The 142,872-nt window shown below is 44.8% G+C and overlaps 5 protein-coding genes, 2 long non-coding RNA genes and 1 pseudogene across 21 annotated transcripts; 1 reads left to right on the top strand and 7 right to left on the bottom strand.

Moving 5' to 3' along the window:
• Positions 1 to 6,414: 6,414 nt before the first annotated feature.
• LOC112580335 (cationic amino acid transporter 3) lies at positions 6,415 to 11,319 on the bottom strand. 2 transcript variants are annotated; one of them, XM_045163529.1, is made up of 4 exons: positions 8,232 to 8,430; positions 7,845 to 8,044; positions 7,486 to 7,681; positions 6,415 to 6,937 (listed from the first exon to the last, which is right to left on the bottom strand). In XM_045163529.1, the coding sequence occupies exons 2-4, from the start codon at positions 7,859 to 7,861 to the stop codon at positions 6,818 to 6,820; spliced, it is 333 nt and encodes a 110-aa protein (XP_045019464.1). In that variant the 5' UTR covers positions 7,862 to 8,044; positions 8,232 to 8,430; the 3' UTR covers positions 6,415 to 6,817. The 2 variants fall into 2 exon arrangements, 1 of the variants encoding a protein (XP_045019464.1); XR_006640277.1 differs by lacking the exon at positions 8,232 to 8,430 and adding exons at positions 8,438 to 8,577; positions 10,570 to 11,319 and having other exon boundaries at positions 6,415 to 7,652.
• A 1,216-nt stretch (positions 11,320 to 12,535) lies between these two features.
• Positions 12,536 to 46,443, bottom strand: LOC102416495 (cationic amino acid transporter 3). 8 transcript variants are annotated; one of them, XM_044931658.2, is made up of 13 exons: positions 46,245 to 46,443; positions 39,381 to 39,488; positions 34,450 to 34,848; positions 33,282 to 33,440; positions 32,038 to 32,110; positions 31,721 to 31,833; positions 31,332 to 31,554; positions 31,022 to 31,161; positions 30,817 to 30,919; positions 13,863 to 14,062; positions 13,499 to 13,665; positions 13,119 to 13,227; positions 12,536 to 12,958 (listed from the first exon to the last, which is right to left on the bottom strand). In XM_044931658.2, exons 3-13 carry the CDS (start codon positions 34,817 to 34,819, stop codon positions 12,861 to 12,863), a joined length of 1,755 nt encoding a protein of 584 aa, XP_044787593.2. In that variant the 5' UTR covers positions 34,820 to 34,848; positions 39,381 to 39,488; positions 46,245 to 46,443; the 3' UTR covers positions 12,536 to 12,860. The 8 variants fall into 8 exon arrangements, with proteins under 8 accessions (XP_044787593.2, XP_025125337.2, XP_025125338.2 ...); XM_025269552.3 differs by having other exon boundaries at positions 32,038 to 32,215; positions 46,245 to 46,388; XM_025269553.3 differs by having other exon boundaries at positions 32,038 to 32,215; positions 34,450 to 34,845; positions 46,245 to 46,388.
• Positions 46,444 to 51,492: 5,049 nt separating this feature from the next.
• Positions 51,493 to 57,212, bottom strand: LOC102416169 (cationic amino acid transporter 3). The gene is given in 11 exon segments (XM_045163231.1): positions 51,493 to 51,629; positions 51,795 to 51,903; positions 52,174 to 52,340; positions 52,538 to 52,734; positions 52,919 to 53,021; positions 53,679 to 53,818; positions 53,997 to 54,219; positions 54,584 to 54,696; positions 54,897 to 55,074; positions 56,127 to 56,285; positions 56,843 to 57,212. Coding segments are annotated over 11 exon segments (1,896 nt in total).
• A 7,987-nt stretch (positions 57,213 to 65,199) lies between these two features.
• Positions 65,200 to 70,797, bottom strand: LOC102415845 (annotated as a pseudogene).
• Positions 70,798 to 80,150: 9,353 nt separating this feature from the next.
• LOC102407934 (cationic amino acid transporter 3) lies at positions 80,151 to 87,631 on the bottom strand. 4 transcript variants are annotated; one of them, XM_045163527.1, is made up of 8 exons: positions 84,133 to 85,649; positions 83,383 to 83,545; positions 82,473 to 82,612; positions 82,277 to 82,379; positions 81,888 to 82,087; positions 81,523 to 81,689; positions 81,141 to 81,249; positions 80,151 to 80,979 (listed from the first exon to the last, which is right to left on the bottom strand). In XM_045163527.1, exons 4-8 carry the CDS (start codon positions 82,333 to 82,335, stop codon positions 80,891 to 80,893), a joined length of 624 nt encoding a protein of 207 aa, XP_045019462.1. In that variant the 5' UTR covers positions 82,336 to 82,379; positions 82,473 to 82,612; positions 83,383 to 83,545; positions 84,133 to 85,649; the 3' UTR covers positions 80,151 to 80,890. The 4 variants fall into 4 exon arrangements, 2 of the variants coding, with proteins under 2 accessions (XP_045019462.1, XP_045019463.1); XM_045163528.1 differs by lacking the exons at positions 80,151 to 80,979; positions 81,141 to 81,249 and adding an exon at positions 81,286 to 81,436 and having other exon boundaries at positions 84,133 to 85,936; XR_006640276.1 differs by lacking the exons at positions 80,151 to 80,979; positions 81,141 to 81,249; positions 81,523 to 81,689 and adding an exon at positions 86,508 to 87,631 and having other exon boundaries at positions 81,980 to 82,087; positions 84,133 to 84,532.
• Positions 87,632 to 104,537: 16,906 nt separating this feature from the next.
• On the top strand, positions 104,538 to 124,255 carry NLRP12 (NLR family pyrin domain containing 12). 4 transcript variants are annotated; one of them, XM_006068505.4, is made up of 10 exons: positions 104,538 to 105,297; positions 106,163 to 106,243; positions 107,600 to 109,283; positions 112,931 to 113,101; positions 114,345 to 114,515; positions 117,001 to 117,171; positions 118,679 to 118,849; positions 120,002 to 120,172; positions 123,131 to 123,301; positions 123,783 to 124,255. In XM_006068505.4, the coding sequence occupies exons 1-10, from the start codon at positions 105,009 to 105,011 to the stop codon at positions 123,868 to 123,870; spliced, it is 3,168 nt and encodes a 1,055-aa protein (XP_006068567.3). In that variant the 5' UTR covers positions 104,538 to 105,008; the 3' UTR covers positions 123,871 to 124,255. The 4 variants fall into 4 exon arrangements, with proteins under 4 accessions (XP_006068567.3, XP_044787589.2, XP_044787591.2 ...); XM_044931654.2 differs by lacking the exon at positions 106,163 to 106,243; XM_044931656.2 differs by lacking the exon at positions 112,931 to 113,101.
• Positions 124,256 to 126,348: 2,093 nt separating this feature from the next.
• LOC123330312 lies at positions 126,349 to 130,735 on the bottom strand. Its single transcript, XR_006546145.2, has 2 exons — positions 127,793 to 130,735; positions 126,349 to 127,589 (listed from the first exon to the last, which is right to left on the bottom strand). It is a non-coding gene; the product is annotated as an uncharacterized LOC123330312 (long non-coding RNA).
• Positions 130,736 to 137,253: 6,518 nt separating this feature from the next.
• On the bottom strand, positions 137,254 to 140,224 carry LOC123330311. The gene is made up of 2 exons (XR_006546143.2): positions 139,624 to 140,224; positions 137,254 to 139,522 (listed from the first exon to the last, which is right to left on the bottom strand). It is a non-coding gene; the product is annotated as an uncharacterized LOC123330311 (long non-coding RNA).
• Positions 140,225 to 142,872: the final 2,648 nt, after the last annotated feature.

The raw sequence follows: 142,872 nt of genomic DNA, 5'->3' as shown, positions 1-142,872 counted from the left end.
GAGTAAAACTAGGAGAATAATCGTGGACACAGTGGGGGAAGGAGAGGGTGGGACGCATTGAGAGAGGAGCATGGAGACATACACGTGACCATATGTAAAGCAGATGGCCGGTGGAAATTTGTATGATGCAGGGAGCTCAGACCTGATGCTCTGTGACACCTAGAGGGGTGCGATAGGGTGGGAAGTGGGAGGGAGGCTCAAGAGGGAAGGGACACATGTCTGCCCATGGCTGATTCATGTAGATGTATGGCAGAAACCAATACAAAGTTGTAAGGCAATTATCCTCCAATTAAAAACAGAGACATTTACTTTTTTTTTTTTTTTTTTAAATTTTGCTCTCTGGGAGTTTTCTAGCCCGAAGAAGCTGGAAAGACCACTCATACCTGCAGACACAAATATTATTACAAGGTGTCTCATCTCTGATTTCTTAATTTATTTGTCTTTCCCAAAGAAATCGATTTATTCTTCCCATAAAAGCTTTTTCTTCCTACACTCCTCTACTAAGTTAGGTACAGAAGCCTGCAGCTTTAATCATTTAGCAAGTTATACTTTGGTTGTCTCCTGTATATAATCCTTCCTCCTGGTAATTTGTCTTTTCTGTGTCTTTTTTGCAGACTTCGATCAAAAAACCTAAGAAGATAAAGGGGGGAAGTGTTTCTGTTCCAAGAGCAGCAAAGTTTAACTGTTCCCACAATATGATGTTGCTACTGAATAAAATGTGTGGCCAGGTAAAGGAAGTAGTGGACAGAATTCAGGCATTTAACGTTGCCATAGAGACGACTATGTGCCAGGAACTAAAATAGGCATCAGAGACTAAGAAGGAAAGAGCACTGCCCACTTTACAACAGGGGGCATTGGAGACAGTTTATCTGTAATCCATTTCACACATCATTTTTTTTAAATTTTTAATTGGAGGATAATTGCTTTACAATGGCTTATTGATTTCCACCATACATCGTCATGAATCAGCCATAGGTACATGTATGTCCCCTCCCTCTTGGGCCTCCTCTCCCACCTCCCACCCCATCCACCCCTCTAGGTTGTCACAGAGCACTGGGTCTGAGCTCCCTGGGTCATAGAGCAACTTCCCATTAGCGATCTGTTTTACACCTGGTAATGGAAATGTTTCTCTTTTTTTAAATTATATTTATTTATTTTAATTAGAGACTAATTACTTTACAATATTGTATTGGTTTTGCCATACATCAACATGAATCCGCCAAGGTGTACACGTGTTCCCAATCCTGAACCCCCCTCCTACCTCCCTCCCTATACTATACCTCTGGGTCATCCCAGTGTAGCAGCCCCAAGCTTCCTGTAATCCTGCATCAAACCTGGACTGGCGATTCATTTCTTATATGATATTATACATGTTTTAATACCATTCTCCCAAATCATCCCCCCCCCCCACAGAGTCCAAAAGACTGTTCTATACATCTGTGTCTCTTTTGCTGTCTCACATACAGGGTTATCATTACCATCTTTCTAAATTCCATATATGTGCGTTAGTATACTTTATTGGTGTTTTTCTTTCTGGCTTACTTCACTCAGTATAATAGCCTCCAGTTTCACCCACCTCATTAGAACTGATTCAAATGTATTCTTTTTAATGGCTGAGTAATATTCCATTGTGTATATGTACCACAGCTTTCTTATCCATTCATCTGCTGATGGACATCTAGGTTGTTTCCATGTCCTGGCTATTATAAACAGTGCTGCAATGAACATTGGGGTACACGTGTCTCTTTCCCTTCTGGTTTCCTCAGTGTGTATGTCCAGCAGTGGGATTGCTAGGTCGTATGGCAGTTCTATTTCCAGTGTTTTAAGGAATCTCCACACTGTTCTCCATAGTGGCTGTACTAGTTTGCATTCCTACCAACAGTGTAAGAGGGTGCCCTTTTTCTCCACACACTCTCCAGCATTTATTGCTTGTAGACTTTTTTTTTAATTTTATTTTATTTTTAAACTTTACATAATTGTATTAGTTTTGCCAAATATCAAAATGAATCTGCCACAGGTATACATGTGTTCCCCATCCTGAAACCTCCTCCCTCCTCCCTCCCCATACCATCCCTCTGGGTCGTCCCAGTGCACCAGCCCCAAGCATCCAGTATCGTGCATCGAACCTGGACTGGCATCCTAGCCATTCTGACTGGCGTGAAATGGTACCTCATTGTGGTTTTGATTTGCATTTCTCTGATAATAAGTGATGTTGAGCATCTTTTCATGTGTTTGTTAGCCATCTGTATGTCTTCTCTGGAGAAATGTCTATTTAGTTCTTTGGCCCATTTTTTGATTGGTTCGTTTATTTTTCTGGAATTGAGCTGCAGGTGTTGCTTGTATATTTTTGAGATTAGCTGTTTGTCAGTTGCTTCATTTGCTATTATTTTCTCACATTCTGAAGGCTGTCTTTTCACCTTGCTTATAGTTTCTTTTGTTGTGCAGAAGTTTTTAATTTTAATTAGATCCCATTTGTTTATTTTGGCTTTTATTTCCAATATTCTGGGAGGTGGGTCATAGAGGATCTTGCTGTGATGTATGTCGGAGAGTGTTTTGCCTATGTTCTCCTCTAAGAGTTTTATAGTTTCTGGTCTTATGTTTAGATCTTTAATCCATTTTGAGTTTATTTTTGTGTATGGTGTTAGAAAGTGTTCTAATTTCATTCTTTTACAAGTTTTCCCAGCACCACTTGTTAAAAAGATTGTCTTTTCTCCACTGTATATTCTTGCCTCCTTTGTCAAAGATAAGGTGTCCATAGGTGCATGGGTTTATCTCTGGGCTTTCTAGTTTGTTCCATTGATCTATATTTCTGTCTTTGTGCCAGGACCATACTGTCCTGATGACTATGGCTTTGTAGTATAGCCTGAAGTCAGGCAGGTTGATTCCTCCAGTTCCATTCTTCTTTCTCAAGATTGCTTTGGCTATTCGAGCTTTTTTGTATTTCCATACAAATTGTGAAATTATTTGTTCTAGCTCTGTGAAAAATACCGTTGGTAGCTTCATAGGAATTGCATTGAATCTATAGATTGCTTTGGGTAATATACTCATTTTCACTATATTGATTCTTCCGGTCCATGAACATGGTATATTTCTCTATCTGTTAGTGTCCTCTTTGATTTCTTTCACCAGTGTTTTATAGTTTTCTATCCTTTTCCAGGATAGATCACATCCTGGGCCACAAATCTAGCCTTGGTAAATTCAAAAATATTGAAATCATTCCAAGCATCCTTTCTGACCACAATGCAGTAAGATTAGATCTCAATTACAGGAGCAAAACTATTAAAAATTCCAACATATGGAGGCTGAACAACACGGTGCTGAAGAACCAACAAATCACAGAAGAAATCAAAAAAGAAATCAAAATATGCATAGAAATGAATGAAAATGAAAACACAACAACCCAAAATCTATGGGACACTGTAAAAGCAGTGCTAAGGGGAAAGTTCATAGCAATACAGGCATACCTCAAGAAACAAGAAAAAAGTCAAATAAATAACCTAACTGTACACCTAAAGCAACTAGAAAAGAAAGAAATGAAGAACCCCAGGGTGAGTAAGGAAAGAAATCTTAAAAATTAGGACAGAAATAATTGCAAAAGAAACAAAGGTGATCATAGCAAAAATCAACAAAGCCAAAAGCCGGTTCTTTGAAAGGATACATAAAATTGACAAACCATTAGCCAGACTCATCAAGAAACAAAGGGAGAAAAATCAAATCAATAAAATTAGAAATGAAAATGGAGAGATCACAACAGACAACACAGAAATACAAAGGATCATAAGAGACTACTATCAGCAATTATATGCCAATAAAATGGACAACGTGGAAGAAATGGACAAATTCTTAGAAAAGTACAACTTTCCAAAACTGAACCAGGAAGAAATAGAAAATCTTAACAGACCCATCCAAGCACGGAAATTGAAACCGTAATCAGAAATCTTGCAGCAAACAAAAGCCCAGGTCCAAACAGCTTCACAGCTGAATTCTACCAAAAATTTAGAGAAGAGCTAACACTTATCCTTGGAGAAGGAAATGGCAACCCACTCCAGTACTACTGCCTGGAAAATCCCATGGACAGAGGAACCTGGTAGGCTACAGTCTATTGGTTTGCAAAGAGTCAGACACGACTGAGCGACTTCACGTTCATGTAACACCTATCCTACCCAAACTCTTCCAGAAAATTGCAGAGGAAGGCAAACTTCTAAACTCATTCTATGAGGCCACCATCACCCTTATACCAAAACCTGACAAAGATGCTACAAAAAAAGAAAACTACAGGCCAATATCACTATGAACATAGATGTAAAAATCCTTAACAAAATTCTAGCAATCAGAATCCATCAACACATTAAAAAGATTATACAGCATGACCAAGTGGGCTTTATCCCAGGGATTCAAGGATTCTTCAATATCCAAAAATGGAAATGTTTCAATGCTCCTCTCTCAATTCGTCCCACCCTCTCCTTCCCCCACTGTGCCCACAAGTCTGTTCTCTATGTCTGTGTCTCTGTTGCTGCCCTACAGATAGGTTCATCAATACCACCATCTTTCTAGTTCTATATATATGCGTTAATGTAGAATATTTGTTCTTCTCTTTCCGACTTACTTCACTCTGTATTAAAGGCTCTACGTCCATCCACCTCATTAGTATTGAGTCAAATGAGTTCCTGTTTATGGCTGTGGATCATACCATTTAATTGGTATAAATACTGGACCATTCTTCTGCCCTGGGGAATTGTCAACATTCTGGTTTTGGCTGATTGTGTTTCAGTGGAAATGTGAATCTATCCCTTATGTTCACAATGAGCTGTAGTTGATCTAGAGGCTTGATGACTTTCTGATTCAGCTTTTCACCAGGACTGTGTTCCGGGCGGTGTTCTGTGTTGCCTGTTACAGCACACTGGGTAACACGGGATATCTGGTTGTCCCCCAGCGGTAAGGGAAGAACAGCAATCAGGTGATGTCAGCCTCTTCCATCAAAGTTTCATCCAACAGGTTCAGTCTCCATTGTTTCCCAAGTCTGTATTTCAGTAGACCTTGCAAGACAGTGACCATGCAGAATTTTCCTGTTCATTGTCTTCTATTTTGAAATTTATTTAGCAATTTTGCTGCTCAGTTTCTTGACCTCCATCTCCCCTTCTCTCTACTGCAGCTGCTCATTCCCACAAACAGTCCTCTACTTCATGATTACCAAGGTCTTCCATGTCCATAATCTCAGTTTCAAGCATTATTTTCTTCAGTAACATCTTTTTATTTTTACTTCTCTAGTTTCACTTCCTATCTGTTAGTTCCACCCAGCCATAACCATTCATCAACCAACCATTACTTCCCAATCCTCTTTCCTCACTTCTGGCAATGCAGGGTTTTTATTTTTCCAATTAAAGAACTTTTCCTCATCAACTCTACTATGTAATTCTAAGAGTCTGTGACAGAAAAGTAAAGTGCTTATTACACAGTGTGATATATGTCTCACTAAAGCTGGCGGGGGGAGAAGGCAATGGCACCCCATTCCTGTACTCTTGCCTGGAAAATTCCATGGATGGAGGAGCCTGGTAGGCTGCAATCCATGGGGTCGCGAAGAGTCAGACACGACTGAGTGACTTCCCTTTCACTTTTCACTTTCATGCATTGGAGAAGGAAATGGCAGCCCACTCCAGTGTTCTTGCCTGGAGAATCCCAGGGACGGGGGAGCCTGGTGGGCTGCCGTCTATGGGGTCGCACAGAGTCGGACACAACTGACGCGACTTAGCAGCAGCAGCAGCAAAACTGACGGGAAAGATGAAAATGACCATTTCTCTTCCTCAGTAAAATAATTCATTTTATGTATTATTATTCTCTTTTTCTTAAATTCTCCTTCACCTGATATTAATATGGCTATACATCTTTCTTGTGTTATTGTTTGCACAATGTATCTCTTCCTTTCCTTCTGCTTCCAACCCATCTGCTTTCTCATGTTTAAAATGCAACTCTTTTTTAAAAATTACATTTATGTTTTTTCTTAATTTTTGGCCACATTGCACAGTTTACAGGATCTTAATTCCCCAACCAGGGAATGAACCCTGGCCAACCATGGCCGTGAAAATGCTGTGTCCTAAATCCTGGACCTCCAGGGAATTCCCTAAAGTGCAAGTCTTTTTTTTAATAAGATTTTAAAAATATTTTTAAAGTCTTTATTGCTTCTGCTTTATGTTTTGGTTTTTTGGCTGTGAGGCATATGGGATCCTAGTCCAATGACCAGGGATTGAACCCGCACCCCCTGCTTTAAAAGGAAAGTCTTAATCTCTGGACTGCCAGGGAAACCCCCTGAAGTACAGATCTTGTCACCATATATGGTCACCTGTGTTTCCTTTCCATGTTACAATCTATGTGTTTTCACTGTTAACAGGCACAAGAAGGAACTGCTTATGTTCAAGTTAATATTTTATTTCTTCCTCTGGTTTCTGGTTACATTTTTGTACATTTTTCATGAAAATCCTTTTTTTTGGATGTGTATTATGCTTTTAAATGTTTCCTTCAGCATTTGCAGCATTAAAGTCACTTTGTCCACTAGCAATAAATACACGACTGTAAATGCATTCCACCTTCACGCCCATAGAGGCTCACAGTGCCCCTCGAACCAGCAGATCCTCCAGGGCGTGGAGGGATTCCACACAGCATCTCTCTCCTGTGGTTAAGATGACTCAGCACCAGGGATGTTTTTGTCCAGTAATTGGGAGGTGGAGGCTGGTGTGTTGCTCAGTGTTCTCCTCCAAGTTGTGTCGAACCAGCAGATCCTCCAGGGCGTGGAGGGATTCCACACAGCATCTCTCTCCTGTGGTTAAGATGACTCAGCACCAGGGATGTTTTTGTCCAGTAATTGGGAGGTGGAGGCTGGTGTGTTGCTCAGTGTTCTCCTCCAAGTTGTGTCGGATCCCATATCCAAAGTATATGGTAAATCCTAGTAGGGAAATAAGATGATGAGAAGTAAAAGCAGGTGCTCTCCTCACTTATAAATGCCCAATAGGCCTCCTCTTATGGCACCTGACACAGTTTAGGGGAGAGGTGGTAGGAAGAGGATTGGGTTCAGTCACCCAAGAGGCCTCTTTACTCCAAAAAATCACTTACCAATCCCCATCCAGATGCCAAATAGGACGCCAGTCCAAGTGGTCATGTGCACCATCAGGTAAACTTTCACAAAGATGCTTACCAGTGGCAGAAAAGGCAAAGCATGGACCTGTGGGCAGCGTCAGTTCATCCCTGAACACACCCTAGTCATCTGAAAGGGAGATTCTGTCCCATGTGGGAGGGACAAGTTCAATGCCATTCAGGCTGTGTGTTCAGTGCCTACTTAGATAGTGAATGTAAAGCACTGAGTGTGGATCAGGGAAGGGTCCATAGGTTTCAGCAACTCCCCTTCTTTCCTGGTCCAACAAAGGAAGCTTAGACCTAAAGCACACAGACGTCCTTCACTCAAGAGGGAAACTTTGGGCACATGAGGTCACCTACGCTGAAGTGAAGGGTAGTGGGGTCCTGGGGCTGCCTCCAGATGACGGCCGTGACCCCAGTAATGAGCAGCAGCAGCAGCACAGCCACTGTTGTGAGCACGGGGTCTCCAGAGAACACCTGGCTGGGCCACTGGCCCAGGATCAGGCTCAGGATGGTCAGCAGGAGAACTGCAAGGGTCAAGGTGGAGGACAACAGGCTGGACCCGGAAGACAAAGACGTCAGGACCTCGGGTCACACCGTTCCCCAGGCTGCCCACATCAGGAACGGACATCGTATTTCCAAGACTCAATAGACAAATATACATTCCTATCCATCCTGGCAATTTCACTATACCCCCAAAGAGAAGTCCCACTGCTCACCAAGCAGGAAGGCACATCCATAGACAATCTGGCCAGATTTTCAGGTGGGGATGGTGCTGGGATGGAACCACAGACTCTTTAGAATCCTTGAGGTGTTGGCTTCAAGTACAGAGTCCAAAGACCTTTCTTTGACTACAAGCTCCATCTCAGTTTCTTCCTCTGTTTTTTGGTTCTTGCTTGAATCCTGGTCTGAGTGATACCTTAATTAGAGGTATGATGGCAACATGAACAGCAGTCCCTACTTACCCAACATCACACAGCCGAATCCATCTCTTTTCCCACAAAAGCAGAGCAGGACATTTAGAAGGCACCATGAAGCAGAGAGGATTAGCCCTCATCAATCCCCACAAGCCAAAGACCCCCAGTCAGGGTGGAGTGGAGTCTCACCTGAGCACAAGGGCAGAAAAAGCGACCACCAAGTTAGCAAGCAGGGGCCAAAGTGACATGATATCCATCAGATCACTGAAATGGAAGAGTAATGCCAAGACCCCTAGAAGGAGGGCATAAACAAGGTGGAGGGATGGAGTGAGAAACAGCTGGAAATACGCAAGCCAAGGAAGATAATCCAAAGGGAGTGGGTTTTGTTTATCTACCTTCAAGGTTTCCAGAAATCATGATGATCCTGATGTGGGTACGTGCACGGGTGTTGATCTGGGCAAGGACTCAGAAAAGGAGCCCGTCCTCTGCCATTATGTAGATCAACCAAGACATGGTAAACATGGTGTTCTAGAGGCTGGAAAAGAAAACAGAGAGGAGTGAGAACGTGCAGAAGCAGGAGAGACCAGGGCATCCGCTCCCTCATCTGCATGGGGTAAGTTGTCTTTCTCTCTTGTCTCTCAATCCCAAGGGCTGGGATACCCGAGCATCTGACAGTCAACGAGGAGAAAGCCATGACACTGACCTGGATGAAAGAGCACAGAGGATGCCAACAGCCACGGCATATGTGGCAGGGCCCCACCCAACATGGAGAAAAGCCTGTAGAAAGGGGCTGTCAGGGTGAATTTGGTAGTAGGGCACCATGAGGGTGAGCGCTGCTGAGACACCAAAGTATGCCACAAAGCAGATCAAGACTGAGACCATGATGCTGATGGGATGGACCGCTGGGGATCTGGGGCTTTTTCCCCTGCAGGACTGGAGGAAATACTGGGTCAGGAAACACACAAGAGTGAAAGCACAAAATCCCCTTTCCTGTTAAACCTCCAAAAGAAACCCCTATGCCCAAGGGCAGCCCAATCCATGCCCACACCCTGGATGGGACACAGGGTGACCATGTTACCGGTAGTAACAATGGAATCAAAACCAATAGACATTTGGAAACATAAAGCTGCTCCTCGGAGAATCCCATCAAGGCCAAAAGGCACAAACCCTCCAGAACCCAGAGGGTTGAAGTTATCATGAGAGAAGAAGCAAGAAAGAACGTGGGTGAGGTGTCTTCGGCCATGTGTACTGGACTCCTCCCTTAATATGACAAGTCCTGGGCCCCAGAACCCCCTCAACCTGCATCCATTAGGCCAGGTTTCTTTAGGTTAGTTTCTCAGTTGTGTCTGACTTCGAACTCATGGACTGTAGCCCAACAGGCTCCTCTGTGCATGGGATATTCCAGGCAAGAATACTAGAGTGGGGTGCCATTCCCTTCTCCAGGGGATCATGAAGACCCATGAATTGAACCCTGGTCTCCTGCATTGCTGAAGAAGGCAATGGCACCCCACTCCAGTACTCTTGCCTGGAAAATCCTATGCACAGACGAGCCTGGTGGCCTGGAGTCCATGGGGTCGCTAAGAGTCGGACACGACTGAGCGACTTCACTTTCACTTTTCACTTTCATGCATTGGAGAAGGAAATGGCAACCCACTCCAGTGTTCTTGCCTGGAGAATCCCAGGGACGGGGGCATCCTGGTGGGCTGCCGTCTTTGGGGTCGCACAGAGTCAGACACGACTGAAGCGACTTAACAGCAGCAGCAGCTCCTGCATTGCAGGCGCATTCTTTACTGTCTGAGCCACCAGGGAAGCCAGAGATCTCTTCAAGCCCCACATTCCCAGCTTCAACATCTGGAAGTTCTCATTTCACGTACTGTTGAAGCCTAGCTTGGAGAATTTTGAGCGTTACTTTGCTAGGGTGTGAGATGAGTGCAATTGTGTGGTAGTTTGAACATTCCTTGGAAATACCTTTCTTTGTTTTTTTTGTTTTTTGGTTTTTTTTTTTCTTTCTTTGATATTGGAATGAAAACTGATCTTTTCCAGTCCTGTGGTCACTGCTGAGTTTTCCAAATTTGCTGGCATACTAAGTGCAGCACTTTCACAGCCGTGATTAAGACTATCCCCAAGAAAAGAAAATGCAAAAAGGTTGTCTGAGGAGGGCTTAGAAATAACTTAGAAAAGAAGAGAAAGGCAAAGGAGAAAAGGAAAGATAATATCCATCTGAATGCAGAGTTCCAAAGAATAGCAAGGAGAGATTAGAAAGCCTTCCTAAGTGATCAATTAAAAAAAAAAAAAAAAAAAAAAAAGAGGAAAACAATAGAATGGGAAAGACTAGAGATCTCTCCAAGAAAACTAGAGATACCAAGGGAACATTTCATGCAAACATGGGTGGGCACAATAAAGGACAGACACAGTATGAAACTAACAGAAGCAGAAGATATTACAAAGAGGTGACAAGAATACACAGAAGAACTGCACAAAAAAAGATCGTAATGACCCAGATAACCACGATGGTGTGATCACTCACCTAGAGCCAGACATCCTGGAGTGTGAAGTAAAGTGGGCCTTAGGAAGCAGCACTATGAACAAAGCTGGTGGAGGTGATGGAATTCCAGCTGAGCTTTTCTCCTCCACCAGTTCCTGGAAATTACCCTTCTCCTCTCTGTCTTGATGAATGTGACCACTCCAGATACTCCATTTAAGTGGAATCACAGAATATTTGTCCTTTCCTGTCAGGTTTATTTCACTTAGAAGAATGAGTTCCTGAGGTTCCTTCATGTTGTAGTATGTGTCAGAATTCCCTTCCTTTTTAATGATAAATAATACTCTAATATTTGTGCTTGCCACATCGGTTCATCTATTTCTCAGTCAGTGGGCACTTGGATTGCTCTCATGCTTTAGTTATTGTGAATAACGCTGCTATGAACATGAGTGTACAAATATCTCTTCCAGAGTGTGCTTTCAATTCTTCTGGGTTTATCATCAGAGGTAGAATTGCTGGACCATGGGTTTCTAAGGTTTTTATCTGTTGGTGATTGATGAATGGAGAAAATGTTCAAATGTTGAGAGGTCAATTTGGCTTATACATGGATCAGCCTGAACTTTATGTGAACCAAGGTGCATTGTCCAACCCCTACAGCTCATCTACTTTAACCCCTGGGGTAAAGAAGATCTATTTTGAGGATAAGGATGAGTAACTCCCTTCTCATGGGCTTCCCAGGTGGCTCAGTGGTAAAGAATCCGCCTGCCAAGCAGAAGACACCAGTTTCATCCTTGGGTCAGGAAGATCCCCTGGAGGAGGATATGGCAACCCACTCCAGTATTCTTGCCTGGAGAATCCCATGGACAGGGGAGCCTGGCAGGCTACAGTCCATGGGGTCGCAAAGGGTGAGACTTGACTTTGTAAACACACACACCACTAACACAGGCTTACTGATTGATTCTGAAAGAATTGAGAGAATTCTGGCTTTTTCAATTCTAAGAATAAAGAAATCTCTCAGGGGGTTTCCGACTAAGTGGACATGAATTTGAACAAACTCCAGGAGATAGTGAAGGACAGGGAAGCCTGACGTGCTGCAGTCCATGAGGTCGCAAAGAGTCTGACATGACTTGGCAGTCGAACAACAACAACACGATTTTACAGAAATTCGGTACCTAGTTTTTTCCACATTGTCCAATCTCTCTGTGTCTTAATAACCTCTACCCAATCAGACCCATTGAACAAATGACAAAAGCCGTAAAGGTATAAATGCTTTAAAATATGCGATAGACCAGGCTCCAGCACTAGGCCATCCTAACTATAAATTACCATTTTCACTCTTTGCTCTTGAAGATAGAAGATTCCCCCTGAGCATATTAACTCAGAGACATGGTGACCCATATGGACCCATTGGCTATTCTGCACCCGGAGTTAGATTTGTAACCAAATGCAGGTTCAGCCACTTGCTGCTCAACTGCCAATAAATCATGGGGCAAGCTTTCATTGAGAAAGATGCTTTATTCCGAAAAGCCAGTGATCTGAGGAAAAGGTGGACTTGCATCCATGAGAGTTCTGCTCAGCCATGACCATCTTTAAAGGGAAACAATCTCAGTTAATCATTAAAGGAGGAAGTCATGGTCATTTTTCCATTGCTGCAAGCCTGCTGACTTCCTATTTTCTCCAGTACACTGTCTTGCTCGAGTGACCCACCTGCAATCAGAGATTCTCTTGCCTGTGTGGTCCACTTGCATTTTAATAAGGGGAAGCTAGGGGAGGAAGTCAGTCATTCTTAAACCAATTTTTTTTTTGGCTACACCATTGGGCATGCAGGGTATTGTTCCCCAACCAGGGGTTGAACCCATGCCCTCTGCACTGGGAGCGTGGAGTCTTAGCCACTGGACTGCCAGGGAAGTCCGTGGAGTATAACTCTTCATATAATTCATCCTCACCTGAGTTTCCTTCCAATGGGGCAGTCTCTGTGTTCTTGTTAGAAATAAGTACAAGAAGGTGCTTCTAATGTGCCCATAATAATTTATTTCTTCCTCTAGTTGCTGCTTACACTGTGGTACTTTGTTTGTGAAAATTCATCTTGCTGCACACTTATGAAGCATGCACTTACAAGTATGTATAGTATGCTTTGAAAAGTTTACTGAAAATTGCACAATGATCCAGTCACTTTCTCCACAAGCAACAAATACAGGGCTTTAGATGCTTCCACCTTCACACTCCACCGAGGCTCACAGTGTCCCTTGCACCAGCAGATCCTCCAGGGCATGGAGGGATTCCACGCAGCATCTACCTCCTGTGGTTAAGATGGCTCAGCACCAGGGATGTTTTTGTCAAGAGTCTGGGAGGTGGATGCTGGAGGCTGGTGGCTGTTGATGATTGTTCCCTGCCAGGCTGTGTCGGATCCCGTATCCAAAGTATATGAGAAATCCTAGTAGGGAAATGAGACGATAAGAAGTATATGTAGGCGCCCTCCTCGCTTAAAAATGCCCAGTAGACCTTCTATGGCATCTGATACAGTGGGGAGAAATCGTAGGAAGATGCTGGGTTCAGTCATTCACGAAATCTCTTTATTCTAGAAAGCAACTTACCAATTGCATTCCAGATGCCAAACAGGGCCCAGGTCCCAGAGGTCGTCTGCATCATCAGGTAAACATTCACGAAGATGCTGACCAGTGGGAGGACAGGCAGAGCAGGGACCTGTGGGCAGAGTCAGTTCATCGCTGAACACAGCCCAGATGTCTGAAAGGGAGACCCTACCCCACGTGGGTGGGAGACTCCTGTCCTCCTCAGGCTGTGCATTCAGTGCCTACTGAGATTGTGTATGCAAAGCCCTGAGTGTGGATCAGGGAAGAGTCCATTGGTTTCAGTAACTCTCCTCATTCCCTGTCCAGGAAAGGATATTTTGCCGTCAAAGGACACAGACTTCATTCACCCAAGGTGGACACTTTGGACACATAAGCTCACTTACCCTGAATGGAAGAGGAGAGGGGTCCTGGGGCTGCCTCCAGATGATGACCGTGACCCCAGTGGTGAGCAGCAGCAGCAGCACAGCCACTGTTGTGAGCACGGGGTCTCCAGAGAACACCTGGCTGGGCCACTGGGCCAGGATCAGGCTCAGGATGGTCAGCAGAAGAACTGCAAGGATCAAGGAGGAGAATAACAGGCTGGACCCAGAAACAATGATGTCAGGACCTCGGGTCACATCCTTCCCTGAAACCACCAATATCAGGAAGGGCCATCATATCTTTAAGACTCCTCCACTGACAAAATACACACACTCAGTCCATCCTGTCAATTTCAAAATATGACCAAAGAGACTTCCCAGTGCTCACCAAGCAGGAAGGCACATCCATAGACAATCTGGGCAGATTTCTGGGTGGGGGTGGTGCTGACAGGCAACCACAGACTCTTTAGAGTCTTTGAGCTCCCTGCTTCAGGTTCAGAGTCCAAAGGATTTTCCTTGACTAGAGGCTTCATCTGAATTTTGTCTTCTATTTTCTCATTCTTGCTTAAATTCCAGTCTGGCTGGTACCTGAATTAGAGATATTATAGGAATATTAACAGCAGTCCCTACTCATTTAAAAACAGGCATCCTAATGCATCACTTTCCTGCCTTAAGCAGAGCAGGAGTTTAGAAGGCCGAAGGAGGTGGCCGGTAGGTCTGGGGGGCTGAGGCCAAGAGGGCAGAGGAATAGGATGGGGAGACCACTTTCTCCACCACAAATTCATTGAAAGAACATTTGAACGCCGAGCAAACTCCACAAAACAAGTTCAGAACGCTGGCAGAGGACATCAGCCACCCAGAAAAGCAGCCCATTGTCTTCTAAAGGATATAGGACCAAATATAAAAGATAAAAAGAGAGACAAGATAGTTAAGGACAGAGATCCGTCCCAGGAAGGGATTCTTAAAAGAGAAGTTTCCAAACACCAGGAAACCCTCTCACCGGAGGGTCTGTGGAGAGTTTTGGAATCTCAGAGGGCAACAAAACCTGGAGGAAAAATAAATAAAACCCACATGTTACATCCCTAATGGCAACTCCCAACGGAGAAGTACCCCAGATGCTTTCCTCCGCCACCAGCAAGGGGGGGTGGTGAATGGGGAGGAATGGGCTGCATTGTTGAGGGTAAGGACCGGGCCTGAATGCCTTGAGGGCAATCTGAGGGAGCTAACGTGAGATAGTAACCTAAACTGCGGGATAGCCAGAGAGAGAGGGGAGAAAAGAGAGAGAGAGAGAACTATCCGCGAAAAGCCCGAACCTAAGGCACTGCCGGCCTGCTCACAGAATAAAGGACTGAGCGAATACCAGAGGAGAGCTAGCTGGCTGTGGACCTGGCCATCCCCAGCTGGAGGCAGGTGGGGGGCAGCCAGAGCCAGAAAGAGGCACTCTCAGCCCCAGAGAAGGCATCTCCTACCAAACTGCGAAAAGGCTTCCAGTTTCAAACCAAGACTTCCTGAGATTCTTGGAGGTTAACATCCACCGGGAGGGTCGCAGCCAGAGATCAGCTCCCCAGAAAAGACACACCACACACCAGAGACGGGCATGCCCCAGAAACCAAGCGGCTAGGACCTGGGAGGTGATAAGATGCACCACACCTTAGGAGAGTGCGCTCGCCAAGCACCTGGTCGCCTGAGCTGCTCGGATAACAGAAGGGCACAAAACGCAGGCCCAACCGAGTCTGTGCCTTTGTGGAGTACCTGAGAACCTGAACCCGAGCAGCTTAGACCTGGGAAGTGCATGCAACCCAGGGCCCGCTCCCTGCACAGCAACCTGAAGCCTGAGCAGTGTAGACTGGGAAAGCTCACACACCGTGAGCAGGGGCAAGCGCAGTGTTGCTGGGACACTGTGAGCACTCCCCACACACGCCAGTGATATTTGTTTGCAGTGTTCCTCCCTCCCCATAGCACGACTGAACAAGTCAGCCTAAACAAGAGACCACCTCGTCCCCTTGTGTCAGGTCGGAAATTAGACACTGAAGAGACCTGCAAACACAAGAAGCCAAATAAACACAGGGAACCGCTTTGGAAATGACAGGTGCAACAGATTAAAATCCCTGTAGTTAACACCGACTACACTGGAAGGGGCCTATACATTTTGAGAACTATAAGCTGGAACAAGGAACTATCTGGAACTGAACTGACCCCACACTGCCCGCAACAGCTCCAGAGAAACTCCTAGATATGTTTTTACTATTACTATTATCTTTTTTTAATTAAAATTTTTTTCCTTTTTTTAAATTCCTCTATTACACCTTTAATTTTTATATTTATAACCAACTATTACATTGCAAAAAAAAGACCCTATTTTTAAAGCAAACTTCATATATATTTCTCATACATTTTGTGATTTTTTAAAAATAATATTGTATTTTTGAAAGTCTAACCTCTACTCTAGATTTTTAATCTTTGCTTTATGGTATTTGTTACCAATTTTGTACATTTAAGAATCCAATCTTTGTAATCATTTTTACTTAGCAGTGTGATTACTGGCTTGATTACTCTCTTCCCCTTTTGACTCTCCTTTTTCTCGCCCAAGTCACCTCTATCTCCTCTCTCCCGTTTCTCTCCTCAACCCAACTCTGTAAATCTCTGTGTGTGTTCCAGGCTGTTGAGAACACTTAGGGAACAGAATACGGCCATGATCTATCTCTCTCCTTTTGATTCCCCCCTTTCTCCTCCTGCTCACCTCTATTTCCTTCCTCCCTCTCCTCTTCTATATGTAACTCCATGACCCTCTCTGAGGGTTCCAGACTGTGGTTAGCACATAGGGAATTGATTACTGGCTAGATTACTCTCTCCCCTTCTGATTTCCCCTCTTCTTCTTGTTATCTCTATCTCCTTCCTCTCTCTTCTCTTCTCTGTGTAACTCTGTGAGCCTCTCTGAGGGTTCCAGACTGTGGAGAGCACATAGGGAATTGTTTACTGGCTAGCTTGCTCTCTCCCCTTTTGATTCCCCCTCTTCTCCTCCTGGTCAGCTCTATCTCCATCCTCCCTCTTCTCTTCTCCATGTAACTCTGTGAACCTCTCTAGGTGTCCCTCACTGTGGAGAATGTTTTCACCATTAACCTAGAAGTTTTATAATCAGTGCTGTATGGATGGAGAAGTCTTGAGGCTACTGTAAGAATAAGACTGAAAACCAGAGGCAGGAGACTTAAGCCCCAAACCTGAGAACACCAGAGAACTCCTGACTCCAGGGAACATTCATTGGTAAGAGATAATCCAAAAGCCTCCATACCTACACTGAAACCAAGCACCACCCAAGAGCCAATAAGTTCCAGAGCAAGCCATACCACTCATATTCTCCAGCAATGCAGGAACATAGCCCTGAGCATCAGTATACAGGCTGCCCAAAGTCACACCAAACCCACAGACATCTCAAAACTCACTACTGGACACTTCATTACACTCCAAACAGAAGAAATCCAGCTCCACCCACCAGAACACAAACACAAGCTTCCCTAACCAGGAAACATTGACAAGCTGCCCGTCCAACCCTACCCACAGAGAGGCACCTCCACAATAAAGAGGAACAACAAACTGCCAGAATACAGAAAGGCCACTGCAAACACAGCAATCTAAATAAGGTGAAAAGGCAGAGAAATACTCAGCAGGTAAAGGAACATGATAAAAGCCCACCAAACCAAACCAAAGAGGAAATAGTGAGTCTACCTGAAAAAGAATTTAGAAAAGTGATAGTAAAAATGAACCAAAATCTTGAAAACAAAATGGAGTTACAGATAAGTAGCCTGGAGACAGGATTGAGAAGATGCAAGAAATGTTGAACAAGGACCTAAAACAAACAAACAAACAAACAAAAAAAACAAAAAAGAGTCAACCAATAATTAATAATGCAATAAATGAGATCAAAACCAACTCTGGAGGGAACCAACAGTAGTTTAACAGAAGCAGAAGATAGGATAAGTGAGGTAGTAGATAGAATGGTAGAAATAAATGAAACACAGAGGAAATGAGAATTAAAAGAAATGAGGACAACCTCAGGGACCTCTGGGACAATGTGAAAGTCCCCAAAATTCAAATGATGGGAGTCCCAGAAGAAGAAGGAAAAAAGAAAGGCTGTGAGAAAATACTTAAAGAGATAATAGTTGAAAACTTCCCTAAAATGGAGAAAGACATAGTCATCCAAGTCCAAGAAACCCAGAGGGTCTCAAACAGGATAAACCCAAGGTGAAACACCCCAAGACACATATTAATCAAATTAACAAAGATCAAACACAAAAAATAAATATTAAAAGCAACAAGGGAAAAACAACAAATAGCACACAAGGGGACTCCCATAAGAATAACAGCTGATCTTTCAATAGAGACTCTTCAGGCCAGAAGGGAATGGCAGGACATATTTAAACTGATGAAAGAGAAAAACCTACAACCCAGATGACTGTACCTAGTAAGGATCTCATTCAAATATGAAGGAGAAATCAAAAGCTTTACAGACAAGCAAAAGCTGAGAAATTCAGCACCACCAAACCAGCTCTTCAACAAATTCTAAAGGATCTTCTCTAGACAGGAAACACAGAAACAGTTTATAAACTCAAACCCAAAACAACAAAGTAAATGGCAATGGGATAATACTTATCAATAATTACCTTAAATGTAAATGGGTTGAATGTCCCAACCAAAAGACAAAGACTGGCTGAATGGATACAAAAAGAAGACCCCTATATATTCTGTCTACAATAGACCCACCTAAAAACAAGGGACACATACAGACTGAAAGTGAAGGGCTGGAAAAAGATATTTCACGCAAATGGAAACCAAAAAAAAAAAAAAAGCAGGAGTAGTGATATTCATATCACATAAAAAAGACTTTAAAACAAAGCCTATGAAAAGAGACAAAGTACACTGCATAATGATCAAAGGATTAATCAAAGAAGAAGATATAACAATTATATATATATGCATCCAACACAGGAGCACCACAATATGTAAGGCAAAAGCTAACAAATATGAAAGGATAAATTAACAGTAACACAATAATAGTGGGAGACCCTCATACCCCACTCACACCTATGGATAGATAAACTAAACAGAAAATTAACAAGGAAACACAGACTTTAAATGACACAATGGACTAGTTAGGCCTAATTGATATCTATAGGACACTTCACCCCAAAACAATGAATTTCACCCTTTTCTCAAGTGCACATGGAATCTTCTAAAGGATAGATCAGAGGGGGAGGAGCCAAGATGGTGGAGGAGTAGGATGGGGAGAACACTTTCTCCCCCACAAATTCATCAAAAGAGCATTTAAACGTTGAGTAAATTCCACAAAACAACTTCTGAATACCGGCAGAGGACATCAGGCACCCAGAAAAGCAACCCAACTCTTCGAAAGGAGGTAGGAAAAAATATAAAAGACAAAAAAAGAGACAAAAGAGGGAGGGACGGAGTTCCGTCCTGGGAAGGGAGTCCTAAAAAGAGAGAAGTTTCCAAACACCAGGAAACCTTCTCACTGCCGAATCTGTGCCGAGCTTTGGAAGCACAGCAGGCAACATAACAGGGAGAAAAAAATAAATAAACAATTAAAAATCACTGATTGCGAGCCCTACGGTAACTCCCCCAGCGGAGAAGCAGCGCAGATGCCTGCACACGCCATTAGCAAGCGGGGGCTGGGCAGGGAAGAGCGGCGTGGGCTGCGTCGCTTAGAGTAAGAATCGGGCCCAAATGTCCTGAGCGCTATCTGAGTGAAATAATTTGGGCTAGCAAGCCAGACTGTGGGATATCTACCACGTGAAAAGCCAGCCCTAACCTAAGACACCGCCAGGCCCGCGCACGGAACAAAGGACTGAACAGAGATAGCCGGCTACAGACCTTCCCCCTCCGGTGACAGGCAGCCAGAGCCGGAAGGGGGCAATCGCAGCCCCAGAGAGACATTATCTATAAAACTGTAAGCAGGCTTCTTTGCTAACTAAAACTTCTTGGGGGTCTGGACGGTCAACATCTGCCTGAGAAGGTGCGCCGGTTTTACACCCAGATAACCGAGTGGCGGGGAGGCGATAGGTCGCAGCATTGGCGCCCGCCAAACACATCACCTGAGCTGCTCAGATCTGGGAAGAACACAAAACGCAGGCCCAACTGAGTCTGCGCCTCTGAGGACTACCCGAGTGCCCGAACCTGAGCGGCTTGGACCTGGGAGCTCAGCCCAGGGCCCGCCTCTGATTGTTCCTGGCGGAACAACCTAGAGCCCGAGCAGTGTGGGCAGGGAGGCTACACGCGCCGTGAGCGGGGTCAGACCCAGTGTGGCTGAGGTACTGCGAGCGCACGCCAGTGTTATTTGTTTGCAGCACCCTTCCCTCCCTCCCCACAGCGCGACTGAACAAATGAGCCTAAAAAAAAAAAAAAAGTGTCCTCCACCGTCCCCTTTGTGTCAGGGCGTAAACCAAACACTGAAGAGACCAGCAAACAGAAGAAACTATAACAGAGGGAAACGCCTTGGAAGCTACAGGCCATAGATTAAAACCCTGTGGTTACTACGGACTACATAGGAAGGGACCTATAGATCTTGAGAAATATAAGTCGGACCAAGGAACTAGCCAAAAATGAACTGAACCCACAATACTCACAAGAAAACCAGAGAAAGACCTAGATATATTTTTACTATTTTTACGATCAAATCTTTCTTTCTTTTTTTTTAAAATTTTTTTTAAAAAAATTTAAGTCCTCTATTGTCCTTTAATTTTCACTTTTATAACCTATTACTTTGCAAAAAAAAAAAAAAAGACCCTATTTTTTTTTCTTCTTCAGCAAACTTCATATATATATTTTATAATTTTTTGACCGTGTTTTTTTTTTTTTTCTTTTTCTTATTTTCTTTAACATTGTATTTTTGAAATTCCAAACTCTACTCTAGATTTTTAATGTTAGCCTTTTGGTATATGTTATCAATTTTGTACCTATAGTTTTTTTTTATAATTTCTGTGACTTTTTTTTCCCCTCGGTTTCTTTCTCTTCTTCTTTTATATAACATCGTATATCTGCAATTCCAAACTCTACTCAAGATTTTTAATTTATGCTTTTTGGTATTTGATATCAATTTTGTACCTGTATTTTCTTTATAATTTTTGTGACATTGTTTTTGTTGGTTGGTTTGTTTTCTCTCTTTATTTTTCTTCTTCTTTTTTTTAATATTGTATTTTTGAAATTCCAAACTCTACTCTAGATTTTTAATTTTTGCTTTTATGTATTTGTTACCAATTTTGTACCTTTAAGAACCCAATCTTCAGGACCCATTTTTCACTAGGGTACGAGATTACTGGCTTGACTGCTCTCTCTCCCTTTGGACTCTCTGTTTTCTCCACCAAGTCACCTATATCTCCTCCCTAACCCCTCTCTACTCTACCCAACTCTGTGAATGTCTGTGTGTTCCAGACGGTGGAGAACACTTAGGGAACTGATTACTGGCTGGATCTGTCTCCCTCCTTTTCATTTCCCCCTTTTATCCTTATGGCCACCTCTGTCTCCTGCCTCCTTCTTCTCTTCTCTGTATAACTCCGTGAACATCTCTGAGCGGTCCAGTTGTGGAGTGCACATAAGGAAGTGACTACTGGCTAGCCCACTCTCTCCACTATTGATTCCACCTCATCTCATTTGGGTCACCTCTAACTCCCTCCTCCCTCTTCTCTTCTCCATGTAATGCTGTGAACCTCTCTGAGTGACCCTCACAGTAGAGAAACTTTTCATCTTTAACGTAGATGTTTTATCAATGGTGCTGTATAGAAGGAGAAGTTTTGAAACTACTGTAAAAATAAGACCAATAACTGGAAGTAGGAGGCTTAAGTCCAAACCCTGACTCCAGGGAACATTAATTGACAGGAGCTCATCAAAGGCCTCCATACCGACATTGAAACCAAGCATCACACAAGGGCCAACAAGTTCCAGGGAAAGACATACCAAGCAAATTCTCCAGCAACAAAGGAACACAGCCCTGAGCTTCAAGATACAGGCTGCCCAAAGTCACCCCAAAACCATAGACATCTCATAACTCATTACTGGACAGTTCATTACACTCCAGAGAGAAGAAATACAGCTCCATCCACCAGAACATCGACACAAGCTTCCCTAACCAGGAAACCTTGACAAGCCACCTGTACAAACCCACACACAGTGAGGAAACGCCACAATAAAGAGAACTCCACAAACTGCCAGAATACAGAAAGGACACCCCAAACTCAGCAATTTAAACAAGATGAAGAGACAGAGGAATACCCAGCAGATAAAGGAACAGGATAAATGCCCACCAAACCAAACAAAAGAGGAAGACATAGGGAATCTACCTGATAAAGAATTCTGAATAATGATAGTGAAATTGATCCAAAATCTTGAAATTAAAATGGAATCACAGATAAATAGCCTGGAGGCAAGGATTGAGAAGATGCAAGAAAGGTTTAACAAGGACTTAGAAGAAATTAAAAAAAGAGTCAATATATAATGAATAATGCAATAAGTGAAATTAAAAACACTCTGGAGGCAACAAATAGTAGAATAACAGAGGCAGAAGATAGGATTAGTGAATTAGAAGATAGAATGGTAGAAATAAATGAATCAGAGAGGATAAAAGAAAATCAAATTAATAGAAATGAGGACAATCTCAGAGACCTCCAGGACAATATTAAACACTACAACATTCGAATCATAGGGGTCCCAGAAGAAGAAGACAAAAAGAAAGACCATGAGAAAATACTTGAGGAGATAATAGTTGGAAACATCCCTAAAATGGGGAAGGAAATAATCACCCAAGTCCAAGAAACCCAGAGAGTCCCAAACAGGATAAACCCAAGGCGAAACACCCCAAGACACATAGTAATCAAATTAACAAAGATCAAACACAAAGAACAAATATTAAAAGCAGCAAGGGAAAAACAACAAATAACACACAAGGGAATTCCCATAAGGATAACAGCTGATCTTTCAATAGAAACTCTTCAAGCCAGGAGGGAATGGCAAGACATACTTAAAATGATGAAAGAAAATAACCTACAGCCCAGATTATTGTACCCAGCAAGGATCTCATTCAAGTATGAAGGAGAAATCAAAAGCTTTTCAGACAAGCAAAAGCTGAGAGAATTCTGCACCACCAAACCAGCTCTCCAACAAATACTAAAGGATATTCTCTAGACAGGAAACACAAAAATGGTGTATAAATTCGAACCCAAATCAATAAAGTAAATGGCAACGGGATCATACTTATCAGTAATTACCTTAAACGTAAATGGGTTGAATGCCCCAACCAAAAGACAAAGACTGGCTGAATGGATACAAAAACAAGACCCCTACTTATGTTGTCTACAAGAGACCCACCTCAAAACAGGGGACACATACAGACTGAAAGTGAAGGGCTGGAAAAAGATTTTCCATGCAAATAGGGACCAAAAGAAAGCAGGAGTAGCAATACTCATATCAGATAAAATAGACTTTAAAACAAAGACTGTGAAAAGAGACAAAGATGGTCACTACATAATGATCAAAGGATCAATCCAAGAAGAAGATATAACAATTATAAATATATATGCACCCAACATGGGAGCACCACAGTATGTAAGACAAATGCTAACAAGTATGAAAGGAGAAATTAACAATAGCACAATAATAGTGGGAGACTTTAATACCCCACTCACACATATGGATAGATCAACTAAACAGAAAATTAACAAGGAAACACAAACTTTAAACAATACAATAGACCAGTTAGACCTAATTGATATCTATAGGACATTTCATCCCCAAACAAAGAATTTCACCTTTTTCTCAAACGCACATGGAACCTTCTCCAGGATAGATGACATCCTGGGCCATAAAGCTAGCCTTGGTAAATTCAAAAAAATAGAAATTATTCCAAGCATCTTTTCTGACCACAATGCAGTAAGATTAGATCTCAATTACAGAAGAAAAACTATTAAAAATTCCAACATATGGAGGCTGAAAACATGCTGCTGAATAACCAACAAATCACAGAAGAAATCAAAAAAGAAATCAAAATTTGCATAGAAACGAATGAAAATGAAAACACAACAACCCAAAACCTGTGGGACATGGTAAAAGCAGTCCTAAGGGGAAAGTTCATAGCAATACAGGCACACCTCAAGAAACAAGAAAAAAGTCAAATAAATAACCTAACTCTACACCTAAAGCAACTAGAAAAGGAAGAAATGAAGAACCCCAGGGTTAGTAGAAGGAAAGAAATCTTAAAACTTAGAGCAGAAATAAATACAAAAGAAACAAAAGAGATCATAGCAAAAGTCAACAAAACCAAAAGCTGGTTTTTTGAAAGGATAAATAAAATTGACAAACCATTAGCCAGACTCATCAAGAAACAAAGGGAGAAAAATCAAATCAATAAAATTAGAAATGAAAATGGAGAGATCACAACAGACAACACAGAAATACAAAGGATCATAAGAGACTACTATCAACAATTATATGCCAATAAAATGGACAACGTGGAAGAAATGGACAAATTCTTAGAAAAGTACAACTTTCCAAAACTGGACCAGGAAGAAATAGAAAATCTTAACAGACCCATCACAAGCATGGAAATTGAAACTGTAATCAAAAATCTTCCAGCAAACAAAAGCCCAGGTCCAGACGGCTTCACAGCTGAATTCTACCAAAAATTTAGAGAAGAGCTAACACCTATCCTGCTCAAACTCTTCCAGAAAATTGCAGAGGATGGTAAACTTCCAAACTCATTCTATGAGGCCACCATCAACCTAATACCAAAACCTGACAAAGATCCCACAAAAAAAGAAAACTACAGGCCAATATCACTGATGAACAAAAATGCAAAAATCCTTAATAAAATTCTAGCAATCAGAATTCAACAACACATTAAAAAGATCATACACCATGACCAAGTGGGCTTTATCGCAGGTATGCAAGGATTCTTCAATATCTGCAAATCAATCAATGTAATACACCACATTAACAAATTGAAAAATAAAAACCATATGATTATCTCAATAGATGCAGAGAAAGCCTTTGACAAAATTCAACATCCATTTATGATCAAAACTCTCCAGAAAGCAGGAATAGAAGGAACATACCTCAACATAATAAAAGCTATATATGACAAACCCACAGCAAACATTATCCTCAATGGTGAAAAATTGAAAGCATTTCCTCTAAAGTCAGGAACAAGACAAGGGTGCCCACTTTCACCATTACTATTCAACATAGTTTTGGAAGTTTTGGCCACAGCAATCAGAGCAGAAAAAGAAAAAAAAGGAATCCAGATTGGAAAAGAAGAAGTAAAGCTCTCACCGTTTGCAGATGACATGATCCTCTACATAGAAAACCCTAAAGACTCCACCAGAAAATTACTAGAACTAATCAATGACTATAGTAAAGTTGCAGGATATAAAATCAACACACAGAAATCCCTTGCATTCCTATACACTAATAATGAGAAAACAGAAAGAGAAATTAAGGAAACAATTCCATTCACCATTGCAATGGAAAGAATAAAATACTTTGGAATATATCTACCTAAAGAAACTAAAGACCTATATATAGAAAACTATAAAACACTGGTGAAAGAAATCAAAGAGGACACTAACAGATGGAGAAATATACCATGTTCATGGATTGGAAGAATCAATATAGTGAAAATGAGTATACTACCCAAAGCAATTTATAGATTCAATGCAATCCCTATCAAGCTACCAACAGTATTCTTCACAGAGCTAGAACAAATAATTTCACAATTTGTATGGAAATACAAAAAACCTCGAATAGCCAAAGCGATCTTGAGAAAGAAGAATGGAACTGGAGGAATCAACCTACCTGACTTCAGGCTCTACTACAAAGCCACAGTCATCAAGACAGTATGGTACTGGCACAAAGACAGAAATATAGATCAATGGAACAAAATAGAAAGCCCAGAGATAAATCCACGCACATATGGACACCTTATCTTTGACAAAGGAGGCAAGAATACACAATGGATTAAAGACAATCTCTTTAACAAGTGGTGCTGGGAAATCTGGCCAACTACTTGTAAAAGAATGAAACTAGAACACTTTCTAACACCATACACAAAAATAAACTCAAAATGGATTAAAGATCTAAATGTAAGACCAGAAACTATAAAACTCTTAGAGGAGAACATAGGCAAAACACTCTCTGACATACATCACAGCAGGATCCTCTATGACCCACCTCCCAGAATATTGGAAATAAAAGCAAAAATAAACAAATGGGACCTAACTAACCTTAAAAGCTTCTGCACATCAAAGGAAACTATTAGCAAGGTGAAAAGACAGCCTTCAGAATGGGAGAAGATAATAGCAAATGAAGCAACTGACAAACAACTAATCTCGAGAATATACAAGCAACTCCTACAGCTCAACTCCAGAAAAATAAATGACCCAATCAAAAAATGGGCCAAAGAACTAAATAGACATTTCTCCAAAGAAGACATACAGATGGCTAACAAACACATGAAAAGATGCTCATTATCAGAGAAATGCATTATCAGAGAAATGCAAATCAAAACCATTATGAGGTATCATTTCACACCAGTCAGAATGGCTGCGATCCAAAAGTCTACAAGCAATAAATGCTGGAGAGGATGTGGAGAAAAGGGAACCCTCTTACACTGTTGGTGGGAATGCAAACTAGTACAGCCACTATGGAGAACAGTGTGGAGATTCCTTAAAAAATTGGAAATAGAACTGCCTTATGATCCAGCAATCCCACTGCTGGGCAGACACACTGAGGAAACCAGAAGGGAAAGAGACACGTGTACCCCAGTGTTCATCACAGCACTGTTTATAATAGCCAGGACATGGAAGCAACCTAGATGCCCATCAGCAGATGAATGGATAAGAAAGCTGTGGTACATATACACAATGGAGTATTACTCAGCCATTAAAAAGAATACATTTGAATCAGTTCTAATGAGGTGGATGAAACTGGAGCCTATTATACAGAGTGAAGTAAGCCAGAAAGAAAAACACGAATACAGTATACTAACGCATATATATGGAATTTAGAAAGATGGTAACAATAACCCTGTGTACGAGACAGCAAAAGAGACACTGATGTATAGAACAGTCTTATGGACTCTGTGCAAGAGGGAGATGGTGGGAAGATTTGGGAGAATGGCATTGAAACATGTAAAATATCATGTATGAAACGAGTTGCCTGTCCAGATTAGATGCACGATACTGGATGCTTGGGGCTGGTGCACTGGGATGACCCAGAGGGATGGTATGGGGAGGGAGGAGGGAGGAGGGTTCAGGATGGGGAACACATGTATACCTGTGGCAGATTCATTTTGATATTTGTCAAAACTAATACAATTATGTAAAGTTTAAAAATAAAATAAAATTTAAAAAACAAACACACACACACACAAAAAACAAAAGCAAGAAATCCTACAAAGGGGGAAGGTGAGGGGAGGGATAAATTAGGAGGTTGGGCTTAACATGCACACTACTCTATATAAAATCGATGATCGACAAGGACTTACTGTTTAGCATGGGGAACTATACTAAATATTCTATAATAATCTATACGGGAAAAAAATCTGAAAATGAATGAATGCGTGTATAACTGATCCACTTTGTTGTACGCCTGAAACTAACACAACATTGTTAAGCAACCATATCCTAATATGAAATAAAAATAATAATAAAAAAAGGATAGATCACATCCTGGGCCATAAATCTAGCCTTGGTAAATTCAAAAAAAATTTAAATCATTCTAAGCATCTTTTCTGACCACAATGCCATAAGATTAGATGTCAAATACAGGGAAAAAAAAATTTTTTTTAATTCCAACATATGGAGGCTAAACAATACGCTTCTAAATAACCAACAAATCATAGAAAAAATAAAAAATAAATCACAATATGCACAGAAATGAAAGAAAATGAAAACACAACAACCCAAAACCTATGGGACACTGTAAAAGCAGTGCTAAGGGGAAGGTTCATAGCAATACAGGCTCACCTCAAGACACAAGAAAAAAGTCAAATAAATAACCTAACTCTACACTTAAAGCAACTAGAAAAGGAAGAAATGAAGAACTCTAAGGTTAGTAGAAGGAAAGAAATCTTAAAAATTAGGGCAGGAATAAATGGAAAATAAACAAAAGAGACCATAGCAAAAATCAACAAAGCTAAAAGCTGCTTTTATGAGAAGATAAATAACATTGACAAAACATTAGCCAGACTCATCAAGAAACAAAGGGAGAAGAATCAAATCAACACAATTAGAAATGAAAATGGATAAATCACAGCAGACAACTCAGAAAAACAAAGGATCATAAGAGACTACTATCAGCAACTATATGCCAATAAAATGGACAGCTTGGAAGAAATGGGCAAATTCTTAGAAAAATATAACTTTCCAAAAGTGAACCAGGAAGAAATAGAAAATCTTAACAGACCCATCACAAGCACAGAAATCAAAACTGTAATCAGAAATCTTCCAGCAAACAAAAGCCCAGGTCCAGACGGCTTCACAGCTGAATTCAACCAATAATTTAAAGAGCTAACACATATCCTACTCAAACTCTTCAAGAAAAGTGCATAGGAATGTAAACTGCCAAAGTAATTCTATGAGGCCACCATCACCCTAATACCAAAACCTGACAAATATGCCACAAAAAAAAGAAAACTACAGGTCAACATCACTGATGAACATAGATGCAAAAATCCTTAACAAAATGCTAGCAAACAGAATCCAACAACATATTAAAAAGATCACACATCATGACCAAGTGGGATTTATCCCAGGGATGCTTGGATTCTTTAATATCCACAAATAAATCAACATAATAGACTACATTAAAAAAAATTGAAAGATAAAAATCATATGATTCTCTCAATAGATGCAGAGAAAGCCTTTGACAAAATTCAACATCCATTTATGATAAAAAAAACTCTCCAGAAAACAGGCATAGAAGGAACATACCTCAACATAATAAAAGCTATATATGACAAACCTACAGCAAACATTATCCTCAATGGGGAAAAATTGAAAGCATTTCCTCTAAAGTCAGGAACAAGGCAAGGGTGCCCATTCTCACCACTACTATTCAACATAGTTTTGGAAGTTTTGGCCACAGCAATCAGAGGAGAAAAAGAAATAAAAGGAATCCAGATTGGAAAAGAAGAAATAAAATGCTCATTGTTTGCAGATGCCTCTACATAGAAAACCCTAAAGACTCTACCAGAAAATTACTAGAGCTAATCAATGAATATAGTAAAGTTGCAGGATATAAAATCAACACACAGAAATCCCTTGCATTCCTATGCACTAACAATGAGAAAACAGAAAGAGAAATTAAGGAAACATTTCCATTCACCATTGCAACGAAAAGAATAAAATACTTTGGAATATATCTACCTAAAGAAACTAAAGGCCTATATATAGAAAACTATAAAGCACTGATGAAAGAAATCAAAGAGGACACAAATAGATGGAGAAATATACCACGTTCATGGATTGGAAGAATCAATATAGTGAAAATGAGTATACGACCCAAAGCAATCTATAGATTCAATGCAATCCCTATCAAGCTACCAACAGTATTTTTCACAGAACTAGAACAAATAATTTCACAATTTGTATGGAAATACAAAAACCTTGAATAGCCAAAGCAATCCTCAAAAAGAAGAATGAAACTGGAGGAATCAACCTGCCTGACTTCAGACTATACTACAAATCTACACTCATCAAGACAGTATGGTACTGGCACAAGACAGAAATATAGATCAATGGAACAAAATGGAAAGCCTGGAGATAAATCCATGCACCTATGGACACCTTATTTTTGACAAAGGAGGCAAGAACATACAATGGAGAAAAGACAATCTCTTTAACAAGTGGTGCTGGGAAAACTGGTCAACCACTAGTAAAAGAATGAAATTATAACACTTTCTAACACCATACACAAAAATAAACTCAAAATGGATTAAAGATCTAAATGTAAGACCAGAAGCTATAAAACTTCTAGAGGAAAACATAGGCAAAACACTCTGACATAAATCAGCAGGATCCTCTATGACCCACCTCCCAAAGTAATGGAAATAAAAGCAAAAATAAACAAATGGGACCTAATTAAACTGAAAAGTTTTTGCACAACAAAGGAAACCATAAACAAGGTGAAAATACAGCCTTCAGAATGGGAGAAAAGAATAGCAAACAAAGCAACTGACAAAGACAAAGAATTAGTCTCAAAAATATACAAGCAGCTCCTGCAGCTCAATTCCAGAAAAATAAATGACCCAATCAAAAAGTGGGCCAAAGAATTAAGCAGACATTACTCCAAAGAAGACATAGAGGTGGCTAACACAAGAAAAGATGCTCAAGATCACTCATTATCAGAGAAATTCAAATCAAAACCACAATGAGGTACCATCTCACACCGGTCTGAATGGCTGCTATCCAAAAATCTACAAACAATAAATGCTGGAGAGGGTGTGGAGAAAAGGGAACCCTCTTACACTGTTGGTAGGAATGCAAACTAATGAAGCCATTATGGAGAACGGTGTGGAGATTCCTTAAAACACTGGAAATAGAACTGCCATATGACCCAGAAATCCCACTGCTGGACATACATGCCAAGGAAACCAGAATTGAAAGAGACATGTGTACCCCAATTTCATAGCAGCACTGTTTATAATAGCCAAGACATGGAAGCAACCTAGATGTCCATCAGCAGATGAATGGATAAGAAAGCTGTGGTACATATACACAATGGCATATTACTCAGCCATTAAAAAGAATACATTTGAGTCAGTTCTAATGAGGTGGATGAAGCTGGAACCTATTATACAGAGTGAAGTAACCCAGAAAGAAAAACATCAATACAGTAGACTAACGCATAAATATGCAATTTAGAAAGATGGTAATGATAACCCTATATGCAAGACGGCAAAAGAGACGCAGATGTATAGAACAGTCTTTTGGAGTCTGTGGGAGAATGTGAGGGTGGGATGATCTGAGAGAATAGCACTGAAACATGTATATTATAATATGTGAAACAGATCACCAGTCCAGGTTCGATGCATGAGACAGGGTGCTCAGGGTTGGTGCACTGGGATGACCCAGAGGGATGGGATGGGGAGGGAGGTGGGAGGGGGGTTCAGGATGGGGAACACGTGGAAACCTATGGCTGATGTATGGCAATGTATGGCAAAAACCACTACAATATTGTAAAGTAATTAGCCTCCAATTAAAAAAAAAAAAAAAGCCTGAAGAGGATGAATGCCGTTGAGTCTTTAGGAACATAAGAGCCCCAGTCAGGGCACAGTGGAATCTCACCTGAGGACAAGGACAAAAAATGCCACCAAGGAGTAAACCAGCAGGTGTCCAATCGACATGAGGTCCACCAGATTACTGAACTCAAAGAGCAATGCAATGATCCCTAGAATGAGGGCACAAACGAGGTGGGAGACAGCAGTGAGAAACCACTGGACATATCCAGATAAGGAAAGGGATCAAAGGAGGAGTATACTCTGAGGCTCACCTGAAAGAATTCCAGAGGACAAAGTGGCCATGATGGGGGTCTTCTTGCGGGCACGGGTCCGGGCAAGTCCTCGGAAAAGGAGCCCGTCCTCTGCCATTTCCTGGATCACCTGAGGCACGGGGAACAAGGAGCTCTGCAGTCTGGAAGGGACGGTGGGAACACGGGTGGGGATGTTGAGAAGAAGGAGAGACCAGGGCTCTGGCTCCCTAGTCTACCTTGGGTAAAGGATTTTTCCCTCTCGTCCCTCAATGCCAAGGGCTGAAACACCTGAGCATCTGACAGTTCATGGAAAGAAAGCCTTGACACTGACCTGTATAAAAGAAAACAGAGGATGCCAACAGCCACAACATATCCGGCAGGGCCCCACCCAACATGGAGGAAAGCCTGCGGAAAGGGGCTGTCAGGCTCAATCTGGTAGTAGGGCACCATGAGGGTGAGAGTCGCCGAGACACCAAAATACGCCACAAAGCAAATGAAGACCGTGGTCATGATGCTGATGGGGATGGAGCGATGAGGATTTGGGGCTTTTTCCCCTGCAGGGTTGGTAAACACCTCAGATTAGGAAAACACTAAAGCACAGCACAGAAACCACTTCCTCTTGAACTTTGAAAAGCTTTTAAAAGCTTTCAAAAATCTTCTATAAACCCCTATGCCCAAGGGCAGCCCAATCCCCTGATGGGACACACAAAACCCTGTTACCTTTAGTGACAATGTCATCAAAACCCACAAATGAGTAGAAACATAGAGCTGCTCCATGGAGAATTCCATCATAGTCGAAGGGCACAAACCCTCCAGAACCCAGCGGGCCCAAGCTACAGTGAGAGAAGAAGCAAGAAAGGCCATGAAGGAGGTGCGTTCAGTCATCTCTACAGGACTTCACAGTTAATATCACAAGCCCTGGGCTCCAGGACCTCATTATCCAGATCCACCAGCCCAGATCTCTTTAGTCCCTGCCAGATTCCCAGCTCTGCACCAGCCCCAACAAGCATGACAAGGACCAGGAGCACCTTCCTGACCTATAGATGTCACCGGTTTCAGACGTGTTCAATGTGTAGTCCTGTTCTGTGAGCTTCCAATTGTGCCTGTCTCCTTTAATGAAGCCAGAGAGGATGATGAAGCTGAGAACCAAAAGGTTGATGCCTGTGGATATTTTTCCTACTAGAACTGACTCTCGAGCCCCCAGAACCAGTACTCCTGTGGGAAAGATGGAAGTGAGACATTCCGAGATAGCCACATCAAATCCACAGACACAGAAAGCAGACTAGTGGTGACCAGGGGTTAGGGGACTGGGAGATTAAGATGAATAGTCTGTCTTTGCTCAGTGGATAGTGGGTTTCCTTTTGCTGTGATGAAAATGTTTGAAGCTAGATGAAGGTGATGGTTATATGTCTTGAATGCCCTGCTGCTGCTGCTGCTGCATCACTTCAGTCGTGTCCGACTCTCTGCGACATCATAGACGGCAGCCCACAAGGTTCCCCCGTCCCTGGGATTCTCCAGGCAAGAACACTTGAATACCGTAAGTACCACTGAATTGCATTCTTTAACATGGTTAGTTTCTTACTGTGGCCATTATCATATAATATGGGCTCGATTGCTCTGACCCTTTGAAACCCCATCGACTGTAGCCTACCAGGCTCCTTCGTCCATGGAGTTTTCCAGACAAGATTACTGGAGTGGGTTGCCATTTCCTACTCCAGTCACATAATATACACATCTATCAAAGCATCATGATGTTCACCTTCAGCTTACATAATGTTGTATGTCAATTATATATCAATAAGGCTAAGAAAAATAATAAAATGGCTAATTTTATGCTATGTTAATTTCCTCCCAATTGAAAAAAGTCTCAGTACAGAGAAGAAATTTGTCACTCTAAGTAAATGATTCTCAGCTGGGGGTGATTTGGGTCCCCAAGGGACATTTGGCAATGTCTGGAGACATCCCGATTGTCACAATTTGAGAAATATGAATCACAGGTGTTTAGTGAATGAAGTCCAAAGGTGCTAGACACCTGACAGTGGTTGATTAAGAAAATCCTGCAGTACCTGCATCAGCTGCCAACACCAAAGGCTGTTTCAGACTGGAAGGTCAGTAATGCCAAGGGTGGGAAACAACAGTCTACGTCTTGACTTCCTATCTTTTGTATCCCAGACCCTAATTTCTAATTCCCACAGTTCTGCCACCTCACGCCTTTCCCACCCTAGTTCCCCCACCGCCCCACATCCCAGTCTTCCCATCCTAACTTGGATCCCTGTCTCACCTGTGAGCAACAGCACCAGGGACAGGGCGACAAAGTCTGGGTACTTGGCCAGATAGTAGGGCATATATGGAGAGAAAGTTCCCTCTAAGGCCTGAAAGATGTGGTTCCCAATCAGGCTGCCGAAGGCGATGCTCCAGGCCCTAGCCACGCTACCCGTGCCTGAAGCAGAATAAGAAGGAACATTCATTGACAAATATAAATTGGACCTCCCTACACACCAAGACCCCTTCGAGGATCACAGCCTTGTTGGGGTGAAGGGCTAGCATAGCTCAATAAAACTATGAGCCATGTCATGCAGGACCACTCAAGATGGACGGGTCACAGTGAAGAGTTCTGACAAAACATGGGCCACTGGAGAAGGAAGTGGCAACCCACTCCACTATTCTTGCCAGGAGGACCCCATGGACAGCATGAAAAGGCAGAAAGTTATGATGCCCGAAGAGAAGCCCCCCAGGTCAGAAGGTGTCCAACATGGGAAAGATGGAAGGTAAAAGGAGAAGGGAGCGGGAGACAATGAGATGGTTGGACAGCATCACTGACTCAGTGAACATGAGTTTGAGCAAACTCCAGGAGAGAGTGGAGGACAGAGGAGCCTGGCGTGCTGTAGCCCATGGGGTTGCGAAGAGTTGGACACAATTTAGTGACAGAAAAACAACAACAAATACACAAAGTCATGTATGTTGGGGAAAAAATACAAAATACCAAATCTCAAAGATCTTCTTCTCATAGGGTGGGGAAAATAGACCCAGATAATTCTAAAATAGGTTAACTATTTAATGTCAGTGAGAGATCAAAGTTATGCAAGAAACGAGGGAAGTGAGAGCAATTTGGGCAATGAGGATTAAAATTTTAGTTCAAATGCTAATGGAAACTCTTTGAGGACAACCGCTAAGCAAAAACTTCAGTATGGTGAGGGGATAAGCCTGAGGGCCATCCCTCCCTCTCACCCACTCCCTACAGTGCCCTTTCCTCTGGGTTCTTGGTCCATCATTTAAGGAAAGCAGGGGAGAGCTGACAAGAATGAAGTTGTGGACTTTTCCTGACGTTATTTCCCTCCTCCCCTCACAGAATGGATGACACAGTTCTCATGCACGACCAAAGACCCAAACACCCACTCCTGGTCTTCCAAACTTCAGCCCCACAGTTACCCCCCCACCCATCCCCTCACCAATGACATAGGACAGTATGAGGTTCCAGGCAGTGACGAAAGCCCACAGTTCTCCCATGCTGATGTAGCTGTAGAGATACGCAGAACTGGTCCACGAGACCCGTGTCCCAAACTCAGCATAGCAGAGCCCAGACAACACAGAAGACACAGCAGCCACCAAGAAGGAGATGACAATCGCTGGTCCAGCGATGAACATGGCCACTTCTCCAACCAGGATGTACACGCCAGCCCCCAGGGTGCTGGCCACACCGAAGGCTACCAGTTTCAGGATGTTCAGAGGAGCCGTGGGACTCTTAGAATCATCAGTGGGCTCCAGGAGCCGCCTGCGGACCAGCTTCTGACCAAACTGGTGGAGTTCCTGACACCACATCCTGGATGGAGTTGAGGAACTGTGATCTGCTGAGGAAACAAGACACGAAGCCATCAGCGAGGTCCACCCGCCCTTGGCCCTGGGAGTCCAATTCCATGGAGCAGTGGAGCGATGAGGGGCAGGTGGTAAAAGGACAGTTGGGACAAGGTCTCCATCTCTGAGCTTTGGTTTCTTCAAACACAAAGAAAGCTTCTCACATGTTTCAAAGTTACTGGAAAGGCTTTTTAAAGAGAAGTGAGGTGGAGAGGATTAGGTCTCCCCCAAAATGTGCCACTTGGAATATGGATTGTTTGGTGTGTGTATATGCTCACTCCTGTCTGACTCTGAGACCCTGTGGACTGCAGCCCGCCAGGCTCCCCTGTTGTGGGATTCTCCAGGCAAGAATGCTGGAGTGGGTTGCCATGATCTCTTCCCAACCCAGGGATCAAACCCGAGTCTCCTGTGTCTCCTGCATTGGCAGGTGGACTCTTTACCACTGAGACCCCTGAGAAATCCCTGGATTGTCTTGAGCTGTGGTCAATTAAGACCCGCAGACTCAAGAAAAGCTTTCTGTCTCTCCTTTAACTGCTCAAATATACATGTACAAGCACAAACATACATCCATTTATTGTGCCTCAGTATGCAACCTTTAAAAAAAAAAAATTGAACATTTGTGGCAACTGTATGTTGGCAGATGATGGTTAGCAATTTTTCTTTTTACAAATACAGTGTCCTAAAATTAAAGACTCTGAAGGAGTAAGGAAACCTGGAGCCTGGCAGGCCATAGTCAAAGGGATTGCAAAGAGTCAGACAAGACTGAGTGACTAAACAACAACAACAGGATTGACGAAGCTTGGGTTCCCCCGAGAGTTGGGAGAAGTTAGAAGGGGGTCATTTAGAATGTCAGGAGAGTTAACCTCAGTCCATTTTCCCATTTGGGGGCAACAAAGATCTAATTGTAAGATAGCATTGTAATCTAGAGACCCAAGTTTTAGGCCACTTTCCAACCTCCAACTTAAATAAAGGCCAGACATTGTTAAAGCAAACCTGAGTTTTACCTTTCTTGGCCCATCATGCTTTCAAAGGGAATCCTCCAGGGTTTAGCTTCCCTGGGTGCTCAGAGAGTAAAGAATCTGCCTGCAGTACAGGAGACCCAGGTCGATTCCTGCATGGGGAAGATGCCCTGGAGAAGGGAATGGAAACCCACTCCAGTATCCTTGCCTGAAGAATCCCATGGACAGAGGAGCCTGGCGGGCCACTCTCAATGGGGTCACAAAGACTCGGACATGACTTCATGACTAAACAACAGCTATAACAAAGTGGGAATGATTTGCTAGTGGTGGTGGTAGGCGCTGAGCCTTGACTCCAGGCATGGTTCTCTCAAAGTTGATGAGGAAGCTCTGCTTGGGTGGGGGACAGGCTGGGGGTTGTTGTTTAGGCAGAATGAGAGAAACGGGGAGAGGGGCAAGAAAAAGATAACTGGGGCTCCTTCATTGAGCAGACCTAGATCAAGGCCTGGAGGTCTTGGAAACAGAACAAAGCAGAGAGTGAGAGCAAGTTCTCCTGGGAGAGGGAGAGTCAGAAGTCTCCAGCCAGCAGTTTGGTGGAGACCTGCAGTTTACCTTGAAATCCTGGGTTTCAGCCCCAAATGATCTTGGAGAGAGAGAGAGAGACAACCGTGAGCACTGGCTTAGTTCTCTGCACAAGAATTGGGCTGCCATCTATGGGGTCGCACAGAATCAGACGTGACTGAAGCGACTTAGCAGCAGCAGCCACAGCCTGGATGAAAACCAGGAACCCTAGTCACCAGTCCATCAGGGGCTAGAAACTAGAAACAAGGTTCTTCTGGCTCTAGTCCCCAGTAAAAAACAAAACAAAACAAAACAAAAGCATTTCTCCAGGAGGCAAAAACTAAAACTATGGTAAAAGTATATTGCTGGTATTAACTGGAGACACAGCTCAGTCATGAAGGAGGACACAGAGGAACAGTTTGTTTAGTTAAGACAGAAGCCAGGCAGAGTTCACACACATAAGAAAAGCTGTGGGTGTCCTCCCAAAGGAGGAGGAGCCCCATAAAGAGATTGTTAAATCGTCTATGTAGGGCAGTTCTTCCCGTCTTTGTTTACCTTGGCCAATTACCTGATTTCTTTCTCCACACCTGACCTGCCCTAGGACCCTCCCTGACAGGTGTGAGCAGCTTTTTTTTCTATATGGATTCCAGCAGACAGGCCTGTGGGGCCTGGAGATCACCTATTAAGAGATGGCATCCCCTCCTTTTTGACCCCCCAAAGAGACTTTCTGCACATGTGTGGTGCCCCAAAAGATAGAAAATATGTGACCTCTTGTTCTTTTACACACACAGAGTTTAGCCCCTTTCTGTCCCTGCCATGATTGTTATAGTAACATGTCCATAGCAGGCAAAGTCCAGCTATTTACCCTGTTCCTGCTGTCTGAGGAGGCCTTACAAATAGCTGTGAAAAGAAGAGAAGTGGAAAGCAAAGGAGAAAAGGAAAGATATAAGCATCTGAATGCAGAGTTCCAAAGAACAGCAAGGAGAGATAAGAAAGCTTTTCTCGGCGATCAATGCAAAGAAATAGAGGAAAACAACAGAATGGAAAAGTCTAGAGATCTCGTCAAGAAAATTAGAGATACCAAGGGAACATTTCATGCAAAGATGGACTCGATAAAGGACAGAAATGGTGGACCTAACAGAGGCAGAAGATATTAAGAAGAGGTGGCAAGAGTACACAGAAGAACTGTACAAAAATGATCTTCATGACCCAGATAATCACGATGGTGTGATCACTGACCTAGAGCCAGACATCCTGGAATGTGAAGTCCAGTGGGCCTTAGAAAGCATCACTATGAACAAAGCTAGTGGAGGTGATGGAATTCCAGTTGAGCTATTTCAAATCCTAAAAGATGGTGCTGTGAAAGTGTTGCACTCAATATGTTAGCAAATTTGGAAGGCTCAGCAATGGCCACAGGACTGGAAAAAGTCAGTTTTCATGCCAATCACAAAGAAAGGCAATGCCAAAAGATGCTCAAACTACCACACAATTGCACTCATCTCACATGCTAGTAAAGTAATGCTCAAAATACTCCAAGCCAGGCTTCAGCAATATGTGAGCCATGGACTTCCAGATGTTCAAGCTGGTTTTAGAAAAGGCAGAGGAACCAGAGATCAAATTGCCAACATCCGCTGGATCATGGAAAAAGCAAGAGAGTCCCAGAAAAACATTTATTTCTGCTTTATTGACTATGCCAAAGCCTTTGACTGTGTGGATCACAATAAACTGTGGGAAATTCTTCAAGAGATGGGAATACCAGACAACCTGACCTGCCTCTTGAGAAACCTATATGCAGGCCAGGAAGCAACAGTTAGAACTGGACATGGAACAACAGACTGGTTCCAAATAGGAAAAGGAGTACGTCAAGGCTGTATATTGTCACCCTGTTTATTTAACTTCTATGCAGAGTACATCATGAGAAATGCTGGGCTGGAGGAAGCACAAGCTAGAATCAAGATTGCCTGGAGAAATATCAATAACCTCAGATATTCAGATGACCCCACCCTTATGGCAGAAAGTGCTGCTGCTGCTGCTAAGTCGCTTCAGTCATGTTCAACTCTGTGCAACGCTGTAGATGGCAGCCCACCAGGATTCCCCGTCCCTGGGATTCTCCAGGCAAGAACACTGGAGTGGTTTGCCATTTCCTTCTCCAATGCAGAAAAGTGAAGAGTGAAAGTGAAGTCGCTCAGTCGTGCCCGACCCTCAGCAACCCCATGGACTGCAGCCTACCAGGCTCCTCTGCCCATGGGATTTTCCAGGCAAGAGTACTGGAGTGGGGTGCCATTGCCTGAGTGCAGAATAATTGATGCTTTTGAACTGTGGTGTTGGAGAAGACTCTTGAGAGTCCCCGGAGAACGCAATGGCACCCCACTCCAGTACTCTTGCCTGGAAAATCCCATGGATGGAGGAGCCTGGAAGGCTGCAGTCTATGGGGTCGGTGAGGGTTGGACACGACTGAGCGACTTCACTTTTTTCACTTTCATGCATTGGAGAAAGAAATGGCAACCCACTCCAGTGTTCTTGCCAGGAGAATCCCAGGGATGGGGAAGCCTGGTGGGCTGCTGTCTATGGGGTTGCACAGAGTCGGACACGACTGAAGTGACCTAGCAGCAGCACCAGCTTGAGAGTCCCTTGGACTGCAAGGAGATCCAACCAGTCCATCCAAAAGGAGATAAGTCCTGGATGTTCATTGGAAGGACTGATGCTGAAACTGAAACTCCAATACTTTGGCCACCTCATATGAGGAGTTGACTCACTGGAAAAGACCCTGATGCAGGGAGGGATTGGGGGCTGGAGGAGAAGGGGACAACAGAGGATCAGATGGCTGGATGGCATCACCAACTAGATGGACATGAGTTTGGGTGAACTCTGGGAGTTGGTGATGGACAGAGAGACCTGGAATACTGTGATTCGTGGGGTCACAGAGTCGGACACGACTGAGCAACTGAACTGTCACTTCCATCTCCAAGCACAAACTGAAGTCTAGTGTAAATATCTAGCCTAGACCTCACCTGCCTCGTTCCTCAGGAAATGTAAACAGAAGGCTAGTTGTAGATGGAATTCTTTTTCCTGTTCATCTACCTTTCGTGTGTCTTCTTTGCATGCTCCAGACAGAGAACCTAGGAGGATAGAGGACAAGAGCAATGAAGTTTAAATGCTTCAACAATATGATGAGGGCTTCCCTGGTGGCTCAGACGTAAAGAATCTGCCTGCAATGCAGGAGTTCCCAAATTGATCTCTGGGTCAGGAAGATCTCTTGGGGAGGGAATGGCAACCCACTCCAGTATTCTCACCTGGGTAATCCCATGGACAGAGGAGCCTTGAAGGCTATAGTCGATGGGGTCACAAAAGAGCCAGACACAACTGAGTGACTAAACAACAACAAATATATGTGTGTGTGTATATACACACACACACACACACACACACACACACACACACACACACATCTGTATTCACACATGCATACAAAGGAATACTACTTAGCCATTAAAAATGAAACAATGATACTTGCAGCAGTATGGACCTAAAGATTATCATAGTTAGTGAGTCAGAGAGAAAAAGACAAATACCATATGATATCACTTATATGTGGAATCTAAAATACAACTCAAATGAACCTATCTATGAAACAGAAAGAGACTCACAGATGTAGAGACCAGACATATAATGGCAAAGGGAGAGGGAGAAGGAAGGATTGGGAGTTTGGGATTAGCACATGCAAACTATTCTATATAGATAAACAACAAGGCCCTACTGTATAGCACAGGGAACTATAATCAATATCTTTTGATAAACAGTCATTGAAAAGAATATATCAATATATATGTATATCTGAGTCACTTTGCTGTACAGAAGAAATAATCTCAACACTGTAAATCAACTATACTTTAATAAAATGAAAAGAAAATAGTTCAAATTGAAGCAGCCAATAACTGAGAGACTAAATTTAAAAAAATAAGACATCTAAAATAGGCATTAGGGATTTAGTAGTAAGAAGCACTCCCTTCTTCACAACAGCAGGACATTTGGAATCCAACCCACATATATTATATTGAAAAAAATTCCACATTGGTTTTTAAAAATCTTGACTTTTTAAACAACTGTAATATAAAAGGAGAAAACATACAGAGTTTAAAATAATATAAGGACAGAGACTTAAGCCATGAGAATGGCATGTCTGATATCACATGATATAGAATTTTCTTGTTTAGTCACTCAGTCATGTCTGACTCTTTTGTGGCCCTGTGGACTGTAACATGCCAGGTTCCTGTGTCCATGGGTTTCCCAGGCAAGAATACTGGAGAGGGTTGCCATTTCCTCCTTTAGGGGATCTTCCTGTCTCAGGGGTCAAACCCACATCTCCTGCTTTGGCAGGAAGGTTCTTTACCACTGATGCACCAGGGAAGCCCAGTAGACAACCCCAACTGACAGGCAGTCTCTTCCTGATTCATGAGAGAGTCACTCAGGTCCACCTCTGCTGCTTTCTCCCCAACCTCTCATCTTTTCAACATAATTTCCCATGTTTTTAATTAATCTCACGGTGACTGCGGTAACTGTCAGAGGTATGCTCACATTCCTGTTTTTTTTCCTTTTTCATTCAACAGTCACCCTGTGTTTCCAAGTGAGTGTCCTGATCATTATCCCTTCTCTAACTTCCCTGACCTCTGACCTCTATCTCTCAAATACTAACACCTTTTCATTTTTATGTACTTCCTAAAGTGTCTGAAATTATTACTCAATTCTATAACCATCACTGAGTTTGGGTGCTTTGTATTTACATTATATGTGAATATTTTACATTGATGTTGAGTTCACTGTGACCTGTGACTCACAGTTGATAACCTGCCCTTTCCCCGCCCCTACCCCCTCTCCCCCCAGGCTTCAGCATGTTAGTCCTCCCATCTGTGCGTCCTCTTTCTGCCTCTTTTCTGTCTCAGATGGAAACATTTCTTCATCTCACTCTCTCTCTCTCTTGCCTTCTGCCTTCTCCACCATGCATCCTGCTTTTGACATGAATTCATCACTGTGCCTTGGGCCAGTGGCTTTCATGTCTTGGTTGCATTTGGAAACCAATCCAAATCCCAAAGCCAGGCTAGCCCTGACAGAATGGAAACTAAATCACAGGGGAGTCGAGAGAAAATCATGTGACCTGGGAAGAAGATGAAAAAATTCCCAATCACGGTATCGTCAAAGATTCTTCCATTAAGAGGGGACCCTCTCAGGAACATGTACACACCACAAGTTTTCTCCATTATCCTGTAAACAGAAGGAGTCTAGAAATAAATGTGGTTTTTTCGTGTTTGTTGATGTTCTTACTTTTTGGACTTCCCTGGTGGCACAGTGGATGAGAATCCACTAACTAATGCAGGGCACATAGATTCGATTCCTGGTCTGGGAAGATCCCACGTGCCATGGAGCAACTAAGCCTGTGCTCCACAACTACTGAGCCTGTGCTCCACAATAAGAGAAGCCACCGCAAGAAGCATGCACACCAAAGCAAAGAGTAGCCCCCTCACCACAACCAGAGAGAAAGCCCACACGCAGCAACTCAAACCTAGCGAGGCCAACATTTTAACAGTTTTTAAAAAATCAAATGTTTTGTAAAATTTGCCAGTGAAACTATCTTTTCTGTGTTGAGAGGTTTCTGATCACTGATTTAACGTCCTTACTTGTTTGTTATTTGTATTGTTTATTTTATCCTGATTTTGTCTTGATATGTTGGATGTTTCTAAAAATTTGGTCTGTTTCTTCTAGGTTATCCAATTTGTTGGCATATAGTTTTTCATAGTAGTTTCTTATAAGACTGTGCATACTTAAAGTATGATTTATAATATCTCCTCCTTTATGATTTTATTTGAGTGTTCTCTTTTTTAATTAAAAAAAAAAATATTTATTGCCGGGGTCCAGCCCCGGTGGATTAAGGGAATTCGAAGCGGGGATGGCGTCGGCAAGGATCAGGAAACAACTGCTTAATTAAATGTTAATTAAGGATATAAAGAGTAATAGAATAAGGATAGCTCAGTGAGGAAATTCAGTGGAGAAAAGAGGCTGAATAATTCAGCCAGAAGGTGAGAGAAAGAACGACATGGGGAGACCAAGTTTCGCTGAACAAGGCCCGCACTTTATTTTCCAAAATAGTTTTTTTATACCTTAAGTTATGCATAGAGGATAATGGGGGAAGGGGTAGAGTCATGCAGTAAGCCAGGTTTTCTTCCTGCAAACTTATCATATGCAAAAGTTTAGGCGATTTGCATCATCTTCTGGCCCAGAGGCCTGTTAACATTTTAAGAAACTTATTTTTCTCTTAAGGTGATTATTCTAAAGTCAGGCGCCACCCTCCAAAAGCATTAGATAAAGTTGCATTCCTATAGGGCAAAGGTGTGGTGGGCTATAATAAGAAAAAGAATTAACGCAAGGGTCCAAGATTAAAAAAAATTAAAGCTACTACTTACACCAATTATATTAATCAATACACTGCCAGGGACACAGCAGGTAAGGGATATGGAGACTTAGCAGCAAACATTGGCCCAACAAGTGAAAAACCCTTCACCAATACAATTTCTAATCAATCTTTTAACTGCTCAAAGGAATCTGTATTTAGACAGTTTAGAACATCTCATGCCTCTCACAGTTGGGAGGCTCTGAGCAGTCACATGTGGCCGGAAAAACCTATTCAGGCAGGCTAGAGGACTTCCAAAGGAGTTTGTAGGTTGAAACACTGTCACACCCAGGAATTATTAACTGGAGCTGTAAGTTAATTCTTTTTTCAGAGAGAGGTAGTGAGGGACAGCCCCCTGTAAAGTCAGAGGTGTAGGTGAGAGCACAAAGCAGAAAGTAGGCAGACTCTGGTTTTGGGGGGTAGATGCTCGAGAATTTCCAGGGGACTCCTGAGGCTCGATCCCGCCTTTTTGTATGCCAAGCCTCCTTCCTCACGACCTTTGCCACGGGCGGAGCTCCTGCTCCCGGCAATTTATCTTAATTGGAGGCTAATTACTTTACAATATTGTAGTGGTTTTTGCCATACATTGACATGAGTCAGCCATGGGTGTATTGCTTTACAATGTTGTGATAGTTTCTGCTATATAAAGAAGTGAATCGGCTTTGTTGTTGTCCAGTCTCTCAGTCGTGTCTGACTCTGTGCCACCCCATGAACTGTAGCCCACCAGGCTCTTCTGTCCATGGGATTCTCCAGGCAAGAATACTGGACTGAGTTATTTCCTTCTCCAAGGAATCTTCCCAACCCAGGGATCAAACCGGCATCTCCTGCATTGGCAGGTGGATCCTTTACTGCTGAGCCACAAGGGAAGGAAGCCCAGTGAATAGCTATATGTATACATATATCCCCTCCCTGCTGGGCCTCCCTCCCACCCCATCCCCCATCCCAACCCTCTAGGGCATCACAGAGCTGCAAGCTGAGGTGCCTGTGCTCTCTGCAGGTTCCTATTAGCTTTCTGTTTTGCACATGTAGTGTATACATGTCAATCCTAACCCCCCAGTTTGTTCAACCCTCTCCTTCCCCCACTGGGTCCACATGCCAGTGAGCTGTCACCTCGCAGATGTCAGAATGGTCACCATTGGAAAATCTACAAACAATAAATGCTGGAGAGGATGCGGAGAGAAGGGAACTCTACTGCACTGTTGGTGGGAAAGTAAGCTGACACAGCCACTATGGAGAACAGGATGGACGTTCCTGAACAGACTAGGAATAAAACTACCGTATGACCCGGCAACGCACTACTGGGCATAAACCCTGAGAAAACCAAAGTCAAATCAAACCAAATCACAAAGGTACATGTACGTGAATGTTCTTTGCAGCCCTGTTTACAACAGGCAGGACATGGAAGCAACCTGGATGTCTATAGATAGATGAATGGATAAAGAAGATGTGGTACATATAGGCAATGAGGTATTACTCAGCCATAGAAAGGGAAGAATTTCAGTCACTTGTAGTGAGGTAAATAAACCTAGAGTCTGTTATACAGAGTGAAGAAACTCAGAAAGAGAAAAACACATATTGTATATCATGCATATGTATGGCATAAAAAAAAAAAAAAGGAAAGATCAACCTATTTGTACAGAAGGAATGGCGGCGCAGATGTAAGAACAGATTTGTGGTCACAGTTGAGGGAGGAGAGGGTGGGACAAACTGAGAAAGTAGCGCTGACATTTATACACGATTATGTGTGAAACAGATAGCTCGTGGAAGCCACTGTAGAACACAAGGAGCTCAGTCTGGAGCTCCATGGTGACCTAGGGGGATGGGGACATATACATATAATTATGACTCAGCCTCCTTCTGTAAGGCAGAAACCAGCACAACATTGTAAAGGGATTATCCTCCAAATAAAAAAGTGTAAAAATTAAAAAAATAAAGTATTATTAAATTTGGGGGGGGGGGGAGAAAAAAGGAGAAACAGATGACCTCCCAACTGCCTGGAGGGAGAGAGGACTAATCTTCATTCTGAATCAGAAACAAGAGACTGTGTTTTCAATTCTTTGGGACATAAAATGTCTCCCCATTACACTGCTCTGCAGGGCTAAGCTGATCCAGTGAACACGAGTTAAGGTCAGGGGGGTTCTGTCCATTTTACTCTAAGGTCCGAGTTTTTCATTATGGTTGAGGGTAAGCATTCAGAGAGTCAGGAAGCTATGATTAGCATCTTGGCCCCACGAACACCTCTCTGCCCTTGAACAAGTCATATACATCTCTGGACCTGTGTTTCCTTCTTGTTCAAATGCTGCTGATGAACCTTTGAACCCCGTCGTTAGGAACATAAAATGGTGCAGTTCCTATGAATAAAGTATGGTGGTTCCTCCAAAAAAAAAAAAAAAAAAAACAAACTGAAACTACCATCATGATTGGCCAATCCCACTTCTGAATGTACACCCAAAAGAACTGAAAGTGAGGTCACAGGAGATGTTTGTATACCTATGTTTGTGGCAGCATTGTTCACAATAGCTGAAAGATGAAAGGACCATCCACGAAAAATGGATGAATAGAAAGTGATGTTGCGTACAGAGGAATATTATTCAGGAATAAAAAGACAGGAAATTCGGACCCATGCTACAACAGGGACAATACCCTTGTGGACAAGAGACTTGAGGACAATATGCTAAATGATAAAAAGCCAGTCTCCAAAAGACAAATACTGTATGGTTCACTTCTATGAAGTACCTGACATAGTCAAATTTACAGAGACAGAAATAGATCGGTGGTTTACTAGGGACTGGGTGAGAGGAAAAATAGGAAGTCATTGGTAAATGAGAATCTGGTTTCAGTTTTACAAGATGGAAAGAGTTCTGCAAATTGGTGTCACATCTGTGTAAATTTACCCAATATTGCTGAACAGTTCGTTTAAAAATGTTGAAGATGACAAATGTATGTGTATTTTACCACAATTAAAAAAAAAAATGATGCCAGTGATAAACAGGAGAGCCAGCTTCACAGAGTTGCTGAGCGTACAAAATTCCAAGGTAACTTAACATGAAACACCAGTGAGTCGTCCTCAGCACAATGCTCAGCTCCTAGATGAGGCATCAGCAGACATGGAGGGCAGAAAGGAGACAGGAGACTGAAGGCAGTGGTACCCAAATCACAAACTCTATGTAAGGGTCATCTGAATGTTGAGTGAGCACCAGTCTAAAACCAGTCGAAGAGCCTTTGGACATAGATCCAATCTCTCCCAGCCCCTTCTCTTCTCACACAAACACAACAGTTCCCAGCTCCTTCTACTTTCATCTGGAAAACGGGTCTCTCCACCCTCAGGCTGGAGCCGGGCTGACCCCCTGCACTCTGGGGTTGCAGAGGTCTCTTTGGGAGGATGTGAACTCAGCACCCAGTCACCTACAGAAGAGGGTGACCCGAGACTTACTGGATCCTTGGAGCAGAGTATGGAGCACTGGGTCAGTCAGGGAGGCTGAGGTTAAGTCGCGCAGGGTAGGAGCTGATGTTTGTCCAAAAACCAAAGAGGGAAGTGCCTGAGCACAGATGACAACCCTTAACCTCTGGGTAGTTCGGGTGGGGAGGAGGCTGGGAGGACCGGAAGCTTCTGCAAAGTTCCTGTTAGCCGTTAACACTTCTGTGGTTACTGTCAGGGGATTTTCAAAGATGTTTTTTAACTGGGGTAATGTACAATGGACATAGACATCACCAGATGGTCAACATCGAAATCAGATTGATTATATTCTTTGCAGCCAAAGATGGAGAAGCTCTATACAGTCAACAAAAAAAAAGACCAGGAGCTGACTGTGGCTCAGATCATGAACTCCTTATTACCAAATTCAGACTGAAATTGAAGAAAGTAGGGAAAACCACTAGATCATTCAGGTATGACCTAAATCAAATCCCTTATGATTATACAGTGGAAGTGAGAAATAGACTTATGGACCTAGATCGGATAGATAGAGTGCCTGATGAACTATGGAATGAGCTTCGTGACACTGTACAGGAGACAGGTATCAAGACCATCCCCATGGAAAAGAAATGCAAAAAAGCAAAATGGCTGTCTGGGGAGGCCCTACAAGTAGCTGTGAAAAGAAGAGAAGTGAAAAGCAAAGGAGAAAAGGAAAGATATAAGCATCTGAATGCAGAGTTCCAAAGAATAGCAAGAAGAGATAAGAAAGCCTTCCTCAGCGATCAATACAGAGAAATAGAAGAAAACAACAGAATGGGAAAGACTAGAGATCTGTTCAAGAAAATTAGAGATACCAAGGGAACATTTCATGCAAAGATGGGCTTGATAAAGGACAGAAATGGTATGGACCTAACAGAAGCAGAAGATATCAAGAAGAGGTGGCAAGAATACACAGAAGAACTGTACAAAAAAGATCTTCACAACCCAGATAATCACGATGGTGTGATCACTGACCTAGAGCCAGACATCCTGGAATGTGAAGTCCAGTGGGCCTTAGAAAGCATCACTATGAACAAAGCTAGTGGAGTTGATGGAATTCCAGTTGAGCTATTTCAAATCCTGAAAGATGATGCTGTGAAAGTGCTGCACTCAATATGCCAGCAAATTTGGAAAACTCAGCAGTGGCCACAGGACTGGAAAAGGTCAGTTTTCATTCCAATCCCCAAAAAAGGCAATGTCAAAGAACGCTCAAACTACCACACAATTGCACTCATCTCACATGCTAGTAAAGTAATGCTCAAAATTCTCCAAGCCAGGCTTCAGCAATACATGAACCGCGAACTTCCAGATGTTCAAGCTGGTTTTAGAAAAGGCAGAGGAACCAGAGATCAAATTGGCAACATCCACTGGATCATGGAAAAAGCAAGAGAGTTCCAGAAAAATATATACTTCTGCTTTATTGACTATGCTAAAGCCTTTGACTGTGTGGATCACAATAAACTGTAGAAAATTCTTCAAGAGATGGGAATACCAGACCACCTGACCTGCCTCTTGAGAAACCTATATGCAGGTCAGGAAGCAACAGTTAGAACTGGACATGGAACAACAGACTGGTTCCAAGTAGGAAAAGGGGTACATCAAGGCTGTATATTGTCACCCTACTTATTTAACTTATATGCAGAGTACATCATGAGAAACGCTGGACTGGAAGAAGCACAAGCTGGAATCAAGATTGCCGGGAGAAATCTCAATAACCTCAGATATGCAGATGACACCACCCTTATGGCAGAAAGTGAAGAGGAACTCAAAAGCCTCTTGATGAAAGAGGAGAGTGAAAAAGTTGGCTTAAAGCTCAACATTCAGAAAACGAAGATCATGGCATCTGGTCCCATCACTTCATGGGAAATAGATGGGGAAACAGTGGAAGCACTGGCTAACTTTATTTTGGGGGGGCTCCAAAATCACTGCAGATGGTGATTGCAGCCATGAAATTAAAAGACGTTTACTCCTTGGAAGGAAAGTTATGACCAACCTAGATAGCATATTCAAAAGCAGAGACATTGTGCCGGGGTGCAGCCCCGGTGGATCCAAGGAATTCAAAGTGGGCACGGCGACGGTGAGGATCAGGAAACAATTGCTTAATTAAGCGTTAATTAAGGATCTAAAGAGTGGTTAAATAAGGATAGCTCAATGAGGAAATTCAGTAGAGAAAAGAGGCTGAATAATTCAGCCAGAAGGTGAGAGAAAGAACGACATGGGGAGACCAAGTTTCGCTGAACAAGGCCCGCACTTTATTTTCCAAAGTAGTTTTTATACCTTAAGTTATGCATAGAGGATAATGGGGGAAGGGGTAGAGTCATGCAGTAAGCCAGGCTTTCTTCCTGCAAACTTATCATATGCAAAAGTTTAGGTGATTTGCATCATCTTCTGGCCCAGAGGCCTGTTAACATTTTAAGAAACTTATTTTTCTCTTAAGGTGATTATTCTAAAGTCAGGCGCCACCCTCCAAAAGCATTAGATAAAGTTGCATTCCTATAGGGCAAAGGTGTGGTGGGGTATAACAAGAAAAAGAATTGACTCAAGGGTCCAAGGTTACAAACATTAAAGCTACTACTTACATCAATTATATTAATCAATACACTGCCAGGGACACAGCAGGTAAGGGATATGGAGACTTAGCAGTAAACATTGGCCCAACAAGTGAAAAACCCTTCACCAATACAATTTCTAATCAATCTTTTAACTGCTCAAAGGAATCTGTATTTAGACAGTTTAGAACATCTCAAGCCTCTCACAGTTGGGAGGCTCTGAGCAATCACATGTGGCCGGAAAAACCTATTCAAGCAGGCTAGAGGACTTCCAAAGGAGTTTGTAGGTTGAAACACTATTACACCCAGGAATTTTATTAACTGGAGCTGTAAGTTAACTCTTTTTTTCAGAGAGAGGTAGTGGGGGACAGCCCCCCGTAAAGTCAGAGGTGTAGGTGAGAGCACAAACAGAAAGTAGGCAGACTCTGGTTTTAGGGGTAGATGCTCGAGAATTTCCAGGGGACTCCTGAGGCTCGATCCCGCCTTTTTGTATGCCGAGCCTCCTTCCTCATGACCTTTGCCACGGGCGGAGCTCCTGCTCCCGGCAACATTACTTTGCCAACAAAGGTCCATCTAGTCAAAGCTATGGTTTTTCCAGTGGTCATGTATGGATGAGAGAGTTGGACTGTGAAGAAGGCTGAGTGCCGAAGAATTGATGCTTTTGAAGTGTGGTGTTGGAGAAGACTCTTGAGAGTCCCTTGGACTGCAAGGAGATCCAACCAGTCCATCCTAAAGGAGATCAGTCCTGGGTGTTCTTTGGGAGGACTGATGCTGAAGTTGAAACTCCGATACTTCGGCCACCTCGTGTGAAGAGTTGACTCACTGGAAAAGACTCTGATGTGGGGAGGAATTGGGGGCAGGAGGAAAAGGGGACAACAGAGGATGAGATGGATGGATGGCATCACCGACTCGATAGATGTGAGTTTGGGTGAACTCCGGGAGTTGGTGATGGACAGGGAGGCCTGGCGTGCTGCAATTCATGGGGTTGCAAAGAGTCGGACATGACTGAGCGACTGAACTGAACTGAACTTCCTTTGGCATGTGGGTTACCCGACCAGGGATGGAACCTGTCTGCTCATCATCCCCTCTCCCTACCATCCCTACCCACAGTCTCCAGAGAAGTCCCTGGCTGATGAAGTTTTCAGTTGAAATGTGAATCTATCCCTATGTCTGCTATGAGCTCGTAGTTGATCTAAAGACGTGATTAATTCTGATTCAAATTTTCTTCAGGACTACTTTATGGGCAGTGTTGTGTATTGCCTCTTACAGCACATTGGGTATAATGTGAGATCTGGTTATTCCACGTCAATAAGGAAGAATGATAACCAGGTGGTGTCAACCTGTTCTATCAAAGTTTTACCCAAAAGGTTCAGTCTCCATTAATTGCATCTTAAGCCTGTAATTTCATTGAGGCTTTCGCTTGAAAGGTAGTGATTTTCCAAATTCTATTCATCCTCCTCCATTTATTCTTGGATTCATCTAATAACTTGTATTTGGTTTCTTGACATCCATCCTCCCTTCACTCTACTTCAGTTATTCATTCCCACAAACAATCCTCTATTTCATTCTTACCAGCTTCTTGAATGTCCATAATCTCGATTTTGAGTATTTTGTTCTGTAGCAACATCTTTTTGTCTTGTCTCTCCAAGATAACTTCTTACCTTTTAGTTACACTTTGGTTGCACTCTTTTTTTCCATTACACTAAAAGTTACTAACTTTTTCTTACACTAAACATTATCTTTTAGTTATACTTTTAACTTCTTACCTTTTAGTTACACCAATTAGTAACCATTTATCAACCAGCAATTATCTATGACCCCATTTCCCCACTCCCCAATGCAGGAGTTTTGGTTTGGTTGTTTTTTTTAATTAAGAAGTTTTCTTCATCAGCTCAACTGTGTTACTCTGAGTCTGAGATAGAAAGCTAACGGGTCGCTAAGAGTCGGACACGACTGAGCGACTTCACTTTCACTTTTCACTTTCATACATTGGAGAAGGAAATGGCAACCCACTCCAGTGTTCTTGCCTGGAGAATCCCAGGGACGGGAGAGCCTGGTGGGCTGTCGTCTATGGGGGCGCACAGAGTCGGACACGACTGAAGTGACTTAGCAGCAGCAGCAGCACACTGCCTCAGTAAAGCTTGGAGAAAAGAAAAATATAATCATTTCTCATTTTATGGTGAAATAATCCACTTTATCTGTATTATTTCTCTTTTTCTCAGAGTCTACTTGGATAGTAATACAGCTACCCTGACTTCCTTGTGTGACTATTTGCACGTTTACTTCCAGTCTGTTTGTGTCCTAATGTTTAAAGTGTAAATCTTGACAAAATACTTAGTTACCTGTGTTTCCTTCCTAAATGGCAGTCTCTGTGTTCCTGCTGGAAAGAGGCAAAAGAAGTTGTTTCTCACATGTCTGGTTAATATTTCATTTCTGCCTCTGGTTACTGGCTACACTGTGGTAATTTTGTTGTGAAAATTCATTTTGCTGCACACTTAGGAAGCATGCACTTTTAAGTACGTCTTTTATGCTTTTAAAAGTTTGCTTTAAAAATATACAACATCCACTGGCAATAAATACAGACCTGTAAATGCATCCCATGTTCACACTCCACAGAGGCTCAAAGTGCCCCGTAAACCAGAAGATACCTCCAGAGTTTGGAGGGATTCCACACAGCATCAATTTCCTTGGGTTAGGCAGATTTCAGCACTGGGGATGTTTTAATCCAGAGTCTGGGGGGTGGAGGCTGGTGGCTGTTGATGTTTGTTCCCTGCCAGGCTGTGTCGGATCTCATATCCTAAGTATATGACAGATCCTAGTAGGAAAATGAGACAATGAATAGGAAAAGTAAGCGCTCTCTTCACCAACAAATGCCCAGTAGGCTTCCTGTTATGGCATCTGACGGTTTTGGGGAGGGCTTCTAGGAAGAGGATTGGATTCGGTCACTCAAGAAGACTCTTCACCCTAAAAAGCCTCTTACCAATCGCCATCCAGATGCCAAATAAGATCCAGGTCCCAGAAGTTATCTGCATCATCAAGTAAATGTTCACAAAGATGCTCACCAGTGGGAGGACAGGCAGAGCAGGGATCTGTGGGCAGAGTCAGTTCATTCCTAAACACAGCCCAGACGTCTGAAAGGGAGACCCTGCCCCATGGTGTGGGAAGACTCCAGGCTTATTCAGGCTGTGTGTTCAGTGCCTGCCTAGATTGGGTCTGTAAAGCAGCGAGTGTGGATCCAGGAAGGGTTCATTGGTTTTAGCAACTCTCTTTACTTCCAGGTCCAACAAAGAAGTTTAAAGCTCAATCACCCAGGCTTCATTCACTCAAGGTGGACACTTTGGACACATAAGGTCACCTACCCTGAATATAAGAGGACTGGGGTCCTGGGGCTGCCTCCAGATGATAACCGTCACCCCAGTGATGAGCAGCAGCAGCAGCACAGCCACTGTTGTGAGCACGGGGTCTCCAGAGAACACACGTCTGGGCCACTGGGCCAGGACCAGGCTCAGGATGCTCAGCAGGAGAACTGCAAGGGTCGAGGAGGAGAACAGGCTGGACCCAGAAACAAAGATGTCAGGACCTTGGGTCACACCCCTCCCCAGGCTGCCCACCTCAGGAAGGGCCATTGTATCTCCAAGACCCCTCCTCAACTGCCAAAGACACAGAATCCCAACCTATCTTGTCAATTTCAGAATATGACCAAAGAGAAATCCCACTGCTCACCAAGCAGAGAGACACATCCATAGACAATCTGCCCAGATATCTGGGTGGGGGTGGTGCTGGTAGGGAACCATAGACTCTTTAGAATCATTAAGGGTCCTGCTTCAGGTACAGGTTCTGAAAGACTTGCTTCATGATCAGAGATCTCATTTCCCTCCTCTGCTTTCTCCCTCTTGCTTAAAATCTGGTCTGGTTGGTACCTGAAGGAGAGATATCAGGGCAGTATTCACAGCAGCCCCTATCCTAACATCAGACAGTATAATCTACCTCTTTCTTGCCTTAAGCCTAGTGAGACATATAGAAGGCAGCAAGAAGGCAGAAGAGGATCACCTTCCCATAAACCCCAAGAGTCCAAGGCTCTCAGCCAAGCTTAGTGGGTCTCACCTGAGGACAAGTATGGAAACAGCCACAAGAGTGTAAGCAGGCAGGATCCCGGCTGACATGAGTTTCACCAGATTGAGGATCCTGAGGAGCGATGCCGTGAGCCCTAAAATGAGGGTTGGGGGAGGGAGTGAAAAGTCCCTGGAAACATTCATGTTAAAGAAATTGGTCAAAGAAAGAATGGTCCATTGATGGATGAATGGATAAAGAAGCTGTGGAATATATATATAGACAATGGAATACTGTTCAGTCATAAAAAGGAACACATTTGAGTCAGTTCTAATGAGGAGGATGAACCTAGAGCCTATTATTCAGAGCGAAGTAAGTTATAAAGAGAAGAACAAACATCATATATTAATGCATATATATTGAATCTAGAATAATGGTACTGATGAACCTATTCACAGGGCAGCCATGGAGATGCAGACATGGAAAACAGACTGACAGTCAAGGGCAGGAGAGAAGGAGAGGGTGAAATGAATGGAGGGTAGCATGGAAGCATATACACTAACGTATGCAAATTTGACAGCCAATGGAAATTTTCTGTATGACTCAGGGAACTCAAAACGGGGCTCTGTAATAACCTAGAGGGGTGAGAGGTGGGAGGGAGACTCAGGAGGGAAGGTTCATAGGTATATTTATGGCTGGTTCATGTTGATGTATGACAGATATCAAACCAATTTTGTAAAGCAATCATCAATCATTAAAAATAAATACATAGAATTTTTTTTTTTAAAGTAAAGAAAAGGTTTCCTTTATTCACCTGTAAGAGTTCCAGAAACCAAGATGGCTATGATGGGGGTGCCAGTACGGGTGTGGATCTGGGCAAGAGCTCGGAAAAGGAGCCCGTCAGCTGCCATTGCGCAGGTCAACTGAAACATGGAGAACATGGCACATAGGAAGCTGGAAGAGAAGATGGAAAATGTGAGAGGGTGTGCAGAAGCAGGAGAGACCAGGGCACCCTTGGTTCCTAGTCTACATGGCTCCTGTCTACATGGTATCCTTCATCTTATCTCTCAATCCCAGGGGCTGGGGTACCTGAGCATCTGACAGTAGATGGGGAGAAAACCAGGATGCTGACCTGTATAAAACAGTACACAGTAAGACAACAGCCATGACATATCCAGCCGGGTCCCATCCGACCTGGAGAAAAGCCTGCGGCAAGAGGCTGTAAGGGTAAATCAGGTAGTAGGGCACCATGAGGGTGAGCGCCGCGGAGACTCCAGAGTATGCCAGAAAGCCGATGAAGATGGAGACCACCAAGCTCAAGGAGATGGAACGCTGAGGATTTGGGGCTTCCTTCCCTGCAGGACAGGAGCAAGTACGGGGTCAGGAAAGATACTGGAATGAAAGCAGAAAATCCCCTTTCCTCTCGCAAGTCCGAAAGCAGGCTTTTGTTGTTTAGTTACTCAGTCATGTATGACTCTTTGCAGCCTCATGGACTGCAGCGTGCCAGGCTTCCCTGTCCTTCACTAGCTCCCTGAGTTTCCTCAAACTCATGTCCATTGAGTCAGTGAAGTCATCCAACCATCTCATCTTCTGCGGTCCCCTTCTGCTATGCCCTTAATCTTTCTCAGCGTCAGGGTCTTACCTTCTACCAACCCCTGTGCCCAGGGACAGCCCGATCAGTGCCCACACCCCTGATGGGACACAAAATGACCGTGTTACCTGCAGTGACCATGCCATGAGCACCAAAATAGGAGGTGAAAAGTATAGCTGCTCCTTGGACAATCCCTTCAAAGCCAAAGGGCACAAACCCTCCAGAACCCAGAGGGCCCAACCTATGGTGAAAGAAGGAAAGAGGAAGAACGTGGGTGAAGTGTGTTCAGCCATCTCTACTGGGCTCCTCCCTTCATATCACAAGTCCTGGGCTCCAGGACCCCCATCACCTGGATCCACCAGCCCAGATATCTTTAGTCCCCACCATGTTCCCAGCTCTGCACCATCACCACCCATGTATTACCAAGAGGACCCTCCTGACCTAAAGGTGTTGCTGGATCCAGATGTGTTCGATCTGTAGTCCTGTTCTGTGAGCTGCCAGTTGTGCGGGTCTCCCTTAATGAAGCCGGAGAGGATCATGAAGATTGGAACAAAAAGGTTCAAGCCTGTGGACACTTTGATAATCAGGGTTGTCACACGAGCTCCCAGAACCAGTAGTCCTGTGGGAAAGATGGAATATGAGACATCCAAGGTAATTAAACCCATAGACACAGAAAGCAGGCCAGTGGTTGCCAGGGCTTGAGGGTGGTGGAGGTGCAGTGGATGGGTGGATAGTGACCGTTTGGTGGGTACAGGGCTTCCTTTTGGGGAGATGAACATGTTTGGAACTAGATGGAGATGATGGTCGTCACACTGTGAAGGGACTAAGTCCCTCTGGACTCTACACTTTAAGGGCCTTCCCTGGTGACTCAGCAGTAAAAAGCCTGCCCGCAATATAGGAGAAGATGCAGGTTCAATCCCTGGATCAGGAAGATCCCCTGGAGGAGGACATGACAACCCACTCCAGTATTCTTGCCTGGAGAAGCCCATGGACAGAGGAACCTGATGGGCTACAGTCCATGGGGTCGTCAGGAGTTGCACATAACTGAAATGACTGAGCACCCACGCAGACACAAGCACTTTAAGATGGCTAATTTCTTACTGTACCAGTCACCTCACAGCACACATCTGTCAAATCATCACTCTGTACACCTTAAACATAGACAATGTTGTAGGTCAATTATATCTCAGTAAAACTGGGAAAGACAATAAATCAGTTTTATGCTATGAGAATAGCCTCTCAATTTAAAAAAAAAATCTGGTCTCAACACAGAGGAAGAGATTTGTCATTCTAAGTAAATGATTCTGAGCTGGTGTGATCTTGTCACTCAAGAGATGTTTGACAATGTCTGGAGACATTCTGATGATCACAATTTAGCACCAGTATCTAGTGAGTAAGGCTGGGGATGCAACTCTACATTCGACTATGATTTATAAAACAAAAACAAAACCCTACAGTGTGAAGTTCAGGACAGCCCTCAACATCAAAAGATGAAGCATCACCAAGTGTCAAGTGTGCCAGGGTGGGAAAGCAATGGTCTGTGTGCCTTGCTGCCCTTACTCATAACTCTGATCCTTCTTTCCAGTCCTAATTCTACCACCCCACAACTTTCCAACACCAGTTCCCCCTCCAAACCCCACTCTTCCCATCCTATGTCTGACCCCTTCTCACCAGTCATCAGCAACACCAGGCCCAGGGCAATGAAATCTGGGTACGGGGCCAGGAAAGAGGGCATGTGTGGAGAGAAAGTTCTCTATAATGCCTTAGAGATGTGGTTCCCAATGAGGCTGTCAAAGGCATAACTCCAAGCCCTGGTCACACAGGAAGCAGCTGCAGTGGCAGAAGAAGAGAGATTAATGGACAATAATTAAACCCCTACAATGCACCCTGGGATGTATTTAGGGTGGAAACAGACAAAATACTCACTCTCAAATAGTTTCTTTTCATGGGATTGGGGAGAGAAGAACAGATGATTCAAAAAATAGGTCAACTATTTAATGTTAGGAAGAGATCAAAGTTATGCAAGAAAAGAACACTTTTCTTGGAAGTGGGACCAGGAGGGCTAAGACATGAGGACTGACATTTTAAATCAAGTGGTAAAGGAAAATCCCATGAAGGCAACACTGAGCGGAGACTTCCATACGGTGAGGGGAGGAGACTGTGGGAACTGCCTCCCTCTCACCCACCCCCGACAGTGCCCTTTCCTCTGGGTTCTCTGCCCATGTTTAAAGAAAACAGGCTAGCTCAGTACAGTGAAGCTGTGAGGCTTTCTGGAGCTTCCTTCTACAAGCTCCATAACAAAGTGTTTATGAATGAGTGAAGATCCCAGTTACCCTCCTAGTTTCCTGATCTTAAGCCCCACATCATCCCCCTCCCCATCATCTCACCAGCCACTAAATACAGTAAGATGTTCCAGTCAATGATGAAGGCGCACAGTTTTCCCATGGCGATGACACTGTAAAGATACACAGAACCGGAGTGTGGTACACAGGACCAAAATTGGGCATAGCAGAGTTCAGACAACACAGAAGACAGGGCAACCACCAAAAAGCAGATGACGATCACTGGTCCAGCGATGAGCAGGATTATGACACCAATCAGGACGTACACGCCAGCCCCCAGAGTTCTGCACACACCCAAGATCACCAGGTCGAGAGTGCTCAGAGGAGCTCTGCGACTCTCAGACTCCTCCCGGGGCTCCATTGGCCACTTGTAGACCAGCCCCTGACGAAACTGGCGAACATACTGACGCAGCATTCTAGACGGAGTTGAGGAGGTTAAGATATGCTGAGAAAAACAACATACAAAGCCGTCAAGAATGTCCATCCATCCTTGGCCCTGGGAGTCCAGTTCCATGGAGCAATGGAGTGATGAGGGGCAGGTGGTATAAGGACAGAACGGGCAAGTTCTCATCTCTGTGCTTTGGTTTTCCAAACATAAATCAGGCATTTAATATGTTTCAAAATTACTGGAAGGGTTGCTTGAATAGAACTGAGGGGGAGTGGTTTTATCTCCCCTAAATGTGTTCTTTTGACATGTGGACTGTATTAAAGCTAAAGATGATTGAGACCCAGCAGACTCAGGAGAAGCTCCTTGCCTCTCCCTTAACTGCTCAAAATAATGTAGATTATACTGCCTATGCCAGGAAGAGAGCTATCACCGGAGAGAACTTCTAATTTCAGGAAAACATACCCGCCTGGAGGAGCAAACATTTGTTCATCAGGCACTTGCTCTTCCCATCCTCCTGTGGGTTGTCTTCCTCCTCCTTGAAGCCCCAGATCCCTACCCGTTTCTCCTTAGCCCAGGGGAGAGTATAAGCCTTAAACGCCTGAGTCTCAAGAGTTTTTTGAGGGGCTCCTGTAAATGTATTCATCTGTCTTATGTCAATTTAGTTATTTACACCAGCCAAGAAACCTAGAAAGAAAAGTTTTCCACCCCTACAGAAGCAAAAGCCTCTAACACAGTGCCAGGTACTCAGTAGATGCTTAATTGGTATAAGTTTAATGGACAGAGTGGGCTCCTCTGGTGGCTCAGATGGTCAAGAACCTGCCTGGAATGCAGGAGACCTGGGCTCAACCCGTGGGTTGGGAAGATCCCCTGGAGGAGGGAATGGAAACCCACTCCAGTATTCCTACCTGGAGAATCCCATTGACAGAGGAGCCTGGAGAGGCACTGTCCATGGGGTCACAAAGAGTTGGACACGACTGAGTGATTAACACACATGCACACACAGAGAATTGGACAGGGGAGACTGGAGGGCTACAGTCCATGGGGTTGCAGAGTCGGACATGACTGAAGTGACTTAGCATGCACAATGTACACTCGCACAAGTGGATAAGAATGCTTGTTTCTGAATTGAAATCAACCAGATCAGCTGGTTCAAATCCAGCTTTGCTCTGTATTAGCTTGTCTGACTTTGCACAAACTTTTCACCACTCATTATCCTCTTTTCTTCTACAGAACTGGGGAAAATTTGTTGTTATTATTATTATAATTTTCCCCTCCCTTCCTTTATAAGTGTGCCATGACTCTCTGAGTAATCAGAGATCTCAGACTCCATACATTGCTTTGTCAAGAATGCTGAAACCTGGTAGCTTTATACCTCACTGCCTGCAGTGTGAAAAGAAATTAGAACTCTGAGTCTGGGCAGAAGGAGATGGAATTTGTAGGAGGTGTAGCCCAGCTCAGTTAAAGCATCAAACCACACTGGCCTCCTGTCTTGCTGAACCTGCTCACAGCATCAGTTGTCTCACTGTATCTCACTCTTTGCTGAACCCAGAGTAAGCAAGGCAGGAGCAGGAAAGCTGGAAGAAGACTCAAGGAGCCGGTGGAACTGCAGACATGTTTATTCTCTCCTGGCTGATGCAGCAGCCATAACATCATGTAATGTAGCCCTAATGTGGACATAACACAGCCATAACACAACCCCACCTCCAGGGCTTTCCAGGGGGAGCTTATCTATATACGTACAGAACAAAAGCCACTGGTGGCCAATCGAGTACCTTGTGACAGGCACGTGCAGTGCTATAAGTAATCTCTGCTGTTACATAATCATTATTTACAAAACATGGGGCAAGAGCGAGCGGGCTTGGGGTGAGAGAGACTGACTGTGCCATCTTGGCTAATTTGCTCTTTCCCTACAACTCCCAAGTGCCTAGAGAGAAGGGGGGACTAACCTTCATTCTGAATCAGAAATGACAGAACTCTGTTTTGCTGCTCCTTTGGGGCTTGAAATGTCTCCTCACTACACTGCTCTGCAGGACTAGGCTGACCCAGTGACCACCAGTTATTGTGAGGGGGGGGGGGGGGGGGGGGTTTCTGCCTAACGATATTCATAAGTCCAATGTAACATTTTGGTTGAGAGCAAGTATTCAAAAATCCAGGAAACTATGATTAGAATCTTGGCTTCTCCACTACCACTGTACCTCTGAACAAGTCGTTTACTTCTCTGGACCTCTGTTTTCTTCTTTGTCAAATGCTACTGGTGAACCCTTGGGAAATGTTAGTAGGAATGCAAAATGGTGCAGTTGCTATGGATAAAGTACGATAGTTCCTCAAAACACTAACGTTGGATTTACCATGTGATCCAGAAATTCCATATCTGGGTGTACATCTGCAAAAAATGGAAAATGGAGTCTCAAAAAGATATTTGCACACTCAAGTTTATAGCAGCATTATTCACAGTAGATAAAAGTTGGAAGCAACCCAAATGTTCATCCATGAAGGAATGGATAAACACAATTGTGGTCTATGCATACAGTGGAATATTACTCAGCCTTTAAAAGGCAGGAATTTCTGACTCATGCAACAACATGGAGGACCCTTGAGAACATTATGCTAAGCAACATAAGCCATTCACCAATATACAAATAATGTGTGATTTCATTTCTGTGAAATCAAAGGAGGAGTTAAAGCCATAGAGACAAATGCAGAATAGTGGTTGGCCAGGGCCTGGGGTGAAGGTGAATTAGGAAGTTATTGTTAAATGAAGGCACAGTTTTAAAATGTTTTAGAGATTGGCTACATAAAAATGTAGATATCAGATCAGATCAGTCGCTCAGTCATGTCCGACTCTTTGCGACCCCATGAATCGCAGCACGCCAGGCCTCCCTGTCCATCACCAACTCCTGGAGTTCACTGAGACTCACATCCATCGAGTCAGTGATGCCATCCAGCCATCTCATCCTCTGTCATCCCCTTCTCCTCCTGCCCCCAATCCCTCTCAGCATCAGAGTCTTTTCCAATGAGTCAACTCTTCACATGAGGTGGCCAAAGTACTGGAGTTTCAGCTTGAGCATCATTCCTTCCAAAGAAATCCCAGGGCTGATCTCCTTCAGAATGGACAGGTTGGATCTCCTTGCAGTCCACGGGACTCTCAAGAGTCTTCTCCAACACCACAGTTCAAAAGCATCAATTCTTCGGTGCTCAGCCTTCTTCACAGTCCAACTCTCACATCCATACATGACCACAGGGAAAACCATAGCCTTAACTAGATGGACCTTTGTTGGCAAAGTAATGTGTCTGCTTTTGAATATGCTATCTAGGTTGGTCATAACTTTCCTTCCAAGGAGTAAGCGTCTTTTCATTTCATGGCTGTAATCACCATCTGCAGTGATTTTGGAGCCCAGAAAAATAAAGTCTGACACTGTTTCCACTGTTTCCCCATCTATTTCCCATGAAGTGGTGGGACCGGATGCCATGATCTTCGTTTTCTGTATGTTGAGCTTTAAGCCAACTTTTTCACTCTCCTCTTTCACTTTCATCAAGAAGCTTTTTAGTTCCTCTTCACTTTCTGCCATAAGGGTGGTGTCATCTGCATATCTGAGATTATTGATATTTCTCCCGGCAATCTTGATTCCAGGTTGTGTTTCCTCCAGTCCAGCGTTTCTCATGATGTACTCTGCATATAAGTTAAATAAACAGGTTGACAATATAAAGCCTTGACATACTCCTTTTCCTATTTGGAACCAGTCAACATTATTCAACTCCATACGTATTAAGTTGGCCAAATTTACATTATATGTATTTTACCATCATTTAAAAAAATTGCTGCCCATGATAAATAACAACCAGCTTCACACAGTTACTGGGTGCAGCAAACCCCAAAATGACTGAATATGTCACCATGCCTTCATCTCCACATTTACCAAAATCTGTGGATGTTCAAGTTCCTTACAGTTGCCCCAAAGTCAACAGAACAAAAACCCACAGATTCAAAGGGCCAGCAGTATGCAGGAGACTGAAATCAGTGGTCCACATCATAACCCTATACAAGGGTTGTGGTTGTGTAGTGTGCCTAGTCGCTCAGTCATATCCGACTCTTTGCATAATTAATCTCTAATATTATTTGAACATGAGTAAATGAATTAAATGTAGTGATTGACTCTTAAAAAAACTTTTAAAAAATTGAGTTATAGTTGACTTACAATACTGTAAATTTTCTTAAAGCCAACAACACAAGGTGGAATGAAGTAGCTTAAGCTGTTGTGGAGAGTTTAGACATTATCCATTACAACAATTAACCTCTAAGAGACATAATGCCTCCACAGACAAACTGCAGTTCTGCTCATGAGTTGTGAAGTATTTAGGTCATTTCATATCTAAGGAAAAATGTTGATTGATTCTGAAAGAATTAAGGGAACCCTGGCTTTCTCAGTTCCCAATCACTCGGGGGATTTCTAAGTCTAACCAGATACTGAGAAAATGAGTACCCAGATGTCCCTGTGTTGCCCAACCTCTCTGCTGCTGCTGCTAAGTCGCTTCAGTCGTGTCCAACTCTGTGCAACCCCATAGACGTCAGCCCACCAGGCTTCCCCGTCCCTGGGATTCTCCAGGCAAGAACACTGGAGTGGGTTGCCACTTCCTTCTCCAATGCATGAAAGTGAAAAGTGAAAGTGAAGTCACTCAGTTGTGTCCGACTCTTAGCGACCACATGGACTGCAGCCTACCAGGCTCCTCCGTCCATGGGATTTCCCAGGCAGGAGTACTGGAGGGGGTTGCCATTGCCTTCTCCACCAGCCTCTCTATGAGCTACTAAATTCTACCCAACCAGACCCAACTGAATGAATGACAGAAGGAGAAAATGCTATCAATGTTTTAACATCTGCAGTAGCCCAGGCTCCAGCAATAGGCCATCCTAACTATAAATTGCCATGTTTAATCATTGTACATGAAGATAGAATACTTGCCTTAGGTGTATTAACTCAGAAACATGGTGACCAGCATTGACTCATTGGCTATTCCAGCCCAGCAGTTAGATTTGTAACCAATCGCTGGTTCACCTGCTTGTCACTCAACAGACAATAAAGCAAGGAACAAGCTTCCGCAGAGAGGAATGATGCTTTATTCAGAAAAGCCAGCTATCTCAGGAGGTGGACTTTTGTCCATGCCAGTTCTGCTCAGCCATGACAATCTTTAAAGTGAAAGTCGCTTAGTCATGTCTGACTCTTTGCGACCCCATGGACTGTATAGTCCATGGAATTCTCCAGGCCAGAATACTTTCCCTTCTCCAGGGGATCTTCCCAACCCAGGGATCAAACCCAGGTCTCCCACATTGCAGGTGGATTCTTTACCAGCTGAACCACAAGGGAATCTTTAAAGGGAAGATGATAATGCCTCAGTTAATCCTTTAGGCAGGAAGTCAGATTATCTGTTGTTTCTCCGTTGCTGCAAGCCTGCTGACTTCTCCCTGTCTTCCCTGGGACACTGTCTTACTCGGGAGATCCACCTGCAACTGGAGGTTCTCTTGCCCTTGTGGTCCACCTGCAAATTTACTAAGGGGACCTAGGGGTAGAGAGTCAGTCATTCTTTAACTACTTAATTCTTCATTCTTACTCCTTATAATCCAGGAATCAGCAGGTTAGGTGAGGCTTTGTGCATAATTAGAAAAGCGGAAAGTTAAATGTTGCCTAATGATCTCATCCTTATGATTAAGGTCTAAGGAAAATAGAGATGAGCAAACAGAAATGGGCAAAGGAGTGGCTTACAGTAGGTATATTGGGGTTTTTTAGACAGGATTCTAAGCACACTGACTAGACTGCAGTGTAGTATAAGCATAACCTTTATGTGCACTGGGAAACCGAAAAAAAAAAAAAAATGTGACTTTCTTATATGTCAACTCTGTAGAACCAAATCAGTAATATCTCCAAGGCTTCCCTGGTAGCTCAGATGGTAAAGAATCCACTTGCAATGCAGGAGACCAGGTTCGATCCCTGGGTCAAGAAGATCCCCTGGAGGAGGGCATGGCAACCCACTCAAGTATTCTTGCCTGCAGAGTCAGACACAACTGAGAGACTAACACTTTCACATACCTGTTTGAACTCACCACTTTGGGTCATATCATTTAATTGTTACAGAAAGTGCATCATTTTGTTTCCTGGAGAATTAGCCACATTCTTGTTTGGCTGATTTTAGGGGTGGGAGGGTGGGGGGGCGGCATGTGGGTTCCCCAACCAGGGATTCAACCTGTGCTCCCTTGCAACGAGGAAGTCCCTGGGTGACTAAGTTTTCAGCTGAAATGTGAATCTATCCCTAATGTCTGCTCTGAGCTCCTAGGTGATCTAGGGTGCAGGTGCGCAATGCTTAGTCACTCAGTTGTGTCCAACTCTTTGGAACCCCAGGCCTGTAGCCCACCAGGCTCCTCTGTCCATGGGATTCTCCAGGCAAGAATACTGGAGTGGGTTGCCAAGCCCTTCTCCAGGGGATCTTCCTGATACAGGAATCAAGACTGGGTCTCCTGCATTGCAGGCAGATTCTTTACTATCGGGCCACCTGGAAAGTAATTGATGTAGAGACTTGATTAATTCTGGGTCAACTTTTCATCAGGACTATTGTATGGGCAGTGTTCTGGGTTGCCTATCACAGAACGTTGGGTATCACATGATATCTGACTTTCCCGCATCAGTAAGGGATCAATAACAATCAGGTGATGTCAATTTTTCCATCAAAGTTTCACCTGACAGTCTCGTTCTCCATTCATTGCTTCCTAAGTCAGTAATTTCAATAGAACTTGCAAGGTAGTGACTTTCCTAATTCTATTCATTCTCCTCCATCTTTGTTTAAATTCATCTAATAACTTGTACTTGGTTTCTTGACCTCCATATCTCCTTTACTCCACTTCAGTTGTTCCCACAAACAATCCTCTGCCCCATTATTACCAACTTCTTGCATGTCTTTAATCTCAGTTTCAAACATTCTGTTCTTCAGCAGCAACTTTCTGTCTGGTCTTTCGAGGTTTTAGTTCAACCCTACTGGAACCATTTATCAACCAACCATTACATATGACCCCTTCCCCCCACTTCTAACAATGCAGGAAGTTTTCTTTTCCAATTAAGACATTTTCTTCATCAGCACTACTGTGTGACTCGAGGACTCTAGGATAGAAAAGTAAAGAAAACCAACCATTTACACTGTGTTACACTTTGTCTCAACAAAGCTTGGAGAAAATATCAAAATGATCACTTCTCTTTATCATTATGAAATAATCAACTTTATCTATTGTTATTCTTTTGATCAAAATCTAATTTGTCTGATAGCAATATAGCTACCCTAGTTTCTATTGTTAGTATTTGCACAAAATATCTGTTCCCTTTCTTTTACTTCTAGCCTATTCATGGGCTAATATTTATGTGTAACTCTTTTAAAAAATCTTATTTGTTTCTTTATTTGGCTGTGCTGGGTCTTAGTTGTGGCCTGTGGAATCTTAGTTCCCTGACCAGGGCTCAAACCCATGCCCCCTGCATTGGGAGCCCAGAGTCTTGACCACTGGACCATTAGGGAAGCCCCTAAAGTATAACTCTTGACATAATACATAGTTACCTGAGTTTCTTTCCCATGGGGCAATCTCTAGTTCTTATTGGAAATAAGTACAAGAAGGTGCTTCTTATGTGCAGGCTCATATTTTATTTCTTCCTCTATTTGTTAGTTACATCATAGTACTTTCTTTGTAAAGATTCATCTTACTACACACTTATGAAGCATGCAATTTCCTGTATGCATATTAAGCTTTAAAATGTTTACTTAAAAATTGTACAATAACAAAGTCATTGTGTCCATTGGCAATAAATACTAAATATTTATACTAAATACTTTCCACCTTCACAGTCCATAGAGGCTCAAAGAGCTCCTTGAATCAGCAGGTACCTCCAGTGTATGGAGAGGTCCACACAGCATCTATTTCCTTTGGCTAAGATGCTTCATCACTAGGGGTGTTTTAGTCCGGAGTCTGGGAGGTGGAGGCTGGTGTCTATGGCTCATTGTTCTCCTCCAAGCTGCGTTGGATCCCATATCTAAAGTATATGGCAAATCCTAGTAGAGAAATGAGACAATAAGAAGAAAAACAAAGGCTTTCCTCAGTTATGAATGCCCAGTAAGCCTCCTATTATGGCGTATGACACAGTTTAGGGAAGAGGTGGTTAGAAGAGGATTGGGTTCAGTCACTCAAGAAGCCTCTTCACCCCAGACAGTCACTCACCAATGGCATTCCAGACACCAAATAGGGTCCAGGTCCAAGTGTTCATTTGCATCATCAGATAAACGTTCAGAAAGATGCTCACCAGTGGGAGGAGAGGCAGAGCAGGGACCTGAGGGCAGAGTCAGTTCATCCCTGAACACAGCCCAGACATCTGAAAGGGAGACCCTTCCCCACATGGGCGAGACAAGTTCGTCCAATTCAGACTTTGTGTTCCATGCCTATTGAGCCTGGTGTGTAAGCACTGAGTGTGGATCAGGAAAGAGTCCACTGGTTTCAGCAACTCCCCTTTTTTCTTGGTCCAGCAAAGGATGTTTAGACCTCAAAGCACACAGACTTCATTCACTCAAGGTGGATACTTTGGGCACATAAGGTGATCTTACCCTGAATGTAAGGCGACTGGGGTCCTGGGGCTGCCTCCAGATGATGATCGTGACCCCAGTGGTGAGCAGCAGCAGCAGCACAGCCACTGTTGTGAGCACGGGGTCTCCAGAGAACACATGTCTGGGCCACTGGGCCAGGATCAGGCTCAGGATGCTCAGCAGGAGAACTTCAAGGGTCAAGGTGGAGGACAACAGGCTGGACCCAAAAGACAAAGATGTCAGGACCTCGGGTCACACCCCTCCCTGAAACCGCCGACATCAGGAAGGGCCATAATATCTCCAAGACTACTCAACTGACAAAATACACACTCTCACTCCATCCAGTCAATTTCAGAATATGAATAAAGGGAAACCCCACTGCTCACCAAGCAGGAAGGCACATCCATAGACAATCTGGGCAGATTTCTGGGTGGGGGTGGTGCTGGTAGGGAACCACAGGCTCTTTAGAATGTTTGAGGTTCCTGCTTCAGGTACAGAGTCCAAAGGACTTCCTTCAAGTACAGGCTCCATCTCGGTTTCTTCTTCCGTTTTCTCATTCTTACTTAAATTTTCTGATCTGGCTGGTACCTGAATTAGAGGTTTAAAGGCAATATTAACAGCAGCTGCTATTCACACAACATCAGATTGTCTATTCCACTTCTTTCTTCTCTTGAACAATCAAAAGGCAGCATGACACAGACCAAGATGACCTCCCCATCATCCCCATGACCCCAAGCCCCCTGATCAAGGTGTAGCGGGGTCTCACTTGAGAACAAGGACCGAGAAGGACACCATGGAGTAAGCAAGCAGGGACGCAAGCAGTGGCTGTCATGAGGTTTGCAATGTCGCTGAACTCAAAGAGTAATGCCATGATCCCTAGAATGGGGGAGCAAAAACGGTGGGGGTGGGATTAAGAAACCACTGGAACTGCACTTAAGGGAAATGGATCAAGGAAGGAGCAAGTTTTGTTTATTCACCTGCAAGGTTTCCAGAAGACATGATAGCCATGGTGGGGATTTTTGTGTGACCATAGACCCGGGCAAGTCCCCGGAAAAGGAGCCCATCCTCTGCCATTGCACAAATTAACCGAGACATGGGGAACATGTCACCCAGGAGGCTGGGAGAGAAAGTGGAGACAGGGGTGAGGACGTGGAGAAGCAGGGGAGACCAGGGCATGTGCTCCCTAGTCTACATGGAGCAAGGTTTCTTTCCCTCTTGTCTCTCAGTCCCAGGGGCTGGGATGCATGAGCATCTGACAGTAGACGGGGAGAAACCTGTGACACTGACCTGGACGTAAGAGCACAGAGGACGCCAACAGCCACGACATATCTGGCAGGGCCCCAGCCCACGTGGAGAAAAGCCTCGGGCAAGGGGCTGTGGTGATGAATCTGGTAGTAGGGCACCATGAGGGTGAGTGCCGCTGAGACAGCAAAATACACCAAAGAGCACGTGAGGAGTGAGATCAGGGAGATGGAGCACTGAGGCTTTAGGTCTCCTCTCTCTGCAAAAGGGGTAGAAGCAGCAGGTCAGGAAAACACCATGGGGTGAAAGCACAGAATTGCCTAAAGCAGGCTAACCTTCTCCCAGCCTCTGTGCCCAAGGGCAGACAAACTCTGTCCAAACCCTGATGGGACACACGGTTACCACCTTACCTGTAGTGGTAATGGCAGCAAAACCGCCAAATGCATAGAAACAGGTAGCTGCTCCTCAGATGACACCCTCAAAGTCAAAAGGCACAAGCCATCCAGCACCTGGAGGGCCCAAGCTGTGGTGGGAGAAGGAGTAAGAAAGAACGTGGGTGAGGTGGGTTCAGCCATCACTTCTGGACTCTTCCCTCAATACCACAAACTCTGGAAACCCGCTGTCTGGATCCACCAGCCTGGGTCTCTTTAGTCCCCACAAAATTCTCAGCTCTGACTCCCCTACAGACATTAATATGACCAAGGGTACCCTCCTAACCTATACAAGAATACAGCTGTGGCCAATGTGTAGTCCTGATTGGTGAGCTTCCAGTTGTGCAGGTCTCCCTTAATGAAGCCAGAGACGATGATGAAGCTGAGAACCAAAAGGTTGATGACTGTGAACACTCTGTAAACCCAGACTGACCCAGGAACTCCCAGAGTGAGTAGTACTGTAGGAGAGATGAAATATGAAACATGCACAGTAACTAAGTCCACAGAGACAGAGAGCAGCCGGGGGGTTGTGGGGGTGGGGTGGATGGACCGTGACTGCTCAGTGCATATAGGCTGTCTCTTGGGAGGAGATGAACATGTTTGAAACTCAATGCAGATGATGGCTGGACAACATTGTGAATGTACTAGCGCCCCTGAATTGTACCCATAAGATAGTTAATTTCTTTTCTTATAATTTAAAAAAATTTCATTTTATTTATATTTGGCTGTGCTGAGTCTTTGCTGTGGCATAACAGAATCTTTAGGTGTGGCGTGTGAACTCTTAGTTGCATCAGTGGGATTGTAGTTCCCTGACCAGAGGTGGAACCTTGGTCCCCTGAACTGGGAGCAAGGAGTCTTGGCCACTGGACCACCATGGAGGTTCTAATAGCCCATTTCTTATTGTGTCGATCATCTCACATAGGCAGGTCTATCAGGTCATCACTGTGGGATTTCCCTGGTGGTCCTGTGGTTGGGAGTCTGCTGGCCAATGCAGGGGACAAGGGTTCCATCCCTGGTCCAGAGACATTCCGCATGCCAAAGAAAACTAAGCCCATGTGCTGTAACTACTGACCCCGAGCTCTAGAGCCCATGCTCTGCAACATTAGAAGCCCCGCAAAAGGAAGCCTGAGTATCACAACAAATAGTAACCCATGCTCTCTGTAACTAGAGAAAACTTGTGAGCAGCAACAAAGATCTAGTACAGCCAAAAAAAAAAAAAAAAATCACATTGCACACCTCAAACTTGCTGTGCTGTATATCAGTTATATCTCAGTAAAGCTGGGGGAAATAGCAAAATGATAAATTTATGCTTTGTGAATTTCCTCTGAAAGAAAAAACAAAAATCTTTGGTCTCAGTACCAAGACTAAAATATGTCAGTCTAAGTAAATGATTTTCACCTGGGATTAAATTTTATTCCCCCAAACATTTGGCATGGTCTGGAGACATTCCAATTGTCAGAATTTGGGGAGTGGGTTTCACTGGTATCTAGTAAGCAAAGGTCGGGGACGCTACTCAGCATACAACAATGATTTTTTAAAACATCCTGAAATCACAGAACAGCCCCCCGTACCAAGGAATGAACTGGCTCAAATTGTCAAGAGGGCCAAGAGTGGGAAACGACCCTCCAGATCTTGCTTTCCTGTCTCTCATAACACAGACAGTTCTTCCAGTCCTAGTCCCCACCCCCAAGTTTTTCCTAACCTCAGCTCCTCTCCATACCCTACTCAGTCTATCTTTTTTAAAAAAATATTTTATTTAGTTAGTAATTGGCTGAGTTGGGTCTTAGCTGTGGGATCTTTTGTTGTGACCCAAACAGCAAAGTTTGGGAATCAGTGGATAAAGAATCCACCTGCAATGCAGGAAACACAGGAGACATGGGTTCACTTCCTGGTCCAGGAAGAGCCCCTGGAGAAGGATATGGCAAACCACTCCAGCGTTCCTGACTGGAGAATCCCACAGACAAAGGAGCCTATTGGGCTATACCCAAAGGGCTGGACATGACTGAGCAACTACACACACACACACACATACACACACAGATTCTCCAGTTGTAGTGTGCAGGCTAAGGACTTGGGACTAGTTGTTCTGCAGCACATGGGATCCTAGTTCCCTGACCCGGGATCAAACCTGTGTCCCCACATTGCAAGGTGGATTCTTAACCACTGGAGCACCAGGGGAGTCCCCTCATCCCATCTTATTTCTGACCCCTGACTCACCCACAAGCAGCAGCACCAGGCCCAGTGCGAAAAAGTCTGCATACGTGGCCAGCAAGTAGGGCACATGCAGAGGGAAAGTTCCCGCCAATGCCTGAGAGATGAGGTCCCCAGTGAGGCTGTCAAAGGCGTACCTCCAGGCCCTGGCTGTACACACAGTGGCTGCAGCAGCAGAAGAACGAACATTCACAGACAAAATTGAACACCTAGTAAGTGCCGATGGATGTATTTTGGAAATACAAATAGGCAAAACATAATCTCAAAGATTTTTTCCATGGGGTGGCGAGAGCAGACTGTGATGATTCACAAAATAGGTCCACTATTTAATACATTAGGAGGAGATCAGTGTTTCACAAGGGAAGAAAACAGGGAAGTTGGACCAGGAGGGCTAAAACAGGAGGGATGAAATTTTAAGTCAAGTGACAACCCCCCCAAAAAAATCACTCAAAGGCAACAGCTGAGCAAAGACTCCAATAAAATGAGGTGATGAGCCTGTGGGACACGCCTCCCTCCCACCAGTGCCCACAGTTTCTTTCCTCCTCTTTCTTAGTCCAATTATTTAAGGAAAGCAGGGGAGAGCTGAATAGAATGAAGTTGTGTGGTTTTCCAGCCACTGTTACCCACTTCCCTCAACAAGTCAGGTAACAAAGTGCCCATGAATAAGACTGCAATCCCATCTCCCAGTTTCCTGACCTTAGACCCCACACCTTTCCCCCACACATGTCGCCTGGTCCCATCACCTCACCAATTAAAAATAACAGTATGATGTTCCAGCCAACGACGAAGGCCCAGAGCTGCCCCATCGTGACGTAGCTGCAGACATACACAGAAGAGGAGCTTGGTATCTGGGTGTCAAACTCCACATAGTAGAGCCTCGACAGCAGAGAAGACAGGCCAGCCACCAAGAAGCAGACGACAATCGCTGGTCCAGCTACGTACTTGGCCACTGCACCAACCACGATGTACAGGCCGGCTCCCAGGTATCTGTCCACACCCAAGAACACCAGTTCTATGGCACTCAGATGAATCTTGAGACCATCAGACTCCTTTATGGTGTCTGCCCCTCGCCTGTGGGCCAGCTTCTGACCAAACCGGCGAACATACTGACGCAGCATCCTAGACATAGTTGAGGAGGCTACAATCTGCTGAGAAAACAAGACACAGTCATCCAGATTGCTTATCCGTCCTTGACCCTAGGAGTTAAAGTCCGTGAAGTACTGGAGTGATGAGGGGCAAGTGGTAAAAAGACACATTGGGCAAGTTCTCCATCTCTGAGCTTTGGTTTCTTCAAACATAAAGAAGCCTCTTAATGTGTTTCAAAATTACTAGAAAGATCGTTTAAAGAAAAGTGACGGGGAGCAGAATGCTGCTGCTGATAAGTCGCTTCAGTCGTGTCCAACTCTATGACCCCATAGACGTCAGCCCACCAGGCTCCCCTGTCCCTGGGATTCTCCAGGCAAGAACACTGGAGTGGGTTGCCATTTCCTTCTCCAATGCATGAAAGTGAAAAGTGAAAATGAAGTCGCTCAGTCATGTCTGACTCTTAGCGACCCCATGGACTGCAGCCTACCAGGCTCCTCCATCCATGAGATTTTCCAGGCAAGAGTACTGGAGTGGGGTGCCATTGCCTTTTCCAGGGGAGCAGAATACATCTTCTCAAATGTGCCCCTTTGACAGGTTGACTGTTTTGAGCTGAGGGCAGTGAAGACCCAGCAGACTCAGCAGAAGGTCCTTGCCTCTCCCTTAACTGCTCAAAATAAGGTAATCAGCTGGTGAAGAGTCTGCCTGCAATGTGAGAGACTTGGGTTTGATCCCTGGGTTGGGAAGATCCCCTGGAGAAGGGAAAGGCTACCAACTCCAGTATTCCGGCCTGGAGAATTCCATGGACTCTATAGTCCATGGGGTCGCAAAGAGTCGGACATGACTTAAGCAACTTTCACAAGGGACCTACAGCAGGAAGAGAGCTATCACCAAACACAACTTTTTATTTCTAAAAGGATTATCTGCATGGAGTGGCAAACATTTGTATACCAAACACTTGGGCTTTTTTGTTGTTGTCATTCAGTCACTCATTCATGTCCGACTCTTTGTGACCCCATGAACTGCAGCACACCAGGCTCTTCTGTCCTTCACTATCTCCCGGAGTTTGCTCAAATTCACAGTCATTGAGTCAAAGCTGCCATCCAACCATCTCATCCTCTGTCATCCCCTTGTCCTCCTGCCCTCAATCTTTCCCAGCATCAGAGTCTTTTCCAATGAGTCAGTTCTTCGAATCAGGAGGCCAAAGTATTGGAGCTTCAGCTTCAGCATCAGTCCTTCTGATGAATATTCAGGGTGAATTTCTTTTAGGATTAACTGGTTTGATCTCCCTGCCACCCAAGGGACTCACAAGGGTCTTCCAAGCATTTTCTCCTCCCATTTTCCTGTGGGTTCTCTTCCTCCCATTTGAAGCCCCAGATCCCTACTCCTTTCTTCTTAGCTCAAGGGAGGATATGAGCCTCAGTTGTTTGAATGTCTTGAGTCTCAGAATTTCTATGGGGCTCCCCTATGAAGCAAATTGAATCTCCTAATCTGTCTTTTTTTTTTTTTTTGGCTGCACTGGATCTTAGTTGCAGCATGCAAGATCTTTCATTGAAGCAGGTGAACTCAGTTGCAGCATACGGCGTCTATTTCCCCAACCAGGGATCGAACCCAGGCTCCCTGCAATGTGGGCACAGAGTCTTAGCCACTGGACCACCAGGGAAGTGCCTGTTTGCCTGTCTTATGTCAGTTTAATTATTAAACCAGCCAAAGAGCTTAGAAAAGGAAATTTCTGTCCCTACAGAAGCAAAACCTTCTGACACAGTGCCTGGTTCACAGCATCTGCTTAATGGGCATGATCTGAGTGGATAAGAATGATGATTTCTTGCTTTTAAGCAAAATCAACCAGTTCTGCCATTTCAAATCCAGCTCTGCTATTTATTAGCCAGCTGCTATTGCACGTGCTATATACCATCTTTGTCCTGCTTTTCTCTATACCACTGGGAAAACTGTCCTTATGATCATTATTTCCTTCTGTCCTAGATAGGGATGAAGTGACTAAGGGGCTTGGTGATCAGAAATCACAGACTCCACCTGTTTCCATGACAAAGATCCTAAAACCTGGTAGCTTCCTGTTTTGTTGCCTGCAGAGTGACATGGAATAGGGACTCTGCTTTGGGGCAGAAGGAGATGGAATTTGTAGGGAGGGCAGACTCAAGCCCAGCTCAGTCAAAGCATCACAGCAGAGTGGCCTCCCAACTAACTGCCTGGCGGGACGAGGAAGTAACCTTTACTCTGAATCAGAAATGAAAGGATTCTGTTTCCTGCTGCTTTGGGGCATGAAATATCCCCTCACTACACTGCTCTGCAGGGCTAGGCTGACCCAGTGACCACAAGTCACCATCAGGGGGCTTCCACCCCTGATACTCTGAAGCCCAAGTTTAGCATTTTGATTCAGAGCAAACATTCAAAGAGCCAGGACATTCTGATTAGAATCTTGGCTCCTCGAACACTACTGTGCCTTTGAACAAGTCATACATTTCTCTGGACCTGTGTTTTCTTCTTTCTCAAGTGCTGCTGACCAACCCCTGTGCACCGTGAGTAGGAATATAAGGTTCTCTAAAAAAAACTAAAAGTGAAATTACCACATGATTCAGCAATTCCATTGCTGGCTGTACACCCAAAAGAACTGAAAATAGGATCTCAAAGAGACACTTGTGCACCTATATTCATAGCAGCATTAATCACAATAGCTGAAAGTTGGAAGCAACTCAGATGTTCATCCTCAAAGAAATGGATAAATGTGATGAGGTCTATACATGCATCTATACATTCAGCCTTGAAAACACTGACATTTCTGATACACACTACAACATGGAGGAAACTTGAAAACATTACACTAAGTGACTTAATACAAATATTGTATGATTCCAGTTCTATGGAGTACTGAGAGCAGTCAAAATCATAGAGACGGAAAGTAGAATGGTGGGAACTTGCCTGGTGGTCCAGTGGTTAAGATGGCCTTGCAATGCAGGGGAGACTGGTCAATTCCCGGTCTGGGAACTAAGACCTCAAATGCTGTGGGGCAGCTGAGCCTTCAGACCACAACTACTGAAGCCCATGTGCTCTGGAGCCCTTGAGACACAACTACAGAGTCCTTGCGTCGCAACGAAAGATCCAGCATGACACAACTAAGACCCGGAGCAGCCATGTAAACAAATTTAAAAAAAAGAAAGTAGAATGGTGGTTCAGCAGAGGGGCTGGGGAGAAATAGGAGTTATTATAAAATGGAGACACAGTTTCAGTTTTACAAGATGAAAAGAGTTCTGGAGATCAGAACTCTTACAATGTACATAACTCCTGACATTACTGAACTGTACACTTTAAAATGGTCAAAATGGTAAATTCTCTGTTATGTGTATTTTGTCACCATTTAAAAAATTGCCACTAATGCTGAATAATATAGTCAGCTTCACAGAGTTGATGAGTGTAGCAAACCCCAAAGTAATATACTATAAATCACCATACAGTTGCCCCTCATGAATACCCAACTCCACAGAAGCTCAAGTTCCTTACAGTTGCCCCCGTATCTTCAGATGAGGCACCCACAGACATGGAAGGCAGACAGTATATAGAAGACTGAAACCAGGGGTCCACATGCCCATTCAGTGTATAAGGATAATTATTAGTATGGTTTGTACATAAGTCAAAAAAATAGGCTTAGATCGTCAGGACACAGGTCCAATTACCTCCCATCCCCTACACACACCTTTTTTTCACATACACTCCCAGCTCCCAGCTCCTGCTTTCATTGGAAAATGGGTCAGTCAAGGGCCGGGCTGACCACCCCCTACATTCTGGGATTGCAGGGGTCTCTTTGGGAGGATGTGAACTCAGCGCCCAGTCTCCTACAGAAGAGGGTGACCTGAGACTTAATGGACCTTGGAGCAGAGCCTGGAGCACTGGGTCAGTCAGGGAGGCTGAGGTTAAGCTGTGCAGGGCTGGAGCTGAGACATCTCCAAGAACTGAAGCGGGGAATCCTGAGCACAGAAGACAGTCCTCACCCCTGGGTTGTTGGGGTGGAGATGGAGCTGGGCGGGCAGGGAGCATCTGCCGTGTTGCTATCAGCCCTGACTCTTCTGTGGTTACCCTCGGGGGAGGTTCTGAGAGGTTTATTTTATTGTAGTAAAACATCCATAACATAACATTGACCATTTTAACCATCTTTAAGTGTCTGATCCAATCATATTAACTACATTCACCTTTTGTGCAACCAAACTCCAGGACTTTGTTTTCATCTGGCAAAATTTAAACTCTGTACCCATTAAGCAAAAATTCCTGTTTCATCCCTCAGTTCCTTGCAATCACCCTTCTACTTTCTGTCTCTATGAATCTGACTACACCAGGCACTACATTTCCATGGAGTCGTACAGTACTTGTCCTTTCCTGTCAGGCTCATTTCACTTAGAAGAATGTCCACAATTCCCTTCCTTTCTAATGCTGAATAAACAGTACATACCATATTCCTTGTACACACCACATTGGCTTATCCCTTCCTTGGTCAGTGGGCACTTGGGTTGCTTTCATGTTCTAGTTATTGTGAATAATGCTGCTGTGAACACGAATGTATAAATGTCTCTTCCCGAGTGTGGTTTCAATTCTTCTGGGTATATCCTCAGAGGTAGAATTGCTGGGTCATATGGTTTTAAGGTTTTTATCTGCTGGTGATGGAAAAAATGTTCACATATTGAGGTATGGAGAAGTCATTTTGGCTTATCCATGGTTCGGCCTGAACTCTGTGTGAATTAAAACAGCCTGTCAGACCCTCATAGCGCTTAACCACTAAGGTAAAGAATGTCTGTTTTGAAGATAAATATGAGTAACTCCCTTCTCACAGCGTCTGTGTTAACACTCCCTGGAAGATAAGGTTCCCTCCCCAGACACCAAGAAGCTTTTGTCTCGCTATGAACTAGGTCTGTCTCTTTTGAAACCTTGAAGGAATACACCCTGTCATGTTGATGTATGTCCTTTGCTTGGATGAGGTAGAAGACTGCGCTGGACACCACGCTTCAGCAGAGCAGTTCCTCAGAGCTCTAGGGACACTATCTCCCTTGAAGGCCACAGTTTGGCTCAAAGAAAACTCTTTCCTATTTCAGTTATGTACTTTTCATTGATCATTTCTGTGGACACTTGAACTCATTTGATCAAGGACCTTGAGAAATACGAGCTGTAAGACTTGAGATCCCACTCAACCCTGCTCCCTCCCAGTCCTCTTACACGACTCAACCCCCCACAGTCTGCACCTGACCTGAGACATCCCAGTGTAGGGACCTTCAAGCTCAGCTGTGCCCCAACCAGGAGAAGGCAGCTTAACATCTCTGATGTGAATTCAAACAACACAAGCATGGAACAAGCACCGTGCCTGCATCCAGCCTTGCACAAAGGGATGGAAGAGGATGTGACTTGGTCCACTTCTTCTAGGAGCTGTTTTCTGGGAGAGCTGAGAGTACACACGCACATACACACACACACACACACACACACACACACTTCCTAGGTGGCGCTAGTGGTGAAGAACCTGCCTGCCAATCTACCAGGGCAGGGGATGTAAGAGACAGGGTTCTATCCTTGGGTAGTGAAGATCCCCTGGAGAAGGGCATGGCAACCCACTCCAGTATTCTTGCCTGGAGAATCCCATGGACAGAGGAGGCTGGCGAGCTATAGTCCATGTGGCACACAGAGTTGGACACGACTAAAGCGACTTAGCGCACGCACACACATACACTCACACACACGCGTACACACACGCATATATTTGTGTGTGTGTGTATGTGTATGTGTGTGTGTGTGTGTGTGTGTGTGTACATAGCTGTTGTTGGCCAAAATATTGGCTTTCTCTGCCCATTGAAAAAAAATATATGGAGACAGAGTTTGGAGGTAATAGAAAGGTGGCTTTAATTCTCAATTGGCAGAGAAGGAAATAAAGTAGGTTCAGGCCTCAAGAACTGTGCCTCCCCTCCTAACTCCTAGAAGTCTAGGGGTTTTTATAAGATGAAGGCTCGCAGTCAGGAGTCAGTGAAGAGGAACCAAGATGGTAGGATCTTGTCTTCTTCCTCTTGCATTCTTTCAAAAACCATCATAGGCTGGTGTCAGTAGCCCAGTGATTGAGTCGGGAAGTTCGGTGGGTCTGCGGCCTTCTTTCTGAAACGTAACAAGGTGAAGGGAGTGTCATAAGGGTAAGCAAAGGGTAATAGGTGTGAAGTGCAGCTCCTCCAGAATCAGGGGACAGAAAAGCAAAGCCAGTTACAGACATGCAGAGTTAGGAGCAATTAAAGTTAAGAAAAAAAAAAAAAGGAATGTTTAGGCCTGCTCACTGTTTTCTTTTTTCTTCTTTGTTCTCAGGAAAGGGAAAGAGAAAAACTCACTCTGCTTTTTCCTTTTCACTGCCACATACACAGCAGTGGACTTGCTGCATCATATGGCAGTTCTATTTTTAGTTTTAAGAGACACCTCCATACAGGTTTTTTCTACAGTGGCTGCATCAATTTACACCCCTGCCAACTGTGTACATGGGTCCCGTTTTGCCCAAATCCTAGCCAACCTTTGTCATTTCTGTCCTTTTTGATGACAGCCTTTCTGACAGGTGCAAGGTGGTGTCTCTCGCGGTTTTGATTTGCATTTCCTTGATGATTAGTGCTGTTGAGCATCTTGTCACGTGTCTGTTGGCCACAGCATTTCCTCTTTGAAAAATATCTATTTAGTTCTGCTTATGTTTTAGTTGAGTTGTTTGTTTGTTTCTTTGATGTTGAGTTGTATGAGCTGTTTATATATGTTGAATATTGATGTATCATTTGCAGATTTATTTTCTCCCATTCAGCAGAAGAACTGACTCACTGAAAAAGACCCTGATGCTGGGAAAGATTGAAGGTGGGAAGAGAAGGGGACGACAGAGGATGAGGTGGTTGGATGGCATCACCGACTTGATGGACATGAGTTTGAGCAAGTTCTGGGAGTTGGTGATGGACTGGGAGGGCTGGCATGCTGCAGTCCATGGGGTCACAAAGAGTCAGACATGACTGAGTGACTGAACCGAACTGAAGTGTTAATTGCTCTGAGTCATGTCCGATTCTGCAATCCCATGGACAGTAGCCCACCAGGCTCCTCTATCCATGGAATTCTCCAGGCAAGAATACTGAAGTGGGTTGCCATGTCTTCCTCCAGGGGATCTTCCTGACCCAGGGACCAAACCCAGATCTCCCACATTGCAGGCAGATTGTGCTTTCAACCAAATAAGAGGCCAGTAGTACATGTAATGGAGAAGGCAATGGCACCCCACTCCAGTACTCTTGCCTGGAAAATCCCATGGATGGAGGAGCCTGGTAGCTGCAGTCCATGGGGTTGCTAAGAGTCGGACACAGCAAAGTGACTTCACTTCACTTTTCAGTTTCATGCATTGGAGAAGGAAATGGCAACCCACTCCAGTGTTCTTGCCTGGAGAATCCCAGGCAAGATGGAGCCTGGTGGGCTGCCGTCTATGGGGTCGCACAGAGTCAGACACGACTGAAGCGACTTAGCAGCAGCAGCAGCAGTACATGTAAGTGCTTCCCAGGTGGCACTAGTGGTAAAGAACATGCCTGCCAATGCAGGAGACATAGAGATGTGGGTTCCATCCTTGAGTTGGGAAGATCCCCTGGAGGAAGACAGGGAACCCGCTTCAGCATTCTTGCCTGGAGAATTCCATGGACACAGTCCATGGGGTCACAAAGAGTCTGAGATGACAGAACGGCTAACACTTTCACTTTCTTTTCGGGGAACAAAGATACCATATGCCATGGAGCAACTGGATGGGAGAGCCACAACTACTGAGTCCAAGTGCCATAGCTACACTCCATGCACTGAAAGGAAAGATCCCATATGATGAATGAAGATCCTGTGTGCTGCAACTAGGACCCAAAGCAGCCAAATAAAAAAATGAAAAGAAAAAAAAAAACCCACAATAGCACAGCCTTGTGGTGTGATAGGGGCAGGATTCTGCCCTGCCCATTTGAGATATATACAATGATACTTTTGAGCTATGTTGCAGATATTGAACCCCCCAGCCAGCTGAAAAAAGTTAACTGTACACTACCCATGAACACATAGACCCCAGACCAGTTGGAATCAGAAAGTTGATGATGCTGATTCCCAGTGACCTCACACCAACCCATCAGAAGAATGTCTATTAGCTCATCATGTTCTCCTCTTTGAACAATTATTATAAACCTCCTCCTACCCTTCCATGTCAGGACACATGGTTTTGAGGGCATTAGCCTGCTTTTGCCCCCTTGGCTCTATCTCCACTATTCAGTTTGGTACTTGGTTACAAAGGCTGGATTTTGGCTACCCTATCACATTGTATAGCTACCCAAGGCAATCTAATAACTTGTAGTGTTTCTTGACCTCCTTCACTCTACTTCCATTGTTCCAACAAACAGTCCTATACGTCATTATTACCAACTTTTTGAATGTCCATACTCTAAATTTCAGCATTCTATTCTGCAGCAACAACTTTTTATCTTGTCTTTTTACTTTCACTTCCTATCTTAGAGCTTCACTCAACTATAACTATAACTATAACTATAACCACCCATTACCTAAACCACTTTGCCCCACTTCTAGCAATGCAGTTTCATTTTTCAATTGAAAATTTTTCTTTATCAACTCTACTGTGTGACTCTGAGTTTACAATAGAAAAGTAAAGACAAACAATCATTTACACAATGTTACGCTATGTCTTGGAGAAGGCGATGGCTCCCCACTCCAGTACTCTCGCCTGGAAAATCCCATGGACGGGGGAGCCTGGTAGGCTGCAGTCCATGGGGTCACTAAGAGTCAGACACGACTGAGTGACTTCCCTTTCACTTTTCACTTTCATGCACTGGAGAAGGAAATGGCAACCCACTCCAGTGTTCTTGCCTGGAGAATCCCAGGGATGGGGGAGCCTGGTGGGCTGCCGTCTATGGGGTCGCACAGAGTCGGACATGACTGAAGTGACTTAGCAGCAGCAGCAGCACACCATGTCTATGAAGTGGGGGAAAAGATTTTTTAAAAATGATCATTTTATTGATATGAATGATCTACTTTATCTGTTATTAATCTCTTTGTTAAGAGTCTACATTGTCTGAGAGTAATATAACTACCCTAGCTTTCTTCTGTCACTGCTTATACAGTGTGTCTGTTCTTCTGATCTGTTTGTCCTAATATTTCAAGTGTAACTCTTTACACAATATACAGTACCCGAGTTTCCTTCCCATAAGGCAATCTCTGGTGTTTTTGCTGCAAAGAGCCACAAGCAGGATCTTCTTACCTGTAGGTTAATATTTTGTTTCTTCCTCTGGATGTTGATTATATCATGGTACTTTCTTTATGAAAGTTCATCTTGCTACACAGTTGTGAAGACTAAACTTTTCATTATGCATATTATGCTATTAAAAGTTTATTTGAAAAAATATACATATACAACATCAATGTGATTTTTTCCACTGCCAGTAAACATAGAGCTTTAAATGCATACACCATCACAGTCTGTCAGGGAACGTTTAATTTTAAGGAATCCTATATGTTGTTTTCTGTTTCTCAAGGGCCTTCTGTTCCTTATAAGTTCCTGGAAAAAAGGAATGAGCAGAGCTGCACGCAGTTCTCAGGACTGAGGTCATGAGGTAGAACACATACATGGATTCCTTTCAGTAACCTTTTTACTTTTCTGTAAAACTACTTAGTCATCTTCCTATTTCCAATACATGGATTGTCTTCTGGCCCGGTGACAATTGCTATTCCCCTAGTTACTGTTGCTATGGACCTATGACTATTGTTATTCCCTTAGTTACTGTTGTTAAGCATCTGGTTTCGGTGTTTTTTACTCAACTTTATTTTTCTGCCTAAAGGTTCCTTGTATAACAATATATAAGCACACCGTGCCATGAATAAAGTACCCTTGTTCCACTAGAGACTTGGGTCCCCCACGTCCTTCTTTTCTTCGCCTTCTTTTTGTTGACTCCTGTCCCCAGGTTCCGGTCTGTCAAGAAGACAATAACAACAGTCCACAGACTCAAAGTGTCCCTTGAACCAGAAGATAACTCCAGTGCCTGGAGGGATTCCACACAGCATCGATGTCCTGTGGTTACAGGATGTTTTTGTAAAACACCAGGGATGTTTTTGTCAAGTCTGAGAATTGGAGGCTGGTGCCTGTGGCTCATCATTCCCCGCCAGGCTGTGTCGGATCCCATATCCAAAGTATATGACAAATCCTAGTAGGGAAATGAGACAGTGAGAAGGGAAAGTAGGAGCTCTAATCACTTACAAATACCCAATAGACCTCCTAGTACGGTGTCTGACAAACTTTTGGGGACAAGATAGTAGGAAGAGTACTGGGTTCAGTCACACCTCTTTATCCCAGAAACTCACTTACCAATTGCATTCCAGATGCCAAATTGGACCCAGGCCCCAGAGGTGATCTGCATCATCAGGTAAATGTTCACAAAGATGCTCACCAGTGGGAGGACAGGCAGAGCAGGGACCTGTGGACAGAGTCAGTTCATCCCTGGACACAGCCCAGACGTCTGAAAGGGAGACCCTACCCTACATGGGTGAGAAGACTCGAGTCCTCTTCAGGCTGTGTGTTGAGTGCCTGCTGAGATTGTGTATGTAAAGCACTCCGTGTGGAACCGGGAAGGGACCACTGGTTTTAGCAACTTCTCTTCTTCTCTGGACCAGGAGAGGATGTTTAGACGTCAAAGCCTGCAGACTGCATTCACTGAAGGTGGACACTTTGGACACATAAGGTCACCTACCTTGAAGTAAAGGGGAGAGGGGTCCTGGGGCTGCCTCCAGATGATGGCTGTGACCCCAGTGATGAGCAGCAGCAGCAGCACAGCCACTGTTGTGAGCACGGAGTCTCCAGAGAACACCTGGCTGGGCCACTGGGCCAGGACCAGGCTCAGGATTATCAGCAGGAGAACTGCAAGGGTCAAGGAGGAGGAGAACAGGCTGGACCCAGAAGACAAATGTATCAGTGCCTTGGGCCACACCCCACTCCAAAGTTGCCCACCCCAGGAAGGGACATCATATCTCCAAGGCTTTTCAACTTCCAAAATACACATTCCCACCACCTCCTGTCAGTTTCAGAATATGACCAAAAAGAAATCCCACTGCTCACCAAGCAGGAAGGCACATCCATAGACAATCTGGCCAGATTTCTGGGTGGGGATGTTGCTGGCAGGGAACCACAGACTCTTTAGAAAGTTTGACATTCTTGCTTCAGGTATAGATCCTGAAGGACTTTCTTCAGTTACAGGCCCCACCTCAGTTTCTTCCTCTGTTTTCTTATTCTTGCTGAAATTCTGATCTGCCTGGTACCTGAATTAGAGGTATTAAAGCAATATTAAGAGTAGCCTCTACTGATCCATCATCACACAATCTATTCCCCATCTGTGCTGCCTTAAGCAGAGCAGGATTTTAGGAGGCAGCGTATCAGCTGAAGATGACTACCTCCCTATCAGTTCCCACAAGTCCAAGACCCGCAGTCAAAGTGAAGTGGAGTCTCACCTGAGGACAAGCACAGGAAAAGCCACAAGGGTGTAAGCAAGCATGATCCCAATTAACATGAATTCCACAATATCTCAGAGCTCGAAGGGTAATGCCACGATTGCTAGAATGAGGGTGGAAGAAGGGAATTAGAAACCACTGAAAAAGTCCAGGTGAGGGGAACTGATTAGAGAAGGAGTGGGTTTTGCTTTTTCACCTGCAAGAGTTCCAGAAGCCAGGATGGCTATGATGGGGCTGTGGGTACCAGCATGGATCCATCCAAGTCCCTGGAGAAGGAGCCCATTATCTGCCATTGCACAGATCAACCGAGACAAGACAAACATGGCTCCAAGGAGGCTGGATAAGAAAATGGGAACATGTGGAGAAGCAGGACAGACCGGCCATCTGCTCCCTAGTCCATGTGAGGTGTCCTTCCCTCTTGTCTCTCAATCCCAAGGGACAGGTGATGGTTGTACAACACTGTGAATTTACTAGATGTCACTGAGTGTGCCCTTTATGATGGTTAATTTCTTACTGTGGCAATCATCTCACAACAGGGGGGATCTAAAAAAATCATGACATTGTGTACCTTGAGTTTAGACAATTGTTTATGTCAAATATATCTCAATAAAGGTGGGCAAGTATTAAAATTGTTAATTTTACACCATGAGAATTTCATCTCCATTGAAAAAACATCTTTGGTCTCAATAGAGAGGAAGGAACTTTTTTGGTCTAAGGAAATGATTCTGAGCAGGCATAATTTTGCCTTCCAAGGGATATTTGGCTCTGTCTGGGGACATTCTCAATACCTCAGTTTGGGGGAATGGGCATCAGGGGTATCTAGTGGGTAAAGGCCAGGGTTGTTGCTCAAAACTCTATAATGACTTGAAAAAAAAAAAAAAAAACCCACCTTACAATGCACAGGACAACCCCCACACCAAAGAATGATCCAGCCCAGAATCTCTACTGCCAAGGGTAGAAAACAACCGGCTATGTCCTCCCTTTCTGTCCCTCATATCTCAGACCCTTCTTCCCGTTCTAAGCCCCCCACCATTCCACCACTCCAATCCTTTCCCACCCCACTTCCCCCTCCACACCTCACTCTTCTCTCACTGACCCCTTCTCACCAGTAATCAGCAGCAGCGGGCCCAGCATGACAAAGTCGGGGAAAGTGCCAAGGGCAGAGGGCATATACGGAGAGAAGGTTCCTTCTAACGCCTGAGAGTTCCCAGTGGTTCCCAGTGAGGCTGTCAAAGGCGATGCTCCAGGCCTTGGCCACACAAGCAGTGCCTGAAGTGATAAGAGAAATATTCAGTAACACACATAAACACACATCCTCTGCTATGTGCCTTGGGATGTATTTAAAAAAAAAAAAATTAAGCAAAAACCCTAATCTCAAAGTTTCTCTTCACGGGGGGAGGGGAGAGAGGGAAGGGGAAAGCAGACCCAAATGATTCACAAAATACATCAACTGGTTAATACACTGAGAGGAGATCAATGCTATATAAGAAAAGAAGACAGGGAAGTGGGACCAGGAGGGCAGGGAGATGAGGGTGAAATGTAAAATCTAGAGATAATGGAAAATCCCACAAAGACAACAACTGAGCAGAGACTTCAATATGATGAGGGGGTGAGCCTGTGGGCCATGTCCCCCTCTCATCTACCCTCTACAGTTCCCTTTCTTCTGAGTTCTTGGCCCATCATTTAAGCAAAACAGGATAGAGCTGAGTAGAAAGAAGTTGAAGCGGTTTTGGCCACTATTACCAACTTCCTGCTGCAAGGTCAATAGCAAGGGGTTTATAAATGAGTATGACCCCAATATCACCTCCCTGTTTCTGGATCTTTAGCCCACATCTTCCCCCTACCCATCATCTCACCAACTAATAAGGACAAAATGAGGTTCCAGCCAATGACAAAGGCACACAGTTGTCCCATGATGACATAGCTATGGAGATACATAGAACCAACATGTGGTATCCGGGCCCCCAGCTCAGCATAGCAGAGCCCAAACAACACAGAAGACAGGGAGTCCACCAAGAAGCAGATGATAACTGATGGTCCAGCTATTAGCTTGGCAATGAAGCCAATCAAGACGTATACGCCGGCTCCCAGGCTTCTGCCCACACCCAAGACAACCAGATCTAGGATGTTCAGATGAGTCGTGGGACTCTCAGATTCTTCTATGGGCTCCAGCTGCTGCCTGCGGACCAGCTTCTGACCAAACTGGCGAACATACTGACACAGCATCCTAGACATAGTTGAGGAGACCACGATCTGCTGAGAAAACAAGACACAGAGCCATCAAGAATGTCCATCCTACACAAGGTCCTACTGTGTAACCCAGGAAACTCTGTTCAATATCCTGTGATAAACCATAATGGAAAAGAATATCAAAAAGCACCAAAATACATATATATAACTGAATCCCTTTGCCGTACAGCCAAAGTTAATACATTATAAATCAACTTTACTTCAACAAAACAAATGTTAGAAGAAAGAATGTCCATCTGCCCTTGGCCCTGGGAGTCCAATTCCACAAAGCAATGGAGTGATGGGGAAGTGAGTGAATAGTGAGTCACTCCGTCGTGTCTAACTCTTTGTGACCCCATGGGCTGTAGCCCACCCGGGCCAGGCCCCTCTGTCCATGGGATTCTCCAGGCAAGAATACTGGAGTGGGTTGCTATTTCCTTCTCCAGGGGATCTTCCTGACCCAGGGATTGAACCCGGGTCCCTTATGTCTCCTGAGTTGCAGGCAGATTCTTTACCATCTGAACCACCAGGAGAGTGACGGGGAGCAGGTGGTAAAAGGACTCACTGGGAAAGTTCTCCATCTCTGAGCTTTTGTCCCTTAAGCATAAATACACCTTTTAATATGTTTCAAAGTTACTGGAAGGGTGGCTGAAGAGAAGTTGGGGGAGCAGAAAATATCACCCTAAAATGTGTGACTTTGGCTTGTGGGTTGTTTTGAGCTGAACACAATTAAGATGCTGCAGACTCAAAAAAATCTTTTTTCCTCTCACTTTATGGCTCAAAATCATTTAGATTAGGTAACCTATGCCAGGACCTATTAGCAGGGATAACTTTTTATCTCAGAAAGACTCTCCTGCCTGGAGCCACAAATATTTTTTCCCAAGCATTTGTTCTTCCCATTTTCCTGTAAGTTGTCTTCCTCCCTTTTGAAGCCCCAGATCCCTACTTCCTTCTCCTCAGCTCAGGGGAGTGTATAACCCTCAATTACCTGATTGTGCCTCAGAATTTTTATGGGCCCACCATATGAAGCAATTTGAATTTGTTAACCCTGATGCTAGGAAAGATGGAGGGCAGGAAGAGAAGGGGGTGACAGGGGATGAGATGGTTGGGTGGCATTGTCGACTCAATGGATATGAATTTGAGCAAACTCCAGGATATAGTGCAGCACAGGGAAGCCTGGCAGGCTACACTCCATGAGGTCTCAAAGAGTCAGACACAGCTTAGTGACTGAACAACAACACTTAAAAATGGCTAAGATGGTAATTTCATGTAACTTGTATTATACCTCCATTGTTTACATTGCTACCAATGGTAAATAATAGAACTGGCTTCACAGAGTTGCTGGGTGTGTGTGTATTAGTCATTCAGTCTTGTCCGACTCTTTGTGACCCCTTGGACTATGGCCTGCCAGGCTCCTCTGTCCATGGGCTTCTCCAGACAAAAATGCTGGAGTGGGTTGCCATTTCTTTCTCTAGGGAATCTTTGAGACTCAGGGATCAAAACCAGGTCTCCTGCATTACAAGCAGATTCTTTACCATCTGAGCCACCAGGGCTGGGTGTAGCAAACCCAAAAGTAATTGAATATAAATCATCAAACTGTCACCCCTCATGAATACCCAAATCCATAGATGCCCAAGTTTCTTGCAGTTACTCCCGTATCTTCAGATGAGGAACCCACAGACACAGAGGGCAGCGAGTATAGTGAAGACGGAAATCAGTGGTCCACGTGTCACACTCACTGTATAAGGGTAATTATTGCTATTATATGAGACAAAAATATTCACATATCATCAGGACACTGGTCCAATCACCCCCCTCCTCCCCCACACACCTTTTTTTCCCACACACTCCCAGCTCCTGCTTTCATGTAGAAAATGGGTCTCTCCACCCTCAGGCTGGAGCCAGGCTGACTCCCCCTGCACTCTGAGGTTGCAGAGGTCTCTTTGGGAGGATGTGAACTCAGCGCCCAGTCTCCCACAGAAGAGGGTGACCCGAGACTTACTGGACCCTTGGAGCAGAGCCTGGAGCACTGGGTCAGTCAGGGAGGCTGAGGTTAAGCCGTGCGAGGCTGGGGCTGAGACATCTCCAAGAACTGAAGTGGGGAGTCCTGAGCACAGAAGACAGTCCTCACCCCTGGGTTGTTGGGGTGGAGATGGGGCTGGGTGGGCGGGGAGCATCTGCCGTGTTGCTATCAGCCCTGACTCTTCTGTGGTTACCCTCGGGGAATAGTTCCAAGATGATTTTTGTTCCAGTATAATATTCATAAAATAAAATTGACCATTTTAACCATCTTTAAGTGTCCAGTTCAATCGCGTTAAGTACATTCACATTTTGTCCAACCAAACTCCAGGACTTTTTTTCATCTGGCAAAACCTAAACTCTGCACCCATTCATCAATTCCCCCTTTCTCCTTCACAGTTCCTGGCAATCACCATTTTGCTCTCTGTCTCTGTGAAACTGACCACTCCAGGTCCTTTACTTAAGTGGAATCATAGAATATTTATTAGTTGTTTCCTGTCAGGCTTATATCACTTAGTAAAGTGTCCACAAGTTTCCTCCATGTTGTAGCTTGTTTAGAATTCCCTTCCTTTGTAATGATAAATAATACTCTATTATTGACACATATCACATTTGACTTACCCTTTCTTGGTCAATGGCATTTGGCTTGCTTTCATGCTTTAGTTACTGTGAATAATGCTATGAATTTTGCATTTGATATCAAATGCTATGAATAGGAGTTTACAAATAGCTCTTTCAGAGTGTGCTTTCAATTCTTTTGGATATATTCTCAGAAGTAGAATTGCTAGATCATATGGTTCTAAGATTTTTATATGCCTGTGATGGAGAAAATATTCACATATTGAGGAATGTGGAAGTCATTTTGGCTCACCCATGTTCAGGTTCAGCCTGAACTGTGTATGAACTAAGACAGCCTGTCCAACCCTCACAGCTCATCTGCTTTAACCATTGAGGTAAAGAGCATCTGTTTTGAAGATAAGGATGAATAACTCCCTTCTCATTATGCCCATGTTAACAATCCCTGGGAGAACAAGTTTCTTTCCCTGACACTGGGGTGCTATTGCCTCACTGTCTCTGTACTAAGTCTGTCTCTTTTGAAACCTTGAAGGAATACACCCTGTCGTGTTGATGTGTGTGCTTTGTTTGGATGAGATGTAAGACTGTGCTGGAAACCGTGCTTCAATGGAGCAGCTTCCCAGAGCTATACGGACACTGTCTCCCTTGCTGTAGTCCTCAGTTTGGCTCAGATAAAACTCTTTCCTATTCCTATTACAGATAGTTTATTGATTATTTCTAGGGACACTTGAATTCATTTGACCATCAAGGACCGCGAGAAGTCTGGGCTGTGAGACTCAGGACCCCACTTCACCCTGCTCCCTCCCAGTCCTCTTCTGCGACTTGAGTCCCCACAGTCTGCACGTGACCTGACACAGCCTAGTGTGGGGGACCCCAAGCCTAGCTGTGCCTGAATCAAGAGAGGGGAGTTTAAAATCTCTGATGTTAATTCTAGCAACGAAAGCATTTATTAATAACAAGCATTGCATGTGTGTCCAGCCTTGCCCAAAGGGATGGAAGAGGATGAAGTGGAATGCGACTTAGTCCTCTTCTTCAAGCAGCTCTGTTTGCTGGGAGAAATGAGTAGAAAGGCAGAAGATAAACAGGAGGTAAGGGGTAAGGATGAATACTTCACTACACTAGGCACAATTATATCTGCCATAAATTTATCCTAAATTATGTGACACATCTATATTTAATAAACAAATAAAGCCTCTTCATTGTCTACTGGAAATCCACATTTACCTTGCCACCCTGCATTTTGCCTAGCTACCCTAAACTGATTGCCAAAGAAGTTCAATGATAAGGGGAGCAAAAATTTACTTTGGCTCGGGACTTCACTGGTGGTCCAGTGGTTAAAACTACATGCTTCCACTGCAGATGTACAAGTTCCATCCCTGGTCAGATACTAAGATCCCACTTATCCCAAGGCCAAAAAGAAAAATCTTTTACTTTGGCTATATACAGACTTCCTAAATCAATCAGATGCACTTTTATTTTATTGATTTATTTTTTAACGGCAGAACCTTCTTCTTTAGAAATGCTATTTCTTTGTTTCTTTATTTTCGGCTGCACTTGGTCTTTGTTGCAGTGCACGGGCTTCTCACTATGGTGGCTTCTCTTGTTGTGGAGCAAGGACTCTAGGGCACTCGAGCTTCAGTAGCTGCAACTCTAGAGGACAGGCTCAACAGCTGTGGTCCAGGGGCTTAGCTACTCCGTGGCATGTGGGATCTTCCCGGACCAAGCATTGAACTCCTGTCTCCTGCATTGGCAGTGGATTAAGTCATCAGAGAAGCCCCTCCTCCATCTACTTTTATTTTTATTTTATTTTTTTAATTTAAATTTATTTATTTTAATTGGAGGCTAGTTACTTTACAATATTGTATTGGTTTTGCCATACATCAACATGAATCTGCCACGGTGTGCACATGCTCCCCATCTTGAATCCCCCTCCCACATCCCTCCCCCATACCATCCCTCTGGGTCATCCCAGTGCATCAGCGCCAAGCATCCTGTATCCTGCATTGAACCTGGACTGGTGATTCATTTCTTATATGATATTATACCTGTTTCAATGCCATTCTCCCCAATCATCCCCCCTCTCCGTCTCCCACAGAGTCCAAAAGACTGTTCTATCCATCTGTGTCTCTTTTGCTGTCTTGCATACAGGGTTATCATTACCATCTTTCTAAATTCCATATATATGCATTAGTATATTGTATTGGTATTTTTGTTTCTGGCTTACTTCACTCTGTATAATAGGCTCCAGTTTCATCCACCTCATTAGAACTGATTCAAATGTATTCTTTTTAATGGCTGAGTAATACTCCATTGTGTATATGTACCACAGCTTTCTTATCCATTCATCTGCTGATGGACATCTAGGATTCATCTAATAACTTGCACTCAGTTTCTTGACCTCCACCCCTCCTTCACTCTACTTCAGTTGTTTGACAGTCCTATGTTTCATTATTACCAATGTCTTGAACGTCCATAATCTCAGTTTAAAGCATCCTGTTCTGCAGCAACAGTTTTTTATCTTGTTTTCCTAGTTTCACTTTCTTTTTGTTTTACCCAATTATGATCAATTAGAGGAAAACAAAAAAAAATAATTATTTCTCTTCATCATGATGAAAGGATCTACTTTATCTTTTATCATTCTCTTTTTTTCAAAGTCTACTTTGACAGTAATATAGCTACCCTACTTTCTTATGTTAACTGTTTGCACAAGGTATCTGTTCTTTCCTTTTTGCCAAGTCGCTTCAGTCATGTCCGACTCTGTGCGACCCCATGGACTGCAGCCTACCAGGCTTCTCTGTCCATGGGATTCTCCAGGCAAGAACACTGGAGTGGGTTGCCATTTCCTTCTCCAGTTCTTTCCTTTTACTTCCAGCCTATTCGTGCAATGCTGGGCTGGAAGAATCACAAGCTGGAATCAAGATTGCCAGGAGAAATATCAATAACCTCAGATATGCAGATGACACCACCCTTATGGCAGAAAGTGAAGAGGAACTAAAAAGCGTCTTGATGAAAGTGAAAGAGGAGAATGAAAAAGTTGGCTTAAAGCTCATCATTCAGAAAACTAAGATCATGGCATCTGGTCCCATCACTTCATGGGAAATAGATGGGGGAACAGTAGAAACAGTGTCAGACTTTATTTTTGGGGGCTCCAAAATCACTACAGATGATGATTGCAGCCATGAAATTAAAAGACGCTTATTCCTTGGAAGGAAAGTTATGACCTACCTAGACAGCATACTTATAAGCAGAGATGTTACTTTGCCAACAAAGATGCATCTAGTCATGACTATGGTTTTTCCAGTGGTCATGTATGGATGTGAGAGTTGGACTGTGAAGAAGGCTGAGCGCCGAAGAATTGATGCTTTTGAACTGTGGTTCTGGAGAAGACTCTTGAGAGTCCCTTGGAGATCCAACCAGTCCATTCTAAAAGAGATCAGTCCTGGGTGTTCATTGGAAGGACTGATGCTGAAGCTGAAACTCCAATACTTTGGCCATCTCATGCAAAGAATTGACTCATTGGAAAAGACCCTAATGCTGGGAAGGATTGAAGGCAGGAGGAGAAGGGGACAACAGAGGATGAGATGGTTGGATGGCATCACCGACTCAACGGACATGAGTTTGGGTAGACTCCGGGAGGTGGTGATGGACAGGGAGTCCTGGCGTGCTGTGATTCATGGGGTCACAAAGAGTCAGACACGACTGAGTGACTGAACTGAACTGAACTATTTGTGCCCTAATATTTAAAGTGTAACACACACAACACATATTAATGGTTATCTGAGTTTCCTTCATATGGGGCAGTCTCTGTGTTCTTGCTGGAAGCAGGCATAAAGAAAATGTGCCATAAGATACGATCAACCTTATGTGCAGGTTTAATATTTTATTTCATCTTCTAGTTGCTGGTTAGATTGTTGTACTGTCTTTGTGAAAATTCATCATGCTGCACACTTAATGAAGCCTGCACTTTTTGTACGCATATTATGCTCTGAGAAGTTTACCTGAAGTTATACAATATTAAAGATATTTTGTCCTCTGCTGGGGCTCTAAGTTCATCTCACCTTCACAATCCATAGAGACTCAGAGTGCCCCTTGAACCAGAAGATCCTCAAGTACACAGAGAGATTCCAAACAGCCTCTATGTCCTGTGGTTAAGATGATTCACCGCTAGGAATATTTTCTTTCTTTTTACCATGCTTGCTGCTGCTGCTGCTAAGTCACTTCAGTTGTGTCTGACTCTGTGCGACCCCATAGACAGCGGCCTACCAGGCTCCCCCGTCCCTGGGATTCTCCAGGCAAGAACACTGGTGTGGGTTGCCAGTTCCTTCTCCAATGCATGAAAGTGAAAAGTGAAAGTGAAGTCGCTCAGTTGTGTCCGACTCTTCGCGACCCCACGGACTGCAGCCCACCAGGCTCCTCCGTCCATGGGATTTTCCAGGCAAGAGTACTGGAGAGGGGTGCCATTACCATGCTTGGTCATATTTATTTTAAAAAAATTTTTATTGGAGTATAGTTGATGTATAATATTGTGCTAGTTTCTGCTGTACAGCAAAGTGAATCAGTTATATATATACATATATCCACATTTTTTAAAGATTCTTTTCCATTTCGTCCATTACAGAGTATTGACAAGAGTTTCCTGTGTTCTACAGTAGGTCCTTATTAGTTATCTATTTTTGTATGTATATGTACTACTGTATGTATATGTTCATTCCAATCTCCTAGCTTATCCTTTCACCCCTTCCACCTCTAGTAACCACGAATTAGTTTTCCACATCTGTGACTCTATTTCTATTTTGTAAATAATTTCATTTGTACCATTTTTTTAGGCTCTTCATATAAGCAATATCATATCATATTTGTCTTTCTCTGGCTGATTTATTTCACTCAGTATGACAATCTCTAGGTCTATACGCATTGCTGCCAATGGCATTGTTTCATTGTTTTTAATGGCTGAGCAATATTCAATTGTATATATGTACCACATCTTCTTTACCCATTCCTCTGCTGATGGACATTTAAGTTGCTTCCATGTCTTGGCTATTGTGAATAAGCACTAGGGATATCGTCATCAAGAGTCTGGGAGATGGAAGCTGGTGGCTGTTGATCACAGTTCTACCCTGAGCTGTATCAGATCCCATATCCAAAGTATATGACAAGTCCCAGTAAAGAAATGAGATGATGAGAAGGGAAAGTAGGCACTCTCCTCACTTACTAATGCCCAGTAGACCTCCTATTATGGCTTCTGACAAAGTTTGGGGCAGACATAGTAGGAAGAGGGTTGGGTTCAGTCACTCAATAGTAGTTTTTATCCCAGAAAACCACTTACCAATGGCATTTGAGATGCCAAATTGAGTCCAGGTCCAAGTGTTTATCTTTGTCATCAAGTAGACATTCATAAAGATGCTCACCAGTGGGAGGACAGGCACAGCAGGGACCTGTGGGCAAAGTCAGTCCATCCCTGAACACACCCTGGATGTCTGAAACATGACCCATACCCAACATGGGTGATAAGTCTGATTCCAGCTGTGTGTTCAGTGCCTACTCAGATTGAGTATCTAAAACACTTAGCATGGATCAGCAAAAGATCCATTTGTTTTAGAAATTCCCCTTCTCTGGTCCAGAAAAGAATGTTTAGATCTCAAAGCATGCAGACTTCATTCACTCAAGGTGGACACTTTGGGCACATAAAGTCACCTTACCCTGAACATAAGAGGACTGAGGTCCTGGGGCTGCCTCCAGATGATGACCGTGACCCCAGTGATGAGCAGCAGCAGCAGCACAGCCACTGTTGTGAGCCCGGGGTCTCCAGAGAACACCTGGCTGGGCCACTGGGCCAGGCTCAGGCTCAGGATGAGCATCAGGAGAACTTAAGGTGGAGGAGAACAATTTCATCTAGAAAACAGGTCTCTCCACCCTCAAGTTGGAGCCGGGCTGACCCTCTGCACTCTGGGGTTGTAGAGGTCTCTTTGGGAGGACGTGAACTCAGCACCCAGTCTCCTACAGAAGAGGGTGACCCGAGACTTACTGGATCCTTGGAGCAGAGCCTGGAGCACTGGGTCAGTCAGGGAGGCTGCAGTTAAGCCGTGTGGGGCTAGAGCTGAGACATCTCCAAGAACCAAAGCAGGGAGTCCTGAGCACAGAAGACAGTCCTCACCCCTGGGTTGTTGGGGTGGAGATGGGGCTAGGCGGGCGGGGAGCATCTGCTGTGTTGCTATCAGCCCTGACTCTTCTGTGGTTACCCTCAGGGACTAGTTCCAAGATGATTTTTGTTGCAGTATAATATTCATAAAGTAAAATTTACTATTTTAACCATCTTTAAGTGTCCAGTTCAATTGCGTTAAGTACATTCACATTTTGTCCAACCAAATTCCAGGACTTTTTTTCATCTGGCAAAACTTAAACTCTACACCCATTCATCAACAATTCCCCCTTTCTCCTTTCCCAGTTTCTGGCAATCACCCTTCTGCTCTCTGTCTCTGTGAAACTGACCGCTCCAGTGGAATCATAGAATATTTACTTAAGTGGAATCACAGAATATTTGTTAGTGTTTCCTGTCAGGCTTATATCACTTAGTAAAGTGTCCACAAGGTTCCTCCATGTTGTAGCATGTGTTAGAATTCCCTTCCTTTGTAATGATAAATAATACTCTATTATTGGCACATATCACATTTGACTTACCCTTTCTTGGTCAATGGGCATTTGGCTTGCTTTCATGCTTTAGTTACTGTGAATAATGCTGCAGTGAACAGGTGTTTACAAATATATCTTCCAGAATGTGCTTTCAATTCTTTTGGATATATTCTCAGAAGTAGAATTTCTGGATCATGGGGTTCTAAGATTTTTATATGTTCATGATGGAGAAAATGTTCACATATTGAGGAATGTGGAAGTCATTTTGGCTCATCCATGGTTCAGCGTGAACTATGTGTGAGCTAAGACAGCTTGTCCAACCCTCGCAGCTCATCTGCTTTAACCACTGAGGTAAAGAGCGTCTGTTTTGAAGATAAGGATGAGTAACTCCCTTCTCATGGCGTGCATGTTAACACTCCCTGAAAGATAAGGCTCCCTTCCCAGACACCAGGGAGCTGTTGCCTCACTGTCTATGCACTAAGTCTGTCTCTTTTGAAACCTTGAAGGAATACACCCTGTCGTGTTGATGTGTGCGCTTTGTTTGGATGAGATGTAAGACTGTGCTGGAAACCGTGCTTCAATGGAGCAGCTTCCCAGAGCTATACGGACACTGTCTCCCTAGCTGTAGTCCTCAGTTTGGCTCAGATAAAACTCTTTCCATTTCCTATTACAGACAGTTTATTGATTATTTCTGGGGACACTTGAATTCATTTGACCATCAAGGACCGCAAGAAGTGTGGGCTGTGAGACTCAGGACCCCACTTCACCCTGCTCCCTCCTAGTCCTCTTCGGCGACTCGAGTCCCCACAGTCTGCATGTGACCTGACACACCCCAGTGTGGGGGACCCCAAGCCTAGCTGTGCCTGAATAAGAGAGGGGAGTTTAAAATCTCTGATGTTAATTCTAGCAACAAAAGCATTTTTTTTCATCACTTCTGCTACAGCAACAAAAGCAGCTAACAAGCATCATGCTTGTGTTTAGCCTTGCACAAAGGGATGGAAGAAGATGAAGTGGAATGTGACTTAGTCCTCTTCTTCAAGCAGCTCTGTTTGCTGGGAGAGATGAGTACAGAGGCAGAAGAGAAAGGAGGTAAGGGGTAAGGATGACTACTTCACTACACTAGGCACAACCATGTCCCCAGCAAATGTATCCTAAATTACATGACACATGCACATTTAATAAATGAAGCTCATTCATTGTCTATTGGAACTTCAGATTTACCTTGCCCCCCTGCATTTTCCTTGGCTACCCTAAACTGGTTGCCACAGTAGATCAATGATAATGGGAGCAAAAATTTACTTTGGCTCAGGACCTCCCTGGCAGTCCTGTGGTTAAAACTGTATGCTTCCACTGCAGGGGGCATGGGTTAAACATATATATATATATATATATATATATATATATATATATATGAAGTTTAACTTTATATAGATGTCCTAAATCAATCAGATGCAGTTTTCTTTTTTTATTTATTTTTTAACAGTAGAAACCTCTTTTTAAAATTTAATTTACTTATTTATTTATTTTTGAGGGCAGTGGGGTCTCATTGCTGCACACGGGCTTTCTCTAGTTGTGATGAGCAGGGGCTAAGTCCTGTCCAATGCTTTGCACCCCCATGGACTATAGCCTACCAGGCTCTTCTGTCCATGGGATTTCCAGACAAGAATACTGGAATGAGTTGCCATTTCCTCCTCCAGGGGATCTTCCCAACTCAGGGATGGAACCCAGGTCTCCTGCATTGGCAGGCAGGTTCTTTACCACCGAGCCACCAGGAAAGACCTTTTGGGAGGGGGGTTGTGACTATAAGGGACACAAGGTGCTGTTCCTACTCTGCATCTTGATCTGAGTGCTCGTTGAAACTGTATGCTCTATTTGAGAAAACGCAGCAATGCAAAAAAAAACGGTAATGACACATGCACTTCTGAAAAAGTATATGACATTACCATTCAGAAACATAAGCAAACAGATAAATAAATAGCTGTGAAATGCAAAACCCCAGTCCTCTATATTATTTTTTCTGATTCCAATCTATATGAACTCACTCAGTAGACAATAAAAGCCCTTCAAATAACAGGTCTCGCCCCTCAATGGATTAACAAAGTATTTAATCAGTAAATAACAGGTTTGGGGACGTCCCTGGTGGTCCAGTGGCTAAGACCCCCGCTCCCAATGCAGGGGGTCTGGGTTCAATCCCTAGATAGGGAACTAGACTTCACAGGCCTGCAGCAACAGACACGGCAGTCAAATAAAGAAGTAAATAACAGGGTTTGTGGGAGGCAAGAGGAAAAAATTTCTTATAGTTGTATTTATTTATTTGGCTGCCGTGGGTCTCTGTTCCTGCATGCAGGCTTTCTCTAGTTGTGGAGAGCAGGTGCTACTGTTTGTTGCGTGCCCAGGCTTTTCATTGTGGTGGCTTCTTTTATTGCCAAGCATGGCCTCTAGGGTACTCAGGTTCAGTAGTTGTGGGACAAGGGCTTAGTTGCTCCCAGGCACGTGGGTTCTTCTCGGACCAGGGATGGAACCTGCCTCTCCAGCATTGGCAGGTGGATTCTTATTCACTGGGTCACCAGGGAAGTCCTGGAAAATTCTGATGAAATATTTCTTCCACTACATACAGATAATAGCGAGCATCCAGGAGGGTGTTTATGACCAGCCGAGCCCTGTTCTAAGTTTTCCTTCATTTCCTCTTCACGACTCCCCTATGGGATGGGTACTCTTCCCATCCCTGCATTACTGAGGAGACCCCAAAGAGGCTAAGCCCTAGAGAGTCAGAACCAAACCAGGAGCTCGGCCCGCAGGCTACACACGGAACCAGCAGAGTGGACCCCCCCCCCCCGGGCGGGGCCGGGGGTGGGGCTGGTTCATGCTCCTGGGGGTCACTAGCTCCTCCCATTCGCGGTGCTCCTTGTCACTTAGGCGCTGACCCTTCTGGAAAACCTGCTCATCATCACCTTGACCCTGGCCGACCGCAGCCGGGCCATCCGCCAGGCACTCCTTCCTGCGGCCCTTCTCGCTGCTGGAGGTGGGCTTCACCTCAGCCGTGACCCCGCAGCTGCTGGCCCACTGCCTCACGGGACGTGGGACTGTCCCCGGAGCAGGATGCTTCGCCCAGAAGGGCTCGACTTCACCCTGGGCCCTACAGAGACCCTGCTGTGGCTGGGATGTCCGCTGACCGCTGCCTGGCCACACCGCCTGGGTGGTACCCAGCGCCCCGCACGCATGCCCGTCTGCCCGGTCCTCGGACCCGGCGGCTGGGCGGGCTGCCTCCTCTTCTTCACTGGGCCCCTCACTTGGATGTCCTCTCCCCGTCTGTGGCCCCAGCATCCTGGACCACTCCCTCTGCAACAGCACGCCCTTGCTGGAGCGGGTGTGAGCGGCCACCCGGCCCCTACTGCTGGCGTCTGTCCTGGAGGCTGTGTGCACCCTGGCAGGCCCCGCGGCAGGGCCCGGTCTGTCCTACGGCTCTGCATCATTGGCTCAGGCCTGCACCTGCCTTCCTCGAGGGGCCACCTTCTCCACCCACTCTTCCCACATCCTGGTGGTCTCCCTCACCTCCATCTGCTCAGCCTCCCCCGCCCGGCCCCTTCTCTGTGTACCTGAGCCCCAGGCAGACCACGTGGCTTGAGCTATAAAAAGGAGGGACTTTCTGCCACGCGATCATGTCGACCCTGGTGAACCCCGTCATCTGCTGCCTGAGGAATGAGCTGGTCCAGAAAGTTAGCAGGAATTTGCTGATCAAGGAGGCTGAGGTTTTCTCCCAAGAAACTCAGAGCCTAAGGCTTCCAGAGAGGCGGTTTGGTATTTAATCCATTTCTTTTTTTTTCAGTGAAGGCCTTGGAGAAAAAGTTTCCTAGTGGGAAAGCTGATGGTGGTTATTTCTGCATTCTAGCAGAATAGAAGATGAAATGGATTGCTCCTCTGCTCAGAAAGCACAGTCATTTGACGGTAACCATGGAGACTGGACATGAGTTTGAGTTAGCTGCAGGAGTTTGTGATGGACAGGGAAGCCTGGGGTGCTGCAGTCCATGGCGTCGCAAAGAGTTGGACACGACTGAGCTTCTGAACTGAACTGATGGAGACTGCTAGTCATTCTGCTTATCCAGTCTCCAGGTTAGTAACAGAAGACTTTGAATTTTATCCAGACACATAATGTCCAGTAACATTTCCCATCCTTCCTGCAGCTCCTTTGCTCTCATGACTGAGTCTTAGAGGATGGGGTGTACATGGAATGATTTGTGTATTTCATGAACTGTGATTTCATAAGAAAATTGCCTTCTCTCCATTTTTTTCCCCTCCCATCTTCCTGCTGCCTGGGGAATGTGATCTCTGTGGAAGGACAAAAGGTGGAAGCAACTGTTGAGAGCAGAGACCCCATCGAGCTCCCCAGATGGCTGGATGGTAAAGAATCCAGCTGCCAAAGCAGGAGACATGGGTTCGATCCCTAGGTTGGGAAGATGCCGTGGAGGAGGAAATGGCTACCCGCTCCAGTATTCTTGCCTGGAAAATCCCATGGACAGAGGAACCTGGTGGGCCATAGCCCAGAGGATTGCAGAGTCGGAAACAATTTAGCCACCAAACACCACACACCGCATCACTCTGGGTCCCTATACGAGCGTGCGGAACAGCGCCGCCTGCTGGCCTTGCATCAACCGCAGACATCCTCTGTAAGAAAAAAGGAAAGTCTATCTTATCTCACCACTAGGATTCTTGGTTACATCAGCTTACCATAAACTTCCCTGGTAATACAGCTATAAAAGAAAATTCTCAGAGTAAAACCCGGGCTGGAGAAGCCAAGATAAAGGGACAGAACCTGGCATTCCCTGGCCGTCCGGTGGTTAGGACTCTGCTTTCACCACTGGTGGGTGTGGGTTCAACCCCTGGGCATGGGACTAAGATCCCACAGGCTGCACAGCCAAGGGAAAAAAAAAGAAAGGAAGGAAGAAAAATGTGGGAGAGAGAACTGCTGTGGAAGTAAAAAAGGTGTGCACTGGTGTGGAGAGGGTGTTCCAGTACAAATCAGGCTGGGCTCCAGGGACCACACTTGTTCAGGAATCCAGAAACCAGAGAGGAGGTGAGAGTTCTCCATTGCCTCCCTCCCTGTCCCCTCTCAGGTCTCACCTGTTTCCTCTGAAATAAACTTAGCTTTGTCGGTCTTACAGGTCTGTTCCTGGTGGTCGTAGGCTAATTGGGCAAGAGCAATACATATCAATAGCTGCAAAGCACTCTGTGTGTCCTGAAGGCTAAGTCTGAGATCCTAGGAGATCTTCTAAAGAGAGACATGAGCTGGTCTGTGATATTAAGAACCTGACAAATTTTCTTTAAGTACCACCCATTTTTGCTCTATGTTAATTTTTTAAATACATTTATTTTTAAATTTATTTTTGGCTGTGCTGGGTCTTCATTGCTTTGGGGGCTACTCTCTAGTTGTGGTATGTGGCTTCTCATTGCAGTAGCTTCTCTTGTTGCAGAGCACGGGCTCTAGGGAGTGCGGGCTTCAGTAGCAACGGCCTGTGGGCTCAGGAGTTGCAACTCCCGGGCTCTCGAGCACAGACTCAGTAGTTGTGGCCCACGGGCTTATGTACTTCTCCACATGTGGGCTCTTCCCAGACCAGGGATTGAACCCATGTCTCCAGCACTGGCAGGCAGATTCCTTACCACTGAGCCACTAGGGAAGCCCCCTCAATGTTCATTTTCAATATTATCAGCAAGTGGTGGTCCCGGGCAGGAACAGTGGGAGCCTCTGGGGCAATGATCTGTTAATATCTGACTGTACCTCAAAGCCACTGGGGGAGGGACCAGTCAGGCTGGGAGCTTCCTGCTGGGGTCTGTGGTCAGAAAATGAGGACAGGGCTGAGGAAGTTGCACAACCTCGCGGGGCACAGGAGGCGTGACTGGGACCTGTCAACAGCGGGGCCCTGGGCAGTGGGAGGACTGACACTGTGACAGCTTTGGGGAGCTGTGTGATGTCTGCGGGTCACTTCACTGCTTTGGCCTCTTTCAAATCGGAGCAGTAGTCTGCCGGGTTGATAAGTGCCATTCCAGCTGCTAAGCGTTTAAAAGCTTGAACTTTGGAACCAGACTGACTTGAATTTGAAGGTCATCTATCTTCTAGCCCTGCTGTACAGGTCACACTCTCTGGGCCTCCCTCGGAGCCTCAGTTTCCCCATCTGTAAGCTGGGATTGATGGTTTCTCTTTTTGGTCAGTTGGTTATGAGCTGGGGATGCTGGTGGTGATGAGCATGTTTCGGGGGAGGGGGTTAGAGCTTGATGTTTTATATGACAACAAAGGGGGTGACAGAGGATGAGATGGCTGGATGGCATCATTGACTCAGTGGACATGATTTGAGCAAACTCTGGGAGATAGTGAAGGACAGGGAAGCCTGGCTTGCCACAGTCCATGGGCTCAAAAAGAGTTGGATGTGACTTAGCAACCGAACAACAACGAGGGTGTATGTAGGCCACCATTGTGATAGCCCATGGGGCAGCCTGTAGTCTCATTCAGTTGCTAAGAACTCAGCATTGTGTCACATCTCATGTAAAAGCAAGTCCAGCTTACAATGCGTTAGTGAGTAACGTAGATGATACCGATGATGGAGCTGAACGCGGGCAGAGAGAGTTTTCATCATATTCGCATAGAGTAAGACAATTAAAAATTCCCTTTAATCACTGGGACTTACCTGCTGGTCCAGTGGTTAAGAATCTGCCTTACAATGCAGGGGACATGGGTTCAATCCCTGGGAATTGAAGATCCCACATGCCGAGGAGCAACTAAACCCTCATGCCAAAAATAGCCTGAGTACCACAACTAGTGAGTCTGTACATCACAATGAAATGAAGATCCTATGTGCCCCAACTAAGACCCAACACAGCCAAATTAAAAAAAAAAAAAAAAAGTCTTAAAGAAAAAGCAAGGATATGTCTAAAAAAACTAGGATATGTCTCCTCTACATGAGGGAATTTAGATTTACAGTCAACATGAAAACTGTGTCTCAGACTTCTGCCAGAGATTCTTCAGCATACTTTATCCAGGTTATGCTCAGAAGCTCAGTCCTGTCTGACTCTTTGCGAACCTGTGGACTGTCACTCACCAGGCTCCTCTGTCTGTGGGCTTCTCCAGGCAAGAATACTCGAGTGGGTTGCCATTTCCTCCTCCAGGGGATCTTCCTGACCCCGGGATCAAACCTGTGTCTCCAGGATTGTCAGGCGGATTCTTTACTGCTGAGCCACCTGGGAAGCCCCCAAATTTCTTAACCTCCTTACATTTCTTTCCACTTATTAACACACTAGAATACTTATAAATAAAGATATGGCATTGCTGGGACTTCCCTGGAGGTTCAGAGGTTAAGACTGAGCTGCTTGGGGCACAGGTTCCATGCCTGGGCAGGGAACTAAAATCTCACATGCCAAAAAAGAGAGAGAGATACAGAGATGTCATTGTCTACAATCAGAAAATCACATCTTCTTGGTGAGAGGGAAAAGTCTCAAGAAGTATTTTATGTGTTTCCTGAATTGGCTTTAAAAAAAAAAAAAATTGTCCCTCCTTATCTATAGAAGTAGAAGTTGAAGTCATGCACTGGAATGGCTCCTTTCCTGTGTTTCCAGAAACAGTGCTTAGCCCCAGAAGGCCCCAAAATTGCCAAGTCTGTTCCTTCCCATGAGAAAGAAGGGTTTTCTTGAAAGAGTGTTAGGAAACAGGTTAGCGATTCAGCTTCCCTCCCCTCTGAATTCCTAGAACTATGTATTTCCCTCCTGGGAAAGGAGGGGAAGAGGTAAGGTAATGAGAGCGTCATCGGAGAAGCCCAGATCTAACCCTTAGAGGGTGCAGGCTAGCACCACCTTCTTTCTCACCCCCTGCCTGAGAACTCATGTGACTCACCCCTGAATTCCTCGAACTCATTCCCTGTCCCGGGTCAGAGCCTGCACCACGGCTCCAGGCTGCTTCCTTTGGTTCATTGTCCATGATCACCCTGAGATATCTTCCCTGATGCAGGTCTGACTGCATCCCTCCCATACTCAAACCATTCCATATCGAACGGAGGAATATTGTTGCTGTTTAGTCGACAACTCGTATCCAACTCCATTGCAACCCCATGGACCACAGTCTACCAGGCTCCTCTGTCCATGGGATTTTTCACCACTGAGTCCCCAGGGAAGTCCCACAAAAGAATATTATTCAGCCAAAAAAAGGAATGAAGTGTTAGTCACTCAGTCATGTCCAACTCTGCAATCCCATGGAATGTAGCCCACCAGGCTCCTCTGTCTATGGGATTCTCCAGGCAGGAATACTGGAGTCAGTCACCATTTCCTTCTCTAAGGGATCTCCCTGACCCAGGGATCGAAAGGTCTCCCGCATTGTGGGCAGATTCTTTGCCATCTGAGCCACCAGGGAAGCCCCTCCACCAAAAAAGGAATGAAGTACTGATATATACTATTACATGCTGAACCTTGAAAACAAATATATAATATTGCCCATGTGTGGAATTTAGAAAAATGGTACAGATGAACTTATTTGCAAAGCAGAAACAGATGTAGAGAACAAATGTACAAATGCCAAGGGGAAAGTAGGGATGAATTGGGAGATTGGGATTGACATCTATGCCCAGTAGAGAACAGTGAGAACCTGCTGTATAGCACAGGGGACTCCGCTCAGAGCTCCGCGGTGATCTACACGGGAAGGGAATCCAGGAAAGAGGGGGTCTGTGTACACGTATGGCTGATCTATTTTGCTGTATAGCAAAAGCTAACACAACACTGTAAAGAATTTTACTCCAGTGAAATTAATAAAAAGATAGAAAGAAATGTAGACCCTCACACCCACTAAAATAGAATTTTTATTTCAATAAGTTCTCCTGGTGATGCACATCAGGGTTTGAGAAGCCCTGCCTGGAAACATGATTTTGCAATTGTACCCAGAAATGTTCACTAACCCCAGTTTCATTCCTTAACCACTAAAAAATTTTTTTGAAGCATTGTTGATTTACAGTATTGTGTTAATTTTAGGTATACAGCAATGTGATTCAGTCATATAATATATATATATATATATATGTATATTATTCTATTTCACTATAGTTTATTACATGAAAAGCCATATTGTTTATATATGAATCCAGCTCTATTCTGAGTCCAGAAAACTTGACTGGCCCTCACGAATGCCTCCCCTTTCTGCTAAGCACAGGGCTCCTGTCTTTCCTTCTAGAAGCACCAGCAGTTGAAGAGGCAGACTTCCAGTGTGGATGGTGGTTGAGGAAAGAGGGAAGTGAGAACAGGATGATTAAAGCATGTCACAAGTAAGCGTCAGAGCCGAACAGCTCATCTCTGAAATTTCCAGTTTACATAGACTATGGAAGGACTTACGTTGTGTCCTACTTCTTCATTTCCTCACCAAGCCTGTAAAAGTTTTGGGTGAAGCTTATAAAGCTCTTCCAGGCTCTCACTTGACCAGAAAAGCCTCAGGGCAAGGGGTGGGGGGAGAGGAATGTGAAGACCATAGAGGGTGTCCACACTGCATCACTGTCCCTAGAAAGACCTAGAAACCAAAGCATTTCCCCCAAACCCCTTCTTCACCTTGTTGCTGTGTTCAAAACCATTCACTGGCTCCCTGGACATCCTTGGTGGAACAGTGGATAAGGGGCTTCCTGGGTGGCTCTAGTAGTAAAGAACCTGCCTTCCGATGCTGGAGATACAAGAGACGTGGGTTCGATTCCCTTGGTTGGGATGATTCCTTGGAAGAAGGCATGGTAAACCCCTCCAGCATTCTTGCCTGGAGAATCCCACAGACAGAAGAGTCTGACAGACTACAGTCCATAGGGTCGCAAAGAGTCAGACATGACTGAAGTGACTTAGCATGCAGGCATGCACAGTGGATAAGAATCTGCTTGCCAATGCAGGGGACGTGGGTTTGATCCCTGGTCAGTGAAGGTTGCATGTACCATGGAATAACTAAGCCCGTGTGCCAGAACTACTGACCATCTCCCTAGAGCCTCTGCTCCACGACAAGAAGCCACCACAATGAGAAGCCTGAGAACCACAAGGAATAGTCCCCACTCGCCACAACTAGAGAAAGCCCACATATAGCAATGAAAAATCAGCACAGCCAAAAATAAATAAATAAACCTTTAAGAAAAAAAAGAATATCCAATTATAAGATCCCTCCTTTCTCCCCATCCAACCTAAATCTTTCCCCAGCATAAACACCTGATAGCTATTTGAGCTACATCCTTCTCCAGACTGCATCTTCTTGGGGGTTGGGGGTGGGGGGGGTGCACTGCGTGGGGTCTTAATTGTGGCAGGCTGGCTCCAGAGTCTGTGGGCTTAGTTCCCCCAGCAGGGATCATACCCACACTCCCTGCCCTGGAAGAGGGATTCTGAACTCCAGGATCACCAGGGAAGTCCTGACTATGCCCTTTTCATTCATCCGAGGGCAGCTTCCTGGTCTGAAGGAGATGAGATGTCTATCTCTGCCCTTGTTTAGCTGTGTGATGGTGGAGAATCCATGTACCCCTCTGAGCTTCCGTCTCCTTCATCAATACCTGGAAGAAAAATTTGCTCCCCTTCACCCACATCTCATGTTCACATTTGCTCCCATGACATTGGTTAATGCAAGCAACACAGCCAAGTCCGATATCAGGAAAGGAGATCTAATTCTTCCACGAGGAAGCGTGCGTGCTAAGTTGCCTCAGTCATGTCTGACTCTGTGCAACCCCTTGGACTGTAGCCCACCAGGCTCCTCTGTTCATGGGATTCTCCAGACAAGAATACTAGGGTGGGTTGCCATGCCCTCCCCCAGGGGATCTTCCCCACCCAGGGATTGAACCCACCTCTCTTATGTCTCCTGCATTGGCAGGCGGGCTCTTTACCACTAGCACCACCAGGGAAACATCCCCTCACCCCCAAGGGCAGTAACTACTTTGATCGTTAGATCTACCTTGGACCCAGTGAGGCAAGGAAGACAGCAGGCAGGACAAAGAGTGTTTGGTCCAGGGAGCGGGGAAGAAGGAGAGAAGTGAAAGTCTTCCTCACTACCACTCAAGGCCTCCTGCGATTTCCCAATCTGTCTCCACTTCCTCCTCTTCAAAATGGACCTGTTGGTGAGGTGAGGGTGTGGTGGGGAGGGGTGGGAAGGAATAGAAGCGGGAGGAGGCACTATTTCAACAGAAGGGCTGTCTGGGCATTTACATCTCTGCCTGTGGTGATCAGAGCTGGGCATGTGGACTCACTCCTCCCGGGTATAGAAACACCCCTCCAGCCTCTCTCCTGGAGGGCCCACAGCGCCCCCATGTCCCCAGCCTGGCTCAGGAGTGACCTGGGTCGCCTCTGCACCTACTTGGAGGAACTGGAGGCCGTGGAGCTGAAGAAGTTCAAGTTATACCTGGGGACTGCGACAGAAATGGGGGAGGGCAAGATCCCCTGGGGGCGGATGGAGCCGGCGGGTCCCCTGGAAATGGCCCAGCTGCTGGCGGCTCATTTCGGGCCACAGGAGGCCTGGCTGCTGGCCCTCAGCGTCTTTCATCAGATCAACAGGAAGGACCTGTGGGAAAGAGGCCACAGAGAGGATCAAGGGAAGGGTAAGGAGGTGGTGGTGGCCCAGGCTGAGGCTGCCACCCACTGATTCCCTTCTTCTGTGTTTTTGTTTTGCTGTGTTTTTTTCAAGATTTTTCTCCTGCTTCCTGTTTTAAAAATTAATTAATTAATTTGTCTGCACCTGGTCTTACTTGTGGCATGCGGGGTCCTCGTTGTAGCATGCCAGTTTCTCTCTGTAGTTGCCTGCAGGCATGTGAAACCTTAGTTCCCCCACTGGGGATTGAACTTGTGCCCCTTGCATTGGAAGGCAGGTTCTTAATCACTGGACCACTGGAGAAGATCACCCCTTCTCCTTTGATGATTGGTGGGCTCCTAAGAGCCACCTCTAACCCATCCCCCTGGCCTTTGTTCGAGCTGCCTGGAGTATCTCCCTCTATCTTCTTCACCTGGAAAACTCCTATTCATCCATCAGAACCCTGAAGGCACTACTTTCTCTGTGATTCCTTTACTCATTTTCTGCCCCCCCCACCCCCGCTCAATCACCCTGGCTGGCTTGGAAACCCCACTTTTCATACTAAGTGCTTAATAAATATATATTTTGGAGTCCATGAAAGAATAGAAGATGCCCGATAAATAAGTATCAAATAAAAAATATGCCAGGTACATATGTATAAAAGACATTTCAAAAATGCTAGTTTCTGGTGTGGGGCTGAAGGGGGGGAGGACTTCAAGCCAACTCAGAATGCCCTGGCTGAGGGATTAATCAGATGGATGGAGGTGCCAATCACTATGATCGACACCCTCGGGCAGTGAGTTATTACCATGTAGACAGTTTGATGTAATGGAAGTTACTGTTGTGAAGGGCTAGTTAGATACGTGCCAGCTGATCTGGCAAAATTCCTCTTCCAGACGCTCCACCTGGTGGCCCACCCTCACTGGGCAGCGAGTCAGCATGTTCTCTGGACGTCTTGGCTGCCGCTCCGAGAAAAGGTGAGCCACAAGCCATGTAAGCTGGTGCAGCCACTATGGAAAACAGCATGGAGGTTCCTCAGAAAACTAAAACTAGAATTACCATATGACCCAGCAATCCCACTCTTGGGCATATACCCGAACAAACTCTAATTCAAAAAGATACACGCACCCCTTTGCTCACAGCAGCACTCGTCACAGTAGCCAAGACATGGGAATGACCTAAATGTCCATCGGCAGTTGAATGGATAAAGATAAATATATATATCACATCTTCTTTATCCATTCCAGCCTGAAGAAGCTGGAATGCTATTCAGCCATGAGAAAGAATGAAATCAGGCCATTTGCAGCAACATAGATGCAACTAGAGATTATCGCACTAGGTGAAGTCAGAAAGACAAATACCATATGATATCATTTACGTGTAGAATCTAAAATATGGTGCAAATGAACCTATCCACAAAACAGACTCACAGGCCTAGAGAACAGACTCCTAATTGCCAAGGGGGAGGTGGGTGGGGGAGGGAAGAACTAGTTTTGGATTAGCGGATCCAAACTAGTCTATGTAGGATGGATAAACAAGGTTTTACAGTATCACAGTGAAGTATATTCAGTATCCTGTGATAAATCATAATGGAAAAGAATATTTAGAAAAAGAATGTCTATATGTGTATAAGTGAGTCGGTTTGCTGTACAGCAGAGATTGGTACCACACTGTAAATAAATCAACTATCCCTGCCGGTGTGCTCAGTCATGTTTGACTCTTTCGAGACCCCATGGACTGTAGCCTACGAGGCTCCCCTGTCCACAGTATTTCCCAGGCAAGAATACTGGAGTGGGTTGACATTTCCTTTTCCAGGGAATCTTCCCAAGCCAGAGACTGAACCCGCATCTCCTTCACTGGCAGGCAGACTCTATCACTGGGCCGCCTATTAACGTGAAATGTGAAAATCGCTCAGTTGTGTCTGACTCTTTGTGACCCTGTGAACTGTAGCCCACCAGGTTCCTCTGTCCATGGAATTCTCCAGGCCAGAATAATGGAGTGGGTAGCTGTCCCCTTCTCCAGGGGATCTCCCCAACCCAAGGATGGACCACAGGTCTCCCGCACTGCAGGAGGATTCCTTACCATCTGAGCCACCTGGGAAATTAAAAAAACAACGAAAAAAGAACAGTTCCTATGTTGATGCTTCTGCTTCCCACAAGGAGGCAAGATCTGTGTTGTACCAAAGTACCAAAGTTCCCAGGCTCCATCTAGAAAAGACTTCCAAGGTCATCGCAAAGCAAATAGTTCACTAGACCACAGTTTGCATTAATGTATGCATTCATTAAAGGCTGCTGACCATATATCTTTCACGGTCCTTCATTCCTCTCTGTTAGATCCCCAGGAAACCTACAGGGACTACGTCCGCAGGAAATTCCGGCTAATGGAAGACCGCAACGCGCGCCTGGGGGAGTTCGTCAACCTCAGCCACCGGTATACGCGGCTCCTCCTGGCGAAGGAACACTCCAGCCCCAGGTGGGCCCAGCAGAAGCTCTTGGACACGGGCCGGGGACACGTGGGGACCGCTGGCCAACCGGCCAGCCTCATCCAGATCGAGGCCCTCTTCGAGCCAGATGAAGAGCGTCCTGAGCCCCCGCGCACCGTGGTCCTACAGGGCGCGGCGGGCATGGGCAAATCCATGCTGGCCCACAAAGTGATGCTCGACTGGGCCGACGAGAAGCTCTTCCAAAACAGGTTCGACTACGTCTGCTACATCAACTGCCGGGAGATGAACCGGGGCACCACAGAGCTCAGCGTACGAGACCTCCTGGCCGGCTGCTGGCCGGAGCCCTGCGCTCCTCTCCAGGAGCTCGTCCGCGTGCCTGAGCGTCTCCTCGTCATCATGGATGGCTTTGACGAACTCAGACCATCCTTCCACGACCCGCAGGGCCCCTGGTGCCTCTGCTGGGAGAAGAAAGCGCCCGCGGAGGTCCTCCTGGGCAGCCTGATTCGTAAAAAGCTCCTGCCCGAGCTGTCTCTGCTCATCACCACGCGACCCACCGCTCTGGCCAAGCTCCAGCGCTCGCTCGAGCATCCCAGGCATGTGGCGATCCTGGGCTTCTCCGAGGCCGAGCGCAAGGAGTACTTCCACAGGTATTTCCACGACAGGGAGCAGGCCAGCCAGGTCTTCAGCTTCGTGAGGGACGACGAGCCCCTCTTCACTCTGTGTTTTGTCCCCATGGTGTGCTGGGTGGTCTGCACTTGCCTCAAGCAGCAGCTGGAGGGCGGGGGGCTCTTAAGACGGAGGTCGAGAACCACGACGGCCGTGTACCTGCTCTACCTCCTGAGTCTGATGCAACCCAAGCCAGGGACCCCTACCCTGCCGTCCCCGCCCAACCGGAGGGGGCTGTGCGCCCTGGCGGCTCACGGCCTCTGGGAACAGAAGATCCTCTTTGCGGAGCGCGACCTCCGGGAGCACGGCCTGGACGCGGCGGACGTCTCTTCCTTCCTCAACATGAACATCTTCCAGAAGGACATCATCTGTGAGACGCTCTACGGTTTCATCCACCTGAGTTTCCAGGAATTTTTCGCGGCCATGCACTACGTCTTGGATGATGGAGCGAGCGGGTCCGGCCCCGAGCGGAACCTCAGCAGGTTGCTGACCGAGTACGCCTTCTCCGAGAGGAGCTTCTTAGCCCTCACAGTCCGTTTCCTGTTTGGACTCCTGAACGAGGAGACCAGGAGCTACCTGGAGAAAACGCTGGGCTGGAAGGTCTCGCCTGGCCTCAAGACCGAGCTGCTCGAGTGGATCCGCAGCAAGGCTCGGAGCGAGGGGTCCACCCTGAAGCAGGGCGCCCTGGAGGTCTTCGGCTGCCTGTACGAGCTCCAGGAGGAGGAATTCATCCAACAAGCCCTCAGCCACTTCCAGGTGGTTGTGGTCAACAACATCACCACCAAGATGGAACACATGGTGTCCTCCTTTTGTGTGAAGAGCTGCAGGAACGCCGAGGTGCTGCAGCTGTTCGGGGCTGCCTACCAAGCCGATGGAGAAGATGGGCTGAGATGGCCCCTGGCAACGTCGTAAGTATTTGCTGGGGCTCGCTCCCCGAGTTCATGCCCTTAGCCAAGTTCATGTTCTCAAAGTGGGTGATTTTTCCCTCCATCCTAGGAGATATTTGGCAATATGTGGAGAAGGATTTCGCTGTCACAGTTAGGGGAGATCAGACAGATGCTAGGGGTCTAGTGGGTGGAGGTCAGGGATGCTGCAAAAATATCCTACGATGCACAGGACAGCCTCCATCACTAACAACTATTTGGCTCCGAAGTGTCAACAGTGCCCAGGTCATTTTCTAGTTCTTAAACAACAAGAACAAAAACACTAACGGTTGCTCAGTGTGTCCAGCTCTTTGAGACCCCATGGACTGTAGCCTGCCAGGCTTCTCTGTCCATGGGATTTTCCAGGCAAGAATACTGGAGTGGGTTGCCATGCCCTACTCCAGGGGATCTTCCTGACCCAGGGATGGAACCCAGGTCTCATGCATTGGCAGGTGGATTCTTTACCACTGAGCCACCAGGGAAGCCCTAAGCAATACTTATTGGGATTAAATAGTGGCCCATGTCAAGGAGAATGTATCCAGTCAACATATATTATCCAGGGCCTTATATCTGTGGGCTGGGCTATCCCTTTTTTTTAGTTTTGTTTTTTTTTTTTCCTTGTCCTTGCCCTGCTGGGCTTAGGAGATCTTAGTTCCCTGACCAGGAATGGAACCTGGGCCCCTGGCAGTGATAGCTCACAGTCCTAAGCGCTAGACCTCCAGGGAATTCCCAGTGATTTTCTAAACTTACTATATGGTCTTTTTTTTTTTTTTTCCTTAAAAGTTTTTTCACATTGAGGTGTAGTTGATTGACAATGCTGTGTTAATTTCAGGTGTACAGCAAAGTGACTCAGATATATAATATGTGTATATATATACTTTTTCAGATTATTTTCCATTATAAGTTATTACAAGATATTGAGTATAGTTCCCTGTGCTATACAGTAAGTCCTTGTTGCTGGGCTTTTTTTTTTTTTTTTTTTTATAGATTGAAGACAGTATCAATAAGCCAGCCAGTGCCCCTAACAGAGCAAACATTCAATAGAGATGGAAGATAGACAAAGAATAGTAAATAAATCAATAGGCAAATGAAATGAAATTGATTAAGGTAGTTGCAAACAGTTATCTCTTAGGAAGAAAGTAAAACCGGGTAATATTATATAACAGACAGTGACTTGGAGGGGGAAGGGCAACATGAAAGGAGGTGGTCAGTGAAGGAAACTCTGAGCAAGTGACATTTTCTGTGTGTTTGTTTGGCTAGGACTTTGTTTTGGTTTGGGTTCCCTGAGGAATCACCTTAGAAGCAAAGATTTCAACATAAGTGGAGTGGAAAGGAAACATTCTTGTTCCCTCTCCTCTCTTAGGTTGTGAAACTGGGGACTTATAAATTAGACTTACAAAAGACAGAGATTCATAAGCTAAAAAAAGAAAAAGTGGCACATCCATTACCACTTACACGTGAATGAACCCAGAAATGAGTAATCCAAAGGGATCCATAGAATTTGGGCTTAGGCATATATATATGGAACCTAGAGAGATGGCACTGATGAACCTATTTGCAGAGCAGCAATGGAGACACAGGCCGACAAAGGGAACAGACTTGTGGGCACAGTGCGGGAAGGAGAGGGTGAGAGGAGTTGAGAGAGGAGCATGGAAACATACATTGCCATATGTAAATTAGACAGCCGGTGGGAATCTGCTGTCTGACTCGGGAGCTCAACCTGGTGCTCTGTGACAACCTAGAGGGGTGGGATGGGGTGGGAGATGGGAGGGAGGTTCAAGAGGGAGGGGACATATATATACCTATGGCTGATTCATGTTGCTGTATGGCAGAAAGTAACATAATGTTGTAAGCAATTATCCTCCAATTAAAAATAAATTTTAAACAAAAAGAATTTGGACTTATGTACAGTTTTAACAAAAGAACAATACATTTTTAGGGCTATGACAAGACTTGAGTTTCCAGTGTGGCAAGCTGTGGAAAGACATATATGTGGGAAAACTGATGGAATAATCGTTTGTGCAGTCTCACAATGATTTCATCAGCTTTGGAACTGCGGGGGAAGAAGAATCCTCTTCCTTCTTAGGGTCTCTGACTGGGCCTAAGAATTAAATTGACATAAGACAGCATAACAGGGGAAACACCCAAACTTTATTGAAAGAGAATGAAGACCGAAGAGCAGGTGATGCTGCTGGCCTGGGGACCACACTTGGGAACCACAAGTACAGATGAAAGGCTTCAAAGAGCTCCCTGGGGCTTTCCCTGGTGATCCAGTAGTTAAGACTCCATGCTTCTGCTGCAGGGGGTGCGGGTTTAATCCTTGTTTGGAACTTAGATCCCCCAAGCTGCATGCACTGCCAAAATAAATAAACCAATAAATTTAAAGAGCTCCCTGATAGTAACTCAATCAAGTAGTGGAGCTCTATGGTTTTCTGCCCTCTCTGAGTTGCTTGCTAATGCTTTTGGAAAAAAAAAAAAAAAATTGCAATGGAATATTTCAAATATACACAGAGTATTTATATAGAAATAGATAGATGAATATATATATTCATCATTTATTTGACCAGTTAGCAACATTTTGCCAAATGTGCTTCATATATTTTTCCCTGTCTTGTTTTTTATTTTTCCTCAAAAAAAAATTTTGGGGGGGATTGTTCCTGCTGGGCTTGTGGAATCCTATTTCCTCAACCAAGGATTGAACCTGTGCCCGCTTCCCTCACCATGGCATCATCATTCCTAAAAAATGAACAATTCCTGGGAATTTCCTGGTGGTCCAGTGGTTAGGGGACTTCCCTGATGGCTCGGACAGTAAAGCATCTGCCTACAATGTGGGAGACCCAGGTTCAATCCCTGGGTCGGGAAGATCCCCTGGAGAAGGAAACGGCAACCCACTCCAGTATTCTGCCTGGAAAATCCCATGGACGGAGGAACCTGGTAGGCTACAGTCCATGGGGTGGCAAAGAGCTGGACACGATTAAGCAATTTCATTTTCACTTTCCAATGGTTAGGGCTTCCTGCTGTCACTGCGAAGGGCCTGGGTTCAGTACCGGATTGAACCCAGGAATCTATCAGCATAGCAAAAAACAAAAGCAAGAACCAAAAAACACAATTTCTTAATATCGTCTAATACTCAGTCTATATTCAAATATAGAGCTTCCCTGGTGCATGCGTGTGTGCTAGGTTGCTTCAGTTGTGTCCAACTCTTTGCAGCCCCGTGGACTGTAGCCCACCAGGCTCCTCTGTCCATGGGATTCTCCAGGCAAGAATACTGGAATGGGATGCCATGCCCTCCTCCAGGGGATCTTCCTGACCCAGGGATCGAACCTCTGTCACTTACATCTCCTGTATTGACAAGCAGGTTCTTTACCACTAGCGCGGCCTGGGAAGCCCTCAGGCTCAGTGGTAAAGAACCCACCTGCCAATGCAGGAGACACAGGAGATGTGGGTTTGATCCCTGGGTTGGGAAAATGCCTGGGAGAAGGAAATGCTAACCCACTCCAGTCTTCTTACTGGGAAATTCCACAGACAGAGGAGCCTGGCAGGCAAAGAGTGGGAGATGACTGAGGGACTGAGCACACGTGCAAGGACCAAACATCTTCGTAAACCGACCGTCCTGTCTGTCCTTCCCGCAGCCCCGAGAGGCACGTTTTACCTGACATCTACAGCGAGCAGCTGGCTGCTGCCCTCAGCACCAACCCCAGCCTGGTGGAGCTGGCTTTGCACAGCAACGCCCTGGGAAGCCAGGGGGTGAAGCTGCTATGTCAGGGACTCAGACACCCCAACTGCAGACTGCAGAACCTGAGGTGAGTCCAGGATGATCTGTGAGCTTCTGGGGGCCCTACTGTTCCATCTCACGGGGCTCCATCAGAAACAGCATAGGACAGGACTTCCCTGGTGGTCCAGTGGTTAAGACATCCAGCTTCTTCTGCCAGGGGCACGGGTTTAAACCCTGGTTGGGGAGCTAAAATCCTGCAAGCAGCGTGGTGTAGCCAAAAAACAAAAAATCATAGGATGATGTTTGCTTGGGCTCCCATAAGAAAGCACCACAGGCTGGATGACTTAAGTGATGGACTTTGATTTTCTCAAAGCTGTGGAGGCTGGAAGCTCCGGCTCAGCGTGTCGGCAGGCTTGGTTTCCTCCAGGCCCCTCTCCTTGCCTTGCAGACAGCCACCTTCTCCCTGTGTTCTCTCAGGGTCTTTCTTCTGTGTGTGTCTCTGTCCTAATCTCCTTTCCATAGAAGGACACCAGTCATATTGCACCAGGGTCCACCCTCATGACCTCACTTTAACTTAATTACCTTCTTGTAGTGATGGAGAAAAGAAGAGAGAATGGGGAGAGGAGGAATAAATTAGGGGGTGGAGATTAAAATATACACACTCTGTTGTTGTTTAGTTGCTGAGTCAGGTCCCACTCTTTGCGATCCCATGGACTGTAGTCTTGGCAAGAATACTACAGTGGGTTGCCATTGCCTTCTCCAGGGGATCTTCCCAACCCGGGGATTGAACCCACATTTCCTGCATTGGCAGGTGGGTTCTTTACCTCTGAGCCACCAGGAAAGCTTACATATAAAATAGATAACCAACAAGGATCTACTCTAGAGAACAAGGAACTCTACTCAGTATCTTATAATAACCTACAAAGGAAAAGAATCTGATATATATATATATTCATATATGTGTTCATATAATTTTTATATATGTATATATTTGGTATAGCTGAACCACCTTGCCTTGCTGTATACCTGAAACTAACAGAACTTTGTAAACCAACTATGCGTGCTTAATCGCTCAGTTGTATCTGACTCTTTGTGACCCTGTGGACTACAGCCCACCAGGCTCCTCTGTCCATGGGATTCTCCAGGCAAGAATATTGGAGTGGTTGCCATTCCCTCCTCCAGGGGATCTTCCCAACCCAGGGATCGAATCTGCATCTCTTACATCTCCTACATTGGCAGGCGGGTTCTTTACCACTACTGCCACCTGGGAAGCCCCTTTACAAAACAACCCCAAATGAAATCACCTGGCTCTTTTCTTCTTTGCGTCTCAGGTTGAAGAGATGCCAAGTTTCCAGCTCCGTCTGCCAGGACCTGACGACCGCACTGATCGCCAACAAGCACTTACTGAGGATGGACCTCAGTGGCAATGCCCTGGGGCTGCTGGGTGTGCAGCTGCTTTGTCAGGGGCTCCGGCACCCCAAGTGCAGGCTGCAAGTGGTGCAGTGAGTGTCCCGCCCCCCCTCCCCGGGAACACATCCTTCACCTCTGTGACCTCCTGGGACAAGCTGGTTGTGTCCCGGGGCTTGAAGCATCTCCCCAAATGCCAATCCCCAAACCCCTACCTCTCATCACAGCTGCCCTTAGACCCATGACCTGAGATGCCACCTCTCCTGGACTCTGCACTTTGTGTGAGTGTGCTGAGTCACTTCAGTCGTGTCTGACTCTTTTGCCACCCCATGGACTGTAGCCCACCATGTTCCTCTGTCCATGGGATGCTCCAGGCAAGAATACTGGAGTGGGCTGCCATTTCCTCCTCCAGGGGATCTTCCCGACCCTGGGTTCGAACCCAAATCTCCTGCTTGGCAGGCATATTCTTTACCACTGAGCTCGAATTAGAGCTGCCCTTAGACCCTTGACCTGAGACCCTTGCTCTGGACTCTGCATTTTGCAGAACCTGTTTCTGGCCTCTTCTGACCCCAGTCATTTCCACATGGTGAGGAGTCCCTGGGGCCACCTGCCCACCCAGAACCCACACCCTATTTATTGACCACATCCTGAGTACTCAGAACCCCAGAGGTCTCCGTGCAAAGATCCTTTTCTTGTGCAACTTCCTTTTTCTTCAGTGCCACTGTTTTCCAAAAAACACCCTGCCTTCCCCCTCTGTGTCTTCGTAAGTACTTCATTACTACTACTCATAAGAACGCTCCATTTTTTCCCCATTTTTTAAGACTTTTTCTTTTTTTTGATATGGACAACTTTTAAACTCTTTATTGAATTAGTTACAATATTGCTTCTGTTTTGTATTTTTGGTTTTTTGGCCACAAGGCATGTGGGATCTTAGTTCCCCGACCAGGGATCAAACCCAGACCCCCCCAGTGGGAAGGTAAACTCTTAACCGTTGGACCTCCAGGGAAGTCCCCCAACACTCTACTTCTGACACTTATGTGTGGAGTTATCCCCACACGAAGGCATGTGACGCCAACTGGGTGTCCTGGAGTTTAACTTGGTTCTAACACTATCTACCTGGAAATGGTGTCAGAGTAAGGCTTCATTGCCTGGAACCTGTGTCCCCTGCATTGCAAGGCAGATTTTAACCACTGGACCACCAGGGAAGTCCCATGTTTTTGCTTTTGTTTTATCACTTAGGAAATTAGAGATTTAGGAACTCTGTGCCAGGAGCCAGAGCAGAGACCTGTGTGTGTGTGTATTTTTTTTTTTTTCTATTATCTCACTGCCCCTCATCTTATTCTTCCAAATCAACTTCTATTTACCCTTCAAGTACCAGCTCAAATCCTCCCAGAGAGCCTTCCCTCACTGCACACCATTTGCCAAAGCTGGATGAAGAGGCCCCTCCACCAGGATGTTCAACAAACAGTAACTCACGTAGATGGAGCACTGACCATGTGTCAGGCTGGTTCTACACCCACTGCCTTTAATAAATTATGTAATCCTCACAACAATTCTGAGGCCGGCATAATTATTATCCTTATTTTAGTCTGTGACTTGAGACCTGGTGGCACATGTAACAGAAAGCTGAGACCTGATGAAAACGCTCCTGAGGGAATTCCCTGGTGGTTCAGTGGTTAGGACTCTGTCCTGTCGCTGCCGAGGGTCAGGGTTCAATCCCTGGTCTGAGAACTAAGGTCCCACAAGCCACTATGGGGTGCAGCTCAACAAACAAAAAACCCAAAAAACACAACAAAATGCTCCCTTGAGGTCAAAGTATGGGGGGTGGGGAACAGGTTGTTGAACCCTAGAGACCCTGCTCTGAACTATTACTCTGTGTACACTGCCTCCATGAGACCACCTGTGTGTGTGTGTGTGTGTGTTGCTTAGTTGTGTCCGACTCTCTGCAACCCCATAGACCGCAGCCCACCAGGCCCCTCCGTCCATGGGATTCTGCAGGCAAGAACAGTGGAGTGGGTTGCCATTTCCTTCTCCAAAAGGAACTGTAGAAAGAAAGAAAGTGAAGTCGCTTAGTCATGTCTGATTCTTTGCGACCCCATGGACTATAGCCTACCAGGCTCCCCCATCCATGGAATTTTCCAAGTAAGAGTACTGGAGTGGGTTGCCATTTCCTTCTCCAGAGACCACCTATACTGGATCATAATTACTCACTCATTTATCTTATTAGACAGGATTCTCTATCTGGAAGTGACAAAATCCTGTTTGTCTCTGTAACTTTAGGGACAATTGTAGGTTCATGTCCAGCTCTTTTGAAACCCCATGGACTGTAGCCCACCAGGTTCCTCTGTCATGGAGTTTCCCAGGACCCAAGAAAGAATACTGGAGTGGGCTACCATTTCCTCCTCCAGGGGTTCTTCCTGACCCAGGGATCGAACCCATGTCTCTTGCATTGGCAGGCAAGTTCTCTTCCATTGAGCAACCAGGGAAGTATATTGGCTGATTCGATGGGCCAGGGCAGAAACCATCAGGATGTGGAAAAGCAAGATGGCACCCTCTTCAACTCTTCTCTTTCCTCCCAAGGTTGAGGAAGTGCCAGCTGGAGGCCGGGGCCTGCCAGGAGCTCGCCTCTGTGCTCAGCACCAGTCACCATCTGCTGGAGCTGGACCTGACAGGAAATGCACTCGAAGACTCAGGCCTGAGGCTCCTGTGTCAAGGTTTGAGGCACCCAGTCTGTAGGCTGCGGATTTTGTGGTGAGTTCTACCGGTGTCTCTGTGAATCTGACTCCTCTAGGGACCTCATATGGGCTTCACTGTGGCTCAGAGAGTAGGAGGAGACCCAGGTTCAAACCCCGAGTGGGAAATATCCTCAGGAGAAGGGAATGGCAACCTACTCCAGTATTCTTGTCTGAGAAATCCCATGGACAGAGGAGCCTGGCAGGCTACAGTTCATGGGTTTGCAAAGAGTCAATCACAACTGAACACACACACACAGTTATTTTTAATTTTTGAGGAACCATCATTCTATTTTCTGTAGCCACTGGACCATTTTACATTTCCACCAACAGTGCAAAGAGGTTCCAATTTCTCCATATCCTCACTAACACCTGTTGTTTTCTGTTTTTTGGATAATGTCTATCTGAACGAGTATGAGGTGATATCTCACTGTGCTTTTGACTTGTGTTTTCCTAATGATTAATAATGTTGAACATTTTTTTTCCTGTGATTTGTGGCCATTTATATGTCTTCTTTGGAGAAATGTCTATTTAGGCCTTCGGCCATATTTCGAACAAGTTGTTTATTTGAAAACATTACTTTTAAGATTGGGGGCAGCCATTTGCAGCAACATGGATGGACCTAGAGATTATTATACTAAGCAGTCACTCAGTGTTGGGGATTTTTTCCCCGGGACTTGGAAACGACGAACCTGAAAGAATGACACTCGGACAGTCTCTTGCAAGGACTGACAAGTTTATTTCTGCAGTCAAGCCTTTTTATAGAAGCGGGAACAAAGAGCTTAGAATATACAGCCAACAGAATGCATACAGGGTTAACATCTAATCAGTAAAAATATTTCAAGGACAACGCACTCTAAATGACCCATGTGCTTATCCCATAACTCATTTTCTCAAATAACATCCTTAATATTTATTATTAAATCTTGGCGCCGGGCATAACCAAAGGCAGGAAATGTTTTTCTGCCCGCAGCACACCAAGCCGGGATATTTCTGGCCCTTTGCCATTTTCCCAAGGACTTCCTCCAACCGGCTAGTTTGTACTGCGCTTCCTAACAACTCAGAAAGAGAAAGACAAATAATATCACTTACAGGTGGGATCTAAAATGCTATCACTTATACGTGGAATCTAAAATATGACACAAATAAACTTATCTATGAAACAAAGAGAGTCACTGTTGCAGAGAACAGACTTGTGGTTGCAAAGGGGAAGGCGGGGTGGAGGAGGGAAGGACCGGGAGTTTGGGGTTAGCAGATGCTATTATAAACTGCATGGATAAACAAGGTCTTACTGTACAGCACAGGGAACTATATTCCATATCCTGTGATAAACCATAATGGAAAAGAATATGAAAAAGAACACATACGTATAACTGAGTCATTTTGCTACCCAGCAGGTACTAACAGAACATTGTAAATCAAGTCTACTGTAATAAAACTTTTTAAAAAGATTGGGGGAAGGGAGAATAGCATCAGCATCGTAGAGGAAACACTCCCAAACATACGCCAAACTGGATTTTCTGCAGGTTGAAGATCTGCCTCCTCACTGGTGCTGCGTGTGAAGACTTGGCGTCCACCCTCCACGTGAACCAGAGCCTGGTGGAGCTGGACCTAAGCCTGAATGACCTGGGGGATCCCGGGGTGCTGCTGCTGTGTGAAGGCCTCAGGCACCCCCAGTGCAAACTCCAGACCCTCCGGTGAGTCCCCGCTTTCCTCACTTTCCTAGGAGTCCAAAGTCACAATTCCTGCCCTCCTGCCTGGGCTCAGGGGGGCTGTCTCCCTCCCTCCTCTCCTAACCTCTAGCTCCCTCGGCCTCCTGTCAAAGGTTTTTCTGCCACAGGGCCTTTGCACAAGCAGTTCCTGCTTCCTGGAATGCACTCCTTTTTTTTTTTTCTCTTTTAACATTTATTTTATTTATTATTTATTTATTTAGCCGCCCCCAGGGTCTTACTTGCAGCATGCAGGATTTTTAGTTGTGGCAGGCAAACTGTTAGTTGTATGTGGGATCTAGTTTCCTGACTAGGGATCAAGCCCAGGCCCCCTTCATTGGTAGCCTGGAGTCTTAGCCACTGGACCACCAGGGAAGTCTCCCTGAGATGCACTTCTGCTCTGATTTCTCCTTTTTTTCACCCTGATAATACCCGTTTCATCTGTTAGGATCCAAAGCAAATGCTTCTTCTTCATGCACACCTTCTCCAACCCCTAGATAAGATTACTTTTAGGATCCTATTTGACCTTATTTTTCTCCTCAGTGTCACTTATCAAAATTTGTGAGTGTGTTGTTGTATTCCAGAAGTACAGGAACAACACACTGTGGCAACAACGTGTTCCAGTGACTAGCATAAGATCTGGCTCAGAGATTATATTTTTAAATGATGGAACAGATGAAAAAGCAAATTTAAAAAAAAGAAAATAAGGAATTCCCTGGCGGTCCAGTGGTTAAGACTCTACACTTTCACTGTTGGGGGCTGGGGTTCAATCCCTAGTTGGGGGACTAAGACCCCAGAAGCTGCTGGGTGGGGCAAAAAAAAAAAAATCAGCAGGACTGTCAATTTCATCTTGCCCCTCCCCCATTCCCTCTCCCCACCTGTAAACACTAGTTTGTTCTTATCTTTGAGTCTGCTTCTTTCGCATAATATTCACTAGTTAATACGGTAGCATTTTCGACCCCATTAAGCTGAAGACATCTGGGAGTTCCCTTGTGGTCCAGTGGTTAGGACTTCCTGCTTTCACTGCTGAGGACCGGGATTCAATCCCTGGAGGAAGAAGTAAGATCCAACCCCTCTCTTTCCCCCAAAAAACTTCAGAAGAAATGAGACAGCTCTCTCCTGTGTTTAATGTCTTCCCAGGCTCCGCATTTGTCGGCTCAGCTCTGTGGCCTGTGAGGGTCTCTCTGCTGTGCTTGGGGTCAGCTCCCACCTTCGGGAGCTGGACCTGAGCTTTAATGACCTGGGAGACCGCGGCATGTCCTTGCTGTGTGAGGGGCTGCGACACCCCACCTGCAGACTCCAGAAACTGTGGTGAGTGGCTGGGAGGCAGGACTGCTGGGTGTGATGCTGGTCCCTGGCGGGGGTGGGAGGGGATCTGTCCTTATCTTTTTTTCTATTGGACGGTTATCCTTCCATGCCTCCATCTCTCTGGAAGATACGAGATGCTCAGAGGTGGAAAGAAAAGCTGTGTGAATGAGTCGCAGAGTAATTCATCCTCTGGAATACAAACAGAGAGGCTAAATTTTTCCATCCAGTCATTGCCTCTAAACATGTTCTGTAAAACTCCCCTGTTCTCTGGGCATTTACTTGGGCAGATTTATAGCTTTCTGGTAACCTTTATGTAATAAAAGTTCAATCTGGGGCTTCCCAGGTGGTCCAGTGGCTAATAAGGCTCCTCACTCCCAATGCAGGGGGCCTGAGTTCAATGCCTGGTCAGGGAACTAGAACCCACATGCCTCAACTAAGACCTGATGCAGTCAAATAAATAATAAATAAATATATTTTTTAAAATTCAGTCTGGTCCAGAATAAACTTCAGTCAAATGTTAATGAACCTTTCTTCCTTCCCCTTTCTCCCAATACCAGCCCATCCCTTCCTCCCAAAAGACTTAGAATGAGAGGAGGCTGTGTCTATTTTTTTTAATTAATTGTGTTAATTAATTATTTTTGGCTGTGCTGTGTCTTCACTGCTTTTCTCTAGTTGCAAAGAGCAGGGGCTACTCTTTGTTGCGGGGCAAGGGCTTCTCATTGCCTTGGCTTCTCTTCCTGGGAGTCTATGCTGGTGGCTCAGATGGTCAAGAATCTCTTAGAGGCTCTAGGCAGGCAGGCTTCAGTAGCTGTGACTCACCGGCTCTAGAGCTCTGACTCAGTAGTTGTGGTTGCTCCCTGGCATGTGTGATCTTCCTGGACCAAGGATCGAACCCCTACTCCCTCCATGGGCAAGCAGATTCTTAACCACAGGACCACCAGGGAAGCCCAGGCTTATCTATTTTTAATTTTCTTCCCTTCCTGAATCTCTTGCTTATCTGGGGCCCTGGGTAACTGGAAATGAAGATGAGAGCTTAGGGATAGCATGTCTCCCTTTTATTTATTTATTTTTGGCCACACTTGGGTCTTGGTTCCTGCGAGAGGGCTTTCTCTAGTTGAAGTACACAGGCTTCTCACTGCGGTGGCTTCTCTTTTTGCAGAGCACAGGCTCTAGAGCACGGACTCAGTGGTTGTGGCTCATGGGCTTAGCTGCTCCTCAGCATGCGGGGTCTTCCCGGACCAGGAGTCTAACCCACGTCTCTTGCACTGGCAGGTGGATTCTTAACCACTGGACCAAGGAAGCCCCATCTCTCCCTTCATTGGTGTGGCTAGGTTCCCTCTGGGATGTCAGTTCCACCCCCTCCCAGTCTGGCAGGTGTCCAAATGATACCTGTCTCATGGGGATCATATGTGTGTTCTCATGGGGACCCCAGAGGAGGTGCTCCTGACATGGAATGATCTGGGTCAAGCTCTTTCCACAGTCCCCTCCCCAGCTCTCACCATATGTCCTACTCCTGACCCTTCTGTGCCTGTGAGGTGGGTGATTATACATCACCCACCTGGGTCTTTCTCTTCCATTTCAAGTCCTGAACTGTTGCCTTATACATTGTTTGGAGGCACATATTGCTTCACAGCCTCAGCCAAAGATGAAAACATTTCCATCTAACATCCCAGCTACAACAACACTTCAATGCTACCTGTTTTTACTGTAACAGCATGGACTACAGGAAAGAAACACAATTGGACAGAATAGAAACCAGAGAAAATCAGATGGCATAGTGTTGGGTGGGGCAGGAAGCAGCCCAAGTCATGCTGACTTCTTAAAAAAAAAAAAAAGAAGAAGAAGAAGATGGGGGAGAGCATTGATCAAGTTGTGTAACTGGAAGCGTAGGTTTCAGGTATGGCTTGATCTAGGCGTTCGGATACTTGATCTCCATTATCTTCTCTACTTATTGCTGTCTTGGCTCCATTAGGAGTTAAGGTTAGCCTTGATCCAGTACATGGTGGCAAAATGCCTACAACTCTATAGATGACTTCTTTTCAGGTGCAAATTCTGAACAAAAAAATCTCTAGGGAAAGCATGATTCTGATTCACTGTTTTGGATGGATCCTGTGCCCAGAGGGAACCACTCGTGGTGGCTGGGGACAAGGAAACCAACCAGCTTAGCCCTTGACCCTATATCTACTGCTAGAGCTTGTAGACATTAATCCCTGAGATGGGGGGTTTCAATGAGAAATTGGGATAGAATTACCAGAGGGAGAAATTCTTGGCTGCAGAACCAGGATATCCATTACAGATGGAGCTATGAATTGAGAAATCTTTTTTCTTTCTTTCTTCTTTTGTTTAAAAAAATTAATTTTGGGGCTTCACTGGTGGCTCAGTGGTAAAGAGTCTGCCTGCCAATGCAGGAGACACGGGTTCAAACCCTGGTCCAGGAAGTCCTCACATGTCAGGGAGCAACTAAGCCTGAATGCCACAGCTACTGATCCTCAGCTCGAGAGCCTGTGAGCCACAACTACTGAGACCATGAGCTGAACCAGCTGAAACCCAAGCTCTGCAACAAGAGAAGCCACCGCAATGAGAAGCCCGAGCACCACAGCTAGGGAGTAGCCCCCACTCACCACAACCAGAGCCCACACAGCAACAAAGACTCAGCACAACCAAAAATAAATAAAAATTAAAATAAATAAAAATAAATAAAATTAAAAGCTTTAATTTTTATCGGAGTATAGTTGCTTTACAATGTTGTGTTAGTTTCTACTGTACAGCAAAGGGGAGTGTCTTTAAATGCCTTTATGAAATGCTTTCCCTCACCACATCGGCCTTAACCTGGACTGATCTGATTCTAGTCTGCTTCTTTCTTAAACTGATCCCTAAAAACATCACCCTGATTCCCTATGAAGCTGACACTTTCCAACACGAACTGCTGACGTTGCTTCAACCACTTCTCGTCTTCTACAGGCTCGACAGCTGCAGCCTCACAGGCAAAGCTTGTGAGGACATTTCTTCTGCCCTGGGTGTCAACCAGACCCTCACAGACCTTTATCTGACCAACAACGCCCTGGGGAACACAGGTGTCAGGCTGCTGTGCGAGAGGCTGAGCCACCCGGGCTGCAAACTCCGAGTCCTCTGGTGAGAGATGGTCCCTGCCTCTGGAGGAGATGGGACCCAGGGCTTGAGGTCAGGAGACAGTGTGCTCAGTCGTGTCCGACTCTTTGTGACCTCATGGACTATAGCCCGCCAGGCTCCTCTGTCCGTGGGCTTCTCCAGGCAAGAATACTGGAGTGGGTTGCCATTTCCTCCTCCAGGGTATCTTTCCCAGCCAGGGATCAAACCTGGGTCTCCTGCACTGTGGGAAGATTCTTTACTGTTTGAGCTACCAGGAGAAGCCCTTCCGTAAGATGATTACAAATTAAATTTGTTAAGACAGGCTAGGGTCTTAAAAATGGGGTGTAGCTTAGGGCAAGTTTATCTCCCAATAAGATTTGATTTACAATGATGAACTACTTAATGGAATTAACATATTGTAACCAAGCAGGATGTATGAGAGATTTGCTGTAAGGACTGAATGCCACCACAGTGGCCTGGAATATTTCCCTTCTTGTGTCCTCAGGTTGTTTGGAATGGACCTGAATAAAATGACCCACCGAAGTTTGGCGGCACTTCGAGTGACAAAACCTTACTTGGACATTGGCTGCTGAGTGGCTGGGCTGCTGGTTCTTCTCTTGAAGTCAGGACAGAAGAGGACCATCCCAGGACCCATGAATCAACAATGATCTCTGTCTCTTTACTTCCTCAAGAGACAAGATCCTCTGCAGGATAATCTTTGCTGCTTGGGGTTTGTGCGATTGCTGAGCAAGAGGGTGGAATTTTAGTTTGGAGAGTTGGTGCCATGGAGAGAATTCAGGGCAGGGTCCCAGATGATTCTAGAACACAGGCTCTCAACTGAGGGTGATTTTTGTCAGCCCCCCTCCAGCCTCCCCCTTCCCAGGACACCCGGCATTGTCAGAGGACACTGGGCTGGGAGAGTTGTTAGTATCTTGTGAAGTCCTGCTATAAATATCCTAGAAAATAAAAATACACCAACAGTCCCCACGACAAAGTGTTAGGGAACTGTTGACCGTAATCACCCTCCTTGGCCAGGTCTGCTTGCCTGAGTTTTCTCACAACAGGAGGTCCCGATAAGGAACTTGGTGCTGCTTATTGGTTATCCATCTTAAATATAGCAGTATATTATCCATCCCAAACTACCCCTTCCCCCCATCCTTCCCTTCTAGCAGCCCTAAATTCATGAGCAAGCTGAACTAAGGGTAATCTGACCCACTTAAAGCAATCCCTAGGCTGTCATAAGGGCTTCCCAGGTGGCGCTAGTGGTAAAGAATCCACCTGCCAATGGAGAAGATGTAAAAGACACAGGTTTGATCCCTGGGTCAGGGAGATCCCCTGGAGGAGGACATGGCAACAGTATTCTTGCCCGGAGAATCCCATGGACAGAGGAGCTTGGCAGGTTACAGCCCATAGGGTCACAAAGAGTGAGACTGAAGGGACTTAGCACATGCACAGGCTGTCATAAAGCTGAAGGCTAAGGAAACTTGTGGGCATAAAAGTTGAGAGTACACCTTAAGGTGAAGGTATGAGTTTTCTGGCTTTGTAGTCAGAACTGTGTCTCCAGCATTGCAGGCGGATTCTTTACTGATGAGCCGCCTTAGTTTAAAACTAGCAACACAGGACTCCAGGACTTAATTACTGGACACTCAAGGTTCTGTGGCTGGAGTGGTTTGGGGAGGACTACAGGGCACAACTTCTCAGAGATGCGATGTCCCGATTATAATGGCCAGGATTTCCCACTACGAATGAGGTGTTAACATTTAGAAATTGTGAGTCACCATTATGACACACCTGTAACCGTATCAACTGCATTTTAGTAGATTTCAGAATTACCCAATTATTACCAATAAAAAAACTTTACATGAAGCTGTATCTCTAAATTCAATTCTAAGCACAAGAGTCCTGGCAACCGACTTTACCTATAGGTTAAGCATCTTGGCAAACTGCTAGCCCATTGATTCTAAGATCATAGTTCAGCCGCTTGAACTTCTGAACATTGAATGTTAAATAGCCAGACTGTTCAGTTGCTAAGTCGTGTCTGGCTCTTTTGGGACCCCATGGACTGTAGCCTGCCAGACGCCTCTGTCCACATTTTCCAGGGAAGATTACTGGAGTGCGTTACCATTCCCTTCTCCAGGGGACCTTACTGACCTCTAGGACTAAACTCAAATCTTTTGTCTCCAGCATTAGCAGTTGGGTTCTTTACCTGAGCCACCTGGGAAGCCACATCAGATACAAACTGCTACTGTAGGCAGATTCTTCACCCCTCTGAACACCAGGGAAACCCTAAATTAACACCATTCATGCACTTGTTTCGGAGAAGGCAATGGCAACCCACTCCAGTACTCTCGCCTGGAAAATCCCATGGATGGGGGAGCCTGGTAGGCTGCCGCCTATGCAGCCTACCACGACAGGACTGAAGTGACTTAGCAGCAGCAGCATGCACTTGTTTAACTCTCTACCAATCTGTGTGGAGCTTGTCAGAAAGCTAAATCCCCTTTTTAACTGCCCTTTTTTAAAATAACTGGGTATTTTATGTCCCAGGTGCTACTAGCCAAAACTTGGGAAAAATATGTTGAGATCACGGCAGCCATCCCTAAAACACTATAGAGATGCTCCACCCCAGCTGCAGAGGGATGGAGGGTCACACAGGAGGTGAGAAGCAAGCAAAGAGCTTTATCTGCGGCTCACAATTTCTGATTCAATGAGCCATGTCCCCATCCCCGTGGTAAAAGTGCACCCACAAAACTAGTCCCTGGTCCCTAGTTTGGGTACCAGGAAGTTTCTGGACATACCTTGTGTGACCTTAGTCCCCAACCCAGGGAGATTGCTAGAGGCCTAGAAACCACCTCCAGGGCTTAATTAATCCTGAGCAACATGTTTTCCCCACTAGGGATCGAAGCTGCACCCTTAAGAATGGCCTTACCCAATTCATACAAGGGACCCATAGAGGCCCCTGGAGGCACCCACTGAGAGTCTCACTTTCCAGCAATCCCCCAGAAACTCCTCATAGTGTTCAAGGACCAGCTTTGGAAATACATGACTGGAAAAATAAGCAACAGCACACAATATAGGTGTACTGCTTTATTAACATTTATGACATTTATTAATACTTATGATTTATTAACATTTATAACATTTACATATATGTCATAACAATTTATGATAATCGAAATAAAATTATAATACTCAGAGCTTTTAATTGAGCAAGGGACGGGGGAGGCTGGTGGGCTGCCGTCTATGGGGCAGCAGAGTAGGACACGACTGAAGCGATTTAGCAGCAGCATATTGAACACAGCAAATAAAAACCCTGGAATTGGAAGTAAAACCCACGATTGATTAAACAGAAGTCCTTGATTGCTGACAGAATCTCCGACTTGAGTCAGTAATGCAGAGCAGGATCGGTAAACGCGAGCAGATATGGCAGATGCCAATCCTTAGATGGTTTTCCCGAGCAGGGACGCTCGAAATGGGAGCACTTTCCAGTCACAAATCGGCAAGCACCCCCATTTTGAGCATCCCGGTCTGGGTTACTGGAACCTGTTCTGACCCTTATCCTAGGAAAAAGCTAAGCTTAGTGATCTCTGTAAAAGTCATTGGTGTAAGGAGACGTTAAGGAAACTTTATAGACAACTTTCATACCAGGCCCCCAGTTAATGTTTTCACCAAGTGGAAGCTACTCTCTCAACCGGTAACACTCAAAACATGGCGGCACTTCCCTTCGTAAAACGGAAGTGCCCCCACAGTTTGAGTACCACAGGCTGAGAAGTTGCCGGCCAAGATCACCAAGTGAAGGAATTATAAGACAGAACGCTTCAAAGGATTAACACTAAACCAAACCTCAAGAGCAAGAGGGAAAAGCTAACAGGGAAGTCCGATTATGAAGCTCGTGTTTACCCCCCGCCCCTCCACTATTACCATAGTAGAGCTTCGGTTAAGCAGAGTTAAATGCATGAGGTTATTCGACTAGACCTTGCCTTGGACTTCCCAACCAAGTCCTCTGCATTTGAAGCCCGGAGGCGGGGAAGGTACAATCCCTGGCTGGGAACTAGGACCCCTCATGCCACGTCGCGCAGTAGTGAAAAGTTCAGGGCTGCCTCAATTTACGCTGAAATGAGGCAAGACAATTCCCCTCCCTAGATGTCGCTGGCTAAACACTATACCAACTTTGGGGACACAAAAGGTCAACCACCAGAAGAGAATACACTGGGCTGGGCGAGTCGGGGTGGGATTCTCGGTGGTTACGCCTCTGTACTTTCAATGCAGGAGATGTGGGTTCGATCCCAAGTTGAATATCCTGCATGCCTCCTGGCTGAAAAAAAAAAAATGAAAAAACTATTAGAATAGATAAGTGCAGTTTAAATGAGAAAAAGTAGCTTCGAGTCAAACTAAGAGGTAGCAACCCAGTGCAATTTCAGAAGACTGAAAGCAATAAAACTTACTGAAACTAGAAGAGCAGCTGGAAAGAGAAAATGGTGAACAATTTAAGGAAAAGAATGTGCAGGTGATACTCACAAGATGCAGGATTTCATTGCTTCTCTAGCCAGGAAGTGAGGTCTCAGACCTGCCGACCTCTTATATAAGCCAAAGACCCAGCCTTTGCGGGGAAGACCACTCCCCTCCACAGGTCTCCACCCAGACCCACCCTGCCCCATTCTGAGTGAGACCCATCCTCCAATATTTTTTTTAAAACCGTCCACTCCTTCATTGTTTATACCATCAAAACAAACAAATTATAAACAAATTAGGAAAATGCATAGAAGTACCCCCAAAGAACATAACTGTACCTTCTGGGGACTCAGTTATTCATTCAACTACTATTTAGTAATATTTGTTGAACACAGAAGACACGCCAAGGCATGCTTGTTAGTGCCTGGGGTGTTTGGGGTGAATAAAACCACGGATTTTATAGTCTAGAATACTGTTTTTCGACTGAGGGTGTTTTTTTTTCCCTCCCCAGGGGACATCTGGCAAAGAGTGGAGACACATTTGGTTGTCATAACTGGGGAAGGCAATGGAGCACCTTCAACCTTTTGTAGATAATGCCAGGGGTCTTGGCAAACATTCTAAACTGTACAGCGCTTTACAATGTGAATAGTGTGGAAGCTGAGAGACTGAAACCTAGAGGAAGGGTGATGGAAAAAAACAATCAAGAACACATCTAATTCTGTTCATATTATCTCTGAATCTCTGCGTATTCATACAAAGCATTGGTGTAGGGATCACTTCTGAGTTCTTTAAATCCAGCACCCTATTAAAAGGTATTTTAAATGTTTCTTTTTAACAACTATGAATATTACAATTTCTCAAAATATTTTCAGTATCTTTTAAAAATGTGCAGTTTTACTAAATTTATGCGTATTATTGAGATCTGAGTATTCTCCCTGTAAGAAATTCTGGACAAAGATAACAAGTCCATGGGATTTGCTAAAGATTGTTGGATGAATTTCAGAAACTATATAAATAAAATGGTAAAACCAATAAATACATGTGCCTTAATGCTTAATGGCAATACAGAGTATATCTTTAGCCTAATTTCATTAGGCCCCTGTTAGACATTTTCAATTTTTACAAATTTAGGATAATTTATTAATAGTGCTATAATGAGCATTTTTAATTAATATTTTTATTTAAAATTTTTATTGGCAAATAGTTGATTGGCAATGTTGTTAGAATGATTATTTTAAAATATTTCCTTTTCTGTTTTTTCTTTAAATAATTTTTTTTTTTTTACAATGAGCTTTTTTTTTTTTTTTTTTCGGCCACCCTGAGAGGCTTGTGGGATCTTAGTTTCACAACCAGGCATCAAACCTGGGCCCGTGGCAGTGAAAGCATTGAGTCCTAACCATTGGAACATCAGGGAATTCCCTAAAATGTGAATATTTGAGAGCAGCTTTGGTAAAAATGGAGACATTGGTTTCCACCCAGATCTAACCTCGCCACTCCTCTCCACCTGGACCCTCTGCTCTGTCCTCAAACCCAGCAAGGTCCTTTTCATCACCTTATTTTCTCAGCCACTGACAGCTTTTTCTTCCTGCCCTTCACCCTCATGGAGCATGTTCAGGGCCGACCCCTATGTGTCTCTCACATTTCAAGGGCTTAGCATTTCTCTTTGTCTAATCACTAGCCACCAGTTCAATTACTTGTCACAGTTGTCCTTTGAGCTCAGCTCCCAGGGGACAGTGGTTTGTCTTACTCACCTATATCCCCCCACCCCCAAATCAGCCCTGGGGCCTGCACTTAGTAAAAATGCAAGAAGCATCTGTTCTTAAGGGTGACAAACTATTAATGCAATTGACTTTAAGAAATGTGAAACAAAGACTTCCATTCAAAGTTGATTTTAAGTAAATCCTGTGGAGAAGGAAATGGCAACCCGCTCTGGTATTCTAGCCTGGGAAATGCCATGGACAGAGAAACCCGGTTGCAAGAATCAGACATGACTTAGCAACTAAACAACGACCAACGTGCCCATTAAAATCTCAAGTTAATATGTTTATTAGCTGCTTTTTTTCCAATTTTCCCCCAGCTTTATTGATGTACAATTGATTTGTTAACTATTAAAGTTTTATTGATGTATACTTGATTTATTAACTGTTAATGAATCTTAAGTCTCAAGTTAATATCTTTCCTCTTTGAAGGTATTAGTCACTCATTCCAGTCCGACACTACAACCCCATGGAATGTAGCCTGCTAGACTTTGCTGACCATGGGGAGTCTCCAGGCAAGAATACTGGAGTGGATTCCCATTTCCTTCTCCAGGGGATCTTCCCAAACCAGGGGTTGAACCTGGGTCTCCTACATTGCAGGAACATTCTTTACCTTTCCTTTTTACTGAGCCACTTTTTTTTTTCCTTCTTCTTTATTTATTTTTTTTTGGATTAAAAAATTCCAAAGATTTAAGAAATGAGATTTGATAGCCTGGGGTGGCTGGGGGAGACTAGGACTAAATGGAAAAAGTTTGCTAAATCAAACATTCTTCCTGCAGAATTGAAAGCTCTTCATTTGCAAATCACTAGACCTTGTTGTCATTACAATCACCTGGTCTCTCCACCGTCCCCGCCCAATTCGTACCTTTATCTGGCTGGTCTGCATACCAGTAAGAATAGCTTAAAAAAAAAAAAAAAAAAAGATCCTCAACAGTTTTTTAAATCCTTTTGTGTACAGAGGTCTTTGCTCAACAATGAGGTACAGCCTGGAGGTGAATGGGTGATAATCGTGTTTTTTAAAAGGATTCCTACAATCTGCTTTGTGCTGAAGTTGAGAAGATAAAGTGGGGGGAAGGGAGGACTATTTCCAGACTAGATGAAACACTTTAGAAGACCTTACCTGACAGCTGAAATTTATTAGACATCACTTAATATATCTGGCCACCTCATGCGAAGAGTTCACTCACTGGTAAAGACTCTGATGCTGGGAGGGATTGGGGGCAGGAGAAGGGGACGACAGAGGATGAGATGGCTGGATGGCATCACTGACTCGATGGACGTGAGTGTGAGTGAACTCCGGGACTTGGTGATGGATAGGGAGGCCTGGCGTGCTGTGATTGATGGGGTCGCAAAGAGTCAGACACAACTGAGCTACTGAACTGAACTGAACTGAACTGAATATATCAGGGCTTCCCTGGTGGCTCAAGGATAAAGAATCTGCCTGCCAATGCAGGAGACTTGGATTTGATTCCTGAGTCAGGAAGATCCCCTAGAGAAAGAAAAGGCAACCCACTCCAGGATTCTTGCCTGGAGAATCCCATGGACAGAGAAGCTTGGTGGGCTACACTGTGTCCAAAGGGTCACACAGAGAGTTGGACACCACTGAGTAAGGCGATACTCAGTATGGCCTTCAAAACCAATCAAGTAAGCAGTTATGTTAGAACATCAAGTGAGTGCTAAATCCCTTCAGTCATGTCCAGCTCTGTGACACCTGGGACACAGGTAGCCCACCAGGCTCCTCTGTCCATGTGATTCTCCATACAAGATACTGGAGTGGGATGCCATGCCCTCCTCAAAGGGCTCTTCCTGACCCAGGGATCGAACCTGTGTCTTCTGCGACTCCCATGTTGCAGGCCACCAGGCCCCATGTTGGGCCACCAGGGAAGCCCTAGAACATCACAGGATATGGGAAAGAAATAGAGCTAACTTTTGAGAGTTGTAATGATACAGACACGAAACATAGTAGGTCTACTTGTCCAGAATTTTCCAGTTCTTTTAATTGCTTTCTGTCCTAATTTCATTGAATCATGCCTCTTCAAGGACACTTTGTCCAACCAGCTTTTCTAAAATAGCAATTCCATGGAATTTCCCTGATGGTCCAGTGGTTAAGACTCCACACTTCCCATGCAGGGGGCATGGGTTTTATTATTGGTCAGGAAACCAAGATCCCACATGCCATGTGATGAGGCCAAAAGAAATACATGGAATAAATAAAATGGTACAGTTATGACTGATTCACGTTGTTGTATGGCAGAAACCAATATAATGTTGTAAAATAATTTTCATCCAATCAAAAAATAAATAAATGAGCATGAACACATGAATATATTTCAGAAAGTGTCAAAGTTAGTGCACATTTAAAAAAATAATTGTAATTTTTGACATTCACCTCCATGCTGTATCTGGAGTACTTGGTATGCATAATTAGCTGATATTAAAAACTCATTTGCTTATTTCCTTGTCATCTGTTTCCAAAACGAAAATGTAAGCTTGATGAAGGAAGGACATTTTCTATTTTGTTCAGAACTGTGTCCCCAGTGCTTGGTCCATCACAGACTTTTGAAAATATTCACTGAATAAGTGAATCTGCCAACTGGAAAAAAAAAAAAAAAAAACAGTCTGGGAGAACACTTTAGAAAATGCGAGAATCCCTGTGAATGTGAATCTGTGTAATGATAATTTTACATTTTTTTGTTTGCAAAAACAAAAAGCATTTTTTTTACATTTTACATGTCTTTGTTTGCAAAACAAAAAGCAAACCTCTACTTTTAGTAACACCCACTGAGAACTAAGGGAGACGGCAATGGCACCCCACTCCAGTACTCTTGCCTGGAAAATCCCATGGATGGAGGAGCCTGGTAGGCTGCAGTCCATGGGGTCGTTAAGAGTCGGACAAGACTGAGCATCTTCACTTTCTCTTTTCATTTTCATGCATTGGAGAAGGAAATGGCAAACCCACTCCAGTGTTCTTGCCTGGAGAATCCCAAGGATAGGGGAACCTCGTAGGCTGCAATCTTTGGGGTCGCACAGAGTCGGACTGAAGCGATTTAGCAGTAGTAGCAGAGAACCGAGAGGAAACCTTAGGGAGGCATTTCAAATGTTGATCACAGTCACTTAGGATGGGGTGTGCTTGGAGTCACATAGCCCTCATTGAGAATATTTGTCAGACATCTTAAGAGTTGTGTCCTGGTTTTCACCTTATTTCGCATTTCCTTCAGGGTTCTTTACATTGTGTGGATAAGAAATTCATTTAAAGAGTATATGTTTTTATGACTTTTGCCTAATTTAACCATCTATATTCAAGCTTTGTGAGGATGAAAGTGTTAGTCTGTCAGTCACGTCTGTCTTTGCAACCTCATGGACTGTAGCCCACCAGGCTCCTGTCCTTGGGATTCTCCAGGCAAGAGTACTGGAGTGGGTTGCCATGCCCTTCTCCAGGGGATCTTCCTGACCTGGGGATTGAACCTGGGTCTGACTCATTGCAGGCAGATTCTTTACCATCTTGAGCCACCAGGGAAGCCTGTGAGGATGGCCATTCTAACTAATATTGGTGATGGAATGAATGTAATTGATAAGAGAGAGGAAGGTATGAGAGTCATGAGCTTCCAAGTGTCAGAGGTGTTCGAATGTGTCTGATACTGTTGTTGATTAACACCGAGAAGACATGAGTTTGCCTCAGCTTTAGATGGAAGCAAAGTCACGAGTTTTAAGTTTTTTTCTTTTTTGGCCACCCACGTGGCATGCAGGATCTTAGTTCCTAACCAGGGATGGAACCCATGCCCAGAGCAGTGGAAGTGTGGAATCTTAAACACTGGACCACCACCAGGGAAGTTCCAGGAGTTTTAATTCAGGGGATTCTGAAAGCGAATCTTGTAAGATCTTGCAAACCACTTCACTAATCAATTTATCCAGTAGACACACAGCTACATAGTTTGGGGTGGCCTGTTCTGAATTCTTTCAGGGTAAAAATTTTCTCAATAGGGGAGATGGATTGAGAGACTATCTGATTACATGTTCAGTTTTTAAGTCGTGTCTTTGTGACCCTGTGGACTGCAGCACTCCAGGCTTCCCTGTCCTTCACTATCTTCTGGAGTTTGCTCAAATTTATGTCCATTAAGTCGGTGATGGTATCTAACCATCTCATCCTCAGCCGTCCCTTTCTCCTTTGGCTTTCAGTCTTTCCCAGCATCAGGGTCTTTCTCAAGATGAAATGGGGATTTGCAGCCAGAGTGTTGAGTGAGGGGGTCAGTGGATGCAAAATCCTTGAGAAGAGATACCAAAGTGAGGAGGGGTCTTACTAAGTGAGTCTAATAGGATTCTCATTAAGGCAGGTCAAGGACTCAGAAGTTAAATGGAGGGAGAGGAACTTGATCTGGCATGAGAGGTGATTAGCTCTCAAGGGTCAGGGAAAAGATTTAGCAGGATTCTTTGCTAAGACCTGGAAGGCAGGCTCAGGGTCAAGGTCAAACTCATTGTTCCCTCAATTGCAAATTCTACCTGTGGGGCAGAAGGACAGATTTCGTGGAGCCAGGCTGCGGAAATTGATGCAAAAGCTAATGGCGATGGATGGGGGTGGGAATCTGAAAGGGAAAAGGGGACTTGAGGGCAGAAATTCCTTCCTTCTCCTCAGGAAAGAGGTTCAGACCCTCATTCAGCACAAAGAATGAGATTTGTTTTGTTATTTGGCAAAACTAATACAATTATGTAAAGTTTAAAAAAAAAAAACTAAAAAGAGAAAAGAAAAAAAAAGAATGAGATTTGATAGCTGTTTCAGAGAGTATTTTGAATATCACCAGCACACAAAGAGTAGGCAAATATCTGTTTAATAAAGGCAAATTTACTATGAAAGCCCTAGGGGTGGGGACTTGACTGGGTGGGACTTACTCTCATTCTTTGGATTTCTAAGAAATGACTGAGCCAGAACAGTTTTTTAATTTACGGCTTTTTTTTTTTCTTCTTTTTTTAAAAAAGAAACTTAAAGAAAATAAAATAATGAAACTTTTCCTTTTGGAACAAGTTTAGATTTACAGAGAAACTGCAACATGTAGAGTTTCCACTATGCCTACCCCCAGTTTCCCCTATACATGAATACATTATAACTCCAACAAGGACTGAGAAACCCTCTCAGCCAAAGGCAGAAGTGGAGCCTAAGAAAACAGGACAACTGTGTGTAATGCGATGTCCTGAGTGGAATTCGGGAACAGAAAATGACGTTAGGTTAAGGTTAAAAAAACAAAACAAAACCTAGGGAAAGTTGAATTAACCATGGACTGCAGCTAATAATGGGATTCCCTGGTAGCTCAGACGGTAAAGCGTCTGCCTGCAATATATTGGCTTTTTAAATGTAACAGAGCACAGAGAATTGGGTACTCTATAATAACCTAAATGGTAAAAGAATTTGAAAAATAATTGATACCTATAAAAATAAATTTTAAAATACATCATTAATACATTGGTAGAACACATGTGTTACAGTGAATAAACCAATATCATTACTGTTATTAGCTGCAGTCCATCAGTTCAGTTCAGTTCAGTTCAGTAGCTCAGTCGTGTCCGACTCTTTGAGACCCCATGAATCGCAGCACACAAGGCTTCCCTGTCCATCACCATATCCCGGAGTTCACTCAAACCCACGTCCATCGAGTCGGTGATGCCATCCAGCCATCTCATCCTCTGTCGTCCCCTTCTCCTCCTGCCCCCAATCCCTCCCAGCATCAGAGTCTTTTCCAATGAGTCAACTCTTTGCATGAGGTGGCCAAAATACTGGAGTTTCAGCTTTAGCATCATTCCTTCCAAGGAACACCCAGTGCTGATCTCCTTTAGAATGGACTGGTTGGATCTCCTTGCAGTCCAAGGGACTCTCAAGCAGTCCATAGTTAATTTACATTTCCTTAGCTTTGCTATTAGAACATTAGTACAACAAACTTGTTACATTTAATAAGCCAATATTATTATCAGCTGCAATCCATGGTTAATTCAGTTTCCTTAGTTTTTTTTGGGGGGGGGGTTACACTTGGCTGGGAGGGTTTCTCAGGCTTTTATTTCGGGACAGTTTTGAGGCCTTCTGCTCAGGTCTTAAAGAAAGTGCTTCAGCTGGGATTATGTGCTCAGTTGCCCAGTCGTGTCTATCTCTTGGGGACCCCAGGGACCCTAATCTGCCAGCTTCCTCTGTTGGGATTGGTCTCCTGTTTTTCTCATAATTAGATTAGGAGCCTGGTGGGCTGCAGTCCATGGGTCGCAAAAGTTGGACATGAGTGAACTGCCTTAAGAGCTTACATAGAGAGCCTGGGGACTTTCCTGGTAGTCCCGTGGTTAAGTGGAGAAGGAAATGGCAACCCACTCCAGTATTCTTGCCTGTAGAATCCCAGGGACGGAGGAGCCTGGTGGGCTGCTGTCCATAGGGTCTCACAGAGCCAGACAGAACTGAAGTGATTTAGCATGCATGCATGCGTTGGAGAAGGAAATGGCAACCCACTCCAGTGTTCTTGCCTGGAGAATCCCAGGGACGGGGGAGCCTGGTGGGCTGCCGTCCATGGGGTCGCACAGAGTCAGACACGACTGAAGTGACTTAGCAGCAGCAGCAGCAGCGATGTCTACAAAGAATATGTGGCAAGTATGTGTGTCAAGAAGGGGGAGAACCTGGAGGCCTGGAGATCAGACTCCCCTCTGAGCTCCATGGTCCCAGCCCGGCCCAAACATTTGCTTTCATCTCCATGTTAATTGCCCTTCTCCTAAGTCCCATTCCACCAGCCTCAGCATCTTCTTTTGTCTTAGCTGAAGGTGGCATTTAAGGCAAAGCTGTTGGCCATTCTGGCTATTTACTCCATTTTCCTCAGGCTCCCTCATGTATTGTTCAGTCACTCAGTCTCATCCCAGTCTTCCCCCTGCAGTGGTAGCGCCGTGTCCCAGTCACTGGTCCACCAGGGAATTCTTGGTCTCATGTCAATTTAGAACAAGAGAACCTAGAAGAGGAGAGGCACATTTCTTCCTTCTGGACAATACTGACCAAGACTCTATCTTTGACTTAAGCCTGATTGAGTCAGGCTCCCCTGTAGCCTCTTAACTACACCTTGACCTTGACCTGCCCGTGGCCCTCCCAGTCCAATCTTAGCAAAAAAATATGCCTGTCTCCACCCCACCCTTGTTAACTTCTGATCTCTGATCAAGTTCCTCATCCAACACCCCTGATGTCTAAACCCTTGGCTGGCTTTCAGCAAGAATCCTGTTAAGCGAGTTAGTAAGTATCCCCCCACCATGAGATCTCCTCCTGGTAATTTTCCAGCCACTCACTCACCTTTTCTCCACTGTTCAGGCTCTGACTCCCTGAATTTGAGCCCAATCTCAATCCCCCTGGGCTTCCCTGGTGGCTCAGATGGTAAAGAATCTGCCTGCAATACAGGAGACCCAGGTTCAATTCCTGGGTTGGGAAGAAACCCTTGGAGGAGGAAATGCCAACTCCCTCCAGGATTCTCCTCATGGACAGAGGAGCTTGGTGGGCTATAGTGTCTGGGCTCACAAAATATCAGACTCAACTGGGCACAGCACATATTCTTTTCCAATTTAGATTATAATAGAATTTTGAGTAGAGGTCCTTGTGCCATACAGCAGGTCCTTGTTGGTTACCTGTTTTAGAATAGCAGTGTGTACGTGTCCATCCTAAACTCCGAAATCATAAGTTCCTTCTCTAAATCTGTTTCTGTTAAGTCTTGTCGACTTAAAAAAGAAAGAAAGAAAGCACTATGTGAGAGTTGCGAGTTAAGTTTTCTTTGGGACAAAATGAGGACTGCAGTCTAGAGACAGACCTCAGATAGCTCTGAGAAACAGCTCCAGAGAGGCAGGGGGAAGGTCAGTCTGTATGTGATTTTTGGGAAGAGAAGTTATGCAATCAAGCACTTCTTTTTTTTTTTTTTTCTTCTGCAGAAGGTTTCTGCTAATCACGAGGAGGAGCAGATATCACCAAAAAGGATTTTAGTGCTTTCCTAGATATGAGGAGATACAAGAATTGGGCTCATAAAATCAGTTCCTGAAAATATCTAAATTTCTGAAGACCTGTCCTGCCAGTTTTTCCACTGAGCACAACATGCCTCCTTTCTGTGAGCTCCTTTGAAGGGCAACAGCTGCCACAGCTCACGATTTAACCCTCGTAGAGTCAAGTGCCAACTTGCAGTTGATCATCTGTACCCTTTTTTGGCTGCACTGTGCCACTTGTGGGATCTTAGTTCCCTGACCAGGAATTGAACCTGAGCCCTCAGCAAAAAGTGTTACCAAAAGCGTGTGTGGGGTCTGGCTGCCTGCCACTCAAAAGCAAATAATCAGGCCAGGTTGGTGGAAAGGAAAGTTTGCTTTATTTCAGATGCTGGCAACTAGGTTGGGGGAGGGTGGTGGACATCGACCCAAAAGCCGACTCCACCCCACCTCAAGAAGGGGGTGAGAGCTTTTATAGACAGGGGGAGGGGGGCTACACGTGGAAACAGCACAGTCCTCTCCAACAGTCATCTTCAAATTGGTCATCAGTGGTCTGAGCAGCATCAACTTGATTGTGTTAGGTACAGTTAACCTTCAGTTTCAGGGCCCATTTGTTCCCATTTCTTTCCAGTCAATTCTCTGAATTGTGGCAGCTCATGTCCAGGGTGCAGTCCGGTCGCCCTGTAGTTAACTTCTCCACCTGCTGCTTTGGTATCTATACACAGCTCACAGATACGGCTCAGAATATTGTCCATAGCTCTTGAGAGGGAACTAAAGGTCCTTGACTATGTTGAATGACTACATTGTTATTTAGTCTGCTTTAATTGTTTTCGTTTGTTTCAGCATTTCTCCTTCTCTGATCACACTTATTCTTTGACTAAAGTCTTCCACGGGCAAAAGGCAGGCAGAAGATACGGTGTGGGGGGCAAGGACCAAAGCATGGAGTCCTAATCACTGGACCACCTGAGAATTCCCAAGTCTTCACCAACTTTTAACAAGTGTCCAATGGATTTTTTTTTTTAATACTTGTTCCAGAACCTGCACGGTTAAACACTCAGAACCATACCATTTATTCTAGGATTCTACACTCAGATGGGTTTTACTGATGATGTACTTTAAGAAAAAAAAAAGAGAGAGAGAGAGAGAACATGCTACAGTGATGTAGATTTGGAGATAAGGGAGGGAAGGGATGGGCCATGAAGGACCTCTCTACTCAGCCCTGGAAATCATCTCAATAATTAGGTCCTGTTATCTGCTCTCTGGACTCATTTTTACCATCAACTCTGTGTTTCCAACACAATAACCATTAGCCATGTGTAGCTCTTTAAAATTTAATTAATTAAGAATTCAGCTCCTCACAAGGTCCTACTGAATAGCACAGGGAATTGTATTCAGTATCCTGAGATAAACCATAAGGGAAAAGAATACTTAAAAAATTTATATATATGTATAACTTAGTCATTTTGTTGTACAGCAGAAATTAGCACAACATTGTAAATCAATTTTATTTCAATTAAAAAAAGAAAAGAAACAGGTGGGAAAAAAAATTCAGCTCCTCAGTCTGGAGTTGCCAGGCGAAATACAGGATGAACTGTTAAATTTGAAGCTGAGGAAATTCCCCAGGGGTCCAGTGGCTATGATTACACGTCCACTGCGAGGGGCATGAATTTGATTCCTGGTGGGGAACTAAGATCCTGCAAGTCTTGCAGCAAGGCAAACAAAACAACAAAAAAAGAGGATTACTTTGAGATCTTGTAAGGGGTCACAGGAGCCAAGGTTAGTCTTGTACGTGTGTATGAGTTGCTTTTGTCATGTCCAACTCTTTGCCAGGCTTCTCTGTCCATGGGATCTCCAGGCAAGAATACTGGAGTGGGTTCTCATTTCCTTCTCCAGAGGATCTTCCTGACCCAGGGATCAAAGTTGGGTCTCCTGCATTGCAGGGGCATTCTTTATTTTCTGAGCCCCGCTGATCCTCAAATTCAGCCGGAATAAAGTTTTCCGTTTTTTTCTTAGATTGACTCATTTTTCATTGACAGTGAAGAGGTCTAGAAAATATTCCAAGGCATTACAGCTTCTGGAAAAGAGATTTCAAATGTTCAGCTCATTTCAAAGAACTGAGTCTCATGAGCTAGGTGCAAAAATACATTTTTAACACAAAGAACAAAGATAGCTCACTTAGCAGGGAATTCCTCTTGGATGACTCTAGAATCCTGAAGAGGTTTGGGGGTGGGGATTAATCTCATTTTCTTTTTCATCTGTTTAGGATTATAGCAGCAGCAGCAGCACGACACTTTTTTAGTTTCCAAAATCCAATTTCACTGAATATTCCTGAAGATTTCTTTTGAGCAATTTATTTGTTCATTAGGTATTAGTTGAAATCTATTTCCCAAGTCCTAATTCACTGGTAAGAAAGGGAGATATAATCCCTTAGTACTTGGGGTCCATGCTCAAGGGCTCAGAACCTGAGCTATGGCCACTGGGTGGAGCGGACAGTATAGGGGTGACTCCTCTGGTCTGAGATCCTATGAAAGACATTCCAAAGAAAGCTTTGGGAGGAAAAACTTATTCCTCTTCCAAATCAGGTCTAATAGCTGAAGGCCAGAAAACTAACAGTAGCAAGATTAGCAGGAGAAAAGAAGCTTATTAACAAGTGCATGAGGGACCTCCCAGTATTGAGAAACTAGAAAAACTTTTACAAAAGGCTTCCCCGGTGGCTCAGATGGTGTAGAATCCGCCTGCAATGCAGGAGACCTGGGTTTGACCCCTGGGTTGGGAAATCCCCTGGAGGAGGGCATGGCTAATCCACTCTAGTATCCTTGCCTGGAGAAGCCCATGGACAGAGAAACCTGGCGGGCTACAGTCCACCGGGTTGCAAAGAGCAATTAACACTTTAACTGAAGGGGGGTGCATAAGGGCTTCAGTGGGAGGGTATGGAAAGTTCTATGGGGCTTTTTGATGCTGGGGCTATGGGCCTTCTGCCTTGGCAACTGAATTTACAGGAAACTTCCCTTGGAGGAAGTGGTTGAAGGCAGCTGTTTTTTGGGGGGGCAGATGAAGCTTATCTAAGATTTCTTTCTGCATCTTCAGCAGCTGAATTGTTTTTTGGGGGGCTAAATATAATTTGGGGACAAAAGGAACTTCCCTGGTGGTCCAGCGATTAAGACTGCTTCCACTGCAGGGGTGCGGTTAAAATCCCTAGTTGGGGAACTCAGATCACATTTATCTCACAGTACAGTCAAAACAAACAACACACACAGGAATAAGGATAATTTAGGGATTAAAGATTATTTTATCTGAACTCTGGGATTCCATGTGGGCACCCATTTCAAAGGGAAGTAAGACAGGCAAGCATAGTAGGGTGGGGGGGTATGTAAAGGTGTTATAAAAACTCACATTCACAGGATAAAAAGTTTAATCTGAAAAACTTTGTTTTGGAGCCAAGGCCTGTGGCTTCTAACACCCTGGGCAGTGAAAGCCAGAGTCCTAACTACTGGACCACCAGGAAATTTCCTCTTGAATGTTTTTCCAGATTTTATGAGGCTGGAATGGTGGGGCTGGTGAGTAAAGCTGAAGCTTCATAGTCAGGAACCCGATTTCTGAAATAGAAGCCCCATGAGAGCTGAAGAAGGGGGTGACAGAGGATGAGATGATTGGATGGCATCACTGATTCAATGGACATAAGTTTGTGCAAACTCTGGGAAATGGTGAAGGACAGGGAAGCCTAGAGTGCTGCAATCCATGGGTTCACGAAGAGTCAGACATGACTGGAAGTGACTTAGCATGTAGCAGATACCCATTTCACAGATGGGCACACTGAGACCCCGGCAAAGTGTGGTCCCAGCTGACAAATCAGCTAACTGAACAGGAAAGCAAATTTGGGGTGAACGTGGAGAAAGAAGAGGGGCTGAGTAGACTAGAAACAAATTTTGAGGAAGAGGTGTAACTCCCCAGGAAGACATATATCTGCAGTTATCCCAGGACTTTATTTTGGAGTGAAAACTTCTATTTAGTGAGTGAAATCTGTGACTCAACATGCTTCAGCTACAAATTGGCACTTGCCATCCTCCTCTACAAGGATTAAATCCGATGCTACTGCAGCTGCTGACCTTCAACACCCCCTGAAAGGAGCTCAGGGTAGAGAGCAGAAACTGTTGCAGAGAGGCCAACTCTGACTCCATGTTGGAAACTGTTTCTTTGGCTAGCCTTTATTATTATAATCATGCTTAATGGCTTGCCTGGAGGACCCTGCCCTTCTGCTTGTCTGTAAACTAAAGTGCCTTTGTTCAGCTCACAAAGAGATAATGTGCTCCTCCCCACCTGTGAACAGAACAGATTAACACACCCTTTCTGAAGGCTGGACATCCCCTTGGAGATGTTTTGCAGGACTGAAGACCCTTCCACTACTTCCTCACTGCCTCTGAATCTCTCTCGCGCCTTTTGACTTTAGTCCCTCATTGCTTTCTCTCTGATCTTGAAAAGAACCTGGCATCCAGACCCCAATAAGATGGTGATTTTGAGGCGCTAGCCTGCCTCTTCTCCGTCTGCCGGCTCCTGATTAAACTCTCTTCTTTGCTTCAACACCTCGCCTCTCGGATTCACTGGCCTATTATTGTGAGGCAAGCAGAGCAGCTTGGACTCAGTAACAAAATGAGGTAGTCTGTACTCCAGGAAAAACTGGCAGGACAGGTCTTCAGAAAGATATTTCCAGGAGCTGATTTTATGAGCCCAGGTCTTGTATCTCCCCATATCTAGGAAAGCACTAAAATCCTACATGGTGATGTCTGCTCCTCGTGACTAGTAGAAACCTGCAGGGGAAAAAAAAAAAAAAAGTGCTTGATTGCTTATACTTCTCTTCCCCCAAAATCACACACATAGCTGATCTTCCCCCTGCCTCTTTCGAGCAGTTTCTCAGAGCTGCCTGAGGTGCTGTCTCTCCAGCAGCGGTCCTCATTTTGCCCCCAAATAAACTTACTTGGGGGCTTCCCTGGTGGCTCAGTGGGTAAAGAATCTGCCTGCAATGTGGGAGACCTGGGTTTGATCCCTGGGTGGGGAAGACCGCCTGGAGGAGGGCATGGCAATCTACTCCAGTATTCTTGCCTGGAGAATCCCTGTGGACAGAGGAGCCTGGCGGCTACAGTCCATGAGGTTGCAAAGAGTCAGACATAACTGTGCGACAATCACAAACACACAAACGTCCTTGGCTCCCAACTCTCACTACTTAACACAAGCAATCCATTGTTTGTGCCACCTGGGCTGTGACTGTCTTCTTCATCAGAGTGGGAGCACCTCAAAGCCAAGAACAAGGCAGACACGTCTCTGGATTCAGCGTGGGCCCTGGTCTGCAGTAAGCTTGCTGAGTAGGTGAAATGGACCAGGGAGTGATTTCACTGAGCCCTGGTTCAGAAGATCTGGCGGAGGAGCCAC

Source organism: Bubalus bubalis, chromosome 18, assembly GCF_019923935.1.
Source record: "Bubalus bubalis isolate 160015118507 breed Murrah chromosome 18, NDDB_SH_1, whole genome shotgun sequence".
Lineage (NCBI taxonomy): Eukaryota > Metazoa > Chordata > Mammalia > Artiodactyla > Bovidae > Bubalus > Bubalus bubalis.
The sequence above is the reverse complement of the archived record's forward strand: the minus strand, read 5'-3'. Positions and strand labels throughout refer to the sequence as shown.

Coding starts and splice junctions, on each gene's coding strand:
- LOC102416495 (XM_025269552.3), bottom strand. CDS start 34,819: ATGTGGTGTCAGGAACTCCACCAGTTTGGTCAGAAGCTGGTCCGCAGG. Junction 31,834..32,037: donor GAAACCGGTGACATCTATAG/GTCAGGAAGGTG, acceptor CTCTCACTGTAG/CTTGGGCCCGCTGGGTTCTG. Junction 12,959..13,118: donor TGGCATCTGGAATGCAATTG/GTAAGTTGCTTT, acceptor TTTCCCTACTAG/GATTTCTCATATACTTTGGA.
- LOC102407934 (XM_045163527.1), bottom strand. CDS start 82,335: ATGTTAATTGGGATCATGCTTGCTTACACCCTTGTGGCTTTTCCTGTG. Junction 82,088..82,276: donor TTTCCTGTGCTTGTCCTCAG/GTGAGACTCCAC, acceptor CCTCTAATTCAG/GTACCAGGCAGATCAGAATT. Junction 81,250..81,522: donor CCTCTCCCCTTTACTTCAAG/GTAGGTGACCTT, acceptor CTCTGTCCACAG/GTCCCTGCTCTGCCTGTCCT.
- NLRP12 (XM_006068505.4), top strand. CDS start 105,009: ATGTCCCCAGCCTGGCTCAGGAGTGACCTGGGTCGCCTCTGCACCTAC. Junction 118,850..120,001: donor TGCAAACTCCAGACCCTCCG/GTGAGTCCCCGC, acceptor ATGTCTTCCCAG/GCTCCGCATTTGTCGGCTCA. Junction 120,173..123,130: donor TGCAGACTCCAGAAACTGTG/GTGAGTGGCTGG, acceptor CGTCTTCTACAG/GCTCGACAGCTGCAGCCTCA.
- LOC112580335 (XM_045163529.1), bottom strand. Junction 6,938..7,485: donor CCACTACCCTTCACTTCAGC/GTAGGTGACCTC, acceptor TTTCCCTACTAG/GATTTACCATATACTTTGGA.